Raw genomic sequence first — 144,179 nt, 5'->3', positions numbered from 1 at the left:
GTATTTTCTTCCATCTTCAATATGAAAATGGTTATACAAAAATTCACTAATTTTGATTTTTTGTAATGCATGTTGATATGACAGCTGTCACAATACAATCTAACAAAACTATTTCAAATGCAGTTAAAGAAAACTAAGCAGTACTAGTGCCATCTTACGGAAAAAAAAACCAAACATTTTTACCAACCCAATACATTTAGGTTTTGATTATTTAATTCTATATAGGTAATGATTCTTTCAGAAATATTGCTATTTAGTTATTCTTAATTTATTTTATTTCAGGATTCATAACAGAATATTAAACTGAGCACCTCAAAAATATTAAACCTGAAAAATTCCATGATGTTATACTCCATTTAGACATAATATAAAATTATAAATAAATGCAAAAAATTGAAACAAAAACATTTTATATAAAATAGTAGACAAAATATGTCTTCTTGATCCATATAGAGTTGAAAAATTATGAGTCCTTTACAATAATGTTAAACACTTAAAATTTTACTACTATTCAACAATACATTTTAATAATAACATATTTTTATAATACATTATTATAATATATTCTTATACTACATTCTTACAATGAGTTCTTATAATAAAACTTTATATTAATCCTCAACTCCTACACATTTTTTATTAATGATAATATGTGGTTTTGGTCTAGAATCTGGACTGACTGATAAGTGATATTAACATGGGATCATTTGGCCTTCAGGCAAATTGTAGATTCAATAACCCACTAAACTAAGTAAATATCTTCCTTCCCAAAGACTCAGCATTCTTTTTCTGGAAAAGAGGTTCAAGCACAGTGTCCCTCCTTCCTCTGTAGACACTGGTACTTAGTGGCACCTGTATTGCAGCTTCTCTACGGCTGTTGTGTTTCTTCCTCTTTCCCTGAACTAAGGTACCTTCCACGTTACCTTAAGTGATCCTGGTTTCTTCCCTTCTATAAATCTGTGGCAGGTGCTATTTGCTGGCAATTGAAAAATAACATAGCACTAGGCTATTAACACACTATGTTTCTAGTGTCATTTCTACAAGACTGCATTTAAATGAGTCTTTGTAAAAGCAATGCATGTGCCTAATTATTAGTAACAAATGCTGTGTATTTAGCAAATTGAAAATGCAATAATTTCTGAGACTTCTAAATGCCAGTGAGTTAACCAAAAAATCCAGAGCTTAATTTCTGTTGCCCTTTCTATACATTTTATAGAATTCTATTATAGAGTGCCAATCAATTGAGAAAGCAATTCAAGTCAGAAATGCTAGCTTATTCACAGGAACATTATTAAATCAATTAACCTACCAAGGGGATACACCATTCCCTTTTTTAGGAAAGGTTCAGTAGCAATAAAATTAAAGGTTCATTAATTTTTCTTTGTTCCAGGTAACGAAGGAAGAAAAAGACTAAAAATGTTTTCAACTTTGTTTTAAACATTAAACAGATTGTGATAAGAAGCTCAGAAACAGATCATGCCATCAAATGGAAATCTACTCTGAAGTATTTGCCATTAAGTTCAATTGTTTTTATCTAATCTTTTTAAATTGCTAAAAGGTAAATTACCTTTATATATTTACTCTCTATTTATAGACTAAATGAGATGAATCCATGCTGCTGTATTTTCTACCGTCCTTCTTCTGACTGACTCTCCTGCACCAGTTTACTTCCAGCACTGTGAGCAGTCCAGGCCTGTCTCTTAGGAGGATGCAACGTAACGGCAAAGGTTTGAAAGCAGTGCATTAAACATGAACGACCAAACACTCAGATGTATCCACTTCAGGTATAACGACTCCAGCCCCCAGCAAGTTAGAAAATGTTAAACGATTTAAGAAATAGCTAACACATTGTCTTCCCTTAGGAAAAATTGGTATTCTTTATGATGGGTCAGAGCTTATATTAAAGTCACTAGAAAACTAATGTGTTCTTTTAGAGTTGTATGGAGAAACACAAGTTCTCATATACAAAGAAACCTAAAGTATAGTTTATAATGGACCACTAAAATTATGTAATTTTTAATATTCAAATAACAGGGAATGAAATAGAAGAAAACTAATTGATTAATGATGAGGAAAATTAAGATTGCATGAAAAATGTTTGCTTCATGATGTTTGAATTATATTCGTATCTTCCTTTTGAATGCAGAAATAAATCAAAGGAGCAGTATGTTTTTTAAAGAAAGAGAATTAGCTGTGTGATTTTTTAAATTGTCTTTCTGTCTATCTTTAGTGAAACTGCTTCCAGCAACACTGAATTGGAATTAAGAATCAACACAAACATATCTCGGTTCAAAAAATAACTGGCTATATAGAACTTCTTACCACACTGACAGTAGAATAAGCTTATATAAAATGTAAAATTTGTGCCTTATATTGAAAGAGGAAAAAGCAATCTTATTTCACTTTTCTCGTTGATTATGTAGGTGGCATAGAAGTTAGCAATATGTCAAAGATTAAAATTTTATTTTCAAATTGCTATAAAATCTGATTTTCAATGAGCTTCTTTCCCAAAAGATATTTTTAATATTTATATGATCTTATGCAAAACCACTGGGCCAATTTCATTTGTTGCATCTTTAATGATTTATTTTTTTCTATAGAAAAAACATTGTTTTATATTTGGGATTGCTGCATTTTAGCCATACATTGTCTGTTCTAACTGGACTTTTAGAAAATACCACCGATTCAAATGCTATTCCACATGAAGTTACAATTTATTAAATCAGTGCCACTAGAATTGCAAATAATAATACACTATAAAATAACCTGGTCTTCCAACTTTAATATTCTGGATGAGCATGCTTGGGACCCTTTGAACGCCATTGTTGGAGGTATTCCAAATGATCTGAAATGCTTCAGATGAGAGGCGTAATAGCTTTGTAGTAGCCATGTTCCCATGGCAATCTGTGAAAGGAAACTAAGCTCTGCTCTTTCTGTTAAAAGCAGTTTAATATATTGAATTAAAGAGTAATGTCCAATCTAAAGCAGCTAAGATGTCAGAAAACATGAACTTTTAGAATACTATCTGACGATATAATTTTCAGAGGAAAAGGTTGATAAAATATCATTTGTGTAATTTATTTAATCTCCCATAACCATTCTGCAAGGGCAGGCAAAAATGTCAAGAATAGGAATTTCATTGTTTATTGCCTGCTGCAAGCCCAGCAAAGACTATAAACCAAAATGATGAAATACTCTGCCTAAGAAGTCCTCCATTTTTCTCTACTCTCAGAAGCTGCATTAGGCACTTCTTTGTTACAACCTAAACACTCACATTAAAATGTATGTTCCTCAGATTGCAGTCAGAGTTTTTTTTTAAACTCTGAAATTTGATAATATCCTATTATCTGGTATATACCACTTTCTACCATTTGATAAGCTTAAATCCACTCTAAGACAAATCCCAGGGTATTTCTAGGGATGCAATTTTATTTATTTATGCATACAGGCAGCATTCATTAAGAACAAATTAAAACTCAAGCGTTGTTCTAGAATCTGGGAAGATGAAAAGGAATAACAAAATACTGTCCATGATTCTGAGACCAAAGTCACTGGGTGGAGAGAGACATGTGCAAACAAACTAGTCCTACTGTGTATAAAATCAAATATTGAAACACATGTGGATACAAAGTAGGGAGAAGTGCGACATGCTTTGTGAATGCCAAGAAAAGAATGACAGATTCTGTTAGATGTAGCAATGGAAGCCTGAAAGTTAGAGGAAATATTTGAGCTGGATTTTGAGAGATGAGTAGGATTTAATGAATCAGAAAAGGGATGACTATCACAAGGAACTGAATCAGTGTGCACAGACATAAAATAATACTGAGCTTTGCTGGTTTGTAAAAGAGCATTGGTGGTGATAAAATAGAGGCTGTATTTAAAGGAGATTGTTGAGAGGTAGATCTGAAACAGCAGGTGGGTCATATAAAGAAGGAAGACATATACCAAGTTAAGTATGTGTGTTCTCTATATGTTAATACAGACTAATAAAAATGCATTGTATTTTATTAATCAGATATATATTGATAAAATATATTAATTTATGCACCAACTATATTATGTTAATTATTATATAGTATATAATACATTTATATGTTTATTGGTTGATATTTTATATATGTTTATTTGCTATATATACTAAATATATATTCACTTATATATATATAAGTTGATAATGCATATAATAATCATGTATAATAACCAAATATACTTATTTGATTAATGGTGATGAAATAAAGATGTACAAATGATAAAGTCTATATTGTAGAAAAAAACATTTTCAGATGAGCATAGAGAGAAAACTAGCATGGAAAGGGATTGTTAGCAAAGAGGGCAGATAGCAGGTTATCCCTAACTGTACATATGACACTGGATGAGAGTGCAATAAGGAGAGAGAGAAGTATACGGATTCAAGTTTCTCTTGGAAAACTGGATGGAATGTGATACTGAAGTTGAAGAAATTTGCAGGAACAGGAACAGTTCAGGAAACTGAAGGGTGGGAGGACAGCGAGATTAGTTTTGCATGCCTTAAGCCTGAGTTGTCTTACAGAGAAATACAAGTTATTCAGTAGACCAGAGGTCAGCAAACATTTTCTATAAAGAGCCAGATAGCAAATGTTTTTGGTTTGGTTGCCACATACATACGTGCCATTCTGTCCTGACAGCAGCCATTGATGAGAAGTATATGAATGGAGGTAACTATGTTCCAATAAAAAGTATTTACAAAAATAATAATAATAATAAATGCCCTCTAGCCATTGCTGGATGAACCCTACTTTAAAATGTTGAAAATACCTAAATTTTGCAAAAAATGCCATTGTCTTAGGTTGGGTTCCCTACAAACAGATTGTAGAAAGGGGGTGCATACTTGGGATTTATTGAGGAATGCACTTTAAAATGACAAAAAGCACGAAAGTAAGGAGTACAGGCTTGAGCAAGAGACTTGAACCTGTTATATTCTGGTAACAGTTTAAGAAGAAGTTCTCCAGGAAAACAATAAATATTTTATTTGGAGCATCTGTCAATTTGTGTGGTGTGTTTAATCTTTTCAAGATATCATCATAAGTCCACTGAATGTGGAATGAGGCACAAAACTGGTTCCCAGCAGATGGTTGGAGCTGGCTCCAACTCACCAATGAATTCAACCATAACACAGTGGCGGGAGAGACCTCAGTTGATTCCACATAGTGTGCTGGAGCTCAGGCACTTTCTAGTTATACCAAATTAGCAAGAAGGCTAGATCTTTATACCTCCATAGTCATCGAATGTGAGCTGCACTAGGGAAGGAAAAAAACAGCTCTCTTTAGTTAGGGACAGATTCTGGAGAGTGGAGGGCAGTTAGCTGTGCAGCTCAGGGATGGGGTGCCTCAACCATGAAGATTCTCTGGGAGTAGCACCGTGGTACCCATAGACCACCAGGCAGGATTCAGTGTATGTTTATATGAAATAAAATTATATTCAAATCTACCACAATATTAGCTGCCAAAAATAGTAGTAACTATAGTAGCAACTACATGTTATGAAACTATCATTTCATATAATATTTCCTAAAAATTTATTTTGATTATTTTGTTGGCCAAAGTGACTTGCTTTGCTCTGTTAGATAAATATTGGAAAATAATAAATTAAACACCTTCTGGATCATTTGGTACCACCATTAATAAGACCAAAATGAACAATAACAACCATCATAGCTTCCAACCTTTACATAATTCAATATGTTTCTTCTCATTAAGAATCAACCTTAACCATAATAATTGGCACAAGCTCTGGAGACCTATCTTTGAAATACAGTTTATTTCAAATAATGGGCACAAGCTCTGACCTATCTTTGAAATATAGTTTATTATCTTATCATTTTTACTAAGTATCTTAAGTCTCTGAGACTTACCCAAATCTATACATTAAAATAACATTTTGTTATTGTTTGATTTGGTATTTTGTATAATTCATAAACTTTATCCAATATCATTTTCCATGTGCTCAGTCTATTAAAAATAATAGTAGTAACAAAATACAGTATTACATCTCTTCCTGTATCTACTGCTTTATTACTGTTTCTTCTTTCACAGTCAACCATCTCAAAACCAGCATCTACAGCAGGGCTTCTCAGACAATCCCCTGAATATCTTGCAAAAACACAGATTCTGATGCAGTATTTCTAAGGAGATGCCTGAGATTCTACATCTCTATGGCTGATGCCACTGATAGACCACTGTTGAATCGGAAGGTTCTATGCCTTCTGTCACTACTCGACCATTGCTGCTTGACCCCTAACGTCTCTACCACCAGGTCTGGATAACAGAACACCATTCACACCGCGGCACTGCACAGTTCTAGTCATCCTTTTAGAGTCAAACATACTACTTCTTAGTCCTTCCCTTCGGTGTACTCTCAGCAGCCTTCACTGCTGCCGACAATGTTGATGGAGTAATTATCACTTCTAAGTAGGAAAATACCACCTCATTTCCAGGACTCCACAGCATCCAGGGAAACCATGGCCTGTTGGGCTCACTGTAATTCAGAAGATTTTATCTTATCCTTATGAAACTGTATAGTCATGTATTGCCTTTTTTCTTCTATCTTATTCCTTTACATGGTTAATCTCTTCATACTTTTGCACACTCAGAAATATTACACTTATAGGAAATGGAAAGTGTTGTGAAATCTAAAAAGAGAACAAAAAATTCTAATAGTTTTCAAACCAAAAAAAAATAATTTATAATGCTTTCCCTTTTAAAGCATGATTTTTTATTTATTTTTGTTTTTAAAAAGTGGGAATTATATGAATTAGCTAGTGCAATGTCAAGTAAATATAAGACATTTTGCTATTCTATTATCTGAGCAGATAGGTACCCACACTCAATTTTTAAAAAAAGGAAAAGATTAATGTTTTACTATGCAAACAAATACCGTTATATTTCTTCTCCTTACGTACCACATACACACACACACATACACACTATTCAGCTACAAATTTTCAACAATAGTTATACTACCAAAGGGACATAATAAAATAGAAGAATAAGGGTAACAAAACCCACACTAAATAAAACAAGTATATCAGTTACTTAAGTATTCAAAAAGAGGATTTGAGGTAGATTTTAAATTTTAAAAACTATGAATTGGTAGGAAACACTAAAAATTAGATTTAGTTTATGATACAATTGGGCAAATATGAAGGAAATTCCTGGAATTGAAATCACCACGTGCAACAGGAATAGATACAGTCTGATATACATATAGCAGCAGGTAGTATTTCATACTTCTGGAAATCAAGGTGTAAACAAATTAAAGAACTTTTCCAGAATTACACAGCAAATATGTGGCTATGCTAGATTGCAAGCATCTTAATTCTGTCACCTCCACTTGTTTTTTTCTTCCTGAGTATTTTCTTTTTTTTTATTGTTATTCAAGTACAACTGTCTCCATTTCTCCCCTCCAATCCCTCCCTACCCCAGACATCCCACTTTCCACCTTTGATCCTACCCTCCTTTGACTTTGTCCATGTGTCCTTTATACATGGACAACCCTTCTTTGACAACCCTTCTCCCTTTTTCCCCCATTATCCTCTCCCACATCCCCTCTGGTTACTGTCAGTTTGTTCTTAACTTCAATGTCTCTGGTTATATTTTGCTTATTTGTTTTGTTGATTAGATTTCACTTGTAGGTCAAATCATATGGTATTTGTCTTTCCCCACCTGCCTTATTTCACTTAGCACAATGCTTTCCAGTTCCATCCATGCTGTTGCAAAAAGAGTAGGAGCTCCCTTTCTTTCTGCTACATTGTATTCCATTGTAGATGTATCATAATTTTTTGATCCATTCATTTAGCGATGGGCACTTAGGTTGCTTCCAGCACTCGGTTATTGTAAACTGTGATGCTATGACCATTGGCATGCATAGGTTCTTTTGAATTGGTGTTTCAGGATTCTTAAGGTATAGTCCCAGCAATGGATGAGAATCCTAGGTACCATCCTTGAAATTGGGGGCATACAAAACATGGAAAACATTAGTGAGTGCCTACCTTTATGAAGTTTACAAATCTTATACTTGGGTTGACCTTCTTTTTGCTAAGACCTGAATTAAATATATAAAAGCAGGCTGCTGAAACTGTAAAGCTGGGAAAATTTTAGTAATATCTGTTTGTTTCAAATTTAAATGTATGTTGATGGAATGAGAGTCAACTTGAATCTTTGAGTTATAGTTTAAGTGCCTTGTATGTGGACACACACATATAAATAGGAATTCAAACAAATGTACAATGGATACATATTTAATATTAGAGAATCTCTCAAAATTATAAACATTCAAAAAAGATGAGTTTAAAAGTTTTAAAATTTAAAATAGCAACTCAGAAGCCATTACTTGTAAGAATGACATTTATGAGACTTTTCTCTTAATATTCATTACTTTGGCCACATCCTGAAGCAATCTTTAATAATTTCTGTAATGGAATGAGCAGAGCAGAACTATAATGAACCTCTTAATTTCTCTTTTAAAAAATGGATATTCTATTAGATAAAATGGATATTTACTTCTCTGTGTTGGAATCTCTTATAAAAACCCCTATCAGTCATATTGGATATTAGATTTAAAAAATAGAACCTAACTTTCTTTGTTTTGACCAGCTATATTTTTGAGCCAGTCAAATTTAAGTATGTTTTTGAGAATCCAGCAGATACTGATTGCTGAGCTGGAATAACTTCAATTTTCATGTTTTACTTCTTCCCCAACAGGGCTCGGACATTTACAATAATGATAAATATTGTATCATTCCCCTTAAGTTCTGTTCAATACCATGGGACGTGATGAGAACAGCCCCAGTCAACCCCTGGTCAAAGCATGTGCAGGAACATCATCCAGGAGCTGGGGTGCTTGTCTAAAAGGAGACCCTTTGTCTAAAATGTCTGGTAGAAATTACTGAATCAACTGTTGTCTATCAAGTGATGAGGTAGATTTACAGAGTCAGTAAATTAGACCTTAAGCAATGTGGTAGAGTTTTATAGCTCGGAAATTATTTGCAGAAAATGGAACAAAGAAATTTGTAGCTTTTAGACCAGCATAGTCTTTGCTATAGGATGACAAAAGTAGTGATGTATTTTTAAGATTTAAGTTACAAAATCAGTAAGTACACAAGTCCTGAATTTGATTTTTATAAATCTTCTAGTGACACACACACAAAACCCCCAAATCTCTATTACACAGTCATCTTCAAAAACGACTACCTTCCTCTCCAGAACGATGTGTGTGTGTACTAATGTATACACATCTGAACAAAATTAAATCAGAACATTGCTTAAAAAACTATTATAGTCACCTTCTTTATGTGGCTTTATGTAAGTCTGCAACTGCATCGTATAAAGTTTATAAAGTATAAGGAGGAGAGGAAGGAAAACAATATGCAGTTGAGTAAAGTTCACATTTTTCCCAAACTGTTTATAAGTCCTGATTTTTAAAAGGCAAGAATTTTCTCAAATACAGTATAGAATGGAGTGCAATAAATACTTAATAATAACAATTCTCCATTAGCCTTGGCTGGTGTAGCTCAGTGATTTGAGCACAGGCCTGTGAAGCAAAAGGTCACTGGTTCGATTCCCAGTCAGGGCACATGCCTGGGCTGCAGGCCAGGTCCCCAGTAGGAGACAGGTGAGAGGCACCCACACATTGATGTTTCTTTCCCACTCTTTCTCCTTCCCTTCCCCTCTCTCTAAAAATAAATAAATAAAATATATTTTTAAAAAGAACAATTCTCCATTAATGGTTTAATATTAATAAATTGCATTTTACTGTAAGCCACTTCAAATCCTTTTAGCAAAAGGTGCAGTATAAATGTAGAAGTAAATAAAATAAACAGAAATGCCATAATATTGGTTTATATTTGTTATTTAAAGTAGTAGTGAATTCACTTCCTGAAAGAAAACAAATATTACCTTGTTAACTTTAATATTTTACTATTGAGTCCTTAGCAACCCCTGGCTCTGAATGCCCCTCTTTCCAACATTATGTTTTCTGCCTCACCTTGGCTTCCCTAACTATGCAAAAGTGTCAAATAATCCAAGAAAAAATGTATAATATAGGTTTTGGGGGGTATCTGATAACAAGCTCCATTAAACTTTAATCAATAGGAGCAGAGTAAAGTGCTATTTTTTGATGCAAGAGGACTTGGGAATTGGTAGATTATTTAAATTTTATTTTAAGTTGTGAACCCAAAAAGATACATTCCAAACTTAAATATTTTATTTTAACTTAAATATGAAAGTATATTTGTTTGCTAAAAGTTTGGTAGAAGACCAAAACTTTTTCTCAGTGTAGATTTGATTACAGATTAGAATCATCTTGAATGAATCAGACCCCAAAAATTAACATCAGTTTGCAAATTCTCAAATTGTATCAAGAACAAAGACACATGAGAAATATGAGTATAATTCTTTATAAAGATTTGTACCCCAATCTTTTACAGTTTACTTGGGCACATCTAACTCCATAACATTATTTAAAATCTTTTTTCATTCTTCCTTGAATCTCTCCAAAGTATTCAATTTAATTTATGGCAAAAGAAATAGTTCTTATTTTGCACTCATATTCATTGGTTTCTGTAACAGATCATTGAATTCAGTAATGCAACTTAGTAACAAGCAACTAGCACAGTGGCGAACAAACAGGCTGACTCTAGTTAAGCTTTGAACTCAGAGGGCAGGATGGGATACCAGACAGGACCCTACGAGCCAAAAGCGTACAAACGTGACTTCAGTGAGAGGTTGGCATGGTTTTTAGATGGAATAGAGAACTTTGGCTAATCTTGTGGATCAGTAATGGGAAGATGATTTAATAGGACTTCCAATATATTTATGATTAGGATACAGTGGTGCAGAATAACATAGGTAAAGGGTAAGGTAAAGGGTAAGGCCAAGGTAAAGGAAGGCCAAGGGTAAAGCCGGGACTAAGGAAGAGACCAGAACCACTGACTACAGGAAACCTGGAAGGAAATCTCAATAGTTTCTGGTGGGGGAAGAGGGGCTTGGCCATGGATGGTTCGTGTTACTGTAGTATTACTTACATGAGTTTTATTGCAGATAAATTTCTATACTTTTAATTCACTTCAGAAAAAATGACTGCCGCCAACAGTTTCTAAGGTTTTAAAAAAAAATTTTAAGCCTGGAAAATTAAGCCTAAGACTTAAATGTGTGGACCCACTTCGAAGTCTCAGGAAAGGACTTTTGTTTAAATGCGCATTTTAGTCCAAAACTCTTTGTATGGGGAATGTCAGGGTTTGGGGTATAAATACAGCTGCTCTTTGAGAATTTGCAGAAGTGGGGAGGAGAGACATTATCTGGGACAAACTATTAAGTGTCCATGTCAGACAAGCTTATTTCAACATTGGAAAAATGGGGATTACAGGAAGGACTGAGTTTGATTTTTTAAATATTTTATTTAAAATAAAATAAAGAGGGGACAGGGAGGAGACAGAGTGGGAGAGAAGCATCAATGTGTGGTTGCCTCTCATGTATCCCCTACTTGGGACTGGACTGCAACCCAGGCATGTGCCCTGACTGGGAATTGAACCAGCGACATTTTGCTTCACAGGCCCGTGCTCAATCCACTGAGCTACACCAGCCAGGGCAAGACTGAGTTTAATTTTTAAAAAAATACCAACTATCATTTCAGGCAGAGGAAAAGCCTGAGACCCAGAGGCCAAAAACAGAACAAACAAACAAACAAAAAACCAGAAAGGAAAGCAAATCAAGATCTCACAGGAGCCATGTTAGGGATTCTGATAGGGATTAGTTTGAATACATGCACGCCATGGAAGAGTTTTAAGCAGAGGTATAATTTTATTACAGATGTTTTAAAAAATATCACCCTGGTTGCAGTTTCTGTATGGTTTCAATAAAGATTCATTAAAAGGGTATATGTGTTAATAAAATAAGAGTGGAAGACAGAAACTGTAATTATATTTAAAGCAAAACAAGTATATTAGGAAACAGTATGGGAAATCGTACTAGTTTATATTTGCAAAAATGACTTGTCACTGTGGAATTATAATCAAGTCAAGGGAAAACAATCAAAATCACAATCAGAATTTGTTCCGCTCATTGGCTGGCCCTGAAGGAAGAGGACTTGCCACAGGGGCACAGGAAACCGCTGTCGCCAGGTAGTCTAGAGGGGCCCTTCACAGGAGCTCATCTTTGAAACTTATAAAAATCTTCTTCTACCTTAACCAAGTTTCCCAAACAGTTCCCAATGCTATGTCAGTCTTTATCAATACATATGTTTGAAGGCTGAGAACAGAACTTTTCTTTGGTAATTTTAAGCTTTTTGACACAGAAGCAGTATCTTCCTCCCTCATTCTAATGTTTCAGAGCCTCAGTCTTTTCACATAAATATGACCTCTGAAACAATTCTTAACTGTCCTGATGTTTAGTTTCTTCATCTATAAAATAGTATATTACTGTCTATTTCATACAGTCATTTTCAGGTTTAATACTTTAATGCCTATCTCCGTATCTACTGAGTAAAAGGCACCCAAGAAGAGGCAGTTGTTCTTAATTCTGGATTTAAACTTCCATGGCCAAAGCTGACAATTTACAATATAAGATTGCAACTGATGACATGAGAGGACTCTTCTGCTTGAACCTCTGCTACACTTGACCGATTTACAAACTGAAGCTGTAGTGGAGAATGAAAGTGCTGGCAGCACATAAAAGCAGGTTCAGGATCAGGTTTAACCACGGGACATAATTCTCTTCTTAGACTGATTTTGAATGATAGGAACGAGACTCAAGTTACCTCAACAAAAAGTGGGATGACTTTAATAATGCCTGTAGACTGGCCTAGAACAGAAAACCCATTACAAAGTGAGGCAACTCTGGATACAGGCTACTCTCTGCTGCTCCCTCTGAAACCCTGGAAAACGTCTCCTCCACCTGGCTCCCAGTCTCCATTTGCATCGAATTTCTTGTCTCTCCTCTACTGGCTTGTTTTCTCTGTAAACTTAACAGTCTCTACTCACTTATACTTAGATTTCTCTGGATCTTCTATTATTAATGATCCTAGTTTTATTGCAAATTAACAAATTCTTCTTGCTTTCAGTTCCATAATATATAGGGCTGGGCTATTTTGATATAGTGATACAATGACATAGGCCACAATACTACAGACAAACCATATGGTTCCTATACATTTTCTATGACATCTAAACTAGTCTAGAGTCATCTTTGTTTTGAGGAAACCTATTTTTTTAAATAGAGGAAATAGTACCCAGTGGAAGTCATTGTCAGATCAAACTCATTTTGTTTTTTTCTTTAAGATTTTATTTTTTATGTATTTATTTTTTAGAAAGAAGAGAAGAGAGGGAGAAAGAAAGGGTGAGAAACACCAATGTGTGGTTGCCTCTTGCTCACCCCCTACTGGGGACCTTCCCACAACCCAGACATGTGCCCTGACTGGGAATTGAACTGGCAAACCTTTGGTGTGTAGGCCAGTGCTCCATCCACGGAGCCACACCAGCCAGGGCAAGTCAAGCTCCTTTTGAAGCCATGAACTAAATAAAGCTCACTGTGCTGTTCATTATCAGTTCTTTTTTTTACATCAAGTATCATTAGTAATGCTTAAAATAGGATCACCACTAATTTGCTTATAATTTGAAAACTTAATGAGCCATACTCAGAAATATTAAAATCATATGTAGAGAAAGTTTAGCCCATTTAGGGTCAGCATAACTATTTAGAATTAAAATAAAATTATAGTCACTTATATTGTAATATCTGAACTGTGTTGACTTATCCTAGCTGTAAGAAGCTAACATCCCTGTCTTTCACTCTTACCTCTACTTAATCTACTGTATCCCTTAAAAATTCTAGAAAGCCACATGTAGTGTCTCAAAAGTGCTCAGGTTATAGTTGTGTCCCTACAGAAATTTCTATGTACCTGATTTTCTCCTCAGCAGCTGACTTGTCCTTATTTGCTACCCATGAATTTCTCCAGAGAGGTAGGTCACCTCTGCTGTGCCCCTGAGCTTGTTGGGATTCACATTGCCTGAGATGCTTCTTTCTGGCACATCAAAGAGCTGCAAAGCCTACAAAGTGCCAACACTATGCTATGTTCCCATTGTATATATTTGAAATAATTATTGAACCTATGCTGAGTTCTGAACACTGAGTGAAACAGAGGGAATGCAGAAGTAAACAAGACACTGATGTTACTTGTCCTGAGGAGTCTATAATCTAGAGATTAAAAAACAGATTTTTAAAGTCCATGTTAAGCTCACACACACACTGGGATGGCTACCATAAAAATAGATAAGTGGCAAGTCTTAGCAAGTATGTGAAGAAATTAGAAGACTCATGCTCTGTTTGTGGGAATGTAAAATGGTACAGCCACTATGGAAATCATTATGAGGGCTCCTGAAAAAACTAAGTAGAGAATTGCTATATAATGTAGCAAATTCACTTCTAATTCTATACCAAAAAAATATAAGGCAGCGTCTTGAAGAGATATTTGTAAACCTATGTTTAAAGAAGCATTATACACAATATCCACAACAGTGATATAACCAAGTGACCATTAGTATTTGAATTGAGAAACATGAAGTATACACATAAAATGGAATATTATTCAACCTTAAAAAAGAAGGAAATTCTGACATATGCTACAACATGGATGACCTTTAAGGATATCATGCCAGATGAAATAAGCCAGTCATAAAAAGACAAATACAAAAGGGTTTCACTTATAGGAGGCAGCTCCTATAGGCACATTCACAGACACAGAATATAGCATGGTGTTTGTGAGGACCTGGTGGGAGAGGTGAATGGGGAATTGCTTAATGGCTATAGAATTTAAGTTTTGCAAGATAAAAAGAATTCTGGAGGTGGTAGAACAATATAAATGTACCTAATGCGATAAACTATATTTAAAAATATTTAAGATGATTTTTAATGTCCTATACCTTTTGCCACAATTAATTTTTCTGGAAAAAGAAGTCCCCACTGTTTCTGGAGCCTTACAAAGCCCTAACTGTGATGAGGACAGTATCATCCACTCCAACTGTGGCCGGCACATCACCATCTGCCATACGTGGCAGCTCTCTGAAACATCATCTCCAGAACAGCTTTATGTAAAACCCTTTTAGATACTTCAGAGCTAATTCCCCGAAGCTGAGAGAAAACAGATACGGCATCAATAAAACCATAAATAACTTCCTTTTCTCTTTGGCTTGAGTACCACAAGAACCTCTTGTTTGAATTCCTTACCAAATTTCTGCTGCTGGGCCCATCTTGCAAATGGCTAAGTCGAAAGGGAGGAGGAGTGTGACAGTCTCGCAGGCCCAACTGTCTTCATCTGAACTGAGCTGAAAGTGTTACATTCCACAAATGGCACACTCTCCTCCTCACACTTTGGCAAAGCATTCATCAAATATGCAATTTCAAATGAACAAGTTGACTAAAATCAAGAAGCCAGTGTTCTTATTTTATAGTTGCATTATGAATAAATGCAGTATGTCTATCAAAATGAAGTTTATTCATGACAGCACCACAGCATGTTAAATCCAACTACAATTATTTAAAAATTACAATGGACTAGGAACTATTCTACATGGTTTAAATGCATTTACTCACTCAATCTTCACAACAACCCTATAAACTGGTACTATAACCTGCATTGTGAAAGTGGAAAAACAGTTCCAAAAACATTGGAGAGCTTGCCTTCCATCACACATGAATGGTGGACTGCAATTTTCACCTTAGCGAATCTGTTCCAGAACAAGTAATCTTAATCATCTTTCAATACTGCTGGATGAAGAAAATAAGATTCAGAGAGGTGAAATGACTTCTCAAGATTATACAACCATGTAATAGCAGGGCCAGACCTCTTATTCCCAGTCCAGTGACTTTCTTTTATCATATTAAACAGATCAAAGTAATCATTTTGTAATCTCTCAGTAAGACAAAATAGTCCTATTGACTGTGCTGTGAGAGTCTTCTCTGCTTGCCATGGTATGTGAAGTTAGAATTTAAAATATGGACCTTAGCTCTGGCTGGTGTAGCTCAGTGGATGGAGCACAGGCCTGTGAAGCAAAAGGTCATTGGTTCAATTCCCAGTCAGGGCACATGCCTGGGTTGCAGGCCAGGTCCCCAGTTAGGGGCACATGAGAGGCAACCACACATTGATGTTTCTCTCCCACTCTTTCTCCTTCCTGTCCCCTCTCTCTAAAAATAAATAAATAAAATATTTAAAAAAAATAAAATATGGACCTTAGTAGTCAAATATTCCACCACTTTTGTCTTATTATTCATTTCCTCTTTATGCTGGTTGAATTAACTCAAATTAGAACACATTTATTAATTTTATTCTAGCTAATTCAAGAGCTTATAATTCAAAGCAAACATCATGCTTTTTTTCCTTTGTCCCTAAATATATACAAAGTGAGCAAAAGTAAGTTTACATTTGTGAGTACATGAAACAGATTTTATTCTTGTAACTGTTATGTATTAATGATTGTATTATTTTCTAAATGAACAACGGTAAACCTACCTTTGTCCACTCCTATAATATCACCATTTAGAGAAAGGTTTTAAGTGGTAGATTGAAATTAAAGCACAGCTAATATATGACTATAATTTAATAAAATTTTAAGTTAAAACACATTTCTTTTAATATTATAAATTAATTTCCCCTTATGTTACATGGATAATGCCATAAAATATCTAGTTTGTAGTCCTGAGATTGGATGAGGTACGATATGACTGCGGTTTAAAGTTCCCCTTCTTTTCTTTGTATGAGATGACATTCTAGGGGTGTTATCTGACTTAGTAGCTAATTTAAGTTTTTGAGAAAAGTGTTACACAGACATGTATTTAGAATAAGAGTAGTTAGAAAACAGAAAAGAAACAGTATAAGTCATTCATTCTTCACTGTCATTTGGCTGGCACAACCACACGAGAGTCCGTCACCTTTCCCTCCTCTAGGCATTGAGAAACTTTGGTTTTATCAAACACATCGAGGGCGCCAAAGTGGGTAGACATCACACTGCTCTAGGCAGGTGCCATCACTTGATATGGTCATGTAAAAAACTATTTTGTTTTGTTGATTTCTCTGTGTAAACATGCAAAAAATTGATAAATACCGGCCTAACTCACTTATTATAGTCTACCAAAACAAAATCAGAACTCTGTTATTGGAAATCTGATGACAACTGTCTTCCCATGCAGCATTACAATTTAATCAATAGCCCATAAACTATTCTGAAATGATTGCAAAAATTAGAGTTATCTAAGCAATTCTTAGTTTAATTATTAGTTTTTTTCAAATCAACCCATTTATTCATAGAGAAAAAGAACAGAAAACACAAAGACTTCTTTAAGCTGCCCCCACCATTATTATTCTCAAAGGGAAATAGCACAAAGGTGAGACAATGTAAGCTGCTCATAAAATGCTTCATGAGAAAAAAATCACAGCTCGGAGAACATCGCTTTTGTTGGAGCTAAAGGGAATAATATAAAATTGTATTTTCTCAGGGTTGAGGCCAAGGCCCCAATTCTATCACTATTGGAGAAAACGCTGCAAGTTCAGGAGTCAAACTGGTTTCTATTATAAAAGCAGTAAATTATTCTGTGATTAGTGCCTGAAACTGCTAAGCTTTACCTCTGCTTCTCCTCAGCCGCACTCTCAAATAAGGTGGTGTCTGGTAACTCCCTACCTACCAGCACGTGTGAAGCTCTCTAATTTTCTACATAAGTGGATACATAGGAGTGAGATAAATTTCAAGCAATTTGAGATAACAGATTGATTCCCTTTTGAGGTAGCAAACCTGAAATTGCAGGTTCTATTAATTTTTATTATCTGAGTATGAAGGTGATATAATTAAACCCAATCAGCAGAATATACACATCTGGGATTTTTTCTGTAGTGATGGTGATTGGCTGTGATCCTGCTACCCACTCATCCTCACTCTCCTCTTTGAAAGCAAGACCAGATCCACGTTTGCAAGGTTCTTGGCACTGCTTGGAAATTTTGTCATGGCCACTGAACAAGTTGAAGTTAAGTAGTGAGCACTTTTAAAAAATCACATTATATCAGCCCACATAGTTCCAATTAAATTAATCTAGTCAGTTTCAGTCCCTGGCTCATGAAAGGGATCCATACACTGACACCAAATAGCTCAAATTGAAGAAAGCAGCATTTGTGCCAGAATAACGAAGATGATAACAACAAAACTCCAGAAATATATAAATAGAAATATCATTGACAGAGAGCACAGAAATGGGAACATGGGAACATGGTCGAGACTAGAGCAGGGCATATGCAAAATAACTTCATTTGTTAGGGAAATAGAGCTTATGGATTGCAACCTGTGAACTATTTTATTATGCACACACTCTGAGGCCTCAATCAATATTCCTTGAACATAATGATGATTATGATTGTAATTTACAGTAGGTCAATGTTTTAATGCTCTAGGAGGATTCTAGCAAGGAAATCATCTGTGTCTGCTTTCTTGTTTTGTAGGAATTTTAAGCAACTTAATAAACAAAAAACACACTCTGACCTATTTTAATGAATCATCACTGACAAAGCGTGGACAGTAGGAATATACATTTTTATGTAGAGGACAGGCTCCACAGTTGTAACTCATTGTGGGCTTTTGTTTTGTTTTGTTTATCCCCTAGACAACCCTTTTTGATTAGATACATTTAACTTATTTAGTAAGTCAAATGTAGACAACAGGGAGAGATTTGAAGAAAGATTTAGGAAATATCTGGGCACTGTAAGTAAGCATGCTTAGTGAAATGAGTGGTTATAAAAAAGTGAGAAGCTTGATGTTCAATATTAGACCAACAAATTTTAAAAATTATATTACTCCAGGTCACCAAAGAAACATTTGGCATACACAAATGATGATTCAAGAGAGCACTGTAAAGAGATCTCATACAATACGGGGCGGGGGGGGCGGGGCAGAGCTCAGGAAGACCCTGAGGCGCAATACAATTCCCCACAGCTAGTGACAGTAGGGCACCATTCCTACCCAGTGGCCGGAGGGGCCTGAGCAGTCTCAATGGAAAGATCATCTGGAGGAGTTAAAATCTCTAGTCAAGGGCCTCAATTAGATCCTGGCTGCACCACAAAAATAGAGAGAAAACCACAATGACAACCTCATTCTCCTCTTCCAATATACTGCCTGAGCTCCCCAGTGGCTATAACTGAGGGAGAGAACCTACTAATGTAATCCATACAGATCAGTTCCCGGGACACGGCACAGGTGAAGATGGGTGAGAAGTAGGGGGCAGGATCTTTAGGGGGAGGGAAACATCAGGCATATATATCAGAACGCAGAGTCATTCTTTCAAACCTGACTAACATGTAACTAATTCTTTAGAACCAGGTTGGGAAATGGGTCAGTTCTGCCTTTCATTTCCAAAGAAGAAGACAGAGATACTTAAATGCACCAAACAAGCATTCCATATAAGCTTTTAAGTAGTTCATTTTACAAGCTAAGTAAACACACTTGAAGTTCAACTGTCCATGTTTGAATCTACCATCAACACTTTGGCTGTGTGACATTGCAAAAATTAGTTAGCTTCTCTGTACATGAATGTCTTCATCTCTGTAATAAGAGTATTATAAACCCTAATTTATATCAGCATTTCTGAGCATTCAAAAAGGTAATAAATGTAAATTCATATGTAGAATTAAAAGCAAACCTCTATAAGTGGTAGCTACTATTTTATGATAAGTTTAAGCCCATTAGTAATAAAATGAATGGGTACCAGAAAAGGCCTCCATCAATTCAGACTGAAAACTTCCTCCTGCTGATTTTCTTCTGGGTTATTTTACATTGAAGAACCACTGCAGGTAAAGATGCAAGGTTGAACTCAACTAGGTTCCTTTCTAGCTTCTCAAAAACTCTTGATACAAATTGCAATTAACAGAGATTTGTTGGAATCTTCATTCTATTGAACACATTAATGACATGGATAAGTGAAAGCAAGAATAAGTCTATTTCTGCTCAGTGTAAGCATCCTGGAAGAATGAGCAGCAATCAAATGTGCTCTTATATATTTTTTAATTTAAAGATTTTTTAAAGTTTATTTATTTTAGAGAGAGGTGAAGGGAAGGAGAGAGGGAGCGAAACATCAATGCATGGTTGTCTCTTGCACACCTCCTACTGGGGACCTGGCCCCCAACCCAGGCATGTGCCCTGACTGGGAATCGAACCAGCAACCCTTTGGTTTGCAGGCCCACGCTCAATCTATTGAGCTATGCCAGCCAGGGCTCCTATAATAATTTTGATTGGAACACTGTCCTTTGCCTCTCCTGGAATCAGATCATGCCATTTTTCATAATCTGAAGGGAAAAATCACAAGAAGTCAATGCAGAAACAACTTCCCCTCATCAATCTTTGCTCTTATGAAGTTAATCATAAGAAGGCTGGAGAGCAGACAGATTATCTGTGCATGGTTCACTCCATAACTTGTAAGGTTCATGGAAAGAGAAGCGCCTGCTTACAAATTTCAGGCTATCCAACACCCCTCCGCAGCATGCTTGTCGGTGCACAGGGTGCTGCCAAGTATTTCTTTTTTTTTTAAATATATTTTATTGATTATGCCATTACAGTTGTCCTATCCCCCCCCCCCTTCATTCCCTCCCACCCTGTACACCCATCCCCCACCATTCCCCCCTTTAGTTTATGACCACGTGTCTCAAGTTCTTTAGATTCTATATTTCCCCTACTTTTCTTGCCCTCCCCCCTATCTATTTTCTACCTACCATTACGCAAGGGTTTTAAAACTACTTGCTCTCTCTCACAGGATTTGACTGAAGTATGTTTCCAATACCTTTTCTGACTGGCTTTCCTCTGTAATACAATCCAGTACTGTGGGATCCATTACTATTTCCACAGTGGTGCTTTGTGGAGTGGAGGTCTGCTCTGATAAAATTTGAAAATGTCTCTTCCTCTTATTAATCCAGATTTGCACATTCAGAACAGAAAATACAACAAAAGCTGCAGCCATTTGCACTCCTGTGGATGGGCATTGGGTCCCTGACATGTAAGCAAAAGTATTAATAGATTTTCAGGAAAGCAAAACAATTTACTTGGTATCCTACAACAGCATCCTGTGAAGGTGCATCTTTGGTTATCAAAATTGGTTATTTTATATCTTAGAATAGTTAAAAGATTAGTGTATCAAAATTTCTTTGTTGCCACAACAAAGTAACACAGGCTGGGAGGCTTCCACAAACCATTTTTTCCTCCTACTTCTAAACATTAGAAATCAGAGATCGAGGTATCTGCAGATCTGTTTCTTTTAAAACCTCTCTCTTTGGCTTGTGAATGGTCATCTTCTCCCCATCTTTACATGGTCCTCTCACTGTGTCTGTATGCGACTCTCTTCTTTCTATCAGGATATCAGTCACATTTTATTAGCCTTCACCTGCATGACCTCGATTTAACTTTAGCTTCATCATTAAAGGTCCTATATCCAAATACAACTTCGGAAGTCCAGAGGGTCCAGACTTCGACATTGAACTGTAGAAGACAATTCAGTCCATTGTATTTAGTTACTATATAAAATTGTTAAAACATACTACTGAGATCAATAATTATAAACTTTATATTAGGAAGTTGGGCAGAGTCAAATTTATGACTGATGAATTATAATATTTACAATACATTTTTTAGTCTTTCCATCAGTGCTTCCTTCTGATTGCAACACTTTTTAAATTAAGTTTATTGGGGTAGCATTTGTTGATGATGAAAGGTGATCTGATTTTGGGTGGTGGGCACACAATGTGATTTACAGGTCATAAACATAGAAACCAGCCTTCCTTAGACAAGGACAGTTCTGTGGCCCCCTCACTGTCCTCCCTAAGCCTTCACTTACTGTCACCTCCTCAGTGAGACATCCCGTGGTTATAACAGATGGTGCTCCCGAAATTCTCCATCACACTCTCCTCCTCTAGAGTTCTCCAAAACACTTACTGCTTGCCAAATGTCTTCCATTTTACTTATCTTGATTGGTCCTTACTATCAATTAAACTTCAGTTCTGTGAGCATAAGAATTTTTGTCTATTTCTTAATATAAAATAGTTTCATAAATGCTATTTTAGTTATTAAGTGAAAATAAAAGTAATTTATTTTATCTGCTTGCGTCTCCTAACTCCTAGCACTAGTAAGGCACCTTAATAGTACCTGTATGATATATTTGCAGGTATAACTGCATCTAAGCTTTGTATTTCCAGATTTCTTTAGCAAGCAAAGAATCTCTTACCAATATGGTGCTAAACACTCCAAGCACATGTAATTCAAACAGATAATGATTTAAAGCACCTCTTCAAGTACGTTGGAGTACAGAAGAAGAGTATGACAATGAGTATAATGTTGGTGAGGAGTGATACTGAGGTCTTCAACTGAGGTTGGTTAAGAGAAATAGTTAATTCCAGATTAATGATTCAAGGTTAAGCAACTTGATGCACAACGGTGCCATTCTAAGTTATTAAATGGTTAATGGCCTGAGAAATAAAATGAATAAATATAACATAAACCCAAGCAGGCAAAGATGGTAAAGTAGAAACTTTTGAGTAGGAACATTTATATTAGCTGAGCTGTTTAGGTGGCCTAGGAGATCAGTCAATTTACACAGAAAGTACTGGAAAGATGAGACCTTGAACTTGGCCTACGCAACTCTTTTTAGAGTAGCAAGTATGGCATTTTAATATCCATTGAATGTACTTCAGAATTTAATAATATTAAGAAAAATAATGTTCTTTTATTAAAATATATACTTAAATGATAAATGTAATTGATTCATAGTTGATATATGAGTTCAAATTATAATTGAAGCACCTTGGTTTCATAGAAAGATAAAGAAGACAGGAGTCCTGAATTCTACACCAAGCCACAATACATTCTAATTATACAATTAAACTTTAACTTAAAATAACTATACTGACTTCTGTGTGGAGAACACATTTACAGACCTTCTGATGTATGTGTAAGATTGGAAGCAGGACAATAGTTAAGAGGCTATTATGAGACTTGTTAAAAATGACCAGACCTTGGACTAAGGTGATGGCAAGATGCAATCAGATGTGGATCTAACGGTGATAAGATGTGCTGATGAGTTGGACGTAGGAGAGAGGGGAGAACAGGAGAAGTCAAGGATAAATGAAAGGTACTTACTCTTTAATCTCAAGTGTTTATATATTATTCTCTATTAAGATGTACATTAACACCTGGCTATTTTTCAATATTTATTCTAAAATATTTATAGGTGGTTACTTAGAATACATCAAATACTGTGCTAGATGGTATAGCTCAAGTGGTAAATAGCAAAAAATAAAATAGTTCTTATTTAAATAGACTATAGTCTACAAGATGCTGTTGCTAGGAAGAATATATTTCACAGCTAACTGTGCACATGGTCCTGTGGTTGGAATGTAGGAAGTGCTCCATAAATTTTAGTAGCAGAAATTAACAAATTAGTCAATCAAGCTTCTATAGTGCTAGGTAACTACCTTTCCAGAATAATTATTTTATTTCACTGTAGCTAACTTAGATGAATTTCATGCATCTTCAGGAAAGCAGTTTTGAAATTATACACATTTCTTTGCTTAAAGCTAAATAAAGTTAGAGTTTATAAGCACTGTGCCATAAATATTCATTCCTGTCTTAAATATTTCTAATAACTCCCTTCATTTTATGTAATCCTTGTAATTTCTTTTTTCTGTAGATAACATGGCAAACCAGGCACTCCTAACATGAATTTGATGTGCATTTGGTTCTTCTATCCAAATTCTAAATATATTTCTGATACTATATTTGTGATCTTCATTCCGATGTTCCCATCTTATCCCGAATCACAGAATAATTTTATTTTTATTGTAACTTAGGTAGTTAATTTTATCTACAGAGAAGATACTTCCCAAATTCTTTCCTTACCCACCCAAAGAAACAACAAACAAATAAAAAAGATCAGTCAGAAGAATGAACACAAAAGGGCCTCTCTCTAGCACACCACAACATGGTAGACTGTTTATGGTCAACTTCACGCCAAGGAAGATCCTGACTGTCTCTTTTTCCTTTTCTCCCCCTTTCTTTCTTATAATACCCTTCAAATTGCAATTCTGTGACCATAGCATTCCTGCTTTAACTTTTTAAAAAACCTCTCTGAAACACCTATAGAAGTCAGGAAACACTGAAATATACATAATCCTATTGAGACCCTCTTCAATTTGTTTAAAAAATGCATTAACTGTGTTTCCAGACATTATGGACATCCTACAGAAATAAGAGACACAGATGTTTATCACTTGTTTACTAATTATTCACCAAAACTGAAATTACATTTCTTAGATGTTACAATAAAATTCTCAAAATCAAGAAAGAGCATATACATGCGAACCTACAAAAAAAACTTAAATTTCAGATATAAGCACAATAAAAGAAAAAGTTTACTATAATAACCTTAAAGCAATAGTCAATTGGGAAAGTAAGGGAAACTCTTATAACTTAATGATTATAAATAATAGATGGCTCTTCCTACTGGCCACTGCAGACCACTTTCTGGACTATGTTCTTATCTTTCTGACCTACTATCTTCTACCCTAATATAGTTATTTACATGGAAAATTACTATAATAATAAATAATAATATAAGAATAAACTCCATGTTTCATGCAATTACCATTGCAAACCTCCTTTTGCCCTACCCTATATTAACAAAACTTCTTGCCTCCCTAGTTATAGGGGCAACAACTTCCTTTGGCCACACCATCCTACCTTTCATCCAGCAATGAGATAAAATAAGCATAAATAATTCTTCTACATTCCAACACTACCTTTATATAACTTGTTCAGTGTATTACTATAAGTATACATTTATAAGTCTTTCTACTCAACTAGTTTATAAATACCATGGCGGGAGACTGTGTTTTATCCATTCTCATTCATTATTTTGTTAGTCAACAAATATTCACTGACCGCCTCCCCTGTACTTCATTAAAACTAGTTTGGCTAAGTCAAGAGTTCAGCTTTGTACATTATGGATTCATGGTTTCATAGACTCTAAATGGAGATTTTGAGAATGTAGTTGGATATAAGAGCCTAGAATTTAGGGAAGTGATCTAGGGTTGGAGATATAAAGTCAGCAGTCATTATTAGCATGTAAAGAGTCCTCAGTCATGACAATGGGTAAAATTACCAAGGGGGGTATAACTAGATAAGAGCAGGAAACCAAAGCCTGAACTTTATCATTAAGTGTTCAAGGAAAAAAAGAGTAACCAGTAAAAAATAAGAATAATAATCTGAGAAGGACTATTCAGTACAGTAAGAGAAAAGTCAAAAGCACATGTGTCCTGGAGCCAGGTTTAACTTCAGGACACAGTAGGCTAAGTAAATAATCAAGAGTAAGTGCTCAATAATTGTTAAATGAGTACAGTGGTTCTTACCCATTGACTGCCTACTCTCATCCAATTACAGTACAGAATAGTAATATCGATTCTTCTACCCTGTATTCCTCCACCACTAAAACACACAGAATACAGGTAGCAGACCCATAACAGAGCTCAATTAGGTATGGGAGGGTGCATTATACCTAAACTCATGATGGATGGACAAGGGAAGAGAGGAAGTATAAAACTGTTCTTTCAAATGGTGATGTTTATGGTCAGCCCTGTTAAATTTTTCCCAAAAATTTGACATTATTTCTCAAAATGATGTTTGGAGATGATAAGTAGCTTTAAATTCTTTTCCTATTTTCTTTAACAATGAGAGTGAATATCTATTCATTCAGGCAAAATATTAACCCTTGTCATTGTTGGTAGTTTTTTGTTTCCTTTGGTCACATAAATTCCAGTTCCAGTTATGCCCGTGAAGAAGAACTCGAGCACACTGGTTGCACATTTACCACCCTGGTGACAAACGATGCTTTAGGTATGGCGTTGCGATTTTGGTGTGGAGGATAGAAATGTAATAAATCAAATATTTGTGTGCTGTTCATTTTTTGACAAAGCCTGTGTTCAAGAGAGACACAAAAAAAACACATATTTTATGACAAAAAGACTTAGATAAAATCCCAGTCACATAATTTACTGAGGTTTAGAGATTGCTACTGCTATTAATGGGCATCCTCTATTAGATGGTATATTGAGATGGTATTTGACAGGTGACTTGAAGAGAAGGATTTATGAAATCAGCTGAAGGGAGATAAAACTGAGGTTACATGGAGACATATAAGTCAGGGAAATTGAGGAGTAGATAGCAATAGCATTACAAATATATCAAGGTCAAGCAACTCATATTGTAGAACTAAGTGAATCAAGCCAGCTGATTTGTAACTGCCAGAATATTCAAGAGACCATTGTAGTGATAGGTCAGAACAAATCATTCAAATAATATCATTGTATTTGTCTTTTAAAAATAATATGTATGTATCTATGATATAGTCTAGTTAAATGATTTCAATTAAAAGGCTAGAAAATTCAGAGTAACTACCAAGAATAACAACAGTAAAAGGATAGTAATCATTTCAATTTTAAAGAACTTTTAATATTCATTTACATTAGTGAGTAATTATGAATAATGAGAGAGTTGGGGTTAAATAATTCAAAGATCTGTTTATAACAATCTTCTTAATAGTTACCACATCTTCCATTTTCCTACTCCTTCTATCTAATAAATTGATTTCACATAAAATATTGCTTTAATTATGGCATCTCTCTTTGCTATCACTGCTACTGAGCATCATTTAATAACTCCATACAAAGAAATAAATCCCAAACACTTTGGCCTGGCATTGAAAGTTGACACCACCTGTCTCTATTCTATAGAAGAATCACTTGTTACTCTTCAGTGAGACCCCTTAGATCCAGGAAATAGGTTGGAGCTGCTTTGCTCATTACAGCCTCTTCATTTTTTTAGCCTCTAATCTCCTCTTGAACAGATTTAGTTTCCACTCCTCGCCCTCCATCACCACTCACATTTCTCCTTTTTTCAACTCACCTCCTTTCTAATGACTGTCCAAGTTACCTAGACTCATAAGTAAAATTTTATCTTCTATAATTAAATGCAAAATTTGGGGGAAAAAACTGGTTCCCATGCCTATAAGTAACAACCACAAAGTGGAAAAATTATTAGACTGTGACAAGACATGTAATGAATAATGATAAATTAATTTTTATTTGATACTAAAAAAATACTAACTTCACCACAGTAAATGTTTCATAATAAAAATATTAGCATAGATATTAATCAATCATCTGATTAAAATAAGGAATTGTAAAAACCTGTAAGTTCCTTAAACATTTTTAATATAAAAATATTAAATGCACATCTATTTGCCAATTATTTCTAATGTAGGACCAAAATCTTTTATTTAAATGTTTACATTTCTGTGCTGTTTTCCTTGCATAAACTATAATCTAATGTGTGAATTTCAGCTCAAGTTTCTTCACCCTGAAGTGGAATTTAAGACAGTGGCTAGGCAAGGTGATACAGAATGTCTCGAGGGTTTTTTTTTTTCTACCGGTTTTTTGCAATGTTCTGCCTATACATCCAGCAATTTTTTCTTTTACTTTATTAAGTCTATCCGAAGCATTCAGGTTCATTTTTATGCAAGCATCAACACTTCGTATTTCATCTATTAAGGTATATTTAAAGTTTATAATTGCAATGACAATGTTAACTGAACTAAATAAGTTTAGTAATGAACACAAGTGATTCTTGGTAATGATCCAACTCAAATGGTACAAATAGACAGGCTTTTGAACAAAGATTTGAGTGTGCAATGGACAGCTATCTACATATTTTACAGAGTTGATTAACTAAAGGTCAGTTAAGAATTTTTTATTAAAAATCAAATAACAAACATGGAGTGAGCAATCATGAGCTAAACACAGTGATTCTAGGTCAGTATTTTTCAGAGAGAAGAACATGTGAAAGGTGAAGATACATAAATTAGTGAACCTTGAGTATCAGCATTAAAGACAGGACAGTTTCTCTGGTGGGTTATTAGATTCTCAAAAGTAGCACCCAGAGAAGAATATAAAACAGTCCCTGATCTTAAGGACTAATTTGAAGCTGAGGGAATTGTTTTAAGAGTGGTTCCTATGCTCTACTTGGAACACTTTCACGCTGTTTTGTCCGTCCCTTTTGGCTTCCAACCAGGTGCTTCTTACCAATGCTGAGTCCCTTATCCCATTTCCGCTACCTGCCCCAGTGGGGTCTCACCACAGGAAAAGCAATGGAAGTAACCTAAGACTCCAACTACTACAATGGTTCTGATCCTAAAACAACTTACACAAAACTGGGGAAAATAAGCTTCGGTATTTGTCCAGTTCAAAGGTTTCTCATGGGCTGACAAGTAAAACAGGAGAGAAAACACAGACATGAAACCACATGATTAGTTACCTATATAGATTTAAACAAAGTGAGTAAGAAAAAGTATAGTCCAATGTGATGTGAATACCCAGGCTTAAGTTAATCTTTTTGAATATTTATCGAATTATTAAGTTTATTAATAAACACTTCCCAAACTTCTTCTAGGACCTTTTCTCGGGGTGCAATTGCCTGTTAGACTCTCCCTCTAATTATACATTTACTTCCTTTGTGTGAGTGTGTGTTTCTTCTTTTTCTTATCAAAATATCTTTGGCACGAGAAGGGAGCCTCGTCTTGCTAACAACTGGTACTTCCACCTGTTCATCTGCCTCAGTTGACCCTCTCTCTACTCCAGTCAATCCAGCCCAATGATATCTAAAGCTCAATGGATATTTATAGTTACATTGTCTGATTTCCGAAAGATTTCAGAGATCTGCAATTTGTGAATTCACTGAGTTTATACTTTCTGTTTCTACTAATGTGATGGATAAGTTTTGGGGTCAATGTGACTGCATCATGGAGTGCTCAAATATGTAGTCTAACATTATTCTGGGTATTTCTGTGAGGATGTTTTTGAATGTGATTAACATTAAAATAGGTCGATTGAATAAAGTAAACTGCACTCCCTTAATGTGAGTGGGCCTTGTCCACAATCAATTGAAGTCCTAAAGAGAACAAAAAGGCTGACCTTCCCCAAAGTAAAGAGATTCCTTCTTGTCTGACGGTCTTTTTTCAGGTTTTTTCCCTGCCCTAGGACTTGAAACGAAATGTCAGCTCTTCCTACGTCTCACGTCTGCCAATGTTCTGATGGGAAATACACCATTGGTTCTCCTGGTTCTGAAGCCTTCACATCCAAACCTTCTGCTCTCCTTGGTTTCTAGGTTGCTAACTCACAATGCACATCTTGGGGCTTACTAGCCTCCATAACATCCCTCTCTCTTCCTTTCTGTATATTTATACACATTTGTTATTCTGTATCTCTGGAGAACCCTGACTAATACAACTGTGAAGCTTTTTCATATTTCCCTTTTCAGAGCTCATGATTAACACTGAGTGATTTTGTTTTACTTTCTGTTCACTTCATGAAAAGAGAAAGTTTTCTGTGGGGGCGACTTTCCTCATAAGTCCCCCCAGCCACCACAGATGAGAGTAATCATGACTGAGACATGATGTGATCTGCTCAGGGAAGAGAAGTGGCCATTTTCCCAGAGGAAAAAGGCCATGGGCAGTGGCCAGTTTCTCAGGGAAAAAAGGCCAAGAGCAGTGGCCAGTTTCTTGGGGGGGAAAAAGGCCTCGAGCCCCCTCCTCCAGGGACTTTTATTGGGTTCTAATACACAGGAATACAGGGTGGCAAGGATCAAACAGTAGTTAACATTTCAAAGAAATCTGAAGGCTTAGTCTGAGTCAGAGTCTGTCAAGAACAGAGTTTTAGGGTTTACTGCTCGAACCCTTAACATATGAATGAAAGCACTCTTAGCAGAGCAGATTTCACAGGTTTATCAGGAAGTGTTTGTGATGCCAGATTTTTCCCCAGGACACGCTCTAGCAAGGCAAGGAGCTACAGCTCTCCCCAAAAGGTATTCAGGCTTAAGGGGATTAGAGCCAGGAAGCAGCACTTCTCCCAGAGAACATGGGGACTCAGACTATGTCAAAGCTGAGGGGGGAGGGCAAGAGTCCATTGCTCTTTGTTACAGCCCCCCCAGACCTTCCATGAAGGCCTCCCAAGTGATTGAGTCTGGCTTAGGTTGCCCCTCCTCCATGAGGGGTTTTACCCATCACTGACTTCCAACCAAGCTTTGGGGGCAGGGAGAGGACACTGAGGCAGTGTTTGCTACCAGAGACAGGCTTTGTCTCCTGCAGCTCACATTCCAAAGGTTGTCCCTGGCCCTTAGCCACAGGGAGTCGAGATACAATTCCTAGAACCAGGCAAAGCGGTCTACAAGTTTTCCAAAGCCAATGCAGCAGAAAAAATACTATATTAAAGGAAAATAAAACAATTTCCCCAGTGTTTATAAATAAAAGCAGGTGAATTTAACACTTCACAGCATTAAACATGAAAATACAGCTGTTGAGAAAAGAAACAGTATCTCATAAATACAAGATTTAAAATACCTCGAATCCATCTAAATAGTATACTACAATTTCCAATACTACAGAATGCCTTATGAGTAAGCCCTGCATTATCTTCAACATAAGATTTAAGAAATACTCACTGAAAGTCAACTATATGCTAGGTATTATATTAAGTAAGCACCGCGTGTTAACCTTGGTATTAATGCAACCTTCATGATGTAATCCTATAGATAAAGACATGCAAACATATAAGTACCATACCCTGCTATGTCCTCAAGTTCAAGATATTCAGGGGGTTATGGGAACAATGAGGTTGAAGAAATATTCACTTAGATGTATCAATGATTATATACCAGAGTCTAGAAGGTCCACCAGGAGTTTCTCAGGAAAATAAAGTGAGGGCAAGCATTTCAAGCAGAAAGAATTGTGTAAATGGGCAGAGGGCCAGTCAGTAGCATCCCTGATTCAGGAAAATACAAAGAGTTAAGTGCGGATTGATTGGCAGACCTGATTTACAAAGATTAACAGATGAGGTAAGAAAGTTGAAGGGGCCAGAATATAAAGGGCCTTGTATTACAGGGAAGGATTCTGGCTTTACCTTGGATGTATGTATCCACTGAGGAATTTAAGCACTTTGTGAATAAGTTTTATATTTCACACTGGGTGTAATGTAGAGAATGGACAGAAGGATATTTATAGAGGGGATACCTGTGCTTGATCAAGTGACACTATCCATTTAACCACACTTCATTGCCAGCCCTTCTTTATTCCTTACCATTTGCCAGAGACCTTGCATGTATTAACTTGTTAAATTCCCATAAAAATTGTATGGGTTAAGGAAATCAAAGTATAGAAAGTTAAATGAGATGTTAAGAATAATGTACATCAGAGTACATACAATGTTAAAATAATGTACATAATAGTAAGAATAATTTTAACTTTTATTTTACTTTTTTAGAGTTACATAAGAATCAAATAAAAACATGCACATTTATTAGCTTTTTTTGCAGGCTGGCTACAATTAATTTTGGCAGGCCACACAAGAAATAGTATTTGATTTTAGTTGGTATGAGTTAGGAAAAAAATTTTCTCCTTTAGAATATTTTATATCTGTTTAATAAAAATAAATAATCCAATGTATATAGACATATGTGTATATATCTGTAAATATTACTGCTGTCCCTATGATATTCACCATCACCAGTAGCAGTCAGAAAAATCTTATAATGTTCTGTATCAGATAAGAGTATTAGGTGTGGAATTCAGCACTAGCTACTTTAAATAAGAGTATAATAACTCTTTTGTAACTCTTTGGCATGCTTATTTTCTAATAGAAATGTTATTTTTAAAACTTTAGATTATTAAAAAAAATATTTGTATTTAAACTTTGTGAGTCACATTCTGTATTTCTACTTTATAAATCTGTTCTTGTCTTATTAAAACATCTACATCAAAATGTTCTATTCTTTAAATCTTAGATGAGAAACAAAATTCTAATACTAACTTAAAAACTGATTTTTAAAAATTAACATGAAATTGCTAAGTAGTGCCTGAATTAACTCAAATCGTTGGTTATGGCATTAGCAACTAATTTACTGAAATCATTATGTCTGCTCTTAGAGAAAGCCATATGTCTACCCCAGGAACAACAAGCATTTGGAATCAAGATCATTGCATTCATATTTGCATATGTGATACATTAATTGATCTCATGTGTACATTAAAGTTAAAGCTGAATGTTTCCTGAATATTCCCTAATAAGTTTTGATAGCACATATTATTAACATAAATGTTTATTTCTAGGTCATTTCTTTTGCACATGTAAATTTACTTATACAAATCATTATTAGTTATGTTTTCTCATTTTCCTTATTCAGCATTTTTCTTTTTTGTAGAAATGTTATTTTATGTTCTTATGCTTCTATCTTTATCTTCTATGCAGTGACAAGTTTAATAATTCCACAGTTAATTCTGAGATACATAACTCAAGGCAGAAAAAAATGATTATTAACTGGATTAAAAAATATCTTCCCCAGTAAATTCTTCTAAAATGAAAAAAATAAAGAATATATTTAAAAAATTTTCTTCAGGCATTTTTAATAAAATTTATTGCTGATAATATTATGAAAGAGGAAGTTAAAATAATGGAATAATATAGGTTAGCCACAGATTTCACTATGAATTTTATTTTATTTTATTTTTAAAGAATTATTTTTTATTTTATTTTTTAAGAGAGAGAGAGAGAAACATCAATGTGTGGTTGCCTCTCACATGTCCCCTACTGGGGACCTGGCCTGAAACCCAGGCATGTGCCCTGACTGGGAATTGAACCAGTGACCCTTTGGTTCACAGCTTGTGTTCAATCCACTGAGCTATACCAGCCTGGGCTCATTATGAATTTTATATAATGTTATTCTATACTATGTACATTGCCTACTATAGATGTCACATGAAATCTTTAAACCATAAATTACTTATTATATGACTTTAATACTGTATGTTTGTGCAAAATTGAAAAAACCTAGTTAAGCTAAATTGAAATGTCACCTTGAACAATACATATCACAAGGTGCCCCTAACTGGTGTGGCTCAGTTGGTTGGAGTGTCATCCTGTAAACTGAAAGTTTGCAGGTTTGATTCCCATTCAGGGCACTTGCCTAGGTTGCAGGTTTGGACATGTAGGAGAGGCAGCCAATTGATGATTCTCTCACTTCCTTTCTTGCTTCCTCTCTCTCTAAAATCAATGAAAAAAATTGTTCTTGGTTCAGGATTTAAAAAAACAGTAACAAGAGTCCAGTATATAATCCCCTCCCTGCACACAAAGTTGTTGTGAGATTCCACAGGAATATGCATGGTAAATATTACATCGAATCACTAAGGTTCACTATCTATATTTTGTGATATTGAATTGATTAAATTGATGAGCTAGGCAATTGTTAAAATATGAGGGTTTTTTAACTTACACAGTCCAATGACAGGAAAGAAAACCAGTGCATATGTCCATTTCCTAAAATAAACTAAAACTGTCTCACTTGAAATATTATACCATTCACACTGGTGCAGAATGTGTTCATGTGTGCATCTGTGTCTCTATGTCTATCTATATGTTCTGGGCTGCCTTGTATATAAATTACATGAGAAATTAGAAAGAACTAATGAAATAGTTAAAAAGTGAAGATATACAGTAACATATAAAAACAATTCTCCTAAAGATAGTAAATAAAACCTCAAAACAAACCTGTATATTGAGGGAAAACTTCAGGAATGAAAGATATTTTTAAATAAAAACAGAAGAGGGGTGGGCTGGGTGAAAGGAGGCAAAAGGGAAAGAATTGGTACAACTGTAACAGAATAAAAATAAAGTAAAAAAGAAAAATAAACAAATAAAATAATCCATCAAAAATAATAAGAACAAAAGAATTAAATACAGTTTTACTGAGCTTGAACTGAGAGATAGAAATCAATTATTGGACAAAAGAAAAAAACAAATTCTTTTAACATTACATGGACAGACAATAAGACAATAGTAGATAAATAGATGATAGAGAGAAGTGGATATTTTTAACAAAGCAATCTTCTTAACTGTGGAAACACAGTCACATATGTTGGAAAGTATGCACAACTTTGCGTTAGGAAACCTGAATTTAAAAAGTTATATATACTCAGGGTACCGACTCACAATAAAATAATGACAGCAGCACCATCAATACCAGAGAGAACGGGACTGCACAGAAGCAGAACATGGTAAATGGTGGGTAATGGTGATGGAAAGAGACATAACTTGGCATGGTGAGCACATAATGCAACATGCAGATGAGGTATTATAGAATCGTACACCTAAAACCTATACAGTTTTATTAACCAATGTAACCCCAATAAAGTCAGTAAAAAATGAAAGTAAAGAATAAAATAGTGTGTTTGGAATAAAATAATAGCAGTTTCAAAATTCTACTCTAGTTCATAAATTAGTCAATAAAGTCCACTCTACCCATAAAGAGACATGAAAATTTATGACTCAAGCTCCAAGTGATCATATGAGATTCAAAAATTTTGGTTTGGATAAGCTACATGGTAAAGGACTGCCCATTCTTTTCTCCCATCTACTTCCTTGCCTTGTCCTCTAATTTAGTCACCTGAAAATCTTATAGGACAAAGTTCAGTTAATTAACTGGGCCTAATTATTAATAAGTGATCATGCACATGATGTAGCCCCGTTCTTCTGCTTATTCTCATCTATTAAGATGAGGAAGCTGAATCAGGGAAACCTGGAGCCAATTCAACTTTTTCTCCTTTTCATTAAAGACCATTACATGCTTGGTAGGTCTCACCATGTGGGATTTTGGTAAAAATTTGATAATGAGATTGGCAATGAATGAAAATTTATTTTCTTATTGGTCTTTAGGTAATGCCACATGTTCCAATCTATTTTAACCATTAAACCTTTGTGATACTCGACAGTGGCCCAGCTGAAAAACATAACTGCCATTTTATTTTTAATTTACTACTCTTCCTGATAGGTCAATATCCTCCAGATCTTCATGGGTTGAAGTACCTATCAAGAGAGGATTTACAAACATTTTGCTCCACAGCTTTACATCTTCCTTTTAAATAAACCTCATCTTAATTAATTACATAACTGTGTAGCTCTCACATCATCTGGCCAGAAAAGTGTCTCCATCTTCTTTTGCTGGTAGCCAAACCAGTCACTGTCCTGTACACACAGGACTTCGCATGGGAAGCTGTCTGGTGTAATCATCATGCCCCTAGACATATTCCTTTGTTCGTGGTAGGCATGTGTGTCAATACAGGTCAAGGTCTTTCCCAATAAAACAGAAGCCCTCCTCCAGGAATGCTAAAAAGGTTCCATGTAACTCTGGGAATCAGTTGCCATGTTCACTCTCTCCATCAGACAAGATATCCAAGTAGAGAGTCGGACATAAAACAGTCACTCAGGGAGTAAATGTCTTGGAAGGATTGAGTTACTTAGAATACCCAGAAGCATATGGAAGCCTATACCTCTTCTTTTGATTTAGTAAACTACATCAATATTCCTTTACTGCATTCCCATTTTTGCTGAAATTAATTCTAACTATTTTTGGAATTTGCTCCCCCAAAAAGTCATTCTTCATCTGCTAAAAATTTAAATTTCCTCCGTAATTTAAAAATGTTTTTTAAAAGTACTTATTAGGCATTTTATTTCTAAATTATCTCTTTATATTCTGTAGCCTTTTTTACAAGTTTTGATGTTTAATATTTTTACATAAAAATAAGCAATAGGAAAAAGATGGGACAACTGTAAATGAACAACAATAAATAAAAAATTAGAGTTTTTTAAAGGGTGGTATACATGGTAAAGTTACTACCTTATTTTCAGATAGATGGATTAAAACTACATTTTCTCAATCTATCTATTACTTTTTAATTTGTTTTTGAAAATAAAATATTTAAAGCTTTTTTTGTTTTTAAATCTATAAAAACATTTTTCCTTAAATTCCTTCATACTCATTTAGTTTATCTTTGAAGATTTGTGCAAATACTATAGAAAAGAAATTTTAACTGCTTTTATATATACATATACATTTATATGTAAGTATATCCTTGATATTGACTTTAAATAAGTTGATCACTTCTCTTTATGAAATAACATGAAAAAATTCTCACAGGACATCTGCTCCCAGATATTCTGGTAAAAAAAAAATTATTAAAATCTCCAGTATCTCAAAAATCCATGGCATGTTCAGTGAAGAAATATGAAAGTTAATAAATCTGCCACGCTTCTGAGAATGGCAGCAGGGGAAACATCAGCAGTCAGAAGATTAGAATGAATTTCTGGAAGATAGAAGACTGATGGGAGTGCCTTGATGGATATATTAGAATAAAAGAAGCTACTGCTCAGTGTATTCAACAGAAAAGGCTGCAGTGGAGCTAGGAGAGATTTTGCACAGTGCAAATCCCCAGAGTCAGGAGCTAAATAAGGGAAGCTGTAGGAGGAAGGGCAGAAATCACGATGACTGATAGAGAATCAGTCTGAAAGACATGTGCATGTTCAGGCACCCCTACTCCTGTGCATCAGGAAGTGCCGTTTGCTTCAATGCCAGATATAGATTGAGTGATAGAGGGAGTCCATCACTCCCAAACTAAGGATTTGTTCACATTAGTCGGACTGACCTTGCATTGGTATTTGATTTTACCCATATGCTTACTTCATACTTATGCTTTGGAAATGTGACAGTAATGCCTCTAAATAACACACACATGTGTGCACAGACATGCATAGTAAATATTCCTTTCAGTAATGCCTCTAAATAACACACACATGTGTGCACAGACATGCATAGTAAATATTCCTTTCAGTAATGCCTCTAAATAACACACACATGTGTGCACAGACATGCATAGTAAATATTCCCTTCATTCAAACAACAGGCAATAAAAGTAGAGGAAACTCCTGCCAGCAACCTAGTTGATCTACCTTATCCTTTATTTTATATTTATCAATAACTAATTAAAATCAGTTGATATTTTAGAAATTCAATATTTCAAAAGAGAAAGGTTAAGATAAACAAATAAGACAACTAATTGTAAAGGAAAAGCAATAAAATTCAGGTTAGAAAACAGATTGTAAATGAACAATAAACTACTTCTAATCAATATATCCAAAGAGTTTAGAAAATATATGGCTTCAATGAAACATAGCCTGATATGAATTTGGGTAAAATTTAAAATATGTTAGTGAAAATTAAATCCAGTAAAATGTTAAGAAGGGAAGGTAAGAAATTATTTCAGAACATAGAAGTGCAAAATAGACAAATAGGTGAAAATGGTAGAGAATGTATTGACAATCCATATTTCAATATTCTTCCATAAGAAGGATCATAAAATATTTTAAAAGCCAGAAAGAATATAAAGAAAGGGGGAATTTTCAAAGGAATGACCAAAATAAAATATTTAGATCTAAAGATAGAGACATATGTCTTCAGATTAAAAGTGCTCACTTTGTATCAAGAAGGTTGACTTTTGTAAACCCTATTCAGCGATCTTACACAAAAAAATGTCCACAGGAAAACTTTCTATAAGTTTTCCAAAAGAAAAGCAAATCTCCTACAAAGAAGTGAGAATCACAATGAAACTTGCAACCTTGCTGGAAGCTAAATATGAATATATTCCATCTGTAGAAAGTGAACAAAATGAGATACAGAAAGTTTATCTCCCATGCATCCTTTCGGAAAAAAATTATGTACAAGAAAGAAAAAAAAGTAACACAAGCAAATTTCAGGCATGGTCTCTAGAAAAAGGTACACAAGAAATTCCCAGAGCAACAACCGTTTGGCAGGTTTAAGGAGAAGTCATTATTTAACAGAGCATTCAAGAAACCATTAGAGATTGACCTTACTGATTTGAATAAGGCATATATACTTAGTTCCTGGAACAAAAAATATATGAATTTATATATATTATGAATTAATATATATTTATGAATTCATATATATACATGAATGAAAATCCAAGGGAAAGTATAGTATAGAGTTCTAAGAAAGAAAGATAATGCAAAGGAAAGTAAAATATAAAATGATTTGAATAGTAAATGAAGTGTAAAAAGGAGAATGCTTTGGAGCGGTGGGATTTTCCCCTTTTTGTTGCAGAAGTTTAGTGACAGGAAGCCACAACTCCTCTGAGAATCTACCAGATTCTGAAATAAATGATATTGATAATTTGCAGGCAGCAAACACTACACCTCAGCCTTCAATTTTCAGAAGAAACTTGTAATGATACCATGGAAGGATGTGACATTCCAGACCTGTCCCCAAGGGAATCTAATATTACAGCATGTGAGTGATATGACCTTTTGACAATATAGAGGAATACTGATGGATATGCAAGATAGAGAAGGAAAGGAGGGAATCCAAGGTTGATGGATCAAGAAATAGTTCTAAGTATATTGTTTAAAATTATGTAATCAATTGAAATAATACCTATTACAAAACATGGAATATGAGTGGAAGAGGAAGATTAATTGAAGTTGATCTTCAATAAATGGAGTCAGATAATGCTCAAAATTGATCAATCAAGAAATTGAGGCATAAGCCTAAAATGAATATACTTTAAACAACCAAGAAAACACTAAAATCAGAAATACTCCAATACTGTACTAGAAGATGGAGACTGGGCATGCGTCCTGGAGACATTTAATTGTATATTCTTTAGAAAGTATTAGAAATATATTTTCTTTTCATGTTCTAATTTTATAATAAAATGAATAATTTAAAGACTTCATTTTCCAATACTTTATCTAAAAATCTTCTTTTTGCCATATGACTCCTTTTTTAATGTTTATAGATGACATGAATGTTGTGATCTAGGGCTTCCTACCTTTCTCTGGACTCTCATTCTGACTGAAACAATGTGGCTCTGGATGGCAGGGGCCACTTTTTTGCTTGAGTTGCCAAGGAGAAGCCAAGGGCTGGTTTTCATGGTGCAAAGCCAGCATGACGATATTGCCATATTCCAGGACAAGCAGAAGCCTTCCCAGGATGAGTGGGATAAAACTCTGGACACCATGGAAGCAGCCGTGGTCATGGAGCTGAACCTAAAAAAATTGTAATAGAGGCCTAAATTTAAATAAGTTAAAAATGTACACATTAGAACTTCAATTAATAAAGTACTATGACTTCTATTTTTATCTTTTGTATTTGGAGAAATAAAGTATAGATTATAAGAAATAAGCCATCTAAAGCAATGGCAAAAATTGCAATGGCAAATTCAATTAGCTCTCTAGGTCTATGTATTTTCTTTATCAAAATGAATGTTAAATGGGCAGTGCTGTTGGCATTCCTGAGGATCTGCCTTCAGGGATACCCATTCTTCTAGATTCTGATAACCCATTAACCTCTTTTCCAGTCTCAATCTTTGGAACCATCTTAGCCACCCTTGACCTCTGACACCAGCCAACCATGTTTTTTGAGCTTAACTCTTTTTTGCCAAGCAACCATGAGCTCCCAAATTGTCGGAATTACTCCACCGAGGTGGAGGCCGCTGTCAACTGCTTGGTCAATGTCCATCTGCAGGCCTCCTATACTTACCTTTCTCTGAGTTTCAATTCAGATTGTAACAATGCAGCTCTGGACGGCATGGGCCGCTGTTTTCTCAAGTTGACTAAGAAGAAGCTTAGGGCTGGTTTTGAAGGTGCAAAACCATCATGGCAGCCATGCCAGGAGGAGCAGAGGCTTCCCAAGATGAGTGGGACAAAGCTCAGGACACCATGAAAGTACCTGTAGTCATGGAGCAGAACCTGAACTAGGCCCTTTGGACCTGCATGCCCTGGGTTCCACCCGCGGAGTCTCACTTCTGCCACTTCCTGGATGAGAGGGTGAAACTCATCAAGAAGATAGGCAACACCTGACCAACCTCTGAAGGCTGGCCAGCTGGTATCAGGCTGGGCGGGGCCGGTATCTTTTTGAAACATTCACCTTTGAGTACAACTAGGCAGCTTTGAAGCCCCCAAGCCTTTGAGAGGCCCCTCAGCATCCCCCTGGTGTCTGGCTTCTGTGTGAGCCTCTCCCTGCAACTGCTAGGCAGCCTTTCAGCCACACTGAAGCACTACCCCACACCGTGGACCAAATGGAAAAAATGAAGCTTTTTGTGGGGAAAAAAAGCAAATCAATGTTAAATGTGTATTTCAATTTTAATTAATGACCATGAAACATATGAAAACTTTCATCAAAAAAGAGAATTGTCTTTGGTAGTTTGGATAATTTTCAATAAGGATTTTAAAAATTATTTTCTACTTAACCACAGTTAGTTTGTTTCCCAGTCATCCTATCCTACCATTTGTTATTTATGTGTTTGTGTCCCAATCAGAACTAGCTCTGACTAGGTCAACCTGCATGAATATTTTACTAGGTAGCTCAACAATTATCAAGGTCTGTGGACAGGTGAAAAAAAGGGAGGGGAGAATTGTAAGAGAAAAAAGGGCTTTTTTATCTCTTTCAGTAATTGAATTCCAGAAGCGCCTGAGCTCAGAGACCATGAGCAGAACCTGAGATTTCTAGGAAGCCTTCCAAAATGGGTTGCACTCATACTGTTCTTGCTGCTCCTGCTGCTAAGTTTCACACATATATCAAAGAGCATCAGCAGAACACTGATCCAGCACGAATGCTGCTCCCCACAAATTAGCAAGTTTGAACAGAAGCCTCAGAAATGAATCTGAGTGCCATCTGTAGCACATTGGTTAGGAATGTGGACTCAGTTTGACTCCTGACCCTACTGCTTTAAGGTTGTGAATTAATCTCTCTGTCTCCACTCTCCAACATATAAAATAGGTGGTACTGTGAGGGGTAACTACATGATGCAAAAAAAGCCTTTGAAACAGTGTCTGACTCAGTTAAGGTTTACCCTAATTATTATCTGCTCATTACATAAACTCAAAGAGAGTCCACAAAGAACTGGATTCTACAGGATTATCTGTTCACTTCAGAGCATGGCTCTGTGTGTGACCATCCTCCCTCCGTGTGGTTGCCCACCCGGGACAATGTAGGGACACCATATCACGGTTGCCCTGAATATCATTTTTTACTTCCCACTTTTTCTTTCTGGAGGTCTCAAGTGACTTTCATGACCTTCTTCTTTTATCACCTTCTTCTTGAAAGTCATTAATGGGAGGACGGTAAAAGAAGTATGGTCATGGTACAGAAATGTGAGATGTGGTGGGACTCAGAGCTGAAGGTTCACGGCCCCAGCAGGGAATCATAAAGCCCGTGCTGGCTCCCCTGACAGCACTGTATCTACCAGCAAGGATGATTTCCCCAGCTTGCCTACTACCTTTGTCTCTTAAATTACTCTAATAGTTTTATAACTGGCCTCTTCATCGCAGTATCAGTGGAGAGAAGCAAGAAACACATGGTTTCCCCAGTTGCTTGCTTTATCTTATTTCTGTTTTAGCCATTCCCTTTCTGTATATTTTCATCAGTTTACATACACCACTACCTACACACACACTCCATTACCATACATGCACTTCATACTCCATGTACACACATGCTCACAGGCCCCCACTTCAGGCTAATCTAATAAACACCTTGCACTAGTTTTCTGGTGTTGCTGTAACAAATTATCACAAGCCTTGTGTCTTAAAACAGAAATTTATTCCCTTACAGTTCTAGAAACCAGAAGTTCTAAATTAGTTTCACTGGGCCAAAATCAGTACATTGCCAAGAGGAGAATCTGTTTCTTGCCTCTTTCTGCTTTCAGCCTCTGTAGGCATCCTTGGTTTATAGCTATATCACTCCAGTCTCTGCCTTCATGTTCAAAGGGCCTTCCGCTCTTCTGTCTGAAATCTTCTCCTTCCTTCACCATGTAAGTGCCCTCTGATTGCACTGGAGGTCCACCTGGACAATGCAAGATAACTGCCCCGTCACAAGATCCTGAACTTGGTCACATCTGCCTGTTATTTTTTATGTAATGTAACACTTATAAGTTCCGGAGATTGGGATGTGGATATCTTATGAGGCCATTATTCTGCCCACCACATCCCTCCTTTTGGACTCTTCATATTAATGGCATCATTTTATTCTTAGTCACCTAAACTGGAAGTGTCACTATAATATCTTACCATTTCTATTCTTCTAATACTGCAGTTCCATGAAACAACTAGTCCTCCTCCCTACCAATGACTCTAAAATGCAAAATATTCTCTCCATGTGCATCGTCACTGTTAATGAGATCTGAACTATTCTCATTTGTATTATCTTAATAACCAAATGAATCTTCCCACATCCAAGTCCTTCCTCCTTTCTCCATCCTCCAAATGGTTTCCAGAATTGAAAAACAAATATTATCATGTATTTGCCCAAGTTAAAAATCCATCAGTGGTCCCTCTCTTTTGGCAGGTTTAAACTACATTAATCACATTGCCCTCCACTTCCTATCTTTACTCAGTCTTTGACCACTATGGGTAAAATATATGCCTGGTACTATTGAATGTGGCATTTCTGTCACCTGGAGAGCCCTTCTCCTTTGGGCATCGAGACTTGCTTTTTAGCCTTTAGGATTTACAGCGTATCTCCAATAAATCTTTTGTCATTATTTTTCTGAATTACTTAAATAATGTATCTCTCAATATTTTTAGCTGCTCATTTCAAACTCTTAATATCACACTGATTGGGATTACCACTACTATCTCAGAATTCTAACCACTTGTTCACACTCTTTCTATATTATCAGATTGTTATATTTTATGGAAGTTAATATTCCTAGTGCCTTAAAAAAGTCATTGAAGAATAGGAACTCAATAACCATTATGTGAATCAATAACATGCTGGGGCACTCAATAGCTGGGCATTTTAGAATGTATGCCCAAATATGCAAGTCAACACACTTTGACCTTCAGGGCAGAAAATAAGAATATAATTGTCATTTTAAAAAATACTAGGTCAAGTTGAAATAATAAATTACCATGAAATATAAGTGGCTTGGCAAAACAAAAGTTATGCCTTGTTAATGCACAGTCTAATGAGGTTGAATAATTTTGCAGGGTAGTTCTTCAAGAAGTGGTGTCTGGAAAGACCTGCTGAGTTTTCATATTGTGATTTCTTTGTTAAAAAACATGGATTTGAAAATACTGTAAGAGGAAAAAAGAAATCTAGATGGTTGCAGAAGGATTTTAAATTGCCTCAGTATAAATGTGACACCCATCTTTTCCACTCATGTCTATCAATCACAATATGTCAGACAGCCCACCCAACTAAATGTACACTGGGAGGGATTGTCTTCCATGATGCAGAGAAGAGAGGTCAACCAGGTGAGCCTGTAGTGTCTGCTGAGCATGTTCTTTAGTTAGCTCTGAGGAGTTCCAAATCAACATCCAGGCTTTAGCCTATTTATAACTCACTCTCTTATTTTTTCCGCTTCACAATAATCACTCCACTATAAACAGGAATTAGAAGTTACTACAGGTATATTCATTATGAATCAAATGGTTGAAAACAGTTAAGGCTAGTAGCTTAACTGTTTATTATTATTATTATTATTATTATTACTCTAGCAAATCATTCTGTAATTTGAAACTAAACTCAAATAATGACACATGTTTTACATAAATGCTACTCAGCAAACTGACCTTCTATTGAGTTTTTTTCCTTGGAAATTATTTCTGTCAACTGTAACTTTCATCCTTTTATCTAAGAATGGATTGAATAGGTTGCATTATGTTGTTTTTTACTTGATGCTAAGTAATTTAAATAAAATAATGAAAAATCTAATTCTCTAGCCCTGGCTGGTGTAGCTCAGTGGATTGAGCGCGGGCCTGCGAACCAGACGATCGTGGTTCGATTCCCAGTCAGGGCACATGCCTAGGTTGCAGAGCAGTTCCCTGCAGGCCAGTTACCAGCAGAGGACGCATGAAAGGCAACCATACATTGATGTTTCTCTCCCTCTCTCCTTCCCTTCCCCTCTAAAGATAAATAAACAAAATATTTTTAAAAATCTAATTCCCTAGAATAACAATTTACAACTGGTATACAGTAGCATACTGGTGTGCTGCAAGAATTTTTTGAAAAATGCAGCCTGACTATTTAGTCAGGGGCAATGACCTCTTTTCCCTTAGATGGTCAAATAAAAAAATATCAACAGTCAACACAACAATAGCTGTCTGGTGTGAATAAATCAAAATTATACCTTTTTTGTCATGTTAGCAGAAAATATTTTGGTGTGCCACAGAATTTTAGTAATTAGTTTGTGTGCGCCACAAGATGAAAAGGACGGGAAATTGCTGCTCTAGAAAAATATATTCAAAAGGTTTCCTTGGAATGCTGACTAACAGAATCTACAAAATTCTAATGATGATTTTAATAAGATATGGAATTTATGGGTCTCTGGATGCAGTTCAAGCAGCTTCATATCAGCAATGCAGATCCTCATCTACCAGAACTCTTGCTAAAAGAAGTTGACATATTTTCCACAATCTTTAACATGAGAGGCCATTTCCTTTAAAATATTCAAGGGTACAGGACACAGAAAATATTTTATCCACCCTATTTTTTCTATGCACAATAAACTGTAAACTTGAGCAAAAATATCATTCTCACTGTATCACATAAATATGCTAAAATGGACAGTATGTATGACATTTGGATGTATTCTATGTCAACAAAAAATTTCCTCCTAGATGTGTAACAGAGCAGAAAGTTCAACTTGGTATAAATACATGAGCTAGAAACTTCTATAAATGCAAAGAACCAACAAGTAAATAAAAATAGACACAAAATAGAAACTGAAAGAAAACTGGGCATAAACACTATTTTATAAAAACTGGTTTTCTAATGTTCATTTCTCTAAAAATTTTATTTAATTTATTCTACATAGTCATTCAACAAAACTTATTAAATGTTTAATATACTTGGATTCCATGAAACTCATGTCTTAAAAGTGAATAAGAAAACTTCTTGCTCTCAGGAAATTTGTGGGTTCCACTGTGAGAGATACTATGTTTTGAGTGTATCACTCCTCTCGATCCTGTGATACAGATGTATTAAAATATCAATATATATAAAGTTTAAGAATTTCTTTTAAATTGGTCATGGGATTTTTAAGTGTCTCACTAAGACATTTCCTAGTCACACACCAATTCCACATTCTCCCATTGAATCTTCTATTCCCTCAGTTTGCTGAGGTCACAGAACTAGGTGATCACAGATCTAGAATTAGAACACAGACCACCAACAAAACAAACAAGCAAGCAAAATATAACCAGAGACATTGAAATAAAGAACAAATCAACAGTGTCCAGAAGTGAGGGGGAGAGGAATAATGGGGGAAAATAAGGGAAGGGTCACCAAGGAACATGTATAAAAGACAAATGGACAAAGCCAAAGAGTGTAGGATGGAGGATGGGAAATGGGGATGGGTGGGGCAGGGGAGAAGGGTGGCGGGGAGAAATGGGGACAACCGTACTTGAACAACAATAAAAATAGAGTTAATGAAAGAAAGAAAAGGAAGGCTACTGAATCAAGAAATGTTCTTTCAGGCATACTTGAGGTAGAAACAAACAAACAAAACAAATATTAATTTGACTAATCTGAAATTCACAGGCTCTTGAGCAGTTCATTAAAATGGAGACTGATAATATTAGGAGCATTCCATTAAATGGAAAAGAGTGAAAGACCCATTTTTATCATTAAGTCAAATAAAAGACTAGTGTTTATAGGTCAGTTATAGATGCCTCTACAATCATGTGTCATTGCAAAATTTAAGACCTAACAAGAGACATTAATAGATTTTAAGTGAATGGACTTTAAAGGCTGTCATAAGCTGTATTCTGTTTCTGACTCTGCACTTGCCTAGTTTTATGACCTTAGTAAATAAATTAAACTGATTGTTTCTCAATTTTCTCATCTAGAGAACTGATGTAATAACAATAATATTACCTCACAAAGCTGTTGTGCACAGTCAATGAAGTAACAAATCACACTTATAATAGTATTTGGCAAGTAATAAGCACTCATTAAATATGAGTAACTGCCATTAAATACATATACTATATAGGCATACATATATGCTAAAGCTTTATGTGGTATTTTTATATTAAATACATTTAATAACATGGTAATTTATGTGACGACTTATAATGCATTTTTTAGTGCTAGTAAACAATTCAAAGCTTAATTTCTAAAAATCCCAAAAGAAACTCATGGTGTTATCATGATAATATTCGATGAGAGAAAAAGTCATTCAAAATTCTTTCCAGAAATAAAGCAACATATATCGATCCAAACACAAATACCGTACATCTGCTCTCATCCATCACTGTGTAAAGTTTACCACAAATTCAAATCAGGTAGACAGCACCTACATAAACAGTGTGGCATTAGGATATAAAATATATTTATTACTTTAAACTATTGCTATTTGTACAATTTGAGGACAACAACCTTCCTTAAAAAAAAAAGAACAAAATTCCACAGAGCATGGTCATACCTGTGAAGTCTGAGTGCAATATATTTGATTTCTTAGTCATTAGGACATGATTTTAAACATGTCAATATGAAAAGAATCAATTGTTTTGTAATAGAAAGGCAATATTTTGATGATGTGTAATTTAATTTTGATGAACAACTTTCAGAGTGAAGAAGTATTGGTTTATCTGTCCTAATTAGCTCTAAATATAAAAATGCCCTGATTTAATGGTCTAGATTAAGGGGAATTTTTTAATCCTTGCAAGCAGAATCTGCCTTCCAGAGGTTCCCAATAGCATCACTAGTGTTAATATTGAAGAATTGGACCAATTGTTTGCACCTGTACATCATTTGCACCTGCATTCCTGGTAATTCCAGGAAAGGTGGCTTCAGTGCAAACCAGTAAGAATGATTCTGATGATTTGGGTGCAGAAGAAAACACTGCTGCTAGCATATATTCATTTTATTTGAAAGTTTTGGTGATATTTTTACTACTGCAAAGTGTTCATTGTGTTTGCAGAAACGTACAGGCCATTTGTTTTATAGCATGAGATTTATTCTACTTTAAAGGCTTTTATCAAAGCATTGTCTTTGGCAACTGAAAATATGTTATGCAGAATTGCACTCTGTTATCAAATGACATTAATCTTAGATCTGAGGTTACACAGAGAAGAGGAAATAAATTGAAGTTGGTAGCGTCGGACATGGTACGGAGAGTGATGCTCTACACCGAACTAATAACGTACCAATTTGGGACATTGTTAGTCTTTTAAAATATAGAAATGAAGACTTTTCTTGACTTTAAAACAAGAGTTAGTAAAGATCAGATTTTAACATATTAGGTAATTCTGGAACAAGAAAACAGAAGAGAAAAAATGCAACAAAAATAGATTTTCTTTTCAAAGTCTATAGCTTCAAAACTATTTTATGTTGTGAAAACCATTCACTACATCTTTCATAAATGGCTAATTTAATAGCAAATCTAAAGTTATTACAGTTATTATGGCAAGTTCAAATAATTGTATTTATAATCATTGTAACACCTTTTCATCTATTGCATTTAAATATATATACCGATAAGAATTATAACTAATAATGATATGGAATTTTTGGTTTATTACATCAATATTTTGTTAATTAATTAATTGCAAACCACATTAAAATTAAGGTTGTTTATGTACAAAAAGCTTGAGATGTTTTTGAAAACATGGTGCAGTCATTATTAAAAACAAATTAGAGAATATTCTTAGGCTCAAAGCCTAAGTTAAAAGTCATATACTTAAAATTTGTCACATTTAATTATTTTTTATTTTTTTAAAGATTTTATCTATTTTTAAAGAGGGGGAAAGGGAAGGAGAAAAAGAGGGAGAGAAACATCACTGGGGGGGTTGCCTCTTGTGGGGCCTTGTACCAGGGATCTCGTCTGCAACCCAGGCATGTGCCCTGACAAACCAGCAACCCTTTGGTTCACAGTCCCATGCTCAATCCACTGAGCTGCACCAGTCAGGCACATTTAATTATTTTTAACTCCTTGAGGGCTTTGGTTGCCTTTAAATCTCATTCCTGAATTTCTTCTAATTAGCTCAATTTGTTTAAAAATAATAACTAATTAACATAAAATGCATTAGCTTCACTTAGATCCCCAGGCACCCTTATTAACAGAGTATAGATAGGTCAATGCAAAGCTCTTTACGTATATCATGAAACAGCATTGAACCTGAACAATGTAGGCTGGCACATTATCACTTTTCCTGAAAATCCTGCTTCTATCATAACATTATTCCAATTCAAATTCTAATGATTAAACAGAAATCCTCTACTAATTAGGGATGAGAAAAAGCTTCCTACACTTGCCCAAGATTAGTGTAATATCAAAACTCAATTTCTAGAATTCCCAACTGGTAAATTTTTACAAGAATCATAACATTAAGTCATTTAGAAAGAGGAAGACAGAGAAAAAAAAGTGTGAATGGAGAAATTACCAGATAGTGAATCCTTCACATGGTTTTTAAATTAATCTAGAGATTTAAATATGCATATAATTTATACAAATTATAATACAAATACATACCTGCCTATATATATGTACATGTATATAATTTACCAAATAAACAGCATTATGTTTTATAAGTTAATTTCACTTTCACCTCCATTACCTCACTTAATTTGAAAATTGATGACTGTTTTTTTTTACCAATAGTCTATATTGAAAAGAACAAAAGGCATAATTTTTAAAACTGTCTAAAACTCCAATGGTCCACTATTAGTTTAATTCTATCAAATAACAGAAGATATATTCATTAAATGCTTATTGAACCCAAGTATGGCCTAAGCCATAAAATATGTTTTCTAACCATGAGAATCATTAAAGAAAGTAGAGGCCTCAGCACACACACAGACTATTTTTAAATAACAAAAATATCTAGGAGTTGGAACTTGATTCTATATGCAAGCTATCACTGAGGGATTTTAAGCATTGAGTGTCCTGTTGTGTGTTAAGTTTAAAAAATTATTTTCATTGTTTATGTTTATATTCACCTAATTAAACTGTGGTTCATTTTTTACCAAATATATTTAATGTGAATTTTGCTATTACTTTGTACTTCCTATATTTTTTATGTCTCTACTCTGGCCACAGTATCTGTTATTTTGATCATTTGTTTATGTCCAGCACAGTGTAATAAATCTATGGAGGCATTTAATGATATTTGAAACCATGCTGGTCACCTTGCACAGGGATGCTGTTACCTATAGTACTGCCACAGTGGCTTGACCACTGGGCAAGGCCAATTGGAACTAACTGGTCATGTTAAAAAACTTCGCAATAAGCCTATAACATTGAATTTTTAAATAATGAAAAGACTGAGAGATAGAGTATGGTGAGTAAGAGGTCTTGAATGTTAAGTAAGCATACTTCAAAGGTAAAAGAAAATAATAGAATAAGCATGCCTTTGATATGTCACCTTTTATCATAAAAATGCTTTTGTATTAACTCATCTAATTTTTAGAATCAGGGGAGGGAAGCAAAAAAAAGGCTACATGACTGCTTGGATCACAGGAGTTGAAATGACAGAGCAAGGCCTCCCCTTAGGTTAGCTAATAACAAGGACTCTTTCCATCATTCCACATAGGGTTCCATGGCCAAGACCTAGAAAATTAAATATCTCAGATGGATGGGAGCTCTTAAGGTACAATCTCAATGTGGGGTTGAAGGGAAGTTTATCAGGATTTCCTGTAAGATTTCTTAACACCACACACACACACACACACACACACACACACACACACAGAGCCAACTATATGCCATATATACAGACTATATTATCCCTAGTTTGGAGTAGTGCCATGGTGAGCCATTGGTATTGATGGGAATAACAAACAAGTTGGATAAGGATGCTTAGAAGCAGAAATAGTTGAGAATTAGGATCCAATATTTTCATTTTTAAATATAACCTTGAGTAATTTTTTACTTGAAGAAGCAATGAAGTCAAATAAATTAATATAAATGTCCAAGGGGTCACTGAGTAAATCAAGTATAGAATAGGCTTTTATAGAAGATGAACTAAAGTCAAGTTCAAAGTACAACAGGATGTCATGGACTGAGAGAAGTGTCAGGAAAATTTAGGTTCAGAATACACTAAGACATGTAGTCCCTTTTGTTTATTCCTTTATTTATGTGTCCAATGTTCAGAGCAGTACTTTTTACAAAAGCCCAAGTTTTGGAAGCAACCTAAGTGCCCATCAGTATATGAGTGGATCAAAAAACTATGGTACATTTATCTAATGGAATACCAAACTGTAGAAAGAAAGAAGGAGCACTACTCTTCTCAACAGCATGGATGGAACTGGACAGCATTATGCTAAGTGAAATAAGCCAGGCGGTCAAAGACAAACACCATATGATCTCATTTATAAGTGGAACCTAATCAACAAAATAAATAAACAAGCAAAATATATCCAGAGACACTGAAATAAGGAACATACTGACAGTAACCAGAGGGGAGGTGGGAAGGAATAATGGGGGGGAAAGGGGACATGGCCAAAGCCAGAGAGTGTAGGATTAAGGGTGGGAGGTAGGAATGGGTAGAGCATGGTGGGAGAAAACTGTACTTGAATAACAATTAACAATTTTTTTAAAAAAAATAAAGAGAAAGCTACTGAATCAGAAAATTTTCTTTGAACTCTTTCAGAGGTACTTGTAAAAACGAACAGTACAAATATTAATCTGACTAATCTGAAATTCATAGACTCTTGAGAGCATAATACTCTTTACTTCCACCCATGCTGTCACAAAGGGTAGGAATTCCTTCTTTCTTTCTGCTTCATATTTCGTTATGGAAACATTCCACAGTTTTTTGATCCACTCATTTACTGATGGGTACTTAGGTGGCTTCTAACACTTGGATAATATAAATAGTGCTACTATAAACATTGGCCATGTAAAGGAAAGAATAAACAAATGGGACTATATGTCTTTGTATTCTAAACCTAAATTTTTCTGACACTTCTCTCAGTCCACCAAATCCTGTTGTTTTTATACTTTGAACAGTAGTTCATCTTCTGTAAAAGCTTATCCTATGCGTGATTTACTCAGAATGCATAGGTTCTTTTGAATTGGTGTTTCAGTATTCCTAAGGTATAATTGTATCAGTGAAATTGCCAGGTCAAAAAGGAGTTCCATTTTTACTTTTTCGAGGAAATTCCATACTGTTTCCCCCAGTGGCTTCACCATTGTGCATTCCCACCAAATGTGTACTGGGGTTCCCTTTTCTCCACAGCCTCAACAGCACTTGTTGTTCATTAATTTGTTAATCATAGTCATTGTGACAAGTGTGAAGTTGTATCTCATTATGGTTTCAATTTGCATCTACTGGCTAGTGATGCTGAGCATCCTTTCATATGTCTATAGACCAACCCTCTGTATGTCCTCCTTGGAGAAGTATCTGCTCAGATCCTTTGCCCATTTTTTAAAAATTTAAATTATTTTACTGTTGTTCAATTACAGTTGTCTATATTTTCTCCCCACCCCTCGCCCTGCGCCATGTCCAACCCACCTCCCTAGAGAAGCTTCCACCCTCCCCCTTGCTTTTGTCCATGTGTCCTTTATAGTAGTTCCCGAAGACCCTTCTCCTTTCTGTCCCCTCATGCCTCCCCTCTGGCTGTTGTTAGATTGTTCTTAATTTCAATGACTCTGGCTATATTTTGTTTGTTTTTTTCTTTTGTTGATTATGTTTCAGTTAAAGGTGAGATCACATAGTATTTATCCCTCATCACCTGGCTTATTTCACATAGGATAATGCTCTCCAGTTCCACCCATGCTGTAGCAAAGGGTATAAGCTCCTTCTTCCTCTCTGCTGCATAGAATTCCACTGTGTAAACGTACCACTGTTTTTTGATCCACTCATTTGCTGATGGACACTTAGGTTGCTTCTGGCACTTGGCTATTGTAAATTGTGCTGCTATGAGCATTGGGGTGCACAGGTTCTTTTGGATTGGTGTTTCAGGGTTCTTAGGGTATAATCCCAGCAACAGAATTGCTGAGTCAAAAGGCAGTGCCATTTTTAGCTTTCTGAGGAAATTCCATGTTATTTTCCACGGTGGCTGCACCAGTCTGCATTCCCACCAACAGTGCACTCCAACACTCATATGTTGATTTGTTTATGTAGGCCATTCTGACCAGTGTGAGGTGGTAACTCATTGTGGTTTTAATTTGCATCTCTCTGATGGCTAGTGATGCTGAACATATTTGCATGTGTTTCTGGATACTCTGTATGTCCTCCTTGGAGAAGTGTCTATTCAAGTCTTCTGCCCATTTTTTAATCAGATTGTTTTTCTGCATGGTGTGGAGTCATATGGGTTCTATTTATATTTTGGAGATCAAACCATTGCTTGAGGTATCATTTGCAAATACATTTTCCCATACAGTTGGTTCCCTTTTTATTTTGATAATGTTTTCTTTAGCCATGTGTAAGCTTTTAAATTTGACTAAAGTTAAAAAGCCATGCAGAAGCTTTCTAATTTGAGTCCTAATTGTTTATTCTTTCCTTTATATCTCTTGCTCTAGGAGACATATCAGTGAAAATATTGCTGTGTGGGGTATCTAAAATTTCCTGCCTACATTCTCCTCTAAGACTTTCATGACTTGCATTTAGGTATTTTATACATCTTGAGTTTATTTTTGTGTGTGGAGGTTTGAAGTTATTAAAAGAAAAATATTCAGACAAGAATGGTCTAACAAGAGATAAAAAATGACCTAGATGAACCCTATCTCAACACTGGAAGTTTCCAAGAAAGACATCCCAAACATAGTAAGTGCTTATGCATATATTTATGTATTTGTATATGTGGATGGGGTGTTAGTTATACCCACATCATTGTTTTATCTATCCATCCAATTAACTTTTATACTTTCGTTCAGTGTCTTCTATATGTAAAATCTTGTTATAACTTCCTGGTAAAAAATATTCATGAGCAATATTAACTTGTAGTCCAAGAGGGGTGATAAAATATACAAACAAAAAATGTAATATTAAGTAAAAACACAATTTAGAATGGAGAAATATTTCTTCTAAATAGTACAATCATTCCATGAATTAATTATTATTAGGATTATTGATTAATGGCAAAGTTTTAAACATGTCAATAGGGAAGGAAATAGTTGAATAGATGAAAAAAATGGAAAAGAAATTACATAATTTAAAACAGACAAATAAACATAATGGACTAAGTTGAAGAAGCAGCCATAGAGGGAAGAAAAGGAAATTAAAACACAATACATATATATATGGTAAAGAATAGCATGCTTCAACCTAAGAAGTTTTAGAAGTGAGCATTATATAACAAAAGATTGGCTATATTGTATTATTTGAAATGATTAATCTTGAAAGAATAAAAAAGGAAAAATATTGAAAAGAAAGTTTTGAATCAGGAAGCCTAAGTAAGCTTATTAAAGTTATTCAAGGAAGATATAATTTGCATGGTAGCTGTGGAAATTGCGCCAATGATATGGTCTGAGTGACTCTGCGTGTGTAGAATTAAGAACTCTTTGAAACTAAGTGGCTGTACGGAGAGTGAAATGTAGAATAAGAAGTTATGATGCTGAGAAGCATGCTGATGCTATTAACAAAAAACTAAAATTAGAAAGAAAAGAAAACTGAGTGTGAATATATTTGATTTCATTTGGAACTTGAATAACCCAGGTGTCAGCTTAAGCATCCTATTCTTAAATACTTCAACCAAAATATCAAGAATGTTTAACTATATGCAGTGAAAGCTATTTATTTGGAAAGTAGGCAATGAGGAGTTTGGTAACTTTTAGCAACTGGGTTTCATTCTGTGTTTTAGCTTCTTTTGAAATAATACACTTTACAGAAAACATGTCCATCTTATGCATGCGGATCATTCCCACCAAGTGGACCCAGTCATAAAGTTTAGTCACCTGTGTATCAAAATTGATGGTATATTAAAAACTACTAAAAGAAAAAATTATAACAGAGAGGAACTACCAAGCTTATATGTCCATAATGTTTCAACAAATTAATGGTTTAGTAACAAGTGTGCTATTCTTTAAAATTAAATGTGTATTTTTTAAATTTGTATTCACCAATTACATACTACAATTAAACAATGTCACAAATTCTTGAAGATTTTTCTCATGAAATATAAGGGAAGATATTTATCTCCTTCCAGGCCCTGAGTTAATTAATAATTTACTTTGATGACTAATGAGCAGGAATTTCCATACTTTGTTTTTCTTGGGTGTGGTAGGCAGTCCCACAATAATCCCTGCCTCTCAGTATTCAGACCTTTATGTAATAGCCTCCCCATGAGTGTAGCCTGGGTATAGTGACACACTTCTAACAAAATATTTTTTAAAAAGTATATTATGTCACTTCTAAAATTAGATTACAAAAAAATATCTCCCATATAACTGTCCTCTCTTGCTCTGAGAGAAGCCAACCATCATCATGTTATGATCTACACTATGGAGACACTACTAAATAAAAAATGAAAGGAGGTCTCTGGCCAAAAACCCATGAGAAACTGATATTTTTCAGGCCAAGATCCCGTTAGAAAATGAATCAATTAAAAAAAAAAGATGACTTGTGTAAACTTGAAAGTGAATCTTCTCCCACTTGAGGCTTCTGTTGAGGCCACAAACCCAGGAGGACACTCACATTGCAGCCTGATGAGAGCTCTTGAGAGGAAGGCACCAGCTGAGGCAAGCGTGATGCCTCCGCCACAGAACACAGGAGACAGTAAATGCCTATTGTTTAGCTACTAGATTTCAGAATATTGTGTTCAACAGCCTGGACAGCAAACATGCTGGGAAATGCTTAGAGGTGAGTTTCTTCTACAAAAGAAATATTCCAGGCACATAAAAGTCATCCTGCCACTAAGTGAAATAAAGATGAATTATTTTCGTATTCTTTTATTACATCTACTTTTTGTAATGTATATAAATTACCATCTGGGAATGGAACCAGTCAAGCCTTGCTATATTCTAATCAGCTAGTGACACTGTATTAAGACATTTTCCCCTGGAAGACTTAGCCTGCTCAGAATATTGTCTAAGGATTCCTAAGCACAATCAGATTTTTTTCTGAAAATCCAGAGAGATAAAGCACATTTATACTATGGAAATGTATACAGCTTATACACAAACATTCATTCTGTTTTTTTTCAAAGTTCTAGATTGCCTTTACTCTTTCAGATTTCAGACTCTTGCCATGTCACTTCAACTGCTAAAGTGACAGTTTTTACATTCTCTGTTGACCCTCTCTGCTCTTTTACAGCTGATTTTACCCACCTTAAAATTCTTTATTTATTCTCAGAGAAAATTTGTTTTGATTACTTGCTTCTTGCAAATCATGCTTTCATTTTCTTATTCTCCACCCACAAGTTTCCAATAAATATATTTTTTCTAAATGAGAAAAATTTCTTACACATGACTAATTCAGGTGACAACTAATTAGAATAATCCTTTTTTTTTTCCCAGAAACAATTTGAGGGATCAGCTAGCAATTCAGTTATCAGTTTTTACTTTGGCAATGATTGGTGATGTAAGATAAAGTCATCCTCCAAGATGATCAGTTCAAGACAAGCTAATTATTTTAGCTTAGTAATGGCAAAAGAAACCCTACTGAAGGAATAATAAGGGCCTCAATCAAACTTGCTTTTTTTAAGGGCATTCTTATGTTTTCTAACTTTTTGTTGTTTTTATTATTCAGGTACAGTTGTCTCCATTTTCTCCCCACCAGGCATTTAAGAGCATTCCAATTGCAAGCAATTATGGGTTTTTTTCTTTCCCATTTTGACATTGAAAATAAGTTGTATTTAAAAATTTAGAATGTCATTTCATAGTAAAGTACCACTCAGGGTAAATCACTTCCAAATTGACATTGTAAATTCTATTGCAAACAAGGTAGGAAAACTTGTTTAGATATATGTTAGCCAGAGGGATGAACCCAGACTAATTAAATAATGTGATAAAATCACCTATAAAAAGTACCATTTTTGGTTTCCAGATAAGATAAACTAACAGATCAGATTTTCTCCTCCTTCCTAAAGCAACCGAAAACTGGACAAAACATAAAACAATGGTTTGCAAGATGCTGTATGTCAGGCAACAAAAGACAGTGATCACTAAGCCCAAAAAAGCTGGGTCATTCCAGTTTACTTCCTTGAGGTCTGAGCCAAGACACAACACTCTCAAACACACCTGAGTCGGAGTGGAAGAGATGAGAGACGGGGCAAACCAAAGTAATTGGAATTTTCAGTGCAAAGTACAGGAGGGGAGAAAATTGCACAGAGAGAAAACTTCAGAGAGATGCAGAGAATTTCCTTTGAGTATTTCGCAGAGTACCAATCAGTGTATAGGTATGAGGAACTTGCCTGAGGAAAGAACCACCTGGAAGGGTTAGTGGTAATAGTGTTAAATGCTCACCTAAGGCTAGGGATAACCTAACCTCATGATCTATGGGCCACTGAGCAGAGTACACAGAGCAGCAGTCTGCTACAGGTAGTAGAGAACTGTCTGTACAGGTAACGGGGAATAAAGAGACACAGACTGGGCAATATAGTGTAGAAAGGGCAGTGTTTTCACCAAATAATGCTGGAACAATTGGATATCCACATGCAAAGAAAGAGAAATGTTATTACTTGAGTTAGCAAAAACAAAATAATTACAACCCAAGAAGCACAATCTATAAAACAACAAATTCATAGAGTGGGCTTCATTAAAATTGAAAACTTGTATTTAGAAAAAATGCTGTTAAAATAAGGAAAGAAAAGCCACAGAGTAGGATATTGTGTATTAATACAATTCAGTGTTTCAGGAAAACTCTGTGTATACCCCGGACACCCAGAGAGACTAGTAGGTCCTAGAGCAAATTAAGCCTAAAAAATCCCGAGAGGGAAAAAAATGGCAAAACTGAAGCTGTCCTAAATTGGGCACCTGAAGAGAAGGCAGGGTTCTTTGGAAAAGAAGTAATGCTGGGGAAAATGAAAGGCAGCAGAAAAATAGGAACACCGAATATGAGACAGATTGACTCCATAAAAGAAGACACACTGCCCTGGCTGGTGCGGTTCAGTGGATTGAGAGCCAGCCTGCGAATCAAAGGGTAGCTGGTTTAATTCTCAGTCAGGGCATGTGCCTGGGTTGTGGGCCAGGTTCCCATTAGGGGGTGTGGGAGAGGCAACCACACATTTATGTTTCTCTCCCTCTCTTCCCTTCTGTGATTATTATTATTATAGTTTTAATTTGAAAAGTTCACCTAAAAGATGGTATGCTTCAGAATTGTTACAGAACAATTGTTACAATTCGTTATGTTACAGAATTACATGCATATGATTTTGTAACAAAAGAATTTGTAATAAAAATGGATGGTATTTGTGCTGGATTCTGTTTAATAGAAAGCAGATTAGAGATTGACTCTGGACAAAAGTCTCAAGAGTAGGAGTGAAAAGAGTAAGAATGTAGCATTCAAATGAGAACAAGCACACATGTGGTGATGAATGTTGTTCATTTTCTTTGATGTGATAGTTTCATGTTTGTATACATTTGTCAAAACTAATCCAATTGTACACTTGAAATATGTGCAGTTTACTTAATGTCAATTTTACTTTTATAAAATTGTTTTAAGACCATTTTACTTAAAAATTATAAAATGTTATTTACAAAAGATTTCATATTAATGTACTGAAGAAAATAACATTAAAGTCATAAGTATATCATAGATAAAAATAAAAGTATCATACATACACCAGAAATTTATGTTTGTATTTTTCTATATAAATTTAGTTAAGTTCAGGGGAGTCTTTAGACCTTATAGATATTACATTAATATTTGAAAAATAAAATGAACAAGCAAATTGATATGAAATAGTCATTTATTGAAGCCTCTATGCTATATGTATTATTGTTTTGTTGTATATTGAATACTGAAGTTCTCAGCTTTGGGAAAGACTACTGTTCCCTTCAACTTGTGAGTCAGGTTTTAGCCTGGAGCAAATTCCTCTAAAGATGATAGAAATGATGACAAGTCATTAAATGCAGCAGATCAAACATCGCCACTACAATGTAACCCACTAGAGTGGCAAGTCAACACGTTTAAGAGACTTAAAAGAAATTCTGAACTTATTCCCCAGAAGTCATTATATTAGTTAAGTTTATCTCACTCTTGAAATTCACATAAGTCATGTGCTGAATTGAATTTACTACTCGGGCATCAGCATCTACTACAGTAGTGTCCTCCGGTTTCCCTTCTAAATCACTTTATTCTACTCAAAGATAAGAGGCCGCTTTTATTTCTGTAGGGGATAGATTAGCAGTCAAAAGCAATTGCTTTTCCCTTCAACTTCACCTCTAGCCTTCTTTCTTAAAACACCCTCTCTGGGGATTTCCTGCTGGCTGAAGAAGAGGGAAATAATAGTTGTGCCTCTGCACACCATTAGTTGATTCCGTGCTTTAAAACTGAGGTCTTTCAAAACAATGTGTGAGGTCTTAGCAGGTAAGAGGGAGGGCTATGGCTCATAGCTTTGGGAAGCTCATAAATCTTAATCCAGACTTCCCAGAAACCTCGGCATGTTGCTTTGAATAATCGATAGGCTATAAGTACATACATTATAAAAGATGATTTCAGCAGCTTTGTGACATCAACCTTGTAACAGCTTGAGGAAGGCAGCCTTACAGCTCCCCTCTGCTTGATCAAACTCTGTATAGGTTTCTTCTCAACTACAGTTCCCTGACCTTTCTTTAGAAAGCTTGCAATTGTAAATTATTTTCTGCCTCTTTGAAGTGTAAATACTGCTCCATATGTAACTATCAAGAAACATGACTCTTCTATCTCTGGGACTCTGTGGGAGTGCAGGAACCTAACTTTGACAAGAGCCTAAAAGCAAACACAGATGATCTGATCACATCGACTATGTCTCTCTATTAATGTCCTCTACTCCTTTGCCACTGCAGGCAATGCGTAAAAACTCTTCCGCATTTTGTTTCAGTGGAGTTGAGTTCAATCTCTCTCCCCTATTGCAGTAGCCTGGAATAAAATTGCCTTTGCCATTTACTTCCATCTGGTGCAGTTTTTCTTTGCCACTGTTCTTGAGAAGCCACCCCCATTTGGTGATTATTAGGGTACAAAAAAGATGAAATATAATTTTATAAAACATCTTAAATACGTCTTAAATTTTAAACCTATATTATGAAATGGCTAAAGGTTGAGTCATTCTGAAATGGTGTGGCTGCCTGTTTTGAACTCTATTTAGCCTGTGAAGTTCCAGAATCCCAGTTTTATTACTTCAGTGCTTTTTCCATTGTGATTCTGGCTGCCTCCCACCTTATCTATAAAATAGTATTCCCTTGCAGTAAGGATTGAAGCCCATTTTGTCTTGGAATATCTTGTATTTATTTGTTATTACATATCTCGATAATCTAAAGATGAGTCTGGAAAGTTAAATAAAACTTCCAATAAAACCTACAACAAAGCCTGAATTGAAGTTTCTCAAGTCTATGGGTAGATTAGAGGGACTTAGTACAAACAACTTCAAGTGAAAAGTCAAAAACAAACTGCTTGCTTTAGTTTCTTCTGGTACTCTCTTCCTATTCTCCATAACAGTCATTTGCATGTAGAGGAAAAACTACAAATAGATTGGCTGCTGTCACATCACAGTAAGTAAAAGCTCTATAGTAGTCTTCTTAATAAACCAGTTTTAGAGCTTGGGAAGAAAAAATCAAGTTGGCTAATAAAAAGTTCAGACCAGCATTTGCTTTTATAGTTATTCTAGAGCACCCAAGGGCTATGGCGAAGGTATAAAAGTGTTTCTGGTTCTATAATAAAATCTACTAACTATAAGACTTAAATTTATAACTAACTGGCTAACATATAAAAGGGATATTGATTTTTTTGTTCTCAATTAGTAATTGCTCATTTTTAGCCCTGTGTTTTCCTTGACGGGCTGCTCTTGTCTTCTGTTCTGACACTGTCTCTTCAGACATGCTGTTGCTTATCTTTCCAGTCTGCCATTGTGTTCAGTCTGACCAACTAAACTTTAAAATATTTAGTGTTTTTATTGCTCATACTGTTATTCTTTCTCTTTTTCTCTTAAATCCTAGTACCTGTGAGCTCATTGTAATGTGGTTGAAAAGAACATAGGTGCTAGAAGAATATTTATACACACAGCTTCCTACACAGAAACTCAAGACCATTGTCTGATATTCCTTCTTCTTTTCTGGTGTTTTTTTTTTTTTTGGGGGGGGGTGCGTTGGCAACTGTGATAGGACCAAGAATGCCTCCAACTTTAGAATTATCACTCACAACCTTATTGTACTGTAACTTTATGTGAGTTACAACAGGATTAAATATCTACCAAAATATAGAAAAGTATCATTTATATCCCCAGAGAAAAATGATGTGGAGAGATGACTGAAATTATCACCTACAAATACTTATATAATTAATAATAATGATAATTATAAAATGTGTGAGGCCAACTAGAAAGCAGCGTCTGATTTGACATCTTTTAAACCCTGTGAAGTGCACTCTACAGTATGAGGTACAACTGAAATAAGTAAATAGTGGAATTTAGAGTCTCTGAAGTTTGCTATTCAATGGGGAAACAAGCTATAGGAGAATGTAAATGTTCACAGAGAGATAAAGAAGCAACATTCCTTAATGCCTGAAGAGTTTTCAAAGCCTTATAACACCCCGTCACCACAATTGTTTTTCAGGAAGCTAATTAAGAAAATAGAGTAGACTTAACTTTTATTATTTTATGGTGAAGACTTGAGAAAACCTCAAGAGAAACCTCAAAGAAAGTCAAATAATTTGTCAGCTTATGACATAAATTGTTCTTATTCTTGCTCCATTTTTTTCTATACTTTACACTTTTTTTTAGGTCCCAGCCTGATTATAGTTTTTAAAGCAGAAGGGAATAAAAAGACTGATGTCTTTTTGGAAAAAAAAAGTACTATGAAGATCTTTAATCATGCATTTATTTGTTTATTAAACATACGTGGATCATTTTGGTACCTATCTTACTTGAATTCTCAACAACCCAACACAGTTCACCATCCTTTTCTCCCTGTAACACTCTGCCCTTAGCTGCTGTGAAACTCGCCTCCCCACACCCCACCCATACACACTGATTTCCCTCCTACCTGACTGGTCCTACCATCTCAGACTCCTCTGTTTCCTTAGCCAGGCTCCACATGTTGATGTCCCTCAGGGCTCAGTTCTCTCATCTCCCTGGACAGTCGTACCTCTGGATATTTGTTATTACAAATCTTGATAATCTAAAGATGAGTCTGGAAAGTCAAATAAAACTTCCAATAAAACCTACAACAAATCCTGAATTCTTTAGAGCTAACGATTGAAGTTTCTCAAGTCTATGGGTAGATTAGAGAGACTTAGTACAAATAACTAAGCATCTTGAACCTGCATTTCTTCATCAGACTTTTCCCCAGCTTTTCTAACCTTATTGAGTTATTTGCACTGTTTTAGAGTAAGACAGATTTAATTTAACTTTTCTCTTTCCACTTACTGCTAAAGGAGTGTGGGGAAATTAACTTCTCTATATCTCAGTAAATTTATAAAATGGGGAATATAATAAAACCACCTCAGAAGTTCAATTACATGAAGTTTATTAGAGGCCAGACATCTGCACTGGTACATATTATAGGCATCTCAGATTTAATCTAATCTAAATGACTCCTGCTTCTCCCCTGTGAATATTATTCTGCCTAGTTTTCTTTCTCTCAGAAATTGACAAGCTTCCTATTCCCATGTGTATCTGAAAGTTGTACTTAATGTTACCCTTTCCCTTATCCTATCCCAGATTCAATCTATTATGAATATCCATCAGTTCTACCTTCCAAATACATTGCAAATCTGTATCATCTGCTTCACATCAGGGTCACAATCCAAGACTAGTCATTATCGTTTCTTGAACTAGTTCAGTATCCACATGACTGCACTTCCTACTGCTTTTCCTATTGTTGTTTTTCTCTCCATCCATTTTCCACTGAACAACAAGTCCTTATTAAAAACAAATAATATCATGCGACATTCCACTCCCCTGCTTAAAACTTTGCAGTAGTTTTCTATTCCACTAAAAATAATATTAAAACTCCTCTACTTGAAAAATAACTAAATAAAAATTTTAAAAAAAAGAGAAAGGAAATGATCTTCCAGTTCTCAGTTTCCAGAACACTGAAGCATTACTACTGATAAAATATTCTTGTTTAGCTACATTAAAAACAAATATTAAAACTCCTCATCACCATATACAAGAATTTATACAGTCTACCTCTTACTCATCTCTCCATCCTCATCTCAAGCCACTCCCTCCATCATCCACTGTGCTCCAGTCTCAAAAGTCTTCCAGCAACTCTTGCAATTCAACTGATTCATGTTGGAGGTCCTTTACACTTTCTATTCCCTCTTTGTTGAATGGGTTTCCCTGCCTTTATGCAAGACAACCTACTTCTCATTCTTTAAAAGTCTTATTCATTATTCCAGACAGTCTCTGCCAAACTCATTCATCCCCAGTTATTTTGATTTTAAATACATCACCACGCTTGTTTTGTTTTTCTTTTAGAGCACATATAATTATCTATAATTATTTTGCTTATTTAATTTATTAATTTAATACAATTTTAATGTCTATTGTGCTATGTTTTATTCTAGGCTTTAAGGATATACTTATACATGTCCTCATCAGTTTTACTTTCTAGTGAAAGACATGAAAAGTAAGCAAGTAATATTCTGAAGGAAACTATAGGAAAGTTACAGAAAATACAATTGGAAGAGGGTTTGACTGGGTGGTTAGAATGAAATATGCTGAAAAATATATACTCATGCTTAGATACACATGACATGGAAAAAAACTAGACGATAAGAAAGAACAAACATTCTATATGTAAAACACTTATAAATTCTAAGTGTAAGTATTAATAGGCTAGTTGGGTGTATGAGTGTAGAGCCCAGGGGAAAGGTCTAAACTAGAAATGACTGGTATTCATCAATATATACAAAAACTCTGGAACTGGGTCAAATGGCCTGGGAGTCATGTTTGGAAAAAGAGAGATGAGGAACAAGAGCTGCAAAAGATACTGCAAGGATGATTCAAGTAAGAGTGGCCAGTCAAACGCACTGGACAGCAAGGAAATAAAAAAAACAGGAGAATATACAATCCCAAAAGCAATAAGAAAGTGTCAATGCTGTTAAGCACTTGAGTAATCTGAAGACTTAGGGGCATCAGCTTACTATGGCCATGTGGTTGTTATTGGTGATCCTGACAAGACCAGATGAAAGGCTGGTTTTATAGCTGGATCAAGAAAGAATGAAAAACAGGAAGCAGAGACAGTAAACAATAAAGAACTCTTTGGCAGAATTTTTTCACAAAAAATGGCTAATTATTAGAGAAGTAGCTGAGGAACAATGGAGTTTTTTTTAAAGATGATGATATTATAACATGTTTGTCTGCTGTTGCAATTAAGCTAATAGAAAAACCAAATAATGTAAAAACGTGGAAAAATACAAATAGGTAAAAGGATGACTTGGCTAGGTAAATAGAGCAGAATTCCTGAGAAGCTTGAACTTTGCACTCATAAATAGAATATATTCAGGCAGCATATATTCTTTTTTCTAAGGCTACAGATAAGCACTAGAGAAATGTAATAGAGTTGTGTTTACCTGTGGTTGAGGTTTTGCCAAGCAAGTATTATAAAGGAAGAAGAGCTGAAAATGCAGACAAGAAAGTGACTACAATAATAGACCATAAAATCTAAGCTGGGTGAGGAGGAGAAAACAAAAGGATACTAATGGATGGTAAAGATACAGCAGAATTTGCAGTCTTGGTGGGATCTGAGTATTATCACACAATCTCTTTAATAGTAAATATGTTAAATTGACCCATAATAAATAGGGTTTTTTGTATGTTTTCTTTGTTGTATTTTTAGTAATTATCACAGCTACTGGAATGCAATAGCTGCTCAGTAAGTATTGTAATAAACGAATAGTCACACACCATCTATAGCCCTTATGTGTAATTTTAGGCATTGGAGATACAACTGCAAATAAAAAAATAACAAGCAGATAATTACCATACAGGAAAGAACAAGTATTGGACTGAAAGAACATGGCATTATGGGAAAATCAAGAAGGGCCACTTATCAGGGATTGGAGGGACTTAGAGGCAGTAATGCCTCATATGAGACAGGGTGAACTCATGGTGGTTAGTCAGGTCCAGAACCAGCATGATCCCTGAAGTCAAGTGAAATTTGTTCATGATAATGTTTTGTGCCAGGTAGGACTTGAATGGAGAGATGATGCGGACACTGGTCCATGGTGTCCGCATCATTATGGATGAAATGAGACATTTACATGGACTATCAAGTCCTGTGGAGAAAAGGGAACAGCATGGCTTTTCTCTCAAGGGGAGCAAAACCCGTGACCCTTGCCTGACCCGCCTTTATTGAGTTTCTCGGCACATTACTTGACCGTCGTCATTTACCATGCACAGATTGCTTTAGGAGGTTACCTTTTACAGAAAACAAAGCAGCCAATGCCACTAATCACATCACAGAAGAGGGATATTTGCAAATGAAAAGGCAAAAGTGGTTGAACTGGTTACACTCCTCCTTGGAAGGTTTAGCATGGATTTTAGGAATTTACTTTGCAGTAAATATTTGCCAACTGGGGGTTGGGCCCATGCCTTGCAGAATGGTCTCCTACAGAGAGAGATAGGTAAGGTTTTTGTTTGTTTCTTAGAAAGGCCTAGGGCAACTGGCTACCACTTTCAGTACTGATCAGTTACTTCCTTTGTGTCTTAACTTTTACAGTCTTTTTCAAGTCTTTGACAGGTGGGAGTCTGACTAAAAGAAACCTCATAGTTAATTGCAAAAACTTCCCAGGATAGATATCAAGAAATTTTCATTCTAGTTTTTATGCCTTTGCTTTTCTTCCGGAGTGAGTAGTATCTTTTGCCTTACATTTGTGAGACTCTCCAGGCTCTGGTTGTACTCAGTATTCGTGCCAATCATCTGGTTTTTTCTTCAGAAAATCACCAGGAATTTTACATAAAAGATCTTTATCTGAAAGGCACATATATGAAAGTATTTTCTATTATTATTCTAAACAGGTGATGATACAGGGTGCAGCCAAGGGGGGGGAGGCAAAAAAAAAGGATTTGGAATGGTGTCCAGAATTCAAAGTGTATAGGAATATTGGAGAGACATATAAGATGTCCTCACCCACCCCCACCCCCAGGGGGAAGGGACAATGGAGCAGGGCCATTGAGAGCTGTTTTGCATAGCCATAGCATTGCAGCTAACCTCTAGAATGATCATTTAACATATCTCTAACCTTTAACTGGTTTCATAGATATGTTAAATAGCTGTGGCCAAGTTTTGAGCCAGGGAGAAGGGAGTGGCTTGGACCAGGATGTAACGAGGGGCTGCGCCCCTGAGTGAGAGGGGCCTGCATGAGAGCTTGGAAAAGATGGGCTCCTGGACATGAGGGGATGACTGCCCAGGTGAAAGAGGAAACCACGCAGCTTTGCCAGAATGGAGATCCCTGCAGCCAGGTAAAGAAGAAAGCCACATGCTTTTGGTGGAGTGCGGACTCCTGCAGCTTTGATAGAAGAGGCCCACACAGCTTTGGGGTGCCCCCTTTGGCCGTGGGGCCTGGAAAGCAGGAGAGACTTTGACTGGAACTGGGTACAAAGAACTCTTTGTGAGTGGATCGTGAGAGGGTACCACAGTACTTTGGATTAACTCGAGATCCTGCACAGTGACACAGCTGACGGTGCCAGCGGCCTGCAACATAGACGTGTGCTCTTTTCCTGATTTATGGTACCCGGAGTTGGGACAGTGGGAGAAGGGAGCACTGTGTGGGTGTAGGTGTACAACCTAAAGGACTTTGATATTTTAGTGGAGGCATTAGGCCTGAATAGCATTAAATAAACATTTCCTTTCCTTTTCACAAGTCTCTGGCATTGAGAGATGTCTTTCCAATTGGCAGTGGACAGAAGAGCCCAGTAGATATTAGTATTCTGTCCTTGGGAGGGGCCCCCGTTGTGTAGCAGTTTTTGGCATCCCTGGGTGGGCCAAGTATTGCCCCCTCCCTCAGACCTCTTGTTCGGTAACAAGGTGGTGGGGACATAGAGAAAAATAATGTATTTATTGAAGTTGCATATTAGGCAAAATTGTTATTTTAGAAGTTTCTTATTGGAGAGAACCGGCCAAAAATTTCAGATAACACTAGCTAAGAATATGCTATTTTAAATTATATATTATTTCCTAAGAAACAAGATCCATAATGCAAGCCCTGACGTATTTATAAATACACATTTGGGAAGATGCTACTATAAAACTATCAAATTATCTTGGCTCCATTAAACAGAAATAAGTGAACAATTTTACCTGTCTATATTATGACTCTACTATGATCTTAAAAAATTAGCCCCTAAAGTCGTTTTATTTCAGTTGATATATGCATAGAAAAAATTTTATGACCCTTTATTTTCTTTGCAAAGCAGAAATCATTAATAGTTTCTAAGATCATCACAAACTTTCAAAAGCATAAGCAAGGTGCTTGGGGGAGAAGGGTGGTGGAGAATACCAAAGTGTGGTAGTTAAAAATAGATGCTTGAAAAATGCATTTGCTTTGGCCATTCCACATAATAATAATTGGTATCAGACACACAGCTGCAATTATCACATAATCATTGTCAAAGTCATGTGTGGGCAGATGGTAGCAATGTCTGGGAGAGGACATAACGCTGAATTTTTAACAAGTGACAAAAGGATTGACGTGGTGCAAACAGAACACCACTGCACTCGGCCAGCAGCCAGGTAGCCCCATGTGCTGCCATCCTGCCGTCTCACAGAAGGCTCACACACTGAACAGAAAGTGCATTCTTTCTCTCAGTAGAAGACACAGACACTCAGAATAAAAAAAAAAAAAACAGAAAGTGAGCGAACAGTTGCTCTTTATATTCTAAGGCTTATTTGATTTGAAGCTTTTTAGCATAGTAGCCCAACATGCTATTCTACGCCTGGTAGGCAGTAGCCTGCCTACCCTGGGTCTACCCACAGTCGACTCTGGTCAGAAGCTCTGTAGAATTCTGGTTAAAAATGTTGGCTATAGGGTCTGGTTAACATAGCAACTCTCCTGAGTATTTGCTGTGTAATTTTGAGTAAGTTATTGTATTCATCTGCATGTTTAAGATGCAAAAAAACAACAGACCTGCCAGATTCAGGTGCATTTTTAGAAGAGCCGAGATCATGACTTGCACAAATGACTTGGTAGAAGACTGCACGGAAGGGAAAAGAGGGAGCTGGGAAGGACCCTAGTGCTGGGAAAGAAGCCAAGCACCTGTGTGGTCTCAGCGGGTGTGCTTGTTATGTGTTGCTACGTGCTTCCCCACCAATCTGTGGTGTAATCAGCAGTCATTGTATCCTGATGAGGGTGGGTCAGGAATTTGAGGATACAGCAAAGTGAAGTGGCTGAAATGACTATAGATAATTGGAGACCTAAGCTTGGGGTCCTCATTTCTTCCCCATTTTGCTTCCCTTGGGATTTAAATGTCCAGGATACCTTCTTAACTCAGGGGCCTGACACTTGGGCTGGAGTAGCTGGAACACCTGGAGCCGGCCAGTACCTGCTCCATCTCTACCTGGACTTTCCACAGGGTGTGTGCCCTCACAGTATGGCCCTCACAGAACAGTGTGACTAATTTTTACATGGTGATTTACCTTTTGAAGAATAATCATACAAGAAACAAATGTAGGAACTTTGAAGTTTCTTATAATCTAAACTCAGAGACTTGCAGTATTACTTTTACCACATTTTGTTGGTTACACAGGCCTATCCCGGATTCGGTGTGGAAGAGTACCACACAAAGAGTAAGTACCATATGGAGTCACCTTGTAGAGAAGCTATCAGAGCTGGAGCTTACTTAGCTTGAACCAGTCGGAAAAGTATGGAGTTGGCCCCACCTTAAGCAAACAGCCAGCCTTTTGCACCCTCATATAGGATTGGGACTAATCTCTCCTGCAGGACATTTCCAGAGAGGAGGGGAATTCTCCAGTTACAGGGACGTCTGTGAGCTGTTAGCACCCAGAACTCCTAGCAGCTAGGGTATGAATGCACATCCAGCTGAAGGAGAGCAGGGCAGGCCACACACATTGTCTACTCTGTGATGAAAGGTTATCGTGAAGACTGTAGCAGACACATGTTAATGCGGTGCTAAATGAAAGGTCGCTCTGATGTACATCTCTCATCCTCTTGGACACTTGGTCTCATAAGGGGCCTGAGAAGACATAACTGCTGATTAATGTCTGAATTTACCCAACTAGAAAAAGTTTCTTCTATTGTGTATACTTCATGAAACTACTTAAGCCACAATTAGAAACAAATTTTGTTTCCTTTTAATTTCTGTGTGCTATACAGAGCACTTTCTCAAGAGCACTGTGGGATATAAACTAAGCAAGTTCAAGTGACATTGCCTCTAATAAGCCACCTTAATTTGCATTCTGATTCCAAAGAAATTTGAAGACTATCAATGGCTTTCTTTTTGAGCCCCAATGATGTACCAATTACTGCAGGTTTAGCTTTATTTTATCATGTCTCATAATACCCCCAGGAGATAGATATTAATTTCCTTACCATACAGATGGATAAGCTGAAAACTAGAGATATTACATAACTTTCAGTAAGTATGAAGTAGAATTGGATTTGAACCTGGATCTCCTTAATTTTAAAACTCTGCCAACCATATTATATAATAATCCATGGTTTGTAATCCAGAAGCTGTTATACTGAAAACAATTTAGAGACTTATTCTTAAGTTTCTATGTTCTCTCTAGGATAATTTGTCCAGTGCTTCTCCTGAGAAACAAAGGCAGATTTTTGGATCAAAGAATCGCCAAATGTTTCATTGACTGTTCAGGGGAACACAATAACTCAAGGAAAAAAATCATTAGCTCCTTAATGAGTCTATTGATATAAATAATGGCAGTGTAGCTATTGTATTCTGACCTATGAATTGTGGAATTATCACAACCATTACAATTCCCATGCTTTTAGCTTTTTAAAAAGAGACTAAATAATTGTTCTTATTACTATATTGTATAAATGCCAGTTCTGTTGAGCTCCTGATACATTACCAACATAAACAATTTTTTTAAATACTGACTTTTTCAACTTTGACATTTTTTTCCAATGAGTAGAAATTAAAATTCAGGGGGAAAAGAGAAAATGTACTCTCAAATTAAAAAGTGTGTTTAGTTTTATGATCTTAAAGTTATTAGTTTTATATTGTTAACATATATTTAAATATTATTCATTTGCATATTTTAACATGTTTAGTTCATAACAGTAAAGAGCAAAAATCATGAATAAATATTTAGGCAGGAACATTATGCATGCATTCTGCTGGAAGAAGAAGTAGTACATATTTTGCAAGACAGTAAATTAACTCTACCTACAATAAAGGTAGTAAATATAAGTAATATCAAGAGAAATATTAAAGTAAAATTGTTTTATGGGCATCTAAAAGAACCAGTCAAAAGGCAAAGAACTTAATGCACAGCCAGAGCAGAGAGAGCAAATAGAAGAGAAACTCAACCTGAAGTTGAGACCGAGCCAGATTGTGAAGCACCGTATAAACCACGTTAAATGTGTGGATTTTAAGCTTTCTTTCTTTGGAGGTAAATGACAACCTCCTGTATCCGAGCCGTCTCAGAAAATGTCCTCAAAATCATATGATCAAGAGAAACCACAAAGAAAACCACACATGGCTCATGCCTTCGGCGTCATTAGAAGGTAAGGAATTTCACAAACTTCAAAGCACATTTAAGTAGACGTATAAATTCCAAATTCCAACTGAGCTAATGCTGGAGTGCCCGCCATGCCACAAGCTGGTGTGCATGGAGAGTGGACAAAGGGGCTTAAGGAAGTCGAAGAACCAAATACGAGCACGGTGGAGACCTTAGATAAAGCACAGAAAAAACTACCCACGGGAAGAAAAAGTCCAATGACAAGTGCTAAGATGCTGAAAACACATATATCGGGCCCAATATTCACAGCACCACCTATAGGAAAACGAATTCAAAGAAAACAAAGATAAAATTTGAATATTTGGAGAAGCATTGTTCTAGGGGATAAATAAAAGAGGGATGGATACTGCCTCTTGGAGATCGGAGGTAGAGGAAAAGAAAATAGGAAAAAGAAAAAAATAACATGCAGAAATAACAGGGAATAAGATATAACTCATCCTCCCTACAATATCACCACCAATATCAACAATTAATCTGAATTTAATTATATAATTGCAGTGTGCTCTTCAGTTAGAATCCCTGTCCATGAATCAGCACTTGGGAATGAGACGAAGTAGACAAATTACATTTAAATGGTAAGGATTTGTTTTCAAGAAACATTCAATGAAGTTTAAGGTTTACATATAGTATAACTACAATTTATGCAAGGAAGAATGAAAATAAAACACCTGAATTTTTTTTAATTTTACAAAAAGAAATAGAGGAAATATAAAACCAAAAAGCAATAAAACAAGTAACCTGGGAGGTGAGAAGTGGGAAATAAAATGGCACAAGAGCAACAGATGAGGGCAACACTTTTCCGTTTCACATTTCTGTAGTTCTGTCTTTTGGAAAAATGCTAGAATTCTGTGTATTCAAAAATAAAAGTAAATCAACAGAATTGGATAAAATGTTCATTGAAAGACAATGGTAAGCAATTGCAAGTAATTGAATAGGAGAAAAGAGTTGGCCAGTTTTGAGTTTTCAGAGTTTATTTTAACTGTAATGTGGAGAAATAGAGCACCAAGGAGGAGTGTGAAATAGCCTGAAAATGCATTTTCTTTTCCATTCCAGAGTATATACCTTGAACAGGCTTGTTAGACAGCTGGTTATTGGGGGCTGGTTTCTGAGGATGTGCGCGGCTCAGATGCATGGTAGGTGGCATCGCCTGCTTCATTGTGAGGAGAATGGTCTCTTGGTATGCAGGACTGGTACGAATTAATGCCTGCCACAGAAGGTACCCAACCCAGACACGGGCAGGAAACAAAGTCTGAGACTATGGATCAGTTTGAGTTGTTATTAAAAAAAATTTAGCATGGCCGAAATTCTGGATTCTGCCAGGGAGACCAGAAGACCCTGTCTGATGTTTATTGTGATACATCAAATAGAGATTATACAAGTATTAAAGGTATTAAAGAGGTGAATGCAAACAGTCTAATGATTCTTTTTAAAGTATGTAATTTCCTGCCCTGGCTGGTATGGCTCAGTGGATTGAGGGCCATCCTGCAGACTGAAAGGTCACTGCTTTGGTTCCCGGTCAGGGCACAGGCCTAGCTTTCTGGTCAGGGCCCTGTTTGGGGGCATGTGAGAGGCAACCTACTGATGTACCCCTCACATATTGATGTTTCTCTCCCTGTCTTTCTCCCTCCCTTCCTGTCTCTCTGAAAAATAAATTAATTAAATATTTTTAAAAATTAAAATGTAATTTCCTTTATTTGATCAATGACAAAAAATGTGTCTCTGTATATGTGAGTATAGATATATAAATAGATTTATTGATTTGGAGTCTGCAAAAACTAATATCTTTTCTTCTCAATTAATTAATTTGAAAGACCACGTAGCATGGAGATGGCAATAAGCCATTACAAACCAAACAGAAATGTTCTGGTACAGTTACTTTAGGTCAATGTAGTTAACATAAGTTAGCTAGGACTCACAATTTGACACAACACACAACAGAATTTAGAACTCCCAGAAGGGTACATTTGATACAACCTGTCTAATAGAGGATGAGCAGAATCACTCATGTAAAACTATTTCCACTATAGTTTCATAGATAGAAATGTTTGGACTTACTATAACTTTGTTTTTCTCACCTGCTAGCATGGATTGGTACTTAAATCAATGGAAGAGAAAGCTCTGGATTGTAGATTAAAGTGTATGTTGGGGGAAGAGCTGATAAAATCATTCTGTGCTCGTCTCTCCAATTCAGGAGCACAGTTTGAATGATCAAAGTAAAATTGGACCTTATTGTTTTCAAAAATGTAAATTTTAAGACATTAAAATTCCATTCAACGTAATTTTCCAAACATCCCTGTGCAAAGGATTGTGATGAATAGCAGGAGTGTTGCTTTTGAATTTGAAAAGCTTCTCTTCTTGTAAAACAAATCATCAAATCCTGCTTATGGTATACATTGTTAGAAGTTCTGTTCTAAAGTCTTAGAAGGTCTCAACAGAATTCACAATGACATGTCTAAATCTTTATCCTGTGGCAAATTGGAATATATATATATATATATACATGTATATGTACGTACATATATATGAGGTATGTCCAAAAGGTAATCCAGCTATGTAATATGAACAATAGTGATATTTATTGAAGAAGACACAAGAGACATTGTACATAGGACAATAATGCCTCAATCCCCTTCAAAGTAGGCACATTGGGACCTCCCATAGTTCTCCCAATCCTCATCACCTGCCCCACTGTATTTTCCTGAATCTCATCAATGGTCTAAAATCTCTTTCCTTTCAAAGGTGAGTTCAGTTTTGGGAAAAGCTAGAAGTCACAGGTGCCAAATCCGGGCTGCAGGGAGGCTGAGTCACCAGAATGATTTGATGTTTTGCCAAAAAAACTCTGCACGAAATGTGATGCATGAGAAGACACGGTGTTGTGATGAAGCTGTCGATCACCAGTGGCCCATCTGTGGCCTTCTGAATCATCTAAATAGTTTCCGCAGAGAGGTGTTCAAGCTTAATGCAAAATCTGATGCGGATTCATTGCTCTACTTGCTCAGTCATTTTGAATGCCATAGCCACACAGTACACATGCTCACTCAATGGTGTCTGCTGCCTCCATTGACTAGTACAGTGAAGTCATTGTTCACCCATGTGCATTTCAGTCCACTCTCCTAGGCTACCAAGTTACACTGATGTTACTCAAACTGTTCTCATTGTGTTGACAATGGTTGGACTTTTCACAGAAAGACCTCTGTACATGTTTATGTAATGATGTAATGAATAGTAAAGGTTTTCTGAGACTAGTTGTCACTAGAGAATGTTGCCAAAGTGTGTAACAATAATAGGCTTCTCCTAAGCTCTAGACAGCACGGGACTGCCTCTGACTTCTCCAGTTGAGGACCTTCTCCAGTAGAGTAAATGGGCTGGGGGTGCATGCACCCTATGTCCCTGGAGGAAGTGGGAAGGGCCCATTTGTACTACTGATTCACAGATAAGTCATATTTTCTCCCCACTGAGAGAATTAAGTGAGATGGGAGAAGATCCATTATGCTAGTGGATAACCCTGTCCATAGCAAGAAACTATTCCTTCCTTGCACACACACAAAATGTCTACTAGCAGAATAAAGGACAAATGAAGACTTTGTCCTACTTCCTGATCCTGAGCTATGAGCTGAAGAAAAATAGTCAAGTAACCAGGAAAGTTCCTTGGGAGGAAGGATTTTCATGAACGACTTCAGGCTGCTTAATGGTCTGCAATCAGAAGGAACATTCAGCTAAGATATGAACAATTTAAGAGAGTATGATTTAAAATAAATACATATGTACATACACATGCATATACACAATATATGTGTGAAGTGGTGTGTGTGTGTGTGTGTGTGTGTGTGTGTGTGTGTGTGTGTGTTGAGAGAGAGGGAGACAGACAGACAGAAGACCCAGGCCCAGCAAAGAGGTATGAAAGGAAGAGAACTATGAGTTTGGATTATAAATTTGTTTAAAGAAATGTGTGTTATTGGAGTGAGAATATGGGAGAGTAAGGATGACTAGAGGAGCTTTTATGATGGATTGATAAACATGGCTGGTTTCTTTTTTACGGTCACCTGGTGGATGAGGTGCATGCTGGCCTCATGCAGTCTGGGGGCTGTTGTTCCTTTATTTTATAACCTCATGAGACTGCTAGTGTTTTTTACATATGAAATTAATATACTTTTGAATGTAGACTATAATTCTAAACTAAATAAGTATATCAAGGAAGGAAGGAAGGTAGGAAGGAAGGAAGGGCAGGTATTGAAGAGAACCTTTTCAGTTTAGGGGTACTAGATTCAAGAGGTTAAGAAAAATAGTCTGCAATGAAATAGTTGGGTATGAGAATTGGAGAGATGAGGTCATGGTAAAAACAATATACAGATTCGGCAGGAGTGAGAAGATGGAAGAGAAAGATTGGAGGTTGCAATCAGGGAAATACATGAGAGTTTGAGTTCTTGAAAGAAAGGATTTTAAAAGAAAATGGAACTTAGAGTGTAGTTACAGTCTACAATTTCACTAAGTAGAAGTCAAAAATAAAGATTATATATTGTACTTAAAAATTTGGGTTCCCAGTAAAGCTGAATTTTTTAGCTTGATTTAAGAAAAAAGTAAAGTTGATTTAAAAGTTACCAGCACTTTTTTCATCTCTGATGGTAGAAATAATATTGCTTTACCTTTAAAGTAGTTTGAGGAATTTGCCTAAATAGCAAAAGTAAAGTAAGTCCAAACTTACTGTTGTTGGAAAAGATATTAAAGGGACCATTCCCTTGCAGGTCAGTGCTTCCGACTGGGTTTTCTTTGCCTTCCCAAACATCCTGAGTCAGTCAAGAAGTCTAGTTTGACCCAAAGTAGAGAAAGACTTCTCTTCTGGCAAACAAAGGTCAGGACACCTTTATCGACACTGGGAAGGAGATATGTTCAAAGGCACTATTTTTGAAGGGAAACTGGTTGACATTTACAACACAGAAACAACCTGTGGCCAGTAGGGGCATGAAAAAAAGACTCCAAGAGCAGTGATAGAATCTAAAGTTTCCTTTTTCCTTCATTTAAACCCAAGCTTGCAGTAAGGTTCATTAAGTCCTAGTCTTAGTTCTGCATTGAAGAATAAAGAAAGTGGGTGGGATTTCACACTTGTAGTGACAGTGATATGACTGCTAACTCCTAACTCACTGGTTTTCACTTCATTTATCCAAGACAGAAAGCACTAGCAGATGGAGCACTCTTGTAATGGGGGTCACTGAATTCAGGCTCAGGAAGCATTTTTGTCTCGAAGGCAAGTTGCTAGCATGGTGTCCAGAATGCAGCCAATGATCTGAAAGTTAATTGGATGAGTGAAGAAGTAAACAGAAAATTCTCAGGAGCAGGAAGAAGTGTTCTTGCAATAACCCTTTATATATAAAGCATCAGACAAGTGGAATTTTATATTCATCCAAGAGTAGTACACATGAAACCATGTAAGTGGATCTGTTCCACAAGTGAGAATAAACAGAAACAGAGTGTGCAGAAACCACAATTGTTATTGTGCAAGAAGTGCCACCAGGAGAAACATAGAGAATAAAAAAGTACGAATAGAAGGAGATATTATAAGTCATACATTTTGTAATTTCTGAAGATGCTACTTCTTGTTCTGTTCATTGAATAGGTATGGATGAACCTTGTTTTATCTTATACCTCATCAAAAGAGTAAGGTAAATATTGATCACTTTACCAGATATACATACACCATTTATATCTTCCTGAGTATTGGCATGCAGCTTTCTGAGTCATAGCAACAGAAATGTTCCAGAGATAAAAATATTTGTATATTTTTTAATGTATTAATTTTGTTTTGCTTATGTTTTAATGGTTTCCAGATTAAATATTAGAGAAAGAAGTCACTCTTTGTAGTTTAAAACAGCCTGAGGAAAACGCAAACATAAAATCAGCCAGATTTTTCAAAATTCTTGAATCTTTTAATAGAGCTAATAGACTCAAAAAGTGTATTGTCATTCTAAAGTTTATTTTAAACGAATTTTAGATTGGGTGGAAGCAGTGATTGTCAGTGGGGAATACAAGGAAGGGGAGCTTAAATAGTCTGGCACAACCATGACATGTTCCTGCTAACATTTACTCTACAATAAATAAATGTAGGGTCTATAAATTATTTGGTCATGGAGTTTGACTTTGCAGTTACAGAATATTAGATTTTAGAATGACAATGAAATGATCCTTCCCACTTCTTTTTCATTGTACCTTTTCTCTTGAATACTTTTTAAAAGGATTTGTTCATATTTCAAAAATATAAAAAATGAAAGCTGTGTTTTCATGTTACTTAAGAAAAATACAATTTGCATTCTATAGTAACTTAGATCCTAAAAATCACCTCTACATTATATTATTAGTAATGCAACAATTAAAATGCAGTAAACAATCCCACGAGTAAAAACATGACTCAACAGTAGATTATTCTGCAAAGTAACTCTTCCTTCAAATGTGAGTCGTTGTCTTATATAAGTTTTCTGTATATGTTTTCTTTTTTATTTATTTTTAATTATGATTGACATAATATACTTTAGTTTCAAGTATACAACATAGTAATTAGACTCATACCTTATGAAGTGATGACGATGCTATTGTAAGTCTAGTACCCATGTGGCACTAAACATGTAGAGTTATGCCCACCTGGCACTATATATGTATAGTTATTGCAACATTATTGACTATATTCCCTACACTGTATTTTACAGCGACGTGACTAGTCTTATAACTGGCAGTGTGTACTTTTTATTTCCCTTCCCCTTTTCCTATGTGTTTTTAGTATACATAGATACGCATGCACTTAGATAAGATGTAGATGTTTTATTTTATGTAGAGTTATATATCATGAGAATTCTCTATTAGCTGTTAGAATAGAGAACTTAGAAGTTACAATTTCAGAAAATGTATTATGAAAGCCTGACAGTAATGAAGATAATGAAAGCCAAAGGAGCCCACAAAGGTTGAAATCACATATGTGAAAACATTTACATGAATTGTTTTAGTAAAAGAATGAACAGAATAGCAATAACTATAGGAATGGCCATTAGAGCTGCCTTCTTCTGAATACTTGAAGTTGGGCATTGACATGTGACTTGCTTTGGCCAATGACATGTGTGTGGCTCTGACATGTGTCATGTTTGGACTGGAGTATTAACAGCAGAATGCAATCACCCACTATTGTTCTTCCCCTATCTTGACCAATATGGAAATGTATATTGATTTAGAGGTGCCACACTGAGCCATCCTGTGGAGCACAACTGCCCTGGAGAGTCATTCAGACATACAAGGACTCTGTTAACAAGAAACATGCAACAAACAACATCTGTTGTTTTAGACAGATATCAGCAAACTCTCTGTGTAAAAGAGTAAAATTATCAATATTTTTAGCTTTGTGAGCCAAACAAGCTCTGTCTCAACCACTTTCTACTGCTGAGGTTTAAGAGTAATTTACGTATTGTGGTTACAAAAAGCATTACAGATTACAGAATTTGTGAATATTTTCTATTCTGTGGGTTGTATACTCACTTTCTTAATGGTATTAGTGATGCAAAAGAGTTGCTAATTTGGATAAAAGTCCTATTATTTTTCTTTGGTTGTTTGTGCATATTTAAGAGTCCTTTGCCAAAACAATGTCATGAAGACTTACCTGTATATTTTTTCTAAGAGTTTTATAATTTTAGATCTTGAGCATAGGTGTTTGTAGTATAAACCCTGAGAGCTGGCTTTTCTTTCTGTAATGCAAGTGCCTGATAAACTTTGATTGCTGAGGCATTCACTTCAAAGAGGCATCTACCCCAAAGATAGCTATCTTGAATAAACACATTGCCAGCCACATGGAGAGATAAAGAGTCGGCTTCACCACCAATTAACCAAAGATCATTTGTGCTTAACCCATGGACATGGCCAGCAATACGAGGTAGGGAAGAGGTGGGAAAAGGGAGAAAAGGGGGGACAAATGGAATAATACAAACAATAAAAACATTTTTTCAAAAGTAGAACTCCAGAATATCCCCAGTATCTGGACTTTACTCTGTGGTCCCAGGTGTACCATCTAATTTCCAGAACCTGTCAGTAATACACTTGATCTCTTTCAAAGTTTCCTGATAGTTATTGCCAAAGACATTTTGCAACCTTAATAAGAACCACGAGGGCCAGTCCAGTCATAATATTGGTTATTGACAGCCTGAGGCCAGCAGACAACAGTGTTTTACCCATTTTAAGTCAACTTTTATATATCACATGAGTTAAAGGTGCAATTGTGTTCTTTTCCATGTAGCTATCCAGTTGTCCTAGCATCATTTGTTGAAACAGTACTTTTTCCCATTAAATGGTCTTTGGATCCTTTGTCAAATATCAGTTGACCATGCCCATTTGAGTTTATTTCTGGACACCTATTCGTACCTCTTGGATTGATATGTCTCTTTTCACCAGTAGCACACTACCCTTGATGGCAGTAGCTTTGTAGTAAGTTTTTAACCTGGAAAATGAAATGTGAGCGTTCCAAACTTTAATCTTTTTCAACATTGTTTTGGCTATTTTTAATCATAAAGTTCGTATAAATTTCAGAATCAATTTATCAATTTCTACAAAGAAAACAGCCAAGATTCTGATTGAAATTGTATTGAATTTATAAATCGATTTGGGGAATGATGCCATATTTTTATTAGAATTTTTTATTTATTGTTGTTCAGTTATAGTTGTCTCACCTTTTATCCCCTTGCTCACCCCAAGCCCCCACTCCCACAGTCAGTTCCTCCTATTGTCCGTGCCCATGAGTCCTCTATTCATATTCTCTCGCGTGACAATGTTAGGTCTTCCAATCCATGAACACAATATGTCTTTCCATTTATTTAGGTGTTCTTTAAATTCAATGAATATTTTAGAATTTTAGAATACAAGTTTTGCATGTCCCTTGTTTACTCCAAAGTAGTTTATTTTTCAAAGGTATTGTCAATGGTATAACTTAATTTTTTTGCATTGGTAGTTACAAATGCATAGATATATAATTGATTTTTGTATGTTGATTTTTTAGCTTGCAACCTTGCTGCATTTGTTGATGGGTTCTCATAGTTTTTTAGTGGATTCCTTAGAATTTCCATGTATAAGATAATGCCATCTGCCAATAGATATAGTTCTACTTCTGACATTTTATGGGAAAGAATTTCAGATGTCTTTACTTTATCGTTCCAGAAGTGCTTCACCTGGTTTTGAGAAAAATGTTGCCATTACATATAATGTAAAATAAAAGCCCAGTAATAATGGGTAATGGGGCTTAAAATAACAGTAAGATGCCTGAGAGAGATGTCTGAGCACTTTTCATAGCAATTTTTTCTATTCAAAAATTGAATATATCATAATTATCTGGGTGTCTCTCAGGATAGAATTCAGTTTTCAGATTTTAAAATACTGAGCAAATGTTTTTATATCAACAAAAAAGGCAGTATTTTGGTACTATATATATATATGTATATATATATGTATATATATATCTTTATATATACACATAAAGAGATATATCTGTATTGCCAACAATAAATCAACCTTTTTTATAATGGAAGCTATGAAATGCATGCAAGGGAGAAGAAAGAATATGCATTCTACATCCTCAAAGAGCTGTTTAGTGAAGCTGAACTGAGAAATGATAGAAGGAAGAACTGACAACAATCAGAGGAAGTAGGTAAGATGCCAGGAACTTTGAATGAGTGAAGGGGGAACCTCAGAGATAGATAATTACATCATGGGGCAAATTCATTTATATTTAAAGACAGAAAATGGACAAGAGAAATGCCTAAAATTATGTAATGTTATTAAAATTTGACTCACTCCCAAAATTATATCAGCTTTTATTTTCTTATAATTTTCTGATTGAAGAAAAGTAAAATAAAATAGATAAAGTGAATTCACTTTAAGCTATTGCTCTTGTTAAAAGGACAATGCCCCACAATTCCACAGGTAGAAAGCTAAAATAGATGTTCATGTTTTAAATTAATAATTACAGTACAGTTCATCTTAATTCTAAAGCATGTTATACTGATAATAATATCAGCAAATTGAGTCATTGTTACATGGGAGAAGAATTTTGCTAATCATTTAATAATTCACTGACTACAAAAAAATAAGGTTAGGATTCAAAGCTCTGAGTCTTGGAGACTTTTAGAAAATCTCATCCACTTTTGAATTAATCTAGCAAAACTTGAGTAAAGGAACTTGGCTGTTCCTCGAGCAAACCAAGGAACAACTACACATAGGCAGTAGTTAATTTAACATTTCAGACATATTATTCATGACTTTAAAAGTCCCGAGAGATATGTGAATTGAGATATCAAATTCTAGACATCATTAATACAGTAGATACTGTTGGGGTCCCACTCAGCTCCTTTCCCTGGGGCTGAAGCCAGCATCCCCATCTGCTGTGGGCTGGGTGCTGATTGTACACAGCCTCCCCTTCTCCAGAGAATTCCTATTGGCTCAGCAGGAGACACTTCATCCTATAGAAAAAGCACATTACTCAACATCCCCAACCTCCTCTTGTAGCTGGGAGCTAGTGACTGGCCACGACAGACACAGAGATAAATCTAACTGTTCCCTTGCCCTCCGGGAGCGTTTTCCTCCAGTGTGAATATGCCAGCTTCAATGGGTCTTTCCTAAAGGACATGCTCGATCACCTGCACTTGAATCCCATCTCAGGTTTTCCTTCCAGGGAATCAGACATAAGACAATTGATACCCCTGGATGAAAGCAATGGAAAAGATTTTACCTTTTTAAAAAAATATTTTTATCATTATTATTATTTATTTATTTTTGGAAGGGAAAGGAAGGAGAGAAATATCAATGTATGGTTGCCTCTCATGCATCACTTCTGGGAACTGGCCTGCAACCCAGGCATGTGCCCTGACTGGGAATTGAACCACCATCCTTTGGTTCGCAGGCCCGCACTCAATCCATCAAGCTACACCAGCCAGGGTAGATCTTACCTCTTGAGTACCTACAAAGTCCTACTCTGTACAAGTGGCACTGTTAGTATTTTTGTTTTATAGTGAAGGAAACAATCAGAAGCCAAATACTATAGTGGATCTACTGACTCATGTGATTTATAAGAAAAAATACAAAACACAAAATTTGCAAAATTTCACTATATGAAGTGTATCTCTATATTTTTATTATGATTCCAAATTTACTTAGAAAAGCAAACCGAGAACAAAGAAATAGTGCTGCAGTGATAAGAGGCCCAGAGACTTGTTCTGGCGCTGACTGCCAAGACTCCACCCCTGGCTCTGATACTCAGTATCTCAGTGACTGCAAGGAAGTGGGTTAACTTCTTTGGGCCTTAGTTTCCATGTATGTAAAATAAGAAGAGTTGTGATATCTTCCTCAGAATTATTCTCAAAATCTATGACTTTATAAACAAGTCTATGAAAATGATAACCTTTCGGGAAAATGCCACAAATGTGCTAGTAGTTGGAAGTATAAAAAGCAAAATTTCTCCCCAAAATATAGAAAATTTAAAAATTGTATATTTGGCAATTGATGATTTCCTTGATAGTGAGCACCCTATCTTAAAGGCTATTTTAATTTTATTGCATTTAGTTTCTAAACAGTCAGAAAGCTCTGGAATTTTTTTCTGCATATCTAAAATCATTTTATGTACTATATACTATGGAGTCTTTACACTATTAATTTATAGAGCAATTTAAAACATGTATTTTCCTTTTTACCTCCTGAATATCCAGTAAAAAAAAACCTGAGACCAAAATACTTTTTCAAGAGAAAGAAAAAAAAAAAGTAAGCAATTTGGTTCACAAAAATCAATGTCCTAAGCGCCTTAATTACTTGTGAACTCTGATCCCATCTTAGATAGAAAGAAAACAAAGGTAACAGCACCAAAATTAGAAGATCATCGATGTTCAGTTTAAATCATTGTTGATTAAAATACTTTGGTAAATATAAAAATGATCTAGTTTTCCTTCATGAAAAGTTCCCTACATCACACCTTCTCCTTTAACTGCTTTTAATAACATCTTGAGAACAAAAAGTTTCATCATAGCCAACATTTCCCTCTAAATAACCTGTATCCAAAGGGATGTCAAATCTAAACAAAAACTTAAAATTGGGTCAGGAAGTTCCTAAATTACTGCCTTCCTGGGAAAGAGTACATATCCGTTGTATCCAACAGCAGTTAGAAAAAAACTGGGGGTGAGTGGAGGTAAGAGGGAATAGGGGAGATAAATGGTAATGGAAAAAATACAATAAAAAACCTGATGGATCTCATGCTTCTAGAAATTGGATTTATTTCCTTCATTCATTACTTAATTAGGCACTTAGTTAATTGCTTCATTCAGCCAGGCTGTCACAGATGCAGCAGGTATTGATTGGGAATTTTCTAAGTGCAAGGCACTTCCCTAGGTATTAGTATAGTGACAGAAAAGGCACTTGTCTCTGAAAGCTTATATACGCTTGTATGGAAATTCTATATTAAACTAATAAATGATCAAACAAGATGACTACAGTTTCTGCTCATTTCTATGAAGAAACTGGACTGTGTGCTATTGTAGGAGTAACTGGAAAGTTTGGGCAGTTCTTAGAGTCTGTTTTAAAGAGCTGAGCTTTGAAGATTAAAAACAAGCCAGTCAGAAAAAGTTAGAAGAAAAGCTATCCAGGCAGAAGAAAGAGCAGGTGCAAAAGAGCTGAGTGGGAGAGACCTGGAATGTTCATGAAAGTGACAGAAGATCATCACCTCTCATGAAAAACAATGAGTAAGTGGAAAACCATGAAGCTGAATCAGAGGGAGACAGGATTTCAGTCATACTGCTTCACGTAGTCTGGTTAAAGGATTTTAATTTTATTGAAAGAGCAATTGGCAGCTGCTAGGTTTTAAGTAGGGAGTGGCATGATTTTATTAAGAATTACATTTAAAAATTGACTCATTTTTAAGAGGGACTGAAAAATAGTAGGAATAAAATCAGACAGATAAGTAGTGGCTGGCAAAGAGATCTAGGCAGGAGATGGTGATGGCTTGGAACTATACTGGTAGCAGTGGATAGAAGTGAACAAATGCAGGATATTTGGCAGCAATATTGAAAAGTTTGTTAATGCTTGAAATGTGTGGAGTGAGCTGAGATAAGCAGAGAAATTAACGAGATACTTAACTCAAGAACTGGTGATAGTGAAGCCACTTCCAAAATGAAGAAGAGTAGGGAAATAGAGGGATGGAGAGGAAAGAACGGAGAGCCTCATTTTGGTCATGCTAAATTTGAGATGGTTCCATCTGGCATTTAGATACCAGGCAGGCATCTGTAATCAAACATTTGAATGGTAGGAGATGATTCCAGATGGATTTTCAAGCCTTGAAAGGACAAGGTCATCTAAGAAAAAGAATATAAATATATAAAGGTAGCCAAATGAATCAGGCATTTGAGGAAGTGGTCAACTTTGAACGTGCTTGGATTGAATCCAGTTACAGAAAGATAAAGCTGCAGAATTATCTGTTATATCTGGAAAACAGAAAGTTTTAACAGGAGCAGATTCGGAGAAATATAGAAATAAAAACTAAGAGATGAATTAAAAACAAATAGAAACTGAAGAAGTAGAGACATATCAGTGTGTATAACACCAAACACTGCTAGGAAAAGATGCAGAGAAGTAGGTTTGTGATTGGAGGGCAATGTAAATGAATGAACTTTCTTAAGATGGGAAATTCTCGTACACATACCACATGCTGGTGATAATGAAAGAGTAAATAGAAAAAGAGACTATTGATTCAAGAGAAAAAATACGGAACATTAAAAAGGAGTATAGTCACTAAAAAGAAGAGAACGGAAAAATGAGAAACAATGTTTTGGGTTTAACCTGAACAGGGTTATTTCTTCCATTTGAACGGGGAAGAGCACAGAAAATGAATATGGGTACAGGAGTAGAGGTGTTGGTTTACAGATTTGACTAACAGATATGCAGGTCACCTCAGATGGCTTTAAGTCATAAAATGTAGAATGAAGAAACCTTTAATAAGGAATAACACTTTTTTTTTTTTGCCCTGGCTTGTACGGCTCAGTGGATTGAGTGTGGCCTATAAACGAAAGGGTCACTGGTTCGATTCCCAGTCAGGATACATGCCTAGGTTGCAGGCCAGGTCCCCAGTAGGGGGCACATGAGAGGCAATCACATATTGATGTTTCTCACCGTCTCTTCTCACCCTCCTTTTCCCTTTCTAAAATAAATAAAATATTTTTTAAAAATATAAAGTGAAGTCCTATTTTGAAGGACTAAGTCCGAAATGGGTAGAGAAGGAAATGGTATGGTGATAAACTGATAACAAGGGAAGATAGTGGTGCAGCTAAGTGTGAAATATTGGCCTTATTACTTCATTTTTGCTATTTTTCAAAAAGAGTGATTCTAAAGATAATGTAAAAGCTGAATTAGAAGTATTTCCAGGACACAGAATACAGAATGAAGACTCTGGGCTCCTTTACAAGGTCTAAAATTTAAATTTTTTATGATACACTAACTCTAAACCTTTTTAATTTAATTGAGAAAGCAACTTTCCTCAAAATCTTCATAAAATCCATTAGTTAAAACTGTTAAAAATTAATATAAGCCAACCCACTGAACACTCTATTGCAACTTTTACCTTCCGCTCGAAAACTTTAAAAAAATTTAAAAATTATATTTTACCAGTATGTAAGCTCCATTGTATTTAGTGTAATATAGCTTCTCTTTATATCTTTGTAAAAATAACACATTGATAATGCTAAAATATAAATGTATAACTTAATGAGCTATTATAATACGAATATCTATACAGTAGACATCTGGCCAAGAGAGAAAAAAAATATTGTTATTCTCCAATTGGCCCTATACAGTGACAGCACCCTGTTTCCTTCCAGAGCTGACCTGATCTTTTAGATTTATTCCTTAATGGTGTATCCCTAAGCTATACAACTTAATTTTGCCTGTCTTGAACTTTATATATGAATGGAATTACAAAGCATGTACTTTTTTCTATCTGGATTATGTTTTCAAAGATTTTTTAAATATTTATGGACATTGGTTTTGTTTATCTACAGTTAACTCATTTTCATAGCTATATGATATTCTCATTTATAAATATTTTATTTTGTTTAATCATTCTATAATAACTTCAAGTTTGGAGTTATTACAGAAAAAGATGCTATAAACATTCTTGTACACATTCTGGTGAAACAATCATTCATTTCTGTGTTGTGTGCAGGGAGTAAAACTGCCAGGTTAAAGAGTATAAACATCTTTAAGTATACACCATTGAACCGATTTCCAAGTAACTGACTTACCATACATTTCCATCAACAATTTTATCAGAATTCTTATTGTTCAATGCTTTGATTGGTTAGGTATTACCAATCATAATTCCCAATGACTGGTAATACCTACCACTTTTATTCTAATCAAACCTGTTGTGTGTAAACTAGTATCTCATTGTTTTAACTTGTATTTCCCTCATTACTACTGAAAGAGGGGTTGTGGTGCAGGGAGAGTGTTCCTGGTATCCAGTTGGTAGAGGACAGAGATGCCACTAAAAGTTGTGCAATGAACAGGACACATCCTACAATAGTTATGTGGTCTCAAAGGTCAATAGTGTTGCGTTTGAGAAACTCTGACCTAGAGGGCACACTAAAATTCCTTTTATAAATTTTATAAATTTTTAAAATTTATTTTAATAATAGTTAATATACAACATTATAGTAGTTTCATGTGTACAACATAGTTATTCAACATTTATATACTTTAAAAAGTAGTCATCTCATCAAGTCTGATAACCACTTGTCACCATACAGTGTTATTACGATATTATTGACTCTATGCCCTATGCTGTACATTAGATTCCTGTAACTTATTTCATAGTCGGAAATTTCTATCTCTTAATCACCACCTTCTTTTCCACCCAAACCCTCATCTTCCTCCCCTCTGACAACAATCATTTTGTTTTCTTACCTATGAGTTTGTTTCTGTTTCACTTCTTTGCTTTGTTTTTTAGATTCTGCATATAAGTGAAATCATGAGGTATTTATCATTCTCTCTTACTTATTTCACTTAACATTATACTGTCTAGGCCCATCCATGTTATAGCAAATGGTACTATTTCATTTTTTTGTAAATCTGAGTAACATTCCATTGTATATATGCACCACATCTTCTTTATCCATTTGTCTATGGATGGATGACTAGTTCGCTTCCATATTCTGGGTATTCAAATTATGGTTTTCATTTTCTTTGGATAAATACCCAGAATTGTAATTGCTGAGCTGTGCAGTAGTTCTATTTTAATTTTTTAGGAATATTTATATTGTTTCACATAGTGGCTGCATTAATTTATAATCACAGCGCATGGTGTTCCTTTATTCCACATCCTCACTAGCACTTGTTATTTGTTGTCTTTTTTTCTAAATGTAAACATATGCATTTGCCCTCCAACAAGGTTTTCAAGTGAGAAAATTTAAGAATTGCAGAATTTTGGAGAAAATTTCTCTCCAAACTCTTCATGTATATGTAAAATCTCCTCTCCCAAATCTTCTCAGTCTTAAAGCAAGTTAGCCAGCAGGTGATATCATTTCATGGGTGTCCCATTGTCCAGCTGCAGAGTTTGTGAAGTAGCAGCCCCCAGGCTCCATGTGGGACCTTCAATTTACATTTAATTATTCAGTTTGCGGAGTGGCAGCCAACAATTTTTAATTGAATTTATTGGGTGACATTGGTTCACAAAACCATACAAGTTATAAGTGTACAACTCAATAAAATATCACTTGTATACTGCATCATGCACTTACCACCCAAAGTCAAGTCTCTTTTTGTTCTAGTGACCCCCTCTTTTCCCACCTACCCCTCTTTCCCACTGGCTATAGCTATACTATTGTCTGTGTCTATGATTTTTTTTTTTTGCTTAATCCCTTCACATTTTTGGCTCAGCTGCCAACCTCCCTCCCCTCTGACAGCTGTCAGTTTGTTCTCTGTGTCTATGAGTCTGTATCTAATGTTTGTTAGTTTATTTTGTTCATTAGATGCCGCTTTTTTGGTTGATCAAAAGATTTTTTTGTTTGTTTTGCATAAGATGGCTTTAATAGTGCTTAGCTGTCTTTAATTTTATTTAAAACAATTTTGTTATGTTGTACATTTAGCTGTCATATCAGTGTGCATTTTAAAAAAACTTACCAAAATTGGTGAATTGTTTTGTAGCCATTTGAATATTGAAAATGGAAGAAAATAAGCAGTATTTTGCCACAGTATGCTTTATTATTTCAAGAAAGATAAAAAACATAACTACCATACAAGAAAAGATTTGTACATTATATGAAAGGTGCTGTGACTGATTGAATGAGTCAAAAGTGCTTTGTGAAGTTTTGTGCTGGAGATTCCTTACTGGATGTCAGGCAGACCAGTTGAAGTTGATAGCCATCAAATTGAGACATCAGTTGAGAACAATCAATGTTATACCATGCAGGACACAGCTGACATACTCAAAGCATTCAAATTAAGCACTGATAATCATTCGTACTAGCTGGATTATGTAAATTGCTTTGATGTTTAAGTTCCACATAAGTTAAGCAAAATATAAAAACAAAACAAAAAACCTCCTTGACTGTACTTTCCACAAGTGATCCTCTGCTTAAGCATTAAAAAAAAAAAAACACTTCATTTTTGAAACAAATTGTGATGGGCACTGAAAAGTGTATACTCTACAGTAATGTAGCATGAAAGAGATCATTGGGCAAGTGAAATGAACCACTGACAACCACGCCGAAGGCCAGTCTTCATCCAAAGAAGGTGATGTTGTGCATATGGTAGGATTGGAAGGGAGTCCTCTATTATGAGCAACTTCTGGAGAACCAAACAATTAGTTCCAACAACTACTGCTCCTAATTAGACCAACTGAAAGCAGCATTTGACAAAAAGCATCCAGAATTAGTCAATAAAAAATACATAATCTTTCATCAGGATAATGTGAGATCAAATGTTTCTTTGATAGCCAGGCAAAAACTGTCACAGCTTTGATGGTAAGTTCTGATTCATGCCCTGTATTCACCAGACACGTATTCAGATTGCCATTTATTTCAGTCTTTGCAAAATTCTCTTTATGGAAAAGATTTCAGTTCCTTGGAAGACTGCAAAAAAGTATCAGGAAGAGTTCTTTGCTCAAAATGATAAAAAGTTTTGGGAAGATAGAATTATAAAGTTGCTAGAAAGTGACAGAAGGTGGTGGAACAAAATGGTCAATATGTTGTTCAATAAAGTTATTAGTAAAAATAAAAAATGTGTCTTTTATTTTCACTTAAAAACCAAACAAATGTTTTGGCCAACACAATACTTGTCTTTTTCTGACTGGCTTATTTCACTTAGCATAATACTATCCAGGTCCATCCATGCTGTTGCAAAAAGAAAGATTTTTTCTTTTTTTTCTGGCCAGCTAGTATTCCATTGTATAAACACCCCATAGTTTGTTTTTTTTTTTTTTTAATTCAGCCATCTACTGGTGAGCACTTGGGCTATTTCCAGAACTTGGCTACTGTAAATAATAATGCAAAGAACATAGGGGTGCATATAGTCTTTCAAAATAGTTATTCAGGTTTCTGAACTATAAGAAGCTGACTCTAAAAGTTTTGAACTATTAGAAATTGTACACATGGATGGCATTGAGCTGTGCCATTTTGATTCATAAAGAGAATTTGTTGATCAAAAAGAATGAAACATAACCGCTGGCAGAAATTTTAGAAATTATTTCATTTGACCTTCTCATTTGATGGTTGAGGAAATATAATGCCTAAAATTATTAAGTAATTCGCCCACTTCAATAGCTGCTTCATTCCTTATGATAATGCCCTCCATTTCCAGAGCTCTGTTAATACTTTGTGTCACAATTTAAAAAAAAAGAATTGCTTCTTTTCTACATAATAAAATTATCATTGGAAATCAAGACAAAGTAAATACTTAGTTGGTCTTCAGTAAATGTTGTCTGATAATTATGAAAATGAACCATCACCACTGAATAAAACAAATCCCTTACATCCTTATTCACCAGCTTTGCAGTGAAGCAGAAAAAGCAGGCTAAAATAAACTTTGACCTTAGAAGTCAATTACACACATATGGATAATCAAGCTTTATTTTATGACTATAAAAAAATATTTACTCCTGGTTTAGACTTCATCACCTTTGCTCATTTGCAATATCCTCAAGGGGGCTCAAATTTTACCTCTAAGCACTGACTAGATACCTAGTATATAAGTAGTTTATGTATGTAGTTTAATACATATTAGAAATATATAGTAAAGGAATATCAAAAAACTTTATCTTTGATATGTTTCTACATAATTACTGATAACTTCAAAAGGAAACCTCTTTTGGAAGTATATTCCCATAATTCAATCGGCTTTAACTTTTTAGAGGTTTTGTGCTTTCAGGGGGTCCATCTGTATTAATGGTTTTTATGTGCTAATTGAATCTCCCAATAAAACTCAGAATGAAATGATGGGACTCAGAGTCACATCCATGTGACTCTGGATGAAACACATTCTTCCATTCTGACCTTGTTTTTGGAAGTATTTCGGCAAAGCTGGACTAAATCCTGATCCAACTTAAAACATGCCCTTGAATTCTGACATCTTGGGGAAGCATTTTATACAGCTCTAAGTCCCTTAAAAGTTATTTTTCTGAGAGGGGGAAAAACATAATGACCTCCAATATGGCTAAATCAAGATTACATGTATTTGCAATGAGCTGACCTGTATTTGTTTTATTTTTCCAACTGACACTGGCCCTAAATGCAGAAGTTTGTTGGAAAGTGGTTATCTAGTTTAAATTTATACTGACTACAACCCACCCTGAGGGTGTGTTTATTTTAATCAGTGTGATCAGTAGCCCTCTCTTGCTGTCTGCCCAGAGAGGAGCTTGCAGTTATTACTTCCACCGCTGAGATCTGACACTGTATATCGTCTAAATGGGACAGATGGGGCTTCTCTAGGGCTGTGTTTCATAAGCCATATCCTTGGCAAGCTTCCCATAGACATCAGAGGAAGCCAGACTGATGCCTGATCTGTTATTTGTAAAAAAAGATTTAATATGAAATTACAAAATGCTATTGACACAATTATAGGAGGGAAATTAATACTGTCAGATTCAGTAATATGAAAGTTTCTCTGACATCATAAAGCCTTCACCAACTACTTTATTCCATGTATCACCAGCTCACAAGCAAAAAGTGTTAGCATAAGACTTTCAATCCTATCAAATAACAAAGCACTTGAGAAGATAACCATGGTAGTGATTGCCCCACACTCTCCCCTGCTCTTTCAAGAACAAGTCAGGCTTGAAAATGATGACTTCACTGCAGATGAGACAACTTTCATAAGTGGATCTACTGCCTCATAAGTATTAAATCTCACAGACTGACCAAAAGCTAGAAATGAATAGTGACAATGTCCACATTATTCTGTAGAGATGCTTTATTAGGTTTAGTTTTCTGCTAACTTTCCATGGAAAGATGTCTTCAACTTCAATGTGAAAATTAAAAGGTCAGAAGAATTTCAGACAGAGATTAAATCACATAAAGCAATCCATACTGGTGTGGAAAGGGTATGAAAGCCAACTTTAGACCTCTGAAGGCCTTCCTTTGTTCTTCAATAAAGACTCCCACATACACTCTGTCCTCTGTCTACTATCATATACCCTTAGTTTATTAATTTTGCATTATACACACTTCATTTCCAAAATACCTGTGTTATTAAATTGCTGCATCAGCTAATTTGGTACTTAACTTAGGCTCTGCTTAGCATAATCCTAGTGTTTTTCAGGAATGAACATTTTGACTCTCTAAAGTAATAAGCTCCTCTGAGGTAAATAATAAATACCATGTGATCTCTACAGCACCAACCAGAGAAACCAGTACAGTGGCAGCCCTTCAATAAATACCTATAAAACCAATGAAAACTGAATGATTAAATTGATTAAAAACACATCAACATATTAATAAATTTGGGGGCTATTAGCTAAAATATAAAAAACATGATGTTCATATTCCTGCCACATCCCTTTTCATTTTTCCCCTTCTATTGTACTTTATATTGAGAAGAAAATTCCAAGAGGGAAAAAAATGAACCAAGGATAGGGGAGACAAAAATAAAAGTAGAAAAAGGTTAGAGGGTGACAAAAAATAAAGGTAATCTTATGTACTAGGAACAAGAGTGGAACTAAGAATGCAGTGATCAATATTTTAAATTATATTATTGAATTCATCAGGGTGATGCTGGTTGATACAGTTTTGTAGGTTTCTGGAGTACATCATCTGTACACTGTGTTATGTGTTCACCACCCCAGGTCAATTCTCCTTCCATCGCCACTTATCTCCTCTTGACCCTCTGCTGCTCACCCTCACCACTCTTTCCCTCCTCTCATCGCCAGGCTGTTGTCCATGTCTGGGAGGTTTTCCTTTAACTTAATCCCTTCACTGTCTTTACCCAGCACACCAAACTCCCTGCCCTCTGACAGCTGTCAGTCTGTTCTCTGTGCCTATGAGTCTGTTACTACTTTGTTTGTTAGTTGATTTTGTTCATTAGATTCCACATATGAGTAAAATCATATGCTATTTGTCTTTCTCTAATTGGCTTATTTCACTTAGCATAATGTTCTCCAGGTTCACCCATGCTATTGCAAAAGATAAGATTTTCTTCCTTTTTAAAACCAAGTAGTATTTTCTTTGGTAAATATACCAGTTTTTTTATCCTCTCATCTACTGATGGGCACTTGAGCTGCTTCCAAATGTAGCTATTTTAAGTATTGCTTCAAGAAATATAGGGGTGCATATATTCTTTTGAGTCAGTGTTTCGGATTGCTGTGGATATAAACCCAGACGTGGAAACACTGGATATGAGGCAGGTACATTTTTAAGTTTTTGCAGTAACTCCATGCTGCTTCCCACAGTGGCTGCCCAGTCTGCATTCTCACCAACAGTGAACAAGGCTTCCCTTTTCTCCACATTCTCACCAATACGTGTTGCTTGTTGGCTAATTGATGATAGCCATTCTGAAAGGTGTGAAGTGATATCTCATTGTGGCTTTAATTTTTATTTCTCTGATGAATCAGAGAGGAAACACTTGATCTGCATCTTAAGGTATGAGTAGAAATGCAACCACTATAGATAAAAAAGAATCTAAATGCAATAGCTATTTCTAGCTCCCTCTGCTACTATAGATATTAAGGTAGAGAAGGCACTGGTGATGATTAGAAAGTAATAAAAAATTTTTAGAATAAAATATGAATTGAACCCAGAAGGAAGTGTAGAATTTAAGTAAGTGTACAGGGAGAGAATAGCCATGGCTCCAAGTATGAAGAAGCTGGTTTACAAACGAGGCTCACTGGGGGCGGTGTTCATAAACCGAAGAAACATCACCCCAATAGCATATACAGCCTTATCGAACATCCTGACTCCAGTCCACATCCATCAGCGAACCACCCTAAGTCCCCAAATGCTCTCTTGTCACATTCATTTTGTTGTTACATGTTCTGGACCACCTGCCATCGTCAGTTCACACAGTTGGTAAATATTTGCAATATTCACTGAATTTACCAACACAATCATCTACTAACAATTTTTAAAATCAAACAGTTTATTTTTTAGATAAAACAGCTTGTCATACACCAATGCCTGCTAAAAGAATTCATTTCTAGCATTGGGTCATTTCATGAAAGAACAAGTTTCAGAAACATGTATTCAATAAGGGAGCACCTAAGAAGCTTACACTGGAATCCATTTCTAGACAAACATACTTGAGTTTACCTGAACTGCAATATATCAGCAATAGTAAAAAATATATATAATCCACTAAAGATTTATTGGCATAATCTCCTGTGGTGCGTCTGGTGCCTTTAGATAGCTAATAGAACCAATTTACCAGGAATGACACATCAAAGCCTTAAGAGAAAATGACTCCTGCCAGATGCCACCTGTAATCACTCTCCGCTGGTTCTAATATCTGTCTCTCGCTGGATGGCCCCAATCCATTCTGGCACACACAACACAGGGAACAATGTCGGCAGACATTAGAAATGAAAGGGAAGTGTAAATGAAAGAAGCGCTGTGCAGCAGGTCACATTGCGAACCCAATACATAGAGGTTTAAAAGCAGTAACAATTTGGTCCATTTTGTTGAAGTGTCACTCATACTTCTAAAAGCATTTCATAATAAGAATGACTATAATCAGAGATTTTTAACCCAATGGGCAGGCATAGAGTGTGTGGTCCTCAGAGTGAAGGAGACACTTTGCCCTTGCGTTTCATCACAGCTTACTCATAATTAATGCAACGAGTAGTGTGTTTCGTACCCACTGGGCATTGACCCTTCTCCTATCACATGTGAGGGCTGCAGAACGAGGGTGCTCACTCCATGAAGCTTGTTGTGAGTACAAATGTGTCCACACAGAGAAAAAGAACAGTGATATTACCAGTCACAGGAAATTCTTTCCAGAAAAAGTTCAAGTTGCACACAACTGTAGGCCAACCCTTCACTTCCCAACATCTATTTAACCTTCCTCAAATGCCCTTATTTCTGATTTTCATTCTTATTTCCTTAACATACTTTGAAAACCTCTTGAAATATTTCCATCAGCATTGATCCTTGTTTCTTAAAATTAAAAAGGCAATAAATGCCAGACCCTGGGAATATATCTGTGTCTGAGTATGTTGTCTTTATCATGTTGTTTTTGTTTTCTTCCAGAAAGGGTTTCTTGTGTTTATTTTGAAACAACCACTTTGATAAAATTCTTGAGAATATAAATCCCCAAGTGTAATATTTTAAAGGAATGATTAAGTGAAATATAATTAAATTTCAAAGAAGAAAAATCTTGTACATTTACAACAAAGCCTCTTTCATCTGCTCTGTACGTCAGTCGTTCATCATCAGCCCCCAGCCGTGTCAGAGTGCGCTGAAGAATTAGCTCGTGGGACAGGTCGGTGTGCTGTTCAGCATCCAGCTTACGCTTAGCACTCCACAAGCACCAATGGATCTACCTTACTTAATCAGCTTTAAACAATAAAGACATCATGTGTACTCCACTGTGTGAAACTCTATTCTCCTCAGATTTAGTGGCAACAGTGCTGGGATGTTGTTGAATTGATGGGATGTTCTTTCTTGACAATAGAAAAATCTCAAGTTGGATATTGTTTTGCTTTAAAATAAAAGATTTAGTAGGTAGGAGCAAAGATTCTATTGTGAGGAAGGCAATCAAAGAAAGAGCAAGGTGGTTGTCCAAATGAGTAATTTATAGATTAATAATGACTCAATTTTTCTTTCTCATGTGAGTTCAGAAATAGTGGTTTTTGAGTACTACAAAGGGACTCACTTTTTCAGTTGTTTTTAGTTGAATATCTTAATCGTTTGCCTTTATAATCCGTGTGCAATGTGAGTCTCTATTATTATGTTTCCATCATTTAATTTATTAGTGGGTATGCTTTTTAGTGTTTTATACTATTTTAGTCTTACAATGAATTAAAATAAAACACTAACATTTCACCTGACAGTTTTAGCTTTGAATGCATTGTGTGCTGGTAAAACAGCAAGCTTGCTTTGCAGCCAGACAGACCTGGCCAGTTCCAGCCCTTCCACTCAGCAGTGAAGAAGCTTAAGGAAACCACTAGCCTTTTGAAGAGCTGTGTTAGCCCCCACTGGAAATGGTGTTGAAGACCAAATGAGAGAATGTACGTGAAACCCACAGCACCGCACCTAAAAAGATTCACAAAACAGTAAAATGTGTTTGCTTGCGAGATGTTTGCTGAGCTTCGTTCTTTTCCAGAGGCTCTAAGGAAACTTCCATTTTCTTGTCTTTTCCAGATGTTGCCCACATTTGTTGGCTATCGGGTTCCTTCCTCCACCTTCAAAGCAGGAGCATTGCATTTTTTTGACACTTTGGTCATCACATCTCCCTTTGACCACAGCCTCTGAAGCAGTTTTTTAGGAAAGGCTGTTCACCATTAAGCATTCATGATCAGATTGGCCCACAAAGATAATTCTGCTAATCTCCCCATTTCAACCTCCTTAACCTTACATTTGCAAAGTCCTTTTTTTCCAGGTTAGGTAGCATGTTTGCTGATTCCAGGGATGAGACTGTGGATATCTTTGGGAGGTCCTAATTCTGCCTACACAGTTGTATATGATATTTAATTGGAATTTGGAATGTACATTTCCAGGGAAATAGTGTTATACATGCCAGTTATGTATAACATGCCAGATTAATTCACAAAGTGTTTAATTAGTAATCTCAACTATAAAAATGGACTAAGTGAGCAAATAGGCAAAATTCAATGCTAAAAGATGTTTGCTGAATTCACCCTGAATGACTGGTATGAAATTCATGAACTCTAAATTCCTGACAAGAAAGTTCAGGATTGGGGTGAAAAGGATGGAGTGAGGATGGGATTTAGGAACGATGGCATAGGAAGTTGTGATGATTATTACCAATTTTATGTGTCAACTTGGCAGGGCTAAGGGATACCCAAGTAGCTGACAAAACATTTATTTCTGAGTGTATCTGTAAGAGTGTTTTTGAAAACTTAGCATTTGATTTAGTAGGCTGGGAAAAAAATGTCCTCATCATCTGATCCCCTGAGGCAGAAGAGCAAATTTTCAATCTGTGTGTGTGTGTGTGTGTGTGTGTGTGTGTGTGTGTGTGTGTGCATTAGCGGACATACCCATTTTCCCTTTCCCTGAAACATCAGAGCTTCTGATTCTCAGGTCCTGATCTCAAACTGAAGTTTGATATCACCAGCTTTCCTGGGTCTCCAGCTTTCAAGTTATAGAACTTCTCATCCCCCATAATCACATGGGCCGATGCCCATGAGGTCTCTCTGGAAAAAGTCCAACCATCATTAATATAAAGAGAATGGTTTGCATGACATCAGTGTAACCTATCAGCCAAGGATAGTGGACTGGAATACACACTCATGAACAATGATGACTTCACTGTACTCGTCAATGAGGCAGTAGATGCTGTTGAGTGAGTGTGTATACAGTACAGCCATCACATTCCAAATGACTGAGTGAGTAGAGCAATGAACCTGCATCAAATTTTGTGTGAAGCTTGAACATGCCTCCATGGAAACTATTTGGATGATTCAGAAGACTTTTGGGGATGGTGCAATGAACACAGCACAAATTAAAGTGTGTCACAAATGCTTCAAAGGTGGTCAAAAATCTGTTGAAAGTGATCCACATTCTGGAAGACCTTGAACAAGCAGAGCACCTGAGAATTTTGAACATGTGTGGGCTACAATCAACAAAGATTTGCTACTGACTGTGTGAGAATTAGAAGCTGATCTGGGGATTCCAAAAACTACTATGTCCCAGATTTGGGTGCAGGATCTTGTGGCTTCTGCTGCCACAGCAGAAGGAATATTGTGCTTATATTCCAGTAGCTAATGACTTTTTCAAACACTTACCAATAAACCAGATTTGGTGCCCTGCAACATCTGGCTTTTCCCAAAACTAAAATCACTTTGGAAGGGAAGGGTTTTGAGACCATCAGTGAGACTCAGTAATATGTGACGGTGCAGCTGATGTAATTCCAACAAAGGGTTACACAGTGTTTTGAACAGTGGAAGAGACACTGGGAGAATGGTGTGAATTCCCAAGGTGCCTACTTTGAATAGGATTGAGTTGTCATTGTCCTATGTACATATAATCTTTCTTATATCTTGTATCTTATTCAATAAATGTCTTCATTATTTATATTCCATGGCGGGATACCTTCTGGAGATCATTTATATATAACCTGTCCTTATATACCCTGTTGATACATTGACTCTATTTCTCTGTAGAGACCTGGCTAATCTAAATAGCTTCTTCCTTGTAATTCATAGAAACTTCATCTTTATTTACTGCATCCTTATCCATTGCAAGGCCTCTCCTGCTTTAATACATGCTAGAGCAACCTGGTTTTATTTTCTCTGCCACCTTTTGCTTTCTGCAGAAAGCTTCCCTACCAGCCTGCTTGCTTACGCCTGCAATTCAGACTCACGGCTCATTTCTGTAGCATCTGTATGAGAAATCTACTCTGAGTTGTCTCTGTGAGGAGCAAAGAGAAAACTCAAGATTCTAAAATCTTGTGAGAATGCCTCCTCCTTTGTCCTCTTCTCACCTTGCTTTTACGTCTTTCCATTCCTGACTTCAGAAAGCACGACCTTTTCCCAAGGGAAATTTAAGAGTGAGGAACATGGGGAGGGGATGTTTCCCTAAGAAGTGGATGTAGAGAACAGGGGGCACTCAGTAGGATGCAGACTCCTGGTAGCAATGAAAAATCATCACCAATGGTTTCTTGGTGACCAATCTTGCATTAAAATGATTTAAATATGGTATAATTTTAGAAATAACAAACTACATGTATATTATTTTTACAGACTATGAAAATATACCCAGATTTTATCAACAGAGTATATTATGTAGGAGCATCTTACATGTTCTTTGCCAAATAGGAAGGACCTCTGAGCTCTCACCAACAAGAGTTTCTGAGACTGCGTACGCTATGCCTCACAGTTGCTGGTCACAAACCTTTATCACAAAAGCATCAGTCATGATATTTCCATCTGGTTCCCGTGCCTTCACTGCCCTGCAGTAAGGCAAAGGTCCTTTCATGCCATCTTGAACCTCCACCCCAGAGCTATCTCCTAAAGGCTATGCCTTCCCTTAAAATACCCCTACCCTCCTGATGCTGCTGCAGTGAACCCTCGATGTTCTGCAGCAGCCCTGCATCTCCTGATGCAGAGAAGCCCATGCTGCATCCTCATTAAAATGAAACAAAAGTTTCTGCCTTATCTTGACTCCCACATCACTAACTAGCACATGTTTCTTAGGCCATGGCACAATTCAAGGCACCCTGGAAATAAGGTGTTCAGCTTCCACTTGAGCATTTCACAGTCTTGAGTCTGAAGACAAACGATCTCCATCGAGGCCCCAAATGACCACTACCTGAATGTGTGTGAACATTTATTTCAAGTATACGCATGTGAATTTGACTCCTGGCTATTCAATTGGGAACAGCTTAGACTAAAGCTAACCAAAGAATATATTAGAATTAAGAAATGATAAGGAACATACTGAAAGTGTTTCCTAACTTAGTGGAAGTAGACATGTCAGTGAACCAAAAAAAAAGTCAGGGGAGTGGCATTTGTGGAAAGTAGCCTTACAGAGTGATGTGATCACAAATTCCTAAACTGGGGAGCTCATGGTGGGTAATCAGGCTCCCGGCCTAAATATCTTCAGTAAAAAGGTTATCTTTGCTTTAAGCAAGCCTCACCCATCATTTCTGTGCACTTGCATTAACACATCTTTAAAATGCTTTTTTTCAGTCCCCTCATTAGGGCAACCACCCCCAGAGAGCAGTCTACTGCAATCTGCTCCGCACCTTGCTTTCTCCCACTTTCATGTAACCTTTCTTACTTTCCCTCCTTAATTTCAAATGCAAAAAAAGAGAGAGAGAGAGAGAGAGAAAGAGAGAAATCTACAAACTGTCATCATGAGAAGCATTTTTCTCCGTCTGTTGAGATATTGCTTCCAGTCATATCCTCTGTTTGACTTGAATAAACCTTTATCAAAGTTCTCTACAGGTTTGGATGTTATTATAATGACATATTACACCATTAAGTAATACAAAGTGTTGTCATATTTGAGATAATAGCGATGTCTTTATTTAATTGACTTTATTTCTCCTACAGTTAACAACTTCTCTGCCTTGAATTTTAAAGCAACAAAGTAAAATAAAATCTCTCAAATGACAAAGTATCAGAAATCCAGATTTAGTTATTTGTGAAAATGTTCAGCCATTTTATTGATCTGTAGAAGAACCATCATCTGGGTGAAAAACAATTTCTACAAATCAAACAATAGTCTACACTTTGGAGAAGAAAATCAGTAGTAATGTTCTCACTGAATATTGTAAATTGCACTTGTCTTCAAAAAGGTAATTCTGCACCTTTCCAGCAAAAGCAGTGGTGTAAGTTATGCTTGTTTATATATAAAAAATAAATCCTGTGGCAGGAAAAATTCTTTCACTTTTATTTAAAAATTAGACAGAATTTTGAGTCTATATGAAGTTGCCTGTAAGCTGGAAAGTAAGCATTTTCAATCACCATTTATATGTTAGTGCATTTTGACAACTGACACATCGTCTATGCAAGAAAATTCAAACAGGCTTAAAGAGTATTTTTATCAAATGCTTAGGGATTTAAACCAAATGGAGCAGAGGACAAAATCACTGTGATTGATGGAACTGTTATAAAATGAGAGAAGTCCAGGCAAAGTTTATAAATCCTTTGTCGTTTTGAAGAGTCATAGAAAATAAACTGTGGACACCTGTCTACTTATAGGGTTTTTTCTTAATGTTTTCATGCAAACATAGTGTTAACCTCAGTACTGAGATACAATTCCCATCCTGGTATGCTACATTCTGTGCAGTCACCATGATTCCCAACGGATATAAATTTAGCCCTTGAATGAACAATGTATGAAACCATCCCCATAAGTATCTGGTGAGAACAACTGCTAAGAGCAGCAATAGTATACCAACATTAAAAAAAAACCTATCTGAATCAATTAGTTACTTAGAGGCTCATCTTTGAAATGGAAGCTTCTTCTTAGAGCAAATAGTAAGCAACAGAAAATATACAGTTGATGAAATATTCCTTGTACTGGAGAAATATAAAAATAAATATAATTCAAAGAAGAATAATTACATTTCTAATACCTCTTTCTTAGGCCTGTTCTAGATTATTGGTTTAAAAGGATCATATCACTTTTTGTCACTTGTAATTTATATATTGCTATTAGGAAAATTCAAATAAAATGCAGGTCTTGTAAAAGAATAAAAACATTGATAAGTATGTATGTGTCACGGATCAAATTAAAGAGTTCTTTGGTGCAATAAGTCCAAATTCTCAGATTTGAAGGATAACATGTACTGATTTAAAAAGTCTGCTGTTAGACATTTATAGCAGTGCTCCATCTTGCGTCACATTGTAAATCAAAAACAGCTGTTCCCAATTAGCCAATTTTATTTTTTTAATTATTCATTGTCAAAAATCTTGTACACTGGCCCAGATCAGCGATGGTTCTGTGCCCTCTGTTGCTGTGAAACATGATCTGAGCTAAAGGTTTAGACTGGACCTCACTAGGAGAGCTGCTTCAAGTTAGGAACCTGGACAGTCTTTATATATTTTTTTCCTTAGAAACAAGCTTATGGCAACAAGTTCACAACTATTAACAACTGAATCTAAAAAAACAAACCAAGCAAACAAGCAGAACAGGAACAGAATCACAGATACGGAGATCATTTGGAGGGTTATCAGCTGCGAAGGTGAAAGGAGAGAAAAGGAGAAAAGGTGCAGGGATTAAGAAGTACAAGTTGGCAGGTACAGAATAGGCAGGGGGATGTTAAGAACAGAATAGGAAATGGAGTAGCCAAGGAACTTATATGCATGACCTGTGGACATGAACTAAGGGAGGGGATTGCTAGAGGCAATGAGAGTACCAGGTGAAGGGAGGCAAAAAGGAAAAAATTGGGACAACTGTAGTAGCATAATCAATAAGATACATTTTAAAAAACAAACCTATTTTTAAGGGAAGCATAGTTTCTTTTCATAGTCTTCTTTGACAAATGCTTTGTTTTGGGAAAATATTGGTGACTCATGGTTTGTGATCTAATGTGTCCCTGTTATCAGGTGCTTTCACTTTATATATCCTTACAGACCAGTGTTCTGATGTAAAAGCCTCCTCCAAATGCTTATATTTAATGTCCTGATTTCTAATCTCAGTATTATGTGTTCAATCAAAACCTAGGGGTATGCCCTGGCTGGTGTAGCTCAGTGAATTGAGCGCTGGCCTTTAAACCAAAGGATCGAGAGGTTCGATTCGCACATGCCTGGGCAGGCCAGTTCCCAGAAGGGGACCCATAAGAGGCAACCATACATTGATGTTTCTCTCCCTCTCTCCTTCCCTTCCCCTCTAAAGATAAATAAATAAATTTTTTTAAAAACCTAGGGGTGTATGAAAATCCAGCTGCATTTCTCAAAATCTGTAATATGATATTTTATATATAAGGCAATTCAATAAAGCAAGGGAGTCTTCTTCGTCTACATGAAATTTTCTTAGTGCAATGAAATAGTCACTTCCCAGACTGTATTTGGGATGTTCCCCTTCAACTATCCTAATCATCCAGAGAAATGTGTTGATATCATTACCAGAATAGCCAGTGACCCCATCCAAAAATAACTAATACATAATCTACATGGAAATTCCTCGTGATTTTATAGGCTGCTGTTTCATTTGAAGATATTTCCCACCAGTGTCATGTGGCTGTTATTCCAGGTGTTATTATTTACCAAAGTGGTTCTCTTAGCCATACCAGCAATCTGATAGACATAATTCCACCAAGACATCACTTAGGCATGTTCACCTGTGCTTTGCCTTAGCCAAAAATAAGCTTCTCTAAAATCCTCGAAGATGATTGTAAGAGACTAGGAACACATTTGGACTGGAGTGGGCATTGCTCGTGACCCAAGGACAGTGGACTGCAAACATCATCAACAGCATCTGCACCAATATTGTGACAATGCTTTCTATATTAGGACCTAATCTCTCCCCAGTATTTTCCTGTTCAGTTCTATGCTTCCTCACTTTACCTGCCTTATCATATGAATCTCCTGCTTTTCTTTCGTTCTCTTCATCACTGTTCTCCACAGATGGGTTTTCCCCTTTCATGCCATTCTCCAAATAGTGCTCACAAATATTTGAGAAGGCAATTGCAGACAGCATACAGACAACTGGAGTCAAAGTCAACATCAGCCACACCATCCTCCAGCAAAGCAGATAGCACTGGTTGCACAAAGAGCACAAATACTCTTTCATCATTGATATTTTTAATGCAGATCCATCATAGTCCTGCTTTGAAGTTACACACATGACTACATAGAGCAAAGAAGGAAGACCCCAAGTCATAGGTTGCTGCTTAGACAATGATGCAATAATCAGAACATGTTTTTTTGCATACTCGTGCCCCACATTGAGTAAAACCTGCCACTCCATGATGCAATAATATAACCTGTGTAAGTCTAATATATGACACTAAGGAACACAGCACATGGAGCTATTGATACATCCCAAGAGAAAAGGGATGTATCAATACATCCCTTGAACTCTTGTTTTGTTAATCGGTCTCTCAGCCACTGGAAAAAAGCAGAAGCCTGAACCATTGCAAACACACCTGAAGCTGCCACATGTTCATGTGTTCTTATTGGCTGGGATCCCACAAAGGGTATTTGCATAAATAATATTAAACCCACAACATAAAAAATGCTATATGCTATGGAGACTCTTTTGCTGTATCTCCACATCAGTAATGCTGCAAATGCATACAGTGGGAGAAGGCTGATAATAAACACATAAACGCCCCAAGCAGAGACAAGCAGAGACAATAGAGAAATTAAGCAGCAGCACTGTCCACAAAACAGATTCAGTTTTAACACCTTTACCCACAAGTAGTATATGAACTGAAATGAAAAAATAGCACTGCTTTCATTATCAAAGGATCCAGTTACTGATTGAGAACTGTAACCTCACACAAAAGCAGTAAAACAAGCAGCTGAAAGTCCTGCTCCTTGGTTCCAAAGTTCTCCTGTAGGCAGGAAAGTAGATATACATGTGAGGCTGCTAAAAGTTGGTACAAGGAACATACATACATCTCTTATGTGAACAGTTGCATTCAATGCATTTAAGATCTAATTGCTAAAACCAGCTGTTATCATCAATTTTGGGTAAACAGTACCGCCTACTCTTCTTCCTAGCAGATATCATGCTCTTTCATCAAACCAATTTAAAATTCATAAAACCCGTGAGGTGCAAGATGATGTGTTGATCCATAGTTAAACTAGATCATCCAATTATTATAAAAGCATAGAATGTGGGAACAGGCAAAAAAAAGAGATGCACAGGATAATGTTTCTGGGGAGAATCATGGAAATGCTATGTCCTCTCCAAGCACATTATTCTCCCCACACTCCACATGTTCACTAATCTGGAAGTCCCATGATGCCTTTTTTTATGATAAGAGTTGTCACTGTTTACCACCAATTGGATTCCCATTTTGTTGTGACTCGTGGTCACTATAATAAGTCAGTTGATTTTAACCATAAAGGTTTTTTGAGCACTGTTATTACATTCCAGTGCTTTTATAGGTTCTGATGTAATGTTCCTGCTAACTGACTACATTCACTTACACTCACTCAAATAAATATTTCCTATGAATAATATAAAACACATACTCCTGAGGCCCTTACAGTTATAAGTGAAAAAGGCATATAACCCCTGTCCTCGAGTAGCTCATAATTTTGTATGGAACTATATTCATGAAAGTCAATAAACTACTGTAAAGATATCTATCTGTGGTTAGTGATACTGACAAATATAAAATAATTCAAATTAAAAAAACAGTTTACAAATATATTATTAGATTAATAAAATGGAATTTTTCGAACAAATAATGTGGAGAAATATTATTTTCACGGAGAAGTAAAAGAAGATAAAAGTTAACCAGAAAATTACTTGAGATTCTTCAAGGCAAGTAAGGACTAGTATATAAGTTCAGGTGTGTTTACAAGTTCAGGCTTGGTTTCAAGTACAGACATGCATAGAAGTCCCTGGATTTGTTTATAAAAATGATCCTGATGTGTAGGAAAGATAAATCTTTATTCAAAGAAAAGTCTGGCTTTTGCCTTAAGCTGATGAGAGTTGTTATCTGGGCCCCTGGAATATCCTGCCTGATAAGAATGTCTCTGTTCTTGCTTTGGCCAACAGGCAATCTTACAATATGACTCATCATGGGAAATTGGAACAGGCATACCTGTGTGATCTCAGAGGAACTGCAGACCCAGCCTGCAGGAGGGGCTGGAAACTAACGATCAGCCAGATGAGTGACATGTGATTGAATTCCAATAAAACTTCTAGACACCAAAGGCTTGGTTGAGGTTCCCTTGTTCACAGTTCTCTAAATTTTGTCGTCAGAAGTTAATGCTGACCGGAGTGCACAGGGAGAGGACAACAGGAAGTGCTGTGTTTGAGCCCATTCTAGACTTTATCCTAAGAATTCCTTCCTTTGGTTGGTTCTGATTTGTATTATTTGCTATAATACAACTTGAATTATAAGTATAGCATTGTCCTGACTTCTTTGTGTCATTTTAGCTAATTAACAAAACTCACATGTAATGGGAAACCACAAATTTGTAACCAGCTGGTCAGAAGTGAGGGTAACTTATAGACTCATGAACTAGTAGCCAATGTCTATCATGAGGCCAGACTTGTAAATAACTGTGCCATTAACCTATGAGGTATGGCCCAATTCTGGGTAGTTTCAGAAGTCATTGTAACTGAAAAAGGCATTTTTCTTTATGATACAAAAACAAGATAAAGGGTAAATAGAAACTGGATAGAACGATATGTCTCTATCAATTTTCATAAGAATTACCAAGATTTTAAATGAAAAAGTTAGTCCTCTAATTATGATTTTGACTTCTCATTCATTGTATGGTACTCCTGACAATTAAGATGAAAATGTGAGGTGAGCAATTCCAGCTCCTACCAAATTCTGTAATAGAGCTGCACTGAGCAATCTGAAGTATGAGAACTAGAGTAATCACAGGAGTCTTATTCAGTATCGTTTCTCTGTTGCCAATTACAGTGCTGTGCATGGCAGTTTACTGTCTTGGAAAAAAAAAATTCCAAATGTCTTTCTATGCTCATTAGCATTTAAACAATCAATGTTTATGGAGTTCTCTCTACAGAAAGCTCCCAAGGTGAAGATGCCTCTTTGACCTGTGCATTTCAAGCTTTGGATTTCAGTGGGAGACAAAAAAGAGAAAGAAATAGACATTAAGTCATTATTTATATGTATCCCAATTTTCTCGCTCCAAGATTTTGACTAAGCGTAGTAAATAGTACTGAGTGTGTGTAACATCAAAGGCAAAGATGATGCATTCCTTTGCCATCTTCACCTCATCCCCTTCTGCTTCACTTTCATTTATCTTCAAAAAGATTATATTTCAGGCTGTCTCCTCACCTGCTCGCAGGCAGACCTATCAACTTAGTTATTGCAGCCCAGTGGTTGCAACCAGATGACACTCTGCAATTTGAGAGTCCTGGGTCACCGTCTCATTCATCTGATTGGGTAGGACCGAAAAATGGTGGAGAAACCGTATGGAGGACTTCCTTGAGGAACCGAGAGCTGTGTGTTGAGGGCTGCAGAGACGACCACCCAAATCAGGGCTGAACAAAATTCATTGCCAGACACATCAAGGAGTCTCTAGCCCCAGCTGGAGTCAAAATGAAACCTGCTGAGCCAGACAATGCCTTAGGATTTTCATCAGGCCCAAAGAGCTGATCAGAAGTAAGCTTCAGCTTCAGTGGCCAGCAAACTACCCAGCCATGAAGTGGACAAGAAACATCTCCTGGAGATCATAGGAGCCAAGGGTCATTCTCTACCTAGTGACACATCTCTTCCATGTATGCTAAGATCACTCAAACTCCAAACAAGATCTTCTACAAGACAGAATACCTATAAAACTTTTTAAGGGGCTTAGAGAATCTGAAGACATTACTTAAGTGATTGAAGTGGCCTAAGGTTTAAACAGAATAAAAAATTTGGTTTTGCTTTTATTGTTAATGAAACTGAATAAAAGTGGCTTATAAAAGGAAGAACAGGTTGTTCAAATCCCAAGTAAATCATATTTTTTCCTGCACTATTGTGTCACTGCTTGGGTTTAATTTAGCAACCCGCTGAACAAATTAATGATTAATTTTGCACCTCAAGGTTTTCTTGATACACACACACAACGCCCTCCCAAGAGCAGAATTATCTTCTAGAGGGCAGACCCCTTATATCACACACCTCTCATACTAGGTGAATGTTCTAGGAATCCATCTGTATTAGTGTACCAGCTGGCGTTGTTGTGAGAGGTTGTGTTTGGCTTCAGTGAATTGTTTTGAAGACTCTTTCAACACATTTGCCCAAATGATGTGTGATTTCCGAGCAAAGCTGTTCACAACTCCCTGAGTGTTTAGCAGTTTTTAACCAAAAATGTCATCAACCCTGTGCCCCACCCTCCCTATTTACCTGCTCTTGACTGAGTGACTTTTTATCCCTCGGATGAAAAAAGTCCCCAAAGGTAAACGTTTTGTCAATGTGAAAGAGGTGAAACAAAAAACAGCAGAAGCACTACAAAGGCATCATTACTGACAAGTTCAAAAACTGTTTTGAGCAGTGGAAAAAACATCTTGATAGGTCCATTGCATCAAATGGAGAGTACTTTGAAGGTGACTGAAGTTTAAACATGTAAGAATAAATGCACAATTTTTTAATATATAAATTCTGGGTCGGGGGGTCCCTATACACAAGTCCCCACATACAAGTTACTCAGAGAAGAAAAGATATATAAATGAGTAGATACATAGACATTATAAGAATATGGACTGGTAAAAATTTTTATGAGAATTAAATTTTTATAGGTTTCTCCCCCTAACTAGTTTTAAAGTGCAATAAACAGACAGTTGCATATTCAACTAATCATAGAGTACTCATCTCTAACTGGCATGTGGCTTGTGTCCCAGCCAACAGAGCTTAGCTGCAGCAAACATAGCTTTGGTGCTGGCAAACTGGGTGCGTACTCGGACCTGAGATCCATAGACAATCGGTAGCACCATCCTATCATACTAGAAACAGCATATTACAGCACGCTAAGGACACAAACATAGGCAGCCTTTGGAACAGCTTGGATACTGTCTTATTCTTATAATGCATGTATCAGTTTAACATTAAATTAATGTTAAATTAATCTATCGATGAGCACTTTTGTATTTAAGTATCTACTTTTCATAGGAACATATTGAGTAAATTCAGTTTTGGAATCCTAGTATCTGACCAAAAATAAACACTACAGTTTATTTTCATAAAGAGATTTTTGGAGTCATATATCATTAAAAAAAAGGTGAACTAATTTCATATCCTCAAGGTCATGCTGAAAGAACTCCACAGCTAAAAATATTTGTTGTAGACTGCTCTGCCTGGTTCTAGGAATTGTATTTCAACCCCTTGTGGCTAAGGGTGAGAGATGACCTTTGGAATGTGAGCCTCAGGAGACAAAGCTTGTCTCTGGTAGCAAACGCTGCCTCAGTGTCCTCTCCCTGCCCCCAAAGCTTGGTGGGAAGTCAATGATGGGTAAGACCCCTCACAGTGAGGGGTGGGCAACCTAAGCCAGACTCGATCACTTGGGAGGCCTTCATGGAAGGACTTGGGGGGCTGCAACAAAGAGCGATGAACTCTTGCCCCCCTGGCTTTGACAAAGCCCGAGTCCCCATGTCCTCTAGGAGAAGTGCTTTCTGGCTCTAATCCCCTTAAGCCTGAATACCTGTTGGGGAGGGGTGCAGCTCCTTGCCTTGCTAGAGCGTGTCCTGGGGAAAAATCTGGCATCACGAAGACTTCCTGATAAACCTGTGAAATCTGCTCTGCTAAGAGTGTTTTCATTCATATGTTAAGGGTTCAAGCAGGAAATGCTAAAACTCTGTTCCTGACATACCCTGACTCATACTAAGCCTTCAGATTTCTTTGAAATGTTATCTACTGTTTGATCCTTGCCTCGCTGTATTCCTGTGTATTAGAACCCAATAAAAGCCCATGGAGGAGGGAGCTCAACTCCTTTTTCCCCTGAGAAACTGGCCACTGCTCAAGGCCTTTTTCCTCTGGGAAAATGGCCACTTCTCCCCAAGCAGATCACATCATGTCTCAGTCATGTTTACTCTCATCCTCGGCAGCCAGGGGGACTTGAGAGGAAAGTCGCCCCCACACATATTTCTTACTGTCTTAATTATGTGATAGTTGCAATACAGCACAAACCTGAGAAAATGTTCTGATATACTTGGTCTTTGGTGTCTATAATAAAATCTATTGCTTGTCATAGCCCTGAATCATGGGGACACAGGCTCTGTTAGCAACCAACTCATATCCATGCCCAAATCCTCCTTCCTGACATGCTAATAATAATAATAAACACTTATTGGTAGAAGTGGAAAATTCCTGTATGCAGAATTTGTGAAGATAAGCGTATGTGTAATCTTAGCATTTCCATACGTTCAGAGTTCAAGTATTAAAGGACTCAAGAACTTGTCTGAAGAGAAACCCTCAAACCAGTATTCGGGGAATAACATTTAGGAAAACCAAGTGCCTCTCCACCCGGTAAGAGTGGGGTTTAACCAGGACTAATTGGGAGACACCCCTGATATTTACAAAGTAGTTGAGTCACAGATGCAATATTTTAAAAAATATTTTGCTAACATCCTGTGATCAGAATTTTAAAGAATGACATAAAAACAGAAAATTATGCAACACATTTAATACATAAACAATATAAACAAAAGCTTTTGCTTTCATCGTGTCTCTATGATATATGTTTATAGGAGCTGCATGATTCAGAAATGTAGCTCTTAAACATCTATTTCAAATTTCATCCACTTACGACTTAAGAATGCTCAGGACAAATAAAATATAACTAAAGCTCTGTTGTCTTTCTCCCTCATCTACTTCCAACATTCCTACACAACCTATCTCAAATGGAAATTATAATGAGAGGTAAAAAGTAGGTGAGAAATCCCATGTACCTGAAATGTGAACAGCTCTGGAAGAGTGCAATAATTCACAAATCTATGTTTCATTCCTGGGGAAAAAATACAGTGGACTCCAAGTAAATAACATCCTGAGGACCCAAACCTCTAAGTAAAAATGCTACTGTCATATTTAGCCAATTATTAATAAAAGAAAAAAGAGAATTAGACATTGAGCTTAATAAACTGGGGAACATAAGCCTGTTTGTTTCATCAGGAAGCTACAGTTCCACACCCCAGGGGACCATCGCATTGTCTTACCAAGGGACTGTCTCTCCAAGGGAAAGGAACACTCCTCCCTCCCCCTTCCAGTGCTGGATTGTTGGGGGGCAGAGAGGGAGGTGCTGGACATAGAGGTCTGTCAGTTTAAGTAGGGGGTATAAACCTATCAAAAGACTATTAAAACATGAAAAGTTGATTCATTCTATTGAAAAAGCTTCTGGTCTTTTTCAAGCCCAAAATATATAATCCCAGGGAACAAAGAAGCCGTTTCTCTCTCCCATTCTCTCTCCCTCTCTCACACCAGGTAATGCACTAGCCCCACATGCTCACCCATTCTCTCCTGCCTGGGAGCACGGGGGCCGTGGCAGTCTAGCAGCTGGCAGGAGCTGCAGCAGGTGGCGTGGCTTCTGAAGGAATAAGCTTTAATGTGATACAGGATCTTTGGACACTGACTCTATTTCTGGCCCTGATTTTCCATGATGGGATGGACAGAGATGGGAAATTGGAAACCCAGAGAGCACCTTCTACTTCCAGTGAAATAAACCACGCCACAGCACAATCTCCCATGGGTGGGAGCATCCTTTGAATGCTTTCCTCATGACCCTATGAAAGAGCCTCATTTCAACTCACAACAAAAGTAGCTTATCTTGCTAGCTTTACCTATAATTGCCTATTGTTACCTGGTTCATGGAATAAAACAGAACTCTTTTAAGGGCAGATTTTAAAGCAGTTTGGTCATTAATAGATCTGATACAGCCAGTTTAACCCCAGTAAAAATTGTCTTTCCTTAAAATCCAGTTTGAGCTAGTATCATTGTAAAATGAAAGATTTTAAGTAAATAATATCTGTTGAATACTTCCATTGCATTGAGTTTCTGTGCATTATCTCATAACATGACTAGGTACTCAGATCAATGAGGAACCTAAAGCTTAGAAATATTAGGTATGCCCCCACCTAAGCCCTTTGTAGCAAGACTAAGGTATAATCTGTATGATTTCACTTAAACCACTGCCCTAAAAAAATAAAAGGCAAAGAAACAAAATTAGTAAACCACTAAAATATCATTCTGTTTTTAATTCATTACCAAAAATGGGGAGGCAACAGGAACAGTGAAATGAAAAACTTATAAAAAATAGCCTTTTAAATTAATGTTTTTCATGATTTGATGACATTATAGTTAAATGGATTCCATCACCTAATCAGCAAGAGTTGATTCATTTCAAACCCGAGGTATTCCTTTTTACACTTTTTGTTTCACAAACTAATACCACTTCATGCTTACATCGGACCCTTCTAGACCACAGTTGAAACAAAACAAACAAAAGGAAAAATGTTCCAAATCAAAATTCATTTTTTCTTGCTGTCAGTAACACAGTCAACTATAATCAGGATTATCACTTTAATTTTTATTAAAAATTTTCTATTCATCTGTGGGCTCTAATGTGACAACACATTTAACTTGGCCTATTTACTGCCCCAGAATTTTCTAGTATTAAGGAAATGCCCGGCATACAGCAGTTACTTCACAACTTTGAGTTAAGTGGATAACACAAATGGTTGAATTAATCACGTGTGTGTATTAGTAACCCAATAAAAAGTTGTTTTTCCATAAAAGAAAATTTTCATTTGAAAAGGCCCTTCTGGATCAAGTTCTGATTAGAATAGGTGTATCTGCCAGATGAAGTTCTTCACGTTGCATTCGTCTGAAATGCTTTTAGGATGCTTAGACATTCATAATGAACCTATCCAGACTAAATACCTGTTCTCAGTTCTTTGCCTGGAAATGGTGTCATTATCAGCATATTGCTCCTCCAGTATTTAAATGCTGCAGTATTTTAGCGAAGCGTGACAGAATTAGCTGTGGATGTTGACTAGTTCAAACTGTTTCACATAATAAGTGTCTGCTTTCTGTGTTTCCTGAGAGGTTATTTCACTCCTGCCCCTCGAAAAGATGAAACTGCATATAAAGTCAGAAATGTGTCTACCCTCGGAATTTCACAGCAAAATAAAACGCAGGGGATAAATCACCCTCAAAAATGAAAATGCTGTTCTCTGTGGAACTCTTCTCACACAATGCAGAGAAAGGATAGTAAACATTTTAATTTTTCATCTGCATCTACTGCTTTAGGCCATTAGCAGAGATCATTACAGCCCTACAGAAAATCAAACTAATGTCTCATTGTCACCTTTCAAACGAGCAGGGGCCATCCATCATGTTCAGAGACATGAAAGCATGCTTTCTTTAATAAAACAGGCATGAAAAAATTTATAATCTGTGAGATGAATTAGAAAGGGTGCTCTCACAAGAGAAAAGTAGCTTTAAGAGTCAAGAAAATAATTTAATTATTTTTTTTGTTTGTTTTTCTTCTTTATGGTCTGGGTATTATTAGCATTTATATAAATATAAGTCATAAGTTAACATTTTAAAGTGGTAATGAGTAAAATATATAAGTCATACTGAGCCAAGACTGTCCTAAATTCTTTACATACATAAATTCATTCAAAATAAATATAAAGAAATGCCATTCCAAATGTCATCTGGTTTATATATGTTTGGAAAACCCTTTCTAGTAGTTGACCTGTAATTTAATGAAAATAAAAAGAGTGTAAGTGAACAAAACTAACTTTGGATTTATTTATTTTTTTTTATTGAACAAATAATAAATGACTATATATAAGGCTCTGAGTATATAAATCTCCTTTGAGAAGCATGCAAGCCAGTAGGGGGACTGATTTTCCACTGGGATTTTCTCATTTCCAAAAATTGGGACAATGTAAGTAGCCTCTAAATTGTTGAAAACTTCGTAACAAAAATGAGGACATTACAGATGACTACTAAAAAGTTTAGAACAAATATTATGTAATCAGTCTTCACGTACAGAATGCTTAATAAGTGGCAGTTAAAATTCAACAAACCATTGAAAAAAAGCAACCACAAATCTGAAGAAGAAACCTTAATAGTAAAAGTTGAAAGACAATGAGAAAATGGTAATCATCACTCACCAAGTGTCAGGGAAACGAGAACATTATCAAAGATGATATATGAACTTCGGATAATTGCATGGGGGAGTTTTAAATTTAGACAATGAGATTTGAAGAATTGAATTTTATGAAAGTTTGGGCATTTAATGAACAGATTATTTATAACTGTTAAAAAATATTTGGCTCCATTTGTTATGGAGACAGGAAAACATGAATAATAATAAAATATACACAATCCACATAAATTTCAGTAAAACAGTTTGGCAACATAAGGAGATACTTTGAATAGACCTTAGTCAAAAATTATTAGTATTAAAAGCATACTGGGATGAAAGTAAAAAAACAGAAAACTGTACTTGAACAATAATTAAATATATTTTTAAAAAGCATAAATTTTGACCAGTGAACTATAATAGAAACATATTTAAGAAAATGAGATTTTAAAGTCATATGTCATTCCTCATATCCATGGCCTCTCTATAAATTCTATTATGTTTCCTGAAAGTTTACATGTGAGATGGAAGTTTGGGCAAAAAGTAGGGAAAAAAGTGTTTTTTTTTCCCAATGAGTTTTTCTTATAATGTAATGCACAGTTTTATCCAACTTTAAATTACTTTCACAATATACTAAGTATTTTCTCCTAAAGTTAACTCTCCACAATTCACACCACAGGTCCAATGTAATGAAGTCACTGATGAATAAACCCATACCCAAATTTGTTAGAAACCCTTGGTTTCAATGTCAAAAATCCAATTTGGGGGGAGGGAAAGATGAATGAGCAGAGCATTGTGGATTCTTAATAATACTTAGTGAATCAGAGTGTGCTAAATTGAACTGAAATAAATCAAAGAATAAAGTTTCATAACATTTTGCCTTCTGGGTTTGGCAGATAAAACACTGAAGTGCTAGTTAAAATTACTGTACTTAGCTCTCAACTAGCTAGTGATTTGAAGCCATTTGAAAGCTATCCACTTCTGCATCTAGAGAATGAGGATAATGTCTGTCATCTTCAGAGTGATGCCAGGAAGATTAGATACCATCTCTACATAAAAAAAGCTTAATAAATGTTGAAATACTATCATTCAATACCTGAGCAGGTTAAGTATTGAGCTGTAAGTGATATAATTAAGGTTTAATTTATATAGATGGACATCTGGTAGCTTGAGAAAGATAACTTAGAGAAACTTGTAAAATTTTGTCATTTGACTATACTTATCTCTTTGGCACAGTAACTTTGGAATGCCTCTTGATTCTTTCCTGTTTTTAGTCTTATAGAAGAGTATGAGGCTTGCATTAATACCATGTAAAACTTCTGCAACCATGATGAAAGTTTATTGTTGATTTTATCTTAATACAGTTGTATTGTGCAAACTTCAAAATTAATGAAGCAAGAAGGATAGTATTTCTAATGATCCATATCAATAAGCAATTAATTTATTGGAGGAATTATTTTGTTCCCACAGCATGAGACTATTGATTATGCCCCCACCTTTACTACACTCCCCATCATAAGGTGGGATAACAAGTGTACATATGACTAAATGAAGGTTAATCAGAAGCATGTTGGGTGAATCAATAGCATATTACATAAAAGGAGGATTCCTTCGATCAAATGGTGCACATCCATTTGATACACCTGGATAAACTCCAGGATCCCACTGTCGCCTCTTGTGGAGAGACTACCTGACAGTAAAATCGCCACTGTAGAAAGTAGAGCTGAGAGTTAGAGGTAGGAAAAGGAAGATACTTAATGACACATTTACAAGAATGCAAACATTTGTTTCTGTAACAATTATCCATCATTAGACTTCAACATATATATGAGGTCTGTCCAGGAAAATTCCAGCCATTGTTAACACAACAAGAATGGTTTCCATGACATTGATGCAACCTGGTAGCCAAGGAGAGAGGACTGGAATGTGCATGCATGAACAATGATGACTTCACTGTACTAGTCAGTGGGATTGGTAGACGATATTGAGTGAGCATGTGTGCTTCATGGCTATCACATTCAAAATGACTGAGTGAGTAGAGTAATGAATCTCCATCAAATTTTGCATTAAGATTAAACATTCAGAAGGCCACAGCTACGGGCAACTAGTGATTGGCAGCTTCATCACCACAACGTACCCATTCATGCATCAGGTCTCATGCAGACTTTTTTGGTGAAATGTCCTCTACAGCCCAGATTTGGTACTCTGCAACTTATGGCTTGTCCTAAAACTAAAATCACCTTTAAAAAGAAAGAGATTTCAGATTTTCAGTTAGAAAATGAGTCTCATTGATTCATTTTCTATGGCCAGCTGATGGCCACTGGGAGAACTGTGTGAGGTTGCAAGGTGCCTACTTTGAAGGGGACTGAGGTGTCATTGTCCTATGTACAATGTTTATTGGGTCTTGTATCTTCTTCAACAGATGTCTCTATTTTTCATTTTACATGACTGGATAACTCTGGACAGACCTCGTATATAAATACTGTGTTTATATCATAAATTTGACATGGGTTTCATAACTTGCATATTTTTACCTGATGTGTTGCCAAATTAGTGTTTGTCTGACTGCAGCAAATTTTCTTTGACATATACTCAATATGAGCTTTTAGACACATACCAAATCTGAGAAGAAAAAAGAGGGAAGGTTGCTGTTGTTTTGCTTTTTTCTTCCTTCTCACAGATAGACTTTAGAAAGAGCAACAGGAAACATACAAAGAGAAGCATATGCAGAGTGGAAAAGAAGTAGGTCTTTAAAATACCCAAGGGAAGTCCATGTCACTGAACAACTAATTAGTGTCATCATTCATGCTTCACAACAAGAACTGTGAGCATGGAGGGAGGGGGCTCCTGGATTTCTCTGGAGAGATTATAAAACAAATCACTCCTTGATCTGATCTCATCTGTTCTTCTCCTTTGTCTTTACAGACAAAGAAGAGACATAAATAAGCTCCCACCTTCTGCTAAGGCTGTACTACTTGCTAATTATTTAAATGATTAAGGAGGAGAGATGACTATTGGGAAGTGCACTTAAAAGGAGAGAGAGGGGCCAAAATATCTATATCATGGTAATAGATTCATTCCCCCTTTACTCCAGATTTGAAATTAACATTAAAAAACCTGAGCTGTAAATCCTTGTCCCTTTACCCTGCATAGACTTGAATGATATGCACTGGGAAGTACTGGTGGCCTAGATACAGCATTAGAATAAATCAAAAGGAGGAAGATTCTGGACAGCTCCTCCAAAACAACAGTGGTTCCCTTGGAATTAGCATCATCCTGGAAATATAAGGTAACATTTTATTAAAACATCCTTACTACCAAGCTTCCCCAACAGATGACAGAATTTAGTGTTTAATGTCAAGATTTTACAGTAATAACGGTAATACTAAATATTGTAATATTTGTGGTGTGCCAGGCAGTTTTCTCAGGGCTTCACATACAGGGTCCAGAACAAATAAATGCCTTTTTATTACAAACTCTTTTATTATAAAACCATAAGCCTATCATTCTCTATAATAATATTATTATACTCAAGCATACCATATGATATTTTAGGTGAAATGTTTGAATTATAACTATCAAGTATTATACCCATATTATTACTCATACTCGAGCAGGTGTTACTTCTGTCAGACCCTGTATATGAATTCACATACTGGATACAGAGTGTAAGCAATTTGCCCAAGTTTATGCAGCTGGTGAGTGATGAATTGAGACTGGAACCTCTGCCTAGACTCTTAGCCATCCTGCTAACCTGTTTTTATAATGATCAACACACATTAGCCATGCTCCAAACCTAGGTCACAAGCTAAGCCACAAATATAAGGTTTAACTATAAGGAAATTACCATGTAAAGCTTCTTTTCACTCGTTTCACTTATACTCTTTCACAAATAAATGTTGGCTTTGGCAAATAAATGTTGCTTGAACAAACTTAAATCAAGCTTTAAATATCCAGATGTCCGGCCAAGATGGAGGCTTAGGTAGACACACTGTGTCTCCTCGCACAACCAAAATAAGGACAACAAAATTTTGAAACAAAATAACAGCCACAACTGGCAGAGAATTAAACTGTATGGAAGTTGGATAGCCAAGGAGCTGAAATACACACATTCATCCAGACTGGTATGCAGGGTGAAGTCCGGCAGCCCAGCAGAGAGGGGTTATGGCACAAGAAGTGGTAACACCTGGCGTGCAAGGCACCTCAGGTACCCAAGATAGCAATAGGCAGCCCCTGGGTGTGCAGGCAGCGGTTGGAAGACCCCAGGCATGGGGTGGCAACAAGCAGACTCAGCGAGGGGGCAACTGTGAAGTGAGGCACTGCACACAAGGCATCTGGTTGATGGGGGTGGGTACCATATTCACATGCAGATAATTGGGGAACAAGACAGACCACACAACTCAGTACTGGGAAATAAAGCCTCAAAACACTGATTGAAATCACCTGTGGGGGTTCAGGCACATGGAGAGACTCCCAGCCTCACAGCAGAGTTCATTGGAGAGACCCAGAGGGTCCTATAACACACACAAGCCCACCCCCACGGGAACCAGCATCAGAAGGGCCCAGTTTTCTTGGGGAAGTGGTGGAAGAGAGTGAAATCCAAGAGAGAGGAGAGCAAGCCCCATTCTTCCCTCTCGGAACCCACCCCCACACAACTCAGCAACTGTGTTGCTCCACCCTCGTGAAGATCTAAGGCTCTGCCCCTTACTACGTAACAGCCACAGCAAGACAAAAAAAAAAAAAAAAAAAATGGCCAAAACAGAAGAACAGATCGAAGCTCCAGAAATAACACAACTAAGCAACCAAGAGATAGCCAATCTATCAGATGCACAGTTCAAAGCACTAGTGATCAGAATGCCCACAGAATTGCTTGAATTTGGTTGCAAATTAGATGAAAAAATGAAGGCTACACTAAGTGAAGGAAATAAACAGGGAACCAATAGTGATGGGAAGAAAACTGGGACTCAGATCAATTGAGTGGACCAGAAGGAAGAAAGAAACAACCAAACGGAAAAGCATGAAGAAACAAGAATTCAAAAAAATGAGGAGAGGCTTAGGAACTTCCAGGACATCTTTAAATGTTCCAACATCCGAATCATAGGGGTACCAGAAGGGGAAGAGGAACAGCCACCAGTGGAAAACTTATTTGAACAAATAATAAAGGAGAACTTCCCCAATCTGGCAAAGGCAATAGACTTCCAGGAAATCCAGGAAGCTCAGAGAGTCCCAAAGAAGTTGGACCCAAGAAGGAACACACCAAGCCACATCATAATTACATTAGCCAAGATCAAATGAAGGAGAGAATCCTAGAAGCAGCAAGAGATAAGAGAGATAGTCACCTACAAAGGAGTTCCCATCAGACTGTCAGCTTATTTCTCAAAAGAGACCTTGCAGGCAAGAAGGGGCTGGAAAGAAGTATTCCAAGTCATAAAGGCAAGGACCTACATCCAAGATTGCTCTATCCAGCAAAGCTTTCATTTAGAATGGAAGGGCAGATAAAGTGCTTCTCAGATAAGATCAAATTCAAGGAGTTCATCATCACCAAGCCCTTATTTTATAAAATGTCAAAGGGACTTATCTAAGAAAAAGAAGATAAAAAACATGTATAGTAAAATGACAGCAAACTCACAGTTATTAACAACCACACCTAAAACAAAAGCAAACAACTAGAACATGAACAGAACCACAGAAATGGAGGGTTATTAGTGGGGGAGTGTGAGAAGGAGAGAGGGAGAAAAGGTACAGAGAATAAGTAGCATCAATGGTAGGTAGAAAATATACAGGGGGAGGGCAAGAATAGTATGGGAAATGTAGAAGCTAAAGAACTTAAGACATATGGACATGAACTAAAGGAGGGGAATGTGGGGGAGAAGCTGTGTAGGGTGGAGGGGAATGAAGGGGGGGAATGAGAAAACTGTAATAGCATACTCAATAAAATATTTTTTTTTAATTTTAATATTTAAATATTTAATCAAGCCTTTTCATATTTATTGACTTATATATGAGGAGTAGCTAGTAAAATGTTTTCTTCCATTCTTTTAAAAATATTCTTATATAATATACATGTAACATAAAAATGTACTATTTGGGACATTTTAAATATACAGTTCAGCCTGGCTCATGTGGCTCAGTAGATTGAGCTCTGGCCTATGAACCAAAGGGTCACCAGTTCAATTTCCAATTGGGGTACATGTCTGGGTTGTGGGCCAGGTCAGGTCCCTAGTGGGGGGCACACCAGAGGCAACCACACATTGATGTTTCTCTTCCTCTCTTTCTCCTTCCCTTCTCCTCTAAAGTAAATAAATAAAATCTTTAAACAAATATACAATTCAGTGGTATTAAGTACATTCGTATTGTTGTGCACCCATGGCCATCATCTATCTATAGGGCTCTTCAACTTGAAACTCTATACGCATGGAACAACTCTCCAGCCCTCCCTTCCTCCAGCCTCAGGCAACCACCATTCTACTGTCAGTCTCTAAAAATTTGACTACTCTAGGTATCTCACATGACTGGAATCACACAGCATTTATCTTTATGTTACTGGCTTATTTCCCTTAGGATACTGTCCTCTATATTCATCCATATCATAGTACTTATAAAAACTGCCTTCTTTTAAAGTCTGAATAATATTCAATTGTATGTGTATGCCACAGTTTGCTCATCCATTCATCTCTTGATGCACCTGGATTGCTTCTGTCCTTAGAGGTATTGTGATCAATGCTGCAACCAACACAGGTGTGCTTTCCCATTCATTAAGTGCAAAAAATCCTCAAAACTTAATAAAAAACTAAAAATAACTATCTTAACTTAATTTTTGAAGCATTGATAAGATTATAAAACTATTATACCAGCTGATTATCAAAAATATTTAATTAATATATACAGTTCTCTCTACTAATCCAAATATTATGATGTTATAAGTCTATGATTTATTTATTCACTTCGCAAGCACCAAGCAATGCTAATTCTGTGCATTACTGTGCAGAGTGGGTGCTTGCAGGGATTTATAGACCATTAAGGGATGGGTCCCTGCCCAGTTAGGGCCTGAAATCTAAACTAAAGTTTACTTTAGAAGTTATGTCAATAATAAATAATGAATAAATATATGTAATAAAAATACGTAAAATATTTAAGTCATTCATTCAAAAGTAGTAACCTAGCATATAATTAACATTTTGAATGAATTATCTCTGTCGAACATAGTCAGAATAGGATGATAACTGCAGTAACAGGATACAATAAGCTGTGCTAGTGTGAATGAATCTGACTGCTGCATAATGAACAACCCTGAAACGCAGTAGCAGTCTAGGCTGTGCTCGAGTGGGCAGTTTTACCTCAGGCCTCAGCAACTGAATGACTGCGTGCTATCCATGGCATGTGATTTTCACAGCAATGCAAAGGTGAGGGAGCAAGCATGAACATAAGAGAAATAGTACTATCTCAAAGTCTCAAGTCTGGGTGCCCAGAGACATGGAACTAGGTTGCTTCACAAAAATTGAGAGTAGGGTTTATTTTAGTGAGAATCCTAAACATAGAGAATGTGTGGGAGTTCCAAGATGAGACTGTGGCCAGTTTAAGAAATTAAAAAAACAGAAGCAAAACTGAAGATAAAGAAAACCAATATAATTGGGATTTAGGAAGTTAGGAAACGAGAGTAAGGGAGAGAAAGTGTCAACCACAAAGACTGCAGAAATAGGCAGAAACCAGCTATTATGGCTTTTAAGTCAGTTAAATAGTTGAAGGTTTGTATGAACAATAGTAGGACATTTTTAGCACAAGAAAACCATGATCTGATCAATAATTTTGAAAGATTAATCCGATGATGCTGAGTTGACATAGGTAAGGAAATCACTAATTACACCAATTACATGCAGCGTACACAGGGCTTTGAGCATCAATGTGTTTTCTCTGGAGTTAGGTTAGCATGCCCCCTGTGCAAGAAGATAACTAAAAGAGGTTGAACACAGTTTTTTTCTGGATAACAAAGGAAAAAGGTATATTCCCTATTTCACAAATTAAAATGTGCATCTTTCTTTATAGTAAATACCATTAACTAATACATGGGGACTGGTTAGAAATGTCCATAATTAACTTGTGAAAAAATAAAGTGATATTATTTACTAAGAAGCGGTAGCTATATAATTATTTAAGAAGAAGATAATTTAAAAGCCACCATAATCTTACCTAATAGGACACATTAGTTCTGTAGGCTAACATTACTAGTGACTTTGTTTCTAGGTTGGAAAAACAGGTATATTATTTTGCTTATATATACGTTTGGTCAAATATACCTTTATTTATTGTGGCATGATTTCCCCAATTTCTCTCTTCTTATCTTGAATTTTATGATACAAAATTAGAATTTACAGAATATTCAGGTGATGTTAAAAGAAGAATATTTTGATAAAGTTTTGATTATTTGGAAAGTAGAAAAGAATAAATAGCTACCACATCTGCTTTTTAATTACTCTACACATAATCCTTTGTGTTCACAAAAATTGACACTTAAATATATCATAACTTTCATATTGTTGCTCATTTAAAATTTATATTTCCCTGAAGATTGCATAAATTCACATATAAATGTATCACATACTTTAAATATCAAATAGTAATTTTTAAAATTTAATCTTTTAAATTGAACATAAAAAATTATAAAGGCTAAATTAAAGACAGAGTAACTTACTTCACTTTCACTGTAAGCAAACTTGAATTTACTGATATTAAATTGTTTAAAAGAAAGAAGCAAATATTCTTTTTATAACTATGTCATTTAATAAAGTATCAAAGTAAACATAATAGTAAACCAACTTTAAACTTTCCAAAGGCAACCATTAAAAACAAAGGAATCGCAACAAGAAATGAGAAGAAACAATCACCAAATCTTATTTTATATTTAATTTTTTTTTATTTACTTACTTTTAGAGAGAGAGGAAGGGAGGGAGAAAGGGAGAGAAACATTCATGTGTGGTTGCCTCTTATGTGGCCCCGACTGGGGACCTGGCCTGCAACCCAGGCATGTGCCCTGACTGGGAATCGAACTGGCGACTCTTTGGTTCACAGCCTGAGCTCAATCCACTGAACTACACAAGCCAGGACTATTTTTTATTTTTTTAATATATTTTATTGATTATGCTATTACAGTTGTCCCATTTCCCCCCTTCAATCCCCTCCATCCTGCACAGCTTCTCCCACCCACATTCCCTCCTTTAGTTCATGTCCATGTGTCATAAGTTCTTTAGCTTCTACATTTCCCATACTATTCTTACACTCCCCCATCTATTGTCTATCTACCATCTATGCTACTTATTCTCTGTACCTTTTCTCCCTCTCTCCTTCTCCCACTCCCCTGTTGCTAACCCTCCATGTGATCTGCATTTCTATGATTCTGCTCCTGATCTAGCTGTTCTCTTACTTTGCTTTTGTTTTAGGTGTGGTTCTTAATAACTGTGAGTTTGCTGTCCTTTCACTGTTCATCTTTTTTATCTTTTTTTTCTTAAGTAAGCCCCTTTATCATTTCATATAATAAGGGCTTGGTGATGACGAACTCCTTAAATTTGATCTTATCTGGGAAGCACTTTATGTATCCTTCCATTCTAAATGAAAGTTTTTCTGGATAGATCAATCTTGGATGTAGATCTTTGGATTTCATGACTTGGAATACTTCTTTCCAGCCCCTTCTTGCCTGTAAGGTCTCTTTTGAGAAATCAGCTGACAGTCTGATGGGAACTCCTTTGTAGGTGACTGTCCCTACTTATCTCTTGCTGCTTCTAGGATTCTCTCCTTCATTTTAATCTTGGCTAATGTAATGATGATGTGCCTTGGTGTGTTCCTTCTTGGGTCCAACTTCTTTGGGACTTTCTGAGCTTCCTGGATTTCCTGGAAGTCTATTCCCTTTGCCAGATTGGGGAAGTTCTCCTTTATTATTTGTTCAAATAAGTTTTCCACTGGTGGCTGTTCCTCTTCCCCTTCTGGTACCCCTATAATTCGGATGTTGGAACGTTTAAAGATGTCCTGAAGGTTCCTAAGCCTCTCCTCATTTTTTTGAATTCTTGTTTCTTCATCCTTTTCTTTCTGGTCATTTTTTTCTTCCTTCTGGTCTACTTCTTCGATTTGAGTCCCAGTTTTCTTTCCATTACTATTGGTTTCCTGTGAATTTCCCTTCATTTCAATTAGTTTAGCCTTCATATGTTCCTCTAATTTGTGACTAAAATCAACCAGTTCTGTGAGCATCCTGATCACCAGTGTTTTGAACTGTGCATCTGAAAGTTTAGCTATTTCTTCATCGCTTAGATTTATTGGCTCTGGGGCTCTGAGTTGTTCTTGAGCCATGTTTTGATCTGTTCACGCCTGTTACGTATGAGGAGCGGGGCCTTAGTTCTTCGCCAGGGCAGGGCCACCCAGGTCACTGGTTAGTGATGCTGCATGTGGGGGCGGGGTCAGAGAGGGACAGTGGCAGTTCCCTCTGCCACTTCCTGCCACTGGGGCCTGCTCAGTCCATCTCACTGCTAGCTCCTTCACAGGTTTATCTGCGCACGAATGTGTGACCACGATCAGCCCTCAGTGGGTCCATCGCCTTGTGCCCTCAGTAGGTCTGCCCACTTCTCCACACCTGGGATCTGCCCCCAGGTCGGTCTGGTGGATCTTTCCTGCCCGACCCTACTCTGCTGCTGGCTCTGCCCCTCTTACTGGTTTAGCTGGAGGGTTCGTTGTTGTCAGATTTCCATGTAGTTCAATTTTCTGTGGTTTGGCTGCGTTTTTATTGCTAAAACTTTGATGTTTGTAAACTTGGTTGTGCGTGAAGGTATAGTGCTTCCACCTATGCCTCCATCTTGGTGGAAGTCCTATTTTAAATTCTTGTTTCTTCATTCTTTTCTGTTTGGTTGTTTCTTTCTTCCTTCTGGTCCACTCCATTGATGTGAATCCCAGTTTTCTTCCCATCACTATTCGTTCCCTGTGTATTTTCTTTCATTTCACTTAGCATAGCCTTCATTTTTTCATCTAATTTATGACCAAATTCAAGCAATTCTCTGAGCATCCGGATCACCAGTACTTTGAACTGTGCATCTGATAAGTTGGCTATCTCTTGGTAGCTTAATTGTATTACTTCTGGAGCTTTGATCTGTTCTTCTGTTTCTGCATTCTTTTTTTTTTTTTTTTTTGTCTTGTTACACCTGTTATGTAGCAAGGGGCAGAGCCTTAGTTGTTCACCAGGGCGGAGCAACCCAGTTGCTGGGTTGTGTGGGGGTGTGGTCTGAGAGGGAAGAATGGGGCTTGCTCTGCTCTCTCTCAGATTTTAGTCTCTTCTGCCACTTTCCCAAGCAAACTATGTCCTTCTGATGCTGGTTCCTGTGTGGTTGGGCTTGTGTATGTTCTAGGACCCTGTGGGTCTCTCCAACAAACTCTCCTATGATGCTGGGAGTCTCTCCATGTGCCTAAACCCCCACAGGTGTTTTCAATCAGTGTTTTGAGGCTTTATTTTTTGGTGCTGGGACCCCGGGTTGCTCAGTCTGTCTCACTCCCCAGTTATCTGAGTATGAATGTGGGACCGCCTAGTCAGCCAGCTGCCTTGTTGGCACCCCTCATCTGGGGTTTTCCAAGCACTGCCTGCATGCCCAGGGGCTGCCTGTTGCCATCTTGCACACCTGAGGTGCCTTGCGTGCCTGGTGTCACTACTTCTTGTGCTACTATTCCTCTCCGCTCCCTTAGCCACGGGACTCCACCCTGCCTACCAGTCTGGATGAATGTGTCTATTTCAGCTTCTTGGCTGTCCAACTTCCATACAGTTCAATTTTTTGTCGGTTCTGGTTGTTATTTTGTTTCACATTTTTTGTTGTCCTTCTTCTGGTTTTGCGAGGAAGCACAGTGTGTCCACCTATGCCTCCATCTTGGCCAGTAGTCACCAAATCCTATTTTAGTAGGATTCACTACTCTCACAAGTTTTGCAAATATCTTTGTTCTCAAGTTTTGCTTGTATTTTGACTTTATTTAAGAAAATTTTCTTCACTGAAAATTCTGTAATGCAATTCAACTCAACAATTATCCCTATCATCGATTCTCGATAGTTTGCAATGCTCATAAATAATCCAGTAAATTCTCCAATGTTTTATTCTTGTACTTTTTAATATGGTTCCTATTTTATATTATGATGTTCATCTTTACTAATCATTAGAAAAATGCAAATCAAAATGACAACAAGATTTTACCTCACATCTGTCAAGATGGTTAAATAAGAGACAAGTGTTGACAAGCACAGGAAGGAACCAGAACCCTTGTACACTGTTGGTGGGAATGCAAAATAGTGCAACCACTATGAAAAACAGTATAAAAGTTCCTCAACAAATTAAAAACAGAGGTACCATGTGACCCAGCAATGCCACTTCATGGTATTTACCCCCCCAAATTAAAATAGAGATTGCATATATTAGCACTTCCATCTTCATTGTAGCACTCATTATTCACAACAGCCAAGATGTGGAAGCAACCTCAATGCCTATTAACAGATGAATGAATAAAGAAAATGTAGTGTGCACATACCATTGAGTAATATTCAGCCTTAAAAAGAAAAAATTCTACAATTTGTGACAACATGGACATTGAGGATTTAGCATAAAGACTTTGAGGACCTTATGCTAGGTAAAATTAGCCAGTCAGAAGCACTGCATGATAGCATTATGCCACTTATTCTATCATGATATCATGCTATTATGTTATCATGCTTAATACCTTATATGAGGTATTAAATAGAAATAGACAGATTCATGAAATCCAAGAATGGTGTGATGGTTTCCAAGGGCTGGCAAGAGGGAAAAATAGGAGTCTTATTAATGAACAGACATAAATTTGCAAACCAATAAAATGAATAAGTTCTAGAGCCTCTCTGCACAACATTTATCTGTCAGTGACAGGGTGCTATACACTTGGAATTTGTTAATAGGATAGGTCTCATGTTAAGTGTCTTTAATAATAATAATTATATATATATATATATATATACCTTTCATTGAATGTTTACTGAAGGATAATGATTAAGATAGGGGTCCCAACTTTTTCATAGTCTTCCTAGTGGTTTTTTTTTTATGTTTTCAATGAAGCTATTTGAATGACTCACTTTTAATCAATGCTATTCATATTCCATATTAATATTTATAATTATTTGAATATATTTCTGACTTTTATCATGTTCCATTGATGACATTTTATTTTTGAATCAGTTGTATTATTTTAGGTACTATAACTTTAAAATTTGTGTTAATATTTAGTAAGAATAATTTTCTGCATAAATTCTTTAATTGACAAATACTGACATTAGGTCCATTTTGAAGGAGAGGCCAAAACAAAGATTCCACCCAGGTAAATTAAACAAATTTTACTGAAGATATATAGAAAGATCAGCTCAGTAAGTTTTACAGTAGAGAAGGCAGAACTATTCTCCAGTGATAGACAGAGGGTTTATGTTTTGTATTTCCAGAACACAACACAGAACAGCTCTACACAGTTGCAGGTCCTAAAGCAAGCCACAGAAAGCCAAGTTAGAACTGGAAGAAGCTCAGCTCTTCCCCTTGGAGGTGCAGACTCATATGCAAGTGCCAACATCACTACAGTCCTGCCTGGACATGTGCTGGATGCCACTGCACTGGCTGGGGCTCTTTTTTAACCTTAAACTTGTACAGCCCAAGAGCAGAAACTTTCTGTTTTGTTCATTGCACTGTTTCCAGCATCAAGAACTAAGCCTGGAAAATAGTAAGAATTCAATAAACAATGAACAAAATAATAAAAATAAATAAAAACAGACTCATAGACAGAGAACAGCCTGACAGCTCACAGAGGAGATGGGATTAGGGGACTGGGTAGAAAAAAGTGAAGAAATTAGGCAAAAGTTTTTAAAAAGTCATAGGCACAGCAGTGATTACCAGGGCCAGAAGAGGGTAAAGGAGGGATAAATGGTGACAGAACAGGACCTGACTTTGGGTGGTAAACACACAATACAATATGCAGATGATGTATTATAGAACCATACACTTGAAATCTATATAATTTTATTAAACAATGTCACCACAATACATTTAATAAAATTAAAAAATAAACTATTTACTGATTGCTGAATAAATTAATGAAAAGATTTCTGGGATAAAGTGCATGGCATATTTTGGCTAAAAACAACCCTTTATCTATTACTCTCAATATCTTGAGTTAACACAGTTTGGCTGAACTTATAACTGTAAAAATGGAACGAGAAACAGTTTTGTCACTGGAAGTTATGCTAATCAGATCTTGAACAAGCTGTAAGGTTTTTTGTGTTTTTGCCTGTATTATTCTCTAGTTCCAGAAATTTCTTGGTTATTTAGGCAAGTATTTTTCCCTACTTGAGTAAAAGATAATCATATTTTTAAATCAGTATTTAGAAGATATCTTGTTAAATTAATAGATTATTCTGAGAGAAGTTACATGTTTATATTTAGCTGCCCAACTCAGTAATAGTCTTCCTATTTATTAAAGCTTTATTTTAAGACACTAAACAGCTTCATAATTTGTTTTTCACGTAGATTTTGCATATGAAGTATTTTATATACCATTTGCTTATTGTGTGATGTTTCCCCTTATTATATATTCTTATTGAATTTGTTTGTATATAGCAGTTACATTAATGAATGTTCTTATCAATCATAATAAAATTTCCTTTAACTCTCTTAAGCTGTACAATTATGTCATTTATAGTGATAAATATTTTTAATATGTTTTCTACAACTAATTGTAGCACTAATAACTACAGAACAATTTTTAATTAATTAACTAAAATTAAATTAAATATTCTCACTCTGGTTGGGACTAAAATTCTGGTATTACATTACAAGACTATATCTATATATAAATATATATATAAATATTTTTCATGTGTCTGGAAAAAGTCTAAATGTTGTTTAAGATCATGATAATGGTTTGCTCAGCATTGATGGAAACTGACAGCCAAGGAGAGTGGACTGAAATGTGCATATATGAACAATGACGACTTCACTGTACTAGTCAGTGGGGGTGGTAGATGCTGTTGAGTGACTATGTGTACTGTGTGGCCATCTCATTCAAAATCACTGAATGAGTAGAGAAACAAATCTGCATCAATTTTTTTTTATTAAGCTTGAACTTTCCTCTGTGGAAACTATTTGGATGATTCAGAAGGCTGCACTGTGGGCAACTGGTGATGAGTGCACCCACTCATGCATCACCTCTCATGCAGAGTTTTTTGGTGAAACATCAAATCACCCAGGTGACTCAGATCCTCCTACAGCCTGGATTTGGTGCCCTGCAACTTCTGGCTTTCCCCCAAAGTAAAATCACCTTCAAAAAGGAAGAGATTTCAGATCATCAATGAGACTCAGGAAAATGTGACAGGGCAGCTGATGGCCACTGGAAGAACTGTGTGAGGTCGCAAGGTTCCTACATTAAAGGGGACTGAGGTGTAATTATTCTATGTATGTTTCTTGTATCTTCTTCAATGGATGTCTCTATTTTCATATTACATGACTGGATACATTCCGGACAGACTTCATGTGTGTGTGTGTATATATGTGTGTATATGTGTATACATGTGTATATACATATACACATATAGAGAGAGCTAAAAAATTTAGGCAATGTATGTTGAGCATTTCTGGCTATCATATGATTATTATTTTGAGTCAACATTGGGGACTATTAACAGATTTCCTACTATTAAACATGACTGTATGCCTGCTTTGTGTCAGAATTACTAATGCTACATTGTGATATTGCACAGTATATTGCGATACATCATAAGGTAACAAGGTGGGTTGGGCCAGATCACTGAGGAACAGAGGAGGGTACCTCAGCCAACATCTTCCCCCACAAGATTAGGGAGGAAAACCCAAGGTGGCAGTTTGAAGCAGTAGCAAGCAAAAAAGCCTGTTTCTCGAGAAGGAGATGGGAAGTGCCAAAGACAGCCGGGGATGGAAACCAGAGCTGGGGTGGGCTTCTATACCCCAAAGGAAGATAAAAACTGGTGACCCAGCCAGAGGGAGCTTATACAGAGCCTCTCTGAGCTGTGGGGGCCGGATGCCCTGCCTCAGGCTAAGGCCCTTGTTGTGCACCTGTGCACGGCTGGGAAGCTTCTGCCCCCTGCTGCAAAATGGCAGCCAAAAGATGGTCAAAGACAATGGGGAGCTGACACATATGGCGAACACTGGCACACGTTGGTGCAATAGCCTTTTGCTCTGTCATGCATACACTTTTGTGGCAAGCCTCTGAAGTGGACCATGCAGGAAAAACATGTGGTCTTTCGCTCCCCTCGCTAGTCTGGTTTGCTGCAGCGGCCTGAATCCCTGCAGCCAGTGGACCCTTGGAACCACGTGGTCTGGGAAATGTTCCTGGCAACTGGCCCACATGGAAAGTGGCAGCAGTGCTGGCTGATGCAGCATGGCCCTGCCTGGCCAGGTACACACACACTCGGGAGAGGAGCCTGGAGCTGAACTGTGACTGGAATCTGCCAAGCGGCTTGAATGAGCATATTGTAGCCACCTGCGTTTCCCAAAGGATGGCACTTATAATGGGAAAAGGGATTCCAGGCACTTTCTGGAACTGATCTGGCCTGGAAGAGAGTAACATGTTATTTGTCTTCGGGTATTTTAAAGGGAGTGAGGCTCTGAGATAGAAACCTGCCAGTATTTCAAAATTGTACAGACTTTAAACAAGCAACTCCTTTCCTTTGGACTCAAGTTCTGCCTATAGGTAATGAGCAGTAGAATCCCACTAACTGTTCTGCAACAACACTGGCTCTTCTGTAACAATAACAACATGAGTGACCAACTTATATTTTATTGAAATATAATATAATACAAAGATTCATAAGTGCAACTCATGTGCAGTTTTGTGTGAAGGAGAATGTATGTATCTATGTGGGTATACATGCATGCTTATACTGTGCCAGCCCTGAAAAATGCAACAATCAAGTCTTTGACTTTAGGAGTATAATTAACTGATGGTCCCTGTTGTAGGGGACTGTTCTGCATGGCATGGGCCCAGCTGCCACTCAGAGATGCACAGGACCCACACCCATTGTTCTCCCAGGGGGGATCAGGCCTGCAATGTACCTAGGCTGCTTTGAGACTTGCTTTTGCTAAAACTCCCTCACCCTAAATTGAGACAGAAAGTGCTTCCTGTAACTTCCTAAAATCCATGCTAAAACTCCCCAGTATGAAGTGTAACCTGTTCAACTACTTTTCCCTTTTCATTTGCAAATATTCTTCTTCTGTGATGTGATTAGGGGCATTGGCTCCTTTGTTTTCTGTAAAAGGTAACTACCTAAAGCCAACTGGTGCATAGTAAATGAGGACCATCATGTAATGTGCCCAAAAAAAGAAATAAAGGCCTGGCATGGTGGATGCCAGGACTTTTGGCTCCTCTTGAGAGTGAAGCCACCCGCTCTTTTCCTCCACAGGACTCCGTAGTCCATGTGAACATCTCTCCCCCATCCACAATGTCACAGACCCCAGGAGCTGGGGTCCACATCACCCTGTTGCTAAATCTATCATGGCATTTGCTCCACAGCCAAATACCCTGTGGGCTTTTCTCAACTAGTAACTGAGCATAGCAGGGATATTAAAGTAATTTGGTCAAAGATGGCCTATCAGCCTTGCTGACCTTCCTCAGAACTGTGCTAAAGTATAATACTCATACTCGCAACCTATTTTTCCTTCCTTCCCCTCTTTGTAACAAATCAGACATGCTGGGCAGACTCATAGCTCTACCAGCTCCCTCAACTCCCCATTCTCCTTCATGGTCAAGTCTCCCACATTAGTATACACTTTTCAATGGATCACAAGGGATCCTAGACTAGTCAAAGAAAAGTGGTAGTTAGGTGAAGATTTGGGACTGGTTCACAGTGAAAAATAGACTCTAAAAGGGAGTTAATGGCTCACTAAGAGAGAGCCACAGGCCTCTGGAGTAGCTTCCAAAAAGGACTTTATCTTCAGTAATGGAAGAACAGGCTCAATTAAGCTGTAGGCTAATCTAATCATTAGCAGTCGAGAGCTTGAGACATTTAAATGCTCAAGAAAGCCAGGTCTGTTGCACGAAGATGAGTACCATGGTGGGGAAATCCAAGAACCCTGCTCGGGAGACAGTTGTCTGCCTTGACACCTCCTGAGGATGTTGACTCTGCGGTCCCACCCCTGACTTCTCTGCGCCTGTAGCAAGTGCTCCCCTCATCAGCCACACCCACCTTTTTAATTGGCTTCCAGACCAATAATCAAGGTTAAATCCCAGCATTAACTGGCTGAGAATATTCTATGGCTGATAAGAAAGATAACGAACTACATATTAAAAGAACTGGAAGAATTAAGTAGTGTGTAACAGTAGAAGCCAGGCAAGAATTCTTAGCATTGAATTTTTAGGCTGCTTAATAGCGATGTCTAGAATATAAGACTGGGTAAGAGTTCATTGATTTGAGGATATTTTCTCAGGATGTGGAATTAACAGCCCAGAAAGGATACAGGGACTGTGCCTAACTAACTGATGGCATGGCTCTTACGAACATGGAAAAGGTGACAGACACAATCAGAAAAGGGCTGTGGACGGAGAGGGGCCACATACTAAAACTAACAAGCTTAAGGGAAGTCTGTGTGGCAGCCTTACAAACTCAGACACCAAAGTAAACACATTGGATGGTCTGAAATTAAAACTTAAAACTAAAAGCAGTTTATGGCAGGTAGTCATGTCCTAGGCTAGAATCTTCCCTGACGAGAAGCAATCTTTACTTTAATTAAACCTGTCTGTTGTATTTTAGCATCTATAATAACATAACTTGGCAATGTCAAGGTAACTTCCCCTTTCTCAAACTTCTCAGGCACAACCCACAAATCTCCTTGTTATCATTATTGGTTAATAGTTAAATGTTGACTACCCTGTACCCACGTATGTAAAAGAAGTATGTCTATCATTTTACTTTTTTATCTAATTTCAGAGGATCCCTACTTTTGCTTTCTCCTGACTTTCTAATCCAACACTAATGGTTTCCTATAACCCCTTATACCTACTTTTTTATTGTAATGTATAAAATAAGGCCCCAAACTGCCATTTTCCACATATTTTCTCAATCTGTTAAGTTTTGGCTTCTCAGCAATTGCCTATTTGACTCAAATTCTTATAGGTCTGGACATTTCTTACGTTGACAGAGTAAATTTCTGAGTTTCTCTGGCAAATAATGAAGAAACAGCAGGCTGAGGGTGCAGGCATATTAGACTAGACATTTTACATGAGATCAAAGACTCACCAGAATAAGTTCCGTGGGAAAGCCCAAAAGACTGTGAATTAAATGGAGATATGGTAGAGAGTGTGACCCTTGCATCCTTTAGGTCCTCAATCACATCACTGAAAGCAGTGATGAAAATCACTGCTTTCATCAAAGCCACTAGGAACTGTTGTTGTTGGTGGTGGCATGAGCATCAAAAATATATATATATCAGTGGCAGCTGCAGGCCAGGGTTGATGATAAAAGAAGTGACCACAGAGCTGGACTCATTAACATATACAAGGATAATATGGCCTCAAAAGAGTCAAAGTCAAGTGGCCAGACTTAACTGCCTGAATCTCAGAGGCCACAGTTACTAGAAAATTGATAATGTATGGTAATGTAGGAGAGGCAGACAAGGGGCTTGACATGCAGAAGTTTTAGAGATAGTTAGTTGAGTATGGGAATCAGGTAAAAAGGTAGCCATACCACAACATCTGCAATTAGAAAGAGGCAAGAATGGACATGTGGGAAGCTAAATGATTGCCACCATACAAAATTAAAACCCCTCGCTGAGGTTCCACACCTGAGACAATTTTCAGATCTGGATCCCAATGACTGAAGAGGAAATATTCTGTAATGTGCAGATATACACCATGATGTTTCCCTTAGTCTTTCCCCAAAGGGAACCGTGGCAATGAACTCAGTGGGCTAGGCACTGAGGAAAATGTATTACTGAGACTTTTCAAAGACTATGAGATACAGGGTCTATGTTGCCATAGATACCACCATGGCCCTTCTGCTACAGTAAGGACTCATGGGTCAGGTGATAATAAATACAGTCCTAGCTAAAGTCCAGCTTCCAGAGTGACTCACTATGTCTGCAGACCCACACAGTGGTCATTTCCCCAGACTCAGTGTATACAATTGGAATTAATAAGCTGGCAGTGGAATAACCCCTACACTGAGTTCTTGGCCTGTGGAGTATGAACCATCCTAGTAGGAAAGGTCAAGTGAAAACCTCTGAAATGAAAGCCCCTACCTTGCCCCAACAAAATAAATGAAACACAGAGACTGGTGATGTGATTGAGGACCTAAAGGATGCAAGGGTAGCACTCTCTACCATATCTCCATTTAATTCACAGGTCTGAAAAAAAACTAAATGCATTCTGAAAAATCACTGCAGACTACTTCAGTCTTCATCAAAGAGTAGTCTGATTGTAGTTGCTATGCTAAATGTGGTATTATTGCTAGGCCAGATTAATAAGGGTATTGATTTAGGGAACACATTCTTTTTCATTCTAATTAGAAGAGAGGTCTACGGCCATACCACCCTGAACGTGCCCGATCTCGTCTGATCTCGGAAGCTAAGCAGGGTCGGGCCTGGTTAGTACTTGGATGGGAGAAGAGAGGATCCATTTCCAGGGCTTTTTAGGCTTTACCTCAGGGCTTTTCAAGTTTCCCGCCCATGTCATCATGTAGTCTGAAGAGATCTAACCCATCTGAACATTTAAGAATACATAGAGGGAAGTGGGGAACACTGGGGCTGGGCTGGGATGGGAGTAAAAGACAGAAAACTGTACTTGAACAACAACTAAAATAAATTAAAAAAAAGAATACATGACACCAACCCATTACATCAATGAAATCATACTTTTTGTGGGGGGGAGAATGAGCAAGAGGCGGCTGGGATGCTGAAGATCTTGATGGAATCCATGCACTGCAGAGGGCGAGAAGTAAACCATATGAATGCTTAAGACATGTGACTTCTGTGACATTTTTAGAGGTTCAGCCATGAAATGCAGCATCAAAATAAGAGACAAGCTGCTGAATGGTTTATTTCCTATCACAATAAAGAAAGTATAATAAATACTCTTTGGCTTCTAGAGGTTATGCATGTCATACTGGTAGATACGCAATCAGCCCATATTTTGAGTTACATGAAAGGCCTCAGCTTTGAGTGAGTCCCAGAGGAGGAAAGGATTCTGCAACAAATTCAGACTGTGACACAAGAGGCCTTATTCCTTGAGTCGTACTATGCAACAGACACTATGATGCTGGTGTGTAAGTGGTGGGAAATGATATTGTATAGAGCTATTGCAAGACCTAGTGAGAAAATCACAACACAGGCCCATAGTATTTTAAAACAAGGTCACAGCATCCTTACTAGAGAATTATGCAGCCTTTGAGAAACTATTATGGACATATTAATGAGTTCTAGTATAATTGGGATGCTTGACCATGGGACATGATATAACCATATACGTACAACTGTCATTATAAACTGGATTCTGTTGGACTTGCCAAATCATAAACTTGGGCTTTCCCAATAGCATTTCATCATAAAATAAAAATTATACATTTGGGAATGAATATGAGTAGGACAAGGAGGCACAGTAAGCTGCCTGAGAAATATCCTTCTTTGGACTTGCATTTAGAGCTATACAAGTATGTCACAGAAAAATCCAGCTGAATCAGAAGGAAAAAGACTGACCTTGTTTTACACATAGGTCAGCAAAAACACATGCGAATGGATTTCAGACACAATGAGGGGTGTGTCTGAAAGACAGTGGAGAGGGAAATTCTCCCTGATGAGTAAAGCTAATCCAGTGTACCTACCTGGTCATCAGCTTTAGGTGAAATTAAAATGAAAGTGGTGTGAGATGAGAATATATAGTGTGTTAGGCAGTACTGTGTCTTGGATTTCTTAAACAGTTTGCCTATTTGTTTTGATGCTATAAGATATTATAAATATACACATAAAAGATATAGTTTGACTCCTACATTTCCCTTTTTAATCTTTCTTAGTCATGTATATTAGTTTTATGTCAAAAAAATAGCTTACCTGATACTAAAATGGTTACTCTTCTTTAGTTTTGTTATTTTATTCCTTACTCAACCTTTTCTGTTTACCCACTTTGAGTTTATCTCATATATTTCTCTTACAAAGGACATATAGTTGAGATTTTTGTAGATATTGGAAACTAAAATAATTGTCTTAATAGTAAAGTTTAATTCATTCACATTTATTGATATAATGTATTTTGACTTAGTCCTGACAAATTAGTTGGTACTACAATGGCTTTTTGTAACAAGATGTGTGTCTTTATATTTTTATTAAATGTCACACGCTTCCTCTGAAGACTCTTGTAGATGTGGTGGCCTTTGCACTCCAGCATGTGACTGCTGCTGTCCAAACGCCTGAGGTTGATTTGAACTTTGCCCATTTAGGTGACATAATATTTTGTCCAAGTAATCAATCTCATTTACTTTTTGAGATTTAATGATTTACCATGTTATGCATAGATTACGTGTCTTCTCATTTATTATTATTTATCTTTCAGTGCATTTAAACTTTATTTCTTGCCTATCAATAGCCTCCTGGCCCCACAATTCCCTATGTTTCTGAAGATCTTCCTTCAATTATCTGAACACTTTAAGTACCCTCCACATAAAAATTAAATTTTGTTTGTTTTATTTTTTTCAACTTTAAACTAGATTAAGCTGGGTTTCTGTTACTTGCAAATAAAAAAAAACTAATACAGTTTTCAAAGTAGACAACACGTAGACATTTGGAAGTAACAGACTTGAGGTCAAAACTTCTTAGCTATACTTTCAAAATACTGGAACAGAAGTTCAGACTGGCATGCTTCCATGTCAGTTTGTAGTAATATATTCTAAGCACTCACTGTATCCCTAAGATCTTGCACAGTATCTAGCACTTGCAGGATATTTCCTGAGACTCACTCAGCCTCAATTATCCATATGTGAAAGGAGGAGAGAAATATAGTAATACTTATGTCATGATACAGGCATAACAATTCAAAGCAATGCATTTAGAACATTTGGTTTAATGCATGGCAAAATGTGCAGACAAACTAAGAAGTACTGATTAATAGTGAAATGTTATTAATAGTATTATTAATGAAGGATTAAATTAAATTTGAATGGCAGCTTTTTAGTGAGTGGTGATAATTTCTTAAACTATTTAAATTTATTAATGATTCTCTGGTTAGTGTGGCTCCGTGGATTTAGTGCCAGCCTGAACCAAAGTGCCCAAAGGGTCACTGGTTTGGTGACCAAAGGGTCAACAGTTTGATTCCCAGCCAGGGCATATGCCTAGGTTGTGGGCCAGGTCCCCAGTAGGGGGCATACAAGAGGCAACCACACATTGATGTTTCTCTCAGCCTCTCCCTCCCTTCTCTTCTCTCTAAAAAATAAAATCTTAAAAAAATAAATTTATAAAATGATTAAAAATCACACTATTAAAATGTTTATGGGCTGAAAAAGAAGCTTTGTAGGTAAAAAAAAATATGAGATTAGAGTTTAGTCAATATTTGACTATTAGTGGTCCTCACAGATTATTAAGTTATCACACAATTATTAGAGGGAACATGTGTAGATGCCATAGTAAATGTGGGCTCCAGGGAATAGAAGCACTATGGTATTGTAGAAAGGTAGCAGGTATAGTCTTTGAATAAAACCCAAGAAATGCAATGAGGCTGAAAACAGACCTGTTGGCAGGTACCTGACTCCTCCCCAAGCCTTCCCAACTCAAGAACATTAGGACATGATTTGCAAAGTCAACACAGAATTTTACATTTCATTATGAATGAGTCATCACACACACACACAAAAGTGGACTGAATTCAGCTCAAGAAGAATAATAAATGTCAAAACTTCTATAAGGCAGGGAATTCTATTATTTGTGGAGTTAAAAAACATATAAAATCATTATTTTGACAATTCTCCTAAATTAAAGAGGATCCAGAAAATATTTCTTTCAACTCTCCCAGTCCTGTCCTTCCGACAAGTTACTCCAAATCTAGCCTAATGTGGGTGTGCTCTTTTAAAATGTTATATAATAAATAAAAATTATATCCCCCATAATATCTTCTGAATGTCCATAACTCATTACTGACACTAACAAGATAATCAATATAAGAATAAGTGTTTCAGAAATTCAGGGTTTCAGCTGCTGTAATTTTTCCTGTACTTACTATGTTTTACATCAGTAGAGGATCAACAACATAAAGAGATTTTTCTAACATAGTTTCTCATTATTTTTGCTTGTTTCCCTTCTTTTCTTAAAGATGTTTTGATTATAAATAAAAATGTTGACTCTGTCTAAATGTAATTAAAGGTAAAGCTCAAAGAATGTACTGATGGTCCCACAGTAAAGGAAACTATTGGAAGCCTGTGCTGGCAAATACTATTTTGTGCACAAGAATGAAATCCCAAAAGCACGAGCCAAGTTTGGAGGTACTAGGGGCTGGCAAGATCAAATGACAGCAAGCTTATTTAGAAAATGACATCATCAAAACCTGAATGGTTCCCAGTAGAACAAAGCATGAGTTAAAGCCAAGAAACAAACCTGAAACAATGCATTATCCTTGCGGCCCTCTGATACTTTTAAATACTGCAGAGAACGTGACAGCATCATATCACCTTTGTCACTGGCTCCCTTCCACTAGGCTTTGGAAACAATTTTCTCATGGAGGAAAATAATGCCATAGCATCTCGTTTAACCATAAGCAGAAGACCAAACTCTCTACTACTGTCAGTTAATGTTTGGTCATTATCTTTTCCTGAACAAATGGGTTGATCAGCAGCTAACATGGAATGCTATTATTCAGTTTAACTATTTTTTAATGCACTCATTAAAATGCATCTTGCATAATGATTGCCTAAATTTCTAAACTTAAAAGATAAAGCTCTTCTTACTGGCATCAAATAGTTTTTGAAACTTTTCCCTTTAGGTTCAACTAACACTTAATGAGGTCTTCCTATGTGTCGGAGAATGAGCCACACAATTTCATAGGCAGTGGCACACCTCCTAGACTGAGGCTTGTAGCCACGGGTGATGCTCCCTGACATGGAATTAGGTCATGTAAAAAGTAAAATCTATTTATGCAGGTTATATAATCTTATAAACATTGTTAAAAATACCTGCTATAACAATAACACTTATATATTATAATTTTTTATCTCTAAGTCATTACCCATCAGGTGGTAGATTCCATGTTCTTAAATTACCCCCGATTCAGAATTCTTGTCAGTGTTGTATTTCAAGAATTGTTACAAAAAAGACATACTGGTCTAGGAACATAATTCTTAAATTAATAATAAATCATATTATTACATAAAGCAAGAAAAACAATGTAAGCAACATATAATAAAAAGCTACAGTAAAGGCACATTCTAGGGAAAGAATAATTTATTTATAGAATAATTCAGAACACCACCCCTTCTCATTTTCTGTTATCTGGTATGTGTGTATGTGCATATAGATAGATATAGATACAAAGATAGACGTAGATATATACATATATATATTTTACTTACTATTCCCATCTCTTTTCCTTCTTTATTAAAATAGTGTAAAATCTATAGTAGATGTAATAGTATTTTTCCTCAATATCAATGTGTTTTCCTAAATCTTGGTTGAAAAAATAAATTAGAAAATATTGAGAACATTATACATTTAATTTTATGTGAGTTTAGAAAGTGAAATATAAATTTAAAATGAGAATGTATGTGGAAAATAAGTGTATACCTCAATATACAATAAAATTCTTATGCTGATATTAAAAAAATAAAAGGTAAGGAGAAGTCCTAAGGATAACAAGATTAGTTTGAGATAGTATATTTCAGTAAATTGAATATAGTATAGCTTCTATTATAAAATCCAATTTAAATATAAATTTCCACATTTTATTATGATGATTTAGTCTCCTCAGGAAAGAAATACATATTTTGAAATTTGTATTATAATAATAATTACAGTTTAATAACATTAGAATTTATAAATCATGATCACACACATTCTGTCATTAAATTCTCACACCAAGAGATGTATATTAATATCATCTTTATTTTATAAGGTAGGAGACCATTTAAGGTCCCACCAATAGATGACAATACAAAAGGAAATTAAAACTAGATCTTCTGGTGTTAGGACTTTTCTTTAAGTCATGATGCTTCTGGATAAAATTGCCTCTTACAGAACTATATTTGAACACTCTTCATTGCTCTTCATTAAGGAAGAAAACAAGGTGGCATTTTTTTAAAAAGCCTTAGATAAAACAGGTCCAAATCATACCCATGTCATTACTTGTATGGCTTTAAACAGGATATACAACTTTGTACTATGGTTCCAAGGTTTCTCATCTATAAACAGAAACACAGAGCAACTACCTTATGGAGATGCTCACTTAACTAGACAAGAGTCATACAGCAGCTAATTTATTATATGTTCTCAAAAAGTGTGAATTCTGCGTTCTCCTTTGCATAAGCTTTTTGATATTTAAAAGTTTTAAAACGACAACCATGATTATATTGAAATGTAACATTACATGATTATCATTTTCTCTTAATTTCATGCTCATATTTTCAACTAAAACAAGTAACTGAGAAAAAAAACCTTCAAAAATAGATCATACATTTTTGGTGGAGTTTCTAAAACTTTTTGTATAAAGAATCATGTCATCTGCAAAACGTGACATTTTTACTTCTTCCTTCCCAAATTTGGATGCCTCTCATTTCTTTCTCTTGCCTAATTGCTCTGGCTAGGACTTCCAGTACTGTGTTGGGTAAGAGTTGTCAGAATGGAAATCCTTCACTTGTATGTGGGGTATAAAACTGAAAGCAACAAGGAAAAAATAAACAAAAACTCATAGATGCAGACAACAGAATGGTGGTTCCCAGAAAGAAGGGGGAGGGACGGGTATCAAAGAGTAAGGGGCCAAATATATGGTGAGAGAAGACGGTTTGACTCTGGGTGGTGGGCACACAATGCACTGTACAAATGGCGTATCATACAATTGTACTCTTGAAAACTTTATATTAACCAATGTCATCCCAATAAATTTAATACTAAAAAACCTTTAAAAAACACACAAGATAGAAAAAAAATTGTGTGAATATTAGGAATTTTTTTTAATTGTAGCTAAGTGAGAGTTAAAGAATAAAAGCTCCTAGTTAAGGAATCGGTTTTATTTGTGCACTGATGATGGATTTGTCAGAATCCTCCATTTAATCATGGAAGTCTCTCCATAGATTTTCTCAGAGACTCTCAGTTCATATCATTAAGATCAAATATATAGGCAGGGGCTCTGGTCCTGCTCAGCCCAGCATTGGAGTTTCCAGACCTCGGGGTTCACTGTTCAGAACTGAGCTGTCAGTGCTTAGATTTTCTGTGCTCAAGTCTGATGCCTGTTAGGGCATCTTCTGCGCAGACCATGTGGCCCATGCTCAGCATCACTGTGGATCTGCTGACCAACAGGCTATCCGAGTACCTGTGTGCCCACTTTGTAATGTGCCTGTGCCTGTGGCCAGAGGGGAGCTCCCTGACCACGCTGTGTGGGAGCACAACGACGGAGACTGTCGCTCAGATCCAGCACAGCAAAAACGTACGGTCTTCACCAACGAGTGTGAACATTCTGGTTGTTGTGGCAGGAAATGATGAAGCTGACCTGTGTACACTGTGGCTGAACCTTCTGCATCAAGCATTGTCACCCACTGGACCGTGATTGCTCTGGGGTGGGGCACCCAACCAGCCGGGCAGGACTTGCTGCCATCTCCAGAGAAGGAGGTCTGGCTTATTCTACAAGCACCATCCCCAGCGCAAGTCGGACCTTGCCTTCATCTACTTCTCCCAGCAGAGCCACAGTCCAGTCTCTGTTATGCACTAACCCCTCTAGGGATTGCTTTGCAGAGTGGCTGGAGCAAGAATGGGGCTCTGCAGCGAGCCCTGGAACTGCTCCTGGCAGAGCCCAAACCCCAGGTCGCAAGGTCTCTGGAGGAAGACGACTTAGCTTTAGCACAAGCACTGTCAGCCAGTGAATCAGAGTATAGACAGCAGCAAGGCCCACAGGGAAAGGAGGCCAGCAGCAGCCTGGAGAGATGAGGAGTGACACAGAGGATTTTTCAGGGAGCAATAAGAGAAAGGGCTTGTGAAACTGAGCCCACAGAAGGCACTGCTGGCCTCTCCAGCTGCATGGGAGAGAGCAGCTGCCAACTGTTCCCTGGTTCGGCCCCCAGAGCATGCTGGCCAGGCCCTGCTCAACCCGCTGCCACACGTCACCCCTCGTACACTGTTGCTGCCCCCACGTGTAGGGACAGGGAGGGGCCTGGGAAGAATAAAGGATATCAGTACTTAATGAGTCAAAAAGGTTAAATATATAAAAGACGGGGCAGAACAGTGTGTAGAAATTCCATGTTCTGAAAAATTTTTAACTGTTTCATGACATGAAGCAATGAGTGACAGAGTCACTTCACATACAGAATCTGTTCTTAGTGACAATTCAGGGCAAGTGCTGTAGAACAGCCAGATGACTGAACCAATATATTAGGAGAGCCAAAGTAAAGGAAGACAACATAGTGTGTGAAGAAGAAATGAGAGCGAATGAGAGAAACACTAAGCATCTTCTGCAAGGGATGCTGACTTTGGATGAAGTGGAAAAGGATGGTCACAAAAATGTCACCTATGTGTTGACATTTCATCCGAAGTGACAGGAAAGTAAGACCTTTGGATTTCTACCCCGGGACAGTGTTTCCTCCTTGCCCTAGGACCCTTGGTATAGCTGGAGGGGCTGCCACGGCTTAGAATGTTTTCTTAGATTAGTCAAATAACAAAGAAAGTCTTTGTAAAAATCACAGAACGTAGATCGAAGTGGTGGAAATAAAAACATCAGCTAAGCATCAGATCCTCATTTTAACACTCCTTAAATAATAAATCAAAACCCTCTCTGAAATGGGGCCAAATACGTGATGATGGAAGATGATTTGGCTTTTGGTGCTGGGCACACAGTACAATATGCAGATCGTGTATCATAGAAATATATACATGAAGCCCTATATTCTTATTAACCCAATGTCACCTCGATAAATTTAATTTAAAAATATCTTTGGTCACTATTAGCGAATTGTAACACATGGTATAAGATGCACTTCACTTCCTCCTTTCTTTTATGAGGTTGGCCCCTGAGTCCTTGTTTTTATGATACATCCTGTATTCCTTCCTCTCCCCGCAGTCTCACTGCACCCACTCTAAGCCAGCCCCTCATTGTATCAGACCTAAATTATTGGACCTACCTCATCTTCCCTCCTTATTGTCACTCCACTTTTACCCTAAGAATCAGTGCTACCAGCTTCTAAATCTTAGGAGAATTACTTGTTAAAACAGATTTATTTTTCAGCTTTTCCCACTTACTCAGAGTGCCTCAGGTCACTCAGTTACGACTCATTCAGCAACTTACCAGCTTCCAGAAATGCAATATAGTCATTTTGTACCTCTTATTTTAAGGATACCATCACAAAGTTTTTAGTGTTAAAGTGACAATTCATGTAAAAAAGCTAAAGCTGTTATAAAAGTCACTTTGATACAAATTTCAGAAGTTTTATAAACCATACACTACCAAAAAAAGATAATAAAATGAATTTACTACAGGGGAGGTGACTTCTAGTGGGGAACATTAGGGAAAATTTTGCAGAAAATGTGGCATTTGAACTGCACCATAAAAAACAGATAGGATTCATATATGAGCATTACTGTCTGCTCTGGTCTACCATGTAGTCTGCAAATGGTATCTGCTACCCTTTACTTAAGTACAATGGATGTACACATTTTATTTTTGAACCAATGACACATAGTATCAAATTCTACTTCTACTACTAGTTTCTACTACCAAAAACATATTGTCTAAGCTCTCAGTGTCTCTGGTCCTTTTCTGAAGGTGAAGATAAAAATATATAACTAACAGAGTTGCCATATACATTACCTTTTTAAATACTCATGAAAGTACTTAGAACAGGACCTGACATATAGTTAACTCTCATTACATGTTACATATCACTTGTATTCAAAAGTTTATTACCTGCCGCATCCTTAGTTCATGTTTCAAAGCTCTCAGCCCTAACTTGACATTTCCCCTTTGGTCTGGGCATAACCTGGCCCCTGTCTTCCCTTTCAGCCATGTCTACCCCTGCTCCCAAATTTTAGGCTCCAAAACTATTTGCAGCAACAAGTAATATTGTATGTTGTTAATTGTTTTTTAGGACCTGCTGCTCCCTAGGCCTAGCACGACAGTTTCTGCCCTTTCCTGGGCGTTTATTCAAACTCCAAATTCCACTCGCAATCACATCTAGTCTGTTCAGTCTTCATTTATCCGTCTTGTCCCCAGATTTGATTTCTCCCTCTTCTATACTTTGTCTATATCACTTTATATTTCCACTACTCTATCTGATCAATTTTTCACATGTATATTCCTTAGGAAATAATACTTTGTTGAACTGAATAAGAAGTACTCAATATATTTTTATGGGTAGATTTATAGTGAAATGAACAAAAGAGGCTTATAATTTTAAGATAAAAAATAAAATAATTAAATTTTGGAGTTGCAAAAGACATGGTAGAATTTTGTCTAACCTCCTGATTTTACATCCAACAATACTATGTAATTTTCTCAAGGAAAGAAGAGGGTAGTAATGACAGGCAAAAGGTAATGAGCACTATGCTCCAGGCATTTTCCTAAGCATTTCATGTGCTTTAGCTCATTTATTTATCTTGACAATTCTCTGAAGTAGATATACCATACCCACTTTACAGTTCTCATGCCTTCCCAAACCCCAGATTCCAGGGGTGGGCAGGAAACTGGAATTTTTATGTTTTTTTTAAGCATGTATTTGTTTGCTAGAGCTACCTTAACAAAGTCCAAAAACTGAGTGGCTTAAACAACACAAATGTATCATCTCACAGCTCTAGTGAGCAGAAGTTTCAGATCAAGGCATCAGCAGGGCTGGTTCCTTCTGAGGGCTGTGAAGGAGAATCCTCAAGGTAGATGTAGGAATGTAGGAGCCTAACTCCAGTGGGGCCTTGCTCCAAGTTGCAAAACGACCTTTTGCCAGAGAGATAAAAGGTTTTTTTTTCCTCTGAATAAAGCCAATTGGGCAACACAGAGGGTCAGCCCGATTATCGAGTAAAGTTAGCATGAACCACGTGTGACAAAAGGTGCTGTCAAGTACTCTTACTTGACGGGTCATTGATTATCTTGAAAGTACGCATGTAATGAGTTGTATCTGCTTGGCTATATAACAGGGTGAGGAGTTTTCTGTCTCCACAGTTGCTTAATGGATTGTTCATGATGCTCATCATGTTTTGGTTTACTTCTTGTTCAATAATCAAACTGTTTTGTTTTGTTTAGTTTTTTCTACTACCTCTGTGGAGGGGTCCTCTGGGTTGGAAGAAGAGTTTAAGCTATATTTCCCCAACAGTATCTTTGCATCCAAACTTCCCCTTTATGCATACCTCAGTCATATTAGATTTAGGGCCCACTCCAACCCCCTCATTTTAACTAATTACATCTTCAAAGATCCTATTTCCAAGTAAGATCACATTGTGAGGTACCAGGAAATGAGACCCTGAACATATGATTGGGTGCAGGGGATACCATTCAACCTACAAAAAAAAAGAATAACTATTTTGTCCCAAGCTCAATTAGTAAGTAAAAAAAGCAGAATTTACAAATCATGCATGTCTCATACCCAAGTCTTTAAGCATTATACAGACTTATTCTGAGTGTTTTTCCTGCTATGTAGAAACTGAAAGTAAAATGAGAAAATTTCACATAATAGCAGACTGAAAATAGACTGCAACTCCAGGCAAAAGCTTTCTTAATTGGTATTTTGCTTAAGAAGAAACGCCATTCATCTCTCATTCTTTTACTCTCAGACCCAGAAAGAGCTGTATCATCAGTAGAAGCAACTTCAAACACAAAATACATTCTTAGATCTTTTAACATGAATTTAAAATGACATTAAATTAAAGTGTTTTAAAAAACAGCATTTTTTTTCCAGAAAAATAACTGCCTGGTAAATTTTGTATGGGCCCATAATCTTGCGATTATAAATGTAATGTTTACTAGCCTGAGACTTAAATAGGAAGATGGAAACAAAGGCAATGAGTCCCTGCTTCCCAGGCACAGCCTCTTTCAAGTCCAATGATCATCTCCTTTCTCTTCGTCAATTTTTAAAAAGTCCTGCATACTCTTTCATTACAGCATCTCTGCCATACAAAACCATCTGAACATGAATTATTTCTAATTCTTAATAGGACTTCCAAATGAAAGACCGTGTTTATGGCTTTTATTGTTGCATTTTATCTATTCTCAGGCCAGTCTTCAGTGCTGGCTTCTTCTTTATTGGTACAGGAGAAGTTTATTGCATAATTCATAGCCCATTAATGATCTGGCAACCAACAAAACTCTTAAGGCACTGCAAAAATAGACATGTCCACAAAACAGAGAGATTA

At 36.5% G+C, this 144,179-nt stretch overlaps 2 pseudogenes; one reads left to right on the top strand and one right to left on the bottom strand.

Moving 5' to 3' along the window:
• Positions 1 to 94,472: 94,472 nt before the first annotated feature.
• Positions 94,473 to 106,474, bottom strand: LOC119038127 (dolichyl-diphosphooligosaccharide--protein glycosyltransferase subunit STT3B-like; annotated as a pseudogene).
• A 9,314-nt stretch (positions 106,475 to 115,788) lies between these two features.
• Positions 115,789 to 139,778, top strand: LOC119038118 (AN1-type zinc finger protein 2B-like; annotated as a pseudogene).
• The last annotated feature ends 4,401 nt before the right edge of the window (positions 139,779 to 144,179 follow it).

Source organism: Artibeus jamaicensis, unplaced genomic scaffold (genome assembly GCF_021234435.1).
Source record: "Artibeus jamaicensis isolate MK-2021 breed Jamaican fruit bat unplaced genomic scaffold, CSHL_Jam_final contig_908, whole genome shotgun sequence".
Taxonomy (NCBI): Eukaryota; Metazoa; Chordata; class Mammalia; order Chiroptera; family Phyllostomidae; genus Artibeus; species Artibeus jamaicensis.
The sequence above is the reverse complement of the archived record's forward strand: the minus strand, read 5'-3'. Positions and strand labels throughout refer to the sequence as shown.